The sequence below is a fragment of the Girardinichthys multiradiatus genome, chromosome 22 (assembly GCF_021462225.1).
Source record: "Girardinichthys multiradiatus isolate DD_20200921_A chromosome 22, DD_fGirMul_XY1, whole genome shotgun sequence".
NCBI classification, from domain to species: domain Eukaryota; kingdom Metazoa; phylum Chordata; class Actinopteri; order Cyprinodontiformes; family Goodeidae; genus Girardinichthys; species Girardinichthys multiradiatus.
The window spans coordinates 35,603,405-35,723,997 of record NC_061814.1 but is presented as its reverse complement, the minus strand read 5'-3'; the positions used below and the strand labels follow the sequence as shown (position 1 = coordinate 35,723,997).

The 120,593-nt window shown below is 39.8% G+C and overlaps 2 protein-coding genes across 7 annotated transcripts; both read right to left on the bottom strand.

Moving 5' to 3' along the window:
- Positions 1 to 24,333: 24,333 nt before the first annotated feature.
- On the bottom strand, positions 24,334 to 105,695 carry LOC124859156 (arginyl-tRNA--protein transferase 1). 5 transcript variants are annotated; one of them, XM_047351735.1, is made up of 13 exons: positions 105,533 to 105,695; positions 101,240 to 101,303; positions 99,361 to 99,423; positions 97,288 to 97,391; positions 96,871 to 97,107; positions 90,647 to 90,843; positions 86,630 to 86,758; positions 84,343 to 84,471; positions 72,604 to 72,636; positions 64,123 to 64,304; positions 59,593 to 59,692; positions 33,713 to 33,833; positions 24,334 to 26,264 (listed from the first exon to the last, which is right to left on the bottom strand). In XM_047351735.1, the coding sequence occupies exons 1-13, from the start codon at positions 105,630 to 105,632 to the stop codon at positions 26,086 to 26,088; spliced, it is 1,638 nt and encodes a 545-aa protein (XP_047207691.1). In that variant the 5' UTR covers positions 105,633 to 105,695; the 3' UTR covers positions 24,334 to 26,085. The 5 variants fall into 5 exon arrangements, with proteins under 5 accessions (XP_047207691.1, XP_047207694.1, XP_047207695.1 ...); XM_047351737.1 differs by lacking the exon at positions 24,334 to 26,264 and adding an exon at positions 30,102 to 30,372; XM_047351736.1 differs by lacking the exon at positions 24,334 to 26,264 and adding an exon at positions 32,330 to 32,744.
- A 735-nt stretch (positions 105,696 to 106,430) lies between these two features.
- On the bottom strand, positions 106,431 to 116,369 carry LOC124858627 (delta-1-pyrroline-5-carboxylate synthase-like). 2 transcript variants are annotated; one of them, XM_047350704.1, is made up of 17 exons: positions 116,214 to 116,369; positions 115,614 to 115,729; positions 113,645 to 113,796; positions 113,407 to 113,556; positions 113,215 to 113,319; positions 112,970 to 113,128; positions 112,666 to 112,756; positions 111,049 to 111,173; positions 109,175 to 109,319; positions 109,015 to 109,088; positions 108,818 to 108,911; positions 108,498 to 108,718; positions 108,266 to 108,403; positions 108,000 to 108,195; positions 107,657 to 107,778; positions 107,259 to 107,541; positions 106,431 to 107,144 (listed from the first exon to the last, which is right to left on the bottom strand). In XM_047350704.1, exons 2-17 carry the CDS (start codon positions 115,708 to 115,710, stop codon positions 106,963 to 106,965), a joined length of 2,334 nt encoding a protein of 777 aa, XP_047206660.1. In that variant the 5' UTR covers positions 115,711 to 115,729; positions 116,214 to 116,369; the 3' UTR covers positions 106,431 to 106,962. The 2 variants fall into 2 exon arrangements, with proteins under 2 accessions (XP_047206660.1, XP_047206661.1); XM_047350705.1 differs by having other exon boundaries at positions 112,976 to 113,128.
- Positions 116,370 to 120,593: the final 4,224 nt, after the last annotated feature.

Genomic DNA, 120,593 nt, shown 5'->3' with positions numbered 1-120,593 from the left:
CACGCAGCGAGAACCAACAGTGTGGCCCCACGAGAAAAAAAAGAGCAGGCCAGCTGGCCCAGCACAGCAAGAATACGCCATACAAAGGAGATCACACAACCAACATGCCCAACCACCCCTGAACGTAGCAGACCCAACAGAGCACCTAGTCTCCAATGGCCCTCACCCGACACCAGACCTCAACCACGACCAGGCCAGCGGAGCAACAAAACACGCCCCACACCCACACTGAGACAGCCAATAATCCACAGCGACCCAAAACGGCAGGCCTACCCAAATGCAAACCCTGACCCACCTATAGACAAACAAACCGAAACCACCAGAACCAGCCAGGCAGACAGAGGTGGAAATTAGAAAGGTAGTGTCAGTGATGAAGGCGGGGAAATCCCCTAGTTTTGACGGTATTCCCGCAGAATATTATAAAGCGTACAGTATATAGACGATGCCCCAGTTTTACAAAAAGTTTTTCTAGAGACTTTTGAGAGGGGACAGTTTCCCCTACATTTAAAAAGCATTAATATCTTTGATCCCAAAACAAGACAGGGATAGTATGGACCCATCTAATTATAGGCCAATCAGCTTGCTGAACTTGGATTGTAAAATATTAACTACACTGCCCTACAGGCTGCTGGCCCTACACTTACAACGAGTCCTCCCCAGTTTTATACATCAAAATCAGACAGGTTTTATAAAAAAACTTCTTCCTTTGACATTAGAAAACTGTTGAACTTGATGTGGGTGAGTCTGTTGAAAGAAGAGCCTCTGGCTGCTATCTCCTTGGATGCAGAGAAGGTGTTTAATAAAGTTGAATAGGGCTTTCTTTTCTTGCTTTGCCATATCAAACTTTGGATTCAGACAACAATTTACTAAATTGATTAAAATATTGTACCACGAAGCAAGGTTGCGCGGGATGTCGAAAGATATCGAATAGAAATAGTCAGGCTCACCTCCACGCACAGCGTGGGCTCTGGCTTATGACCAAAAGAACGAGATCCCAGATACAAGCGGCTGAAATGAGCTTCCTCCATAGGGTGGCCAGGCACTCCCTTAGAGACAGGTTGAGAAGCTCAGCCATCCAGGAGAAGCTCGGAGTAGAACTGCTGCTCCTCCACAGTGAGAGAAGCCAGTTGAGGTGGCTTGGGCATCTTCTGGACGCCTTCTTCGGGAGGTGTTCCAGGCACGTCCCACTGGGAGGAGGTCCAGGGGACGGCCCAGGACACACTGGAGGAAATACGTATGTCTCTCGGCTGGCCTGGGAACGCATTTGGCTCCCCCCAGAGGAGCTGGTGGAGGTGTCTGGGAAGAGGGACGTCTGGGTGTCTCTACTGAGTCTTCTGCCCCCCGACCTGGTCCCGGATGAAGCAGAAGACAACGAGTACTAGTACCACAAACCAAAGGTTGCAGTCATCAGGGTCATTCTCTCAGCCCTTTGTTGTTCACTATTTTTTATGGAAACTTTAGCAGTAAACAAATAAGGGAATTACAGGGATACTTTTTGGTGAACAAGAACTTAAACCACATCTTTACGTGGATGATATTTTAGTCCTTAGCACTGATCCACTTACATCCTTGCCACATGTGATGAACACTAGAAAGGCCTACTTAAGGGTTTCAGGCTACACAATAAATTGGACTAAGTCTGAGACAATGCCATTATCCACTACGTGTTATCATCATCTGGTAAACAAATTTAAATTGAAGTGGACACTTAAAGATATAAAATATTTGTGCATTAGATTCAGTCCAGATTTTGAAGAATTACCTTTACTGAATTTGTACACGCTTTTGTGAAAAATTATAGGCAATTTTGAAAAATGGGAGAAGATCAACTAACATTGTGGGGCAGGATTAATCTCATCAAAATGTTCACAGCCCCTCAGTTTAACTATGTGGTTATGATATTTTTAAAAGGTATGACAGTTTTGTTAAACATTTATTATGGGGCGGTAAATAACCCTGAATAAAATTAGAAAAATTGCATGCCCCTTGAGAAAAAAGGTGGTCTAGGACTTCCAGACCCAAAGCTTTACTGTTTGTCATTTGAAATGGCTTAATTAGTTAAAAACTGGGAAGAATCTGAGGATAGCCAAGAATGGTTAAACATTGAAAATGATATTTGTTCACAATTTGACCCGAAACACATACTGTCTCAAAAGATTGATGCAAAAAATCCCGTACTTGTTCATTCCTGCAAGAAATGGTCAAAGATATATAAAATGTTAAAGCTTTCACATGGGCAACAGAAATGTGTTTACCTCGGAATAACTGCTATATGCATTGGTAAAGAACTTATGTTTTGGAGTTGGTGGCATTCAACGTGGCAAATGCACTACTGGTGCTTTGTACAAAGATGGAGTATCTATGTACTACGAAGTTTTATTTAGTACATTTGAATTAGAACGGAGAGCAATGTTTGAGAAATATTTACAGTTGAGACATTTTGTGAGCTCTAAATATAAAGACACTGTAGAAAACAATATTTTAAAGCACATTATAGTTTAAGTGGTGGCTTATCAAACAATAAACTTTTTTGGCAGAGAGATCTGAGAATAGAATACACAAATAGAAAATGGTTAGATATCCCATCAGACTGGCAAATACGTAAAGGAGGCAAGAAATAAGTACAAGGTGTTGCACAGATACTGTCATACCAGATTGAACTGAATGAAACTAATGACAATTTGTGTTGGAAATGTAAAAAGAAGTGGAGACATGTTTACACTGTTTTTGTTAATGTTCTCTTGTCTTGGAGGTTTGAGTGCCTGATCTGGTTTAGAAGTCTCTCAGACTCCAGAATTGAGTTTACTGGGGACAGATCCCAGATGCCAAACATTTCAAACAGATACTTTTCAGTGGTTGTGGTTGGTCTTGTAACAGCATCCAGGATCACATTAAAACATTGGAAGACCACAAAGTGTCCTGAGTTAAATGACTGGATGAAATGAATTGTGGACACAGCCTCTTATGATGCTTAATAACAAAAGGGATCAGTGATATGGATTGGGAAAGTTCTTAGGACTTACTAAAAGAGGTTACATAGTGCTGTATATGACCTAAAAATATCCTTTTACCCTTTCGTTCTTGTTTTTTGGGATCTTTGTAACTGCAACCTTTAATGAACTGCTTTCCCTGGGAACTGCAAATGGGTTGGGGGGAGGGGGTGGTGTCACCAGCCTCTATGTTGTTTTTTTGTCTGATTTTGCTTTTCAAAATGTTCTTAAAATAAAAAATAAAAAACTTTAATTACAAAAAAAAGTAAAAACAAGAAATATATACAGGGGCAACTATGACACTGTACCAATAAAACAGTTCTTACAATAAAAAATAATACATATTGGTAAAAGGAACTAGAATTCCTCAAACCTTTGTGTTTATGATTTACTTCTCAATGTTTTCATGTTGTTTACAAAGTTTCCTGTGCCTGGTAACAGAGAAGCAACTGTGTGCAAGTAGAATGACTCAAGGCTTCATGTCGCTGCATGCCCACCTCCGGAGCTCAGACTGACAGATTTATAGCACCGTCTACCACGTCGTTCTGCACTTGCAAGTTTTAATCATGCTGTTGAGCAATGACATTCCCTGAAAATCCTATCTCTCAGTAGCTACAAGTTTCATTTTCATCCACCCTCTTGCCCACAGCAATTGCAGAAAACGTGGGGTGTGCAAAGCAAAACAGATTAAAAACTCCTACTGGGCCCATAAAATTATAAAAAAGTATTTATGATGGCACCTGGATCGACTCCTATGAAGAAATGAAAGCATCCCAGCACAAAAGAGCTTTTGACTAATCTATGAACATTGAAGATTATGTCTACACCAACCATGCAAGGCTTGCCAGGAGAACCCTTTTCAATTACAGCTTCATGTAAACAGTAGTGTGTGCGTGCCCAAACATGTGGTGGCTAATGTGCTCTTTATTCAGTAAAAGCTTTAAACAGTCTGGGTCCTCAGTTGGTGTAAATAGTATATTTTATCATCGTAATCAAATCACTGTGGAAAACTGGGATAAGGCCAAGCAAAATAAATTTTCCATCAATGAGTTTTTTGCAAAAAGCAATGCAAATGTGTGTCAACTAATTTTACTTCAGTTTAGTTTCGCTTTGTTTAGCTTGGGTGTTTTTACATTTCCGTTCAATTTATTTAAGCGTATTTTAGATGTTTTTATTTTGTTGTTTTGTTTCATTGTAGTTCATTTTACTTTAGTTTGGTGTGGTTTAGCTTAGCTTAGCTAAATGTACCTTTGCTAAGTTTTGTCTTGCTTTGCAACTTTAGTTTACTCTAGTTTCGTTTTTTCTTTGTCTTTGTTGTTCTTTGGTGTTCTTTGGTGTTTTGTTTTATATCGTTATAAAAGTTTACTCTTTTAATTTTCTTCAGTTCGTTTCACTTCAGCGTAAGTAGCTTGCTGTTTTTACACTTCAGTTCAATCAAGTTCAGTAAAATTCACTTTAGTTTAGCGTAGAGTAGCCTAGTTAGACATCGGTTTAGCTTGGATCATTGTTTTGTTTTAGTTCAGTTCACTTTAGTGTAGTTTGCATTTCAGTTTACATTTGTATAGTTAGTTTTTGTTTAGTTTAGCTTTGTTTACTTTATTTTAATTCATTGTTGTTTAATTCAGTTCATTGTAGTTGATCATTTTAATGCTAAGATTAGGGTTGTTCTGCTTTGTTGTTTTGTTTATTAAACATCAGTTGCATTCAGTTTAGTTTAGCGTAGCTCTGTATACCTTTGTTGTTTTGTTTTTGTTTTTTTGTTAATTTCATTTGGCTTTAGTTTAGTTTAAAGGGTATTTTCCCACATGAGGTGTTTAGTCCGTTTAAAATGAACTCTGGTTTGTTTCCCCCCTTGGTGTGGTTTGTTTGTTCTGACACTGCCACCAAGTGCTGCAAGCTTGATCCAAACGCCTTCCCATAGCCAGGTGTGCGTTGCATTGTGGGATGTGATAAAATAAGCAAAGTTGTAAACAAAGGTCGTGAGTCTTTTTTGTTAAACTCTATGCAACTTTCAATATCTTTTCTGAAAATCCATTAGGCATACTGCTCAGATAATTACGCTTGAAATACTTACCCGTGCAGCTACAATCAGGCAAAATGCAAGTCGCACCAAGAATAGATCACTTACCAGTGATAGATTCACTCCTAAAATCCCTTTAAAGTCACCAGGTAACCTCACTGGTATGACTGGACTGTAGACTGCAGTAATGTATCTCAAGAAAATGTATCAAGAGGTGTCAGTTCCACTCAGAAACACCATAGCCTTGTTGGGAATTGGGAAAATATGCTAACCTCACCACCAGCATGCCACTTTAGGCCACCTGGTTTTAAAGATCATATTCATTTTAATATAATACTGTAAATCAAAGGTGGCAATCTGAAAAATGTGCTGAAGTTTTGTGACCATTTTCATGATTTCATCTGGGCTATAAAACATAAACACAATTTAATCTATTTCAAGTGCTTTACCTGCTGTGGTGAAAACAAGTTAAATTACATGGTGAAGAAAGACAAAAAATACAAACATGACTTTTGTAATGTCATAAACCTGCTGTGATTCGTCAGTCTGGTAAGCCGCAAATAATCAATCATTGTGCAGTGTTTAGTGTAATTAAAAGCACAACCGCTGCAGAGCAACAGTGTGGGAAAACCTCAGATGTTAATTACTGTCACAGCGAAAGTCAAGAAGACACACCTTTGTAAGCTGACTTCTGAGAACTCAAATGTTCACACTGGAAACTCCTCCGCTGCCTTCTTCTGGCTTCGAGTAAAACCCCCCCCCCCCCCCCCAAGATTATTGAAAAAAGCTGTGTTTCAGCAGTTAAACAACTTCCTAACAACGACCAACCGATTCAATGTCTTCCAGTCAGGCTTCCTGCTCACCACAGTACAGAGACTGCTCTTGTCAAGGTGTTCAATGACATCCGTATAAATGCAGACTGTGGAAGAACCACAGTGCTGGTATTATTGGACCTTAGTGCAGCTTTTGACACTGTTGATCACTCCATTTTATTAGAGCGCCTGGAAAACTGGGTTGGCCTTTCTGGTACAGCACTCAACTGGTTTAAATCCTACTTGAAGGACAGGGACTTTTTTGTGTCGGTAGGTAACTTTACATCAGAGACCACAAAAATCACATGTGGCGTTCCCCAAGGGTCCATCTTAGGGCCCCTCCTATTCAATATCTACATGCTCCCCCTAACTCAGATTTTAATAAACAACAATGTAAGTTATGAAAAACTATGCAGACGACACAGCTATACGTTACGATGTCACCAGGTGACCATGAACCCATTCAAAAGCTGGATAATTGCTTAGAAGAAATCAATGCATGGATGAGCCTAAATTTTCTTCAGCTGAATCAAAACAAAACTGAAGTAATAATCTTTGGACCAAAGGAAGAGCATTTAAAAGTTAGCACACAGCTTCAGTTAATACAGGTAGAAACCACCTGTCAGGCTTGAAGCCTGGGTGTAGTGTTGGACTCAGACCTGAACCTTCAGAGGCACATAAAGACAGTAACAAGGTCGGCCTTCTATCACCTAAAGAACATCTCCAGGATTGAAGGTCTAATGTCTCAACAGGACCTTGAAAAACTAATTCATGCGTTCATCTTTAGTAGAATTGATTACTGCAATGCTGTCTTCACAGGTCTGCCTAAAAACTCGATCAGACAGCTGCAGTTGATCCAGAACGCTGCTGCCCGCATCCTCACTAGAACTAAGAAAGTGGAACACATCACCCGGTTCTAAAGTCCTTACACTGGCTCCCTGTAGCTCAGAGAATAGACTTTAAAATACGTCTGTTAGTCTATAAATCACTGAATGGCTTAGCAACAAAATACATTACAGATTTGTTGTCAGTGTATCAACCAACCAGACCTCTCAGGTCTTCTGGCTCAAATCTACTCTGCATACCCAGAACCAGAACCAAACATGGAGAAGCAGCTTTTAGTTCTTATGCTCCACTAATCTGGAATAAACGCCCAGAAAACTGTAAAAGCGCCGAAACCCTAAGTTGCTTTAAATCAAGATTAAAAACGTATTTGTTTAGAGTGGCCTTTGACTGTGCCATCTAAATATTATTAGTTAAGTTTTCAGTCCAATTTCCCTTTCATTTTCTTATCCATCATTCCATTCTCTTTAATTTTTTTAAATTACCTCTGTTGTTTGATTTTCTGTCTCATAGTATTGTTTTTCCTTATGTACAGCGCCTTGAGTGCCTTGTTGCTTAAAAGCGCTATATAAATAAACTTGACTTGATAGATTTCTATGTTCCTTAAAAGTTGAGAGCCCTTGTTGTGATGCCATGTAGTCAAATCAAACATTTTCAATTTGTTTTACCTAAAATAAATCAATACTTTCCTTTTAGAGGTGTAGAAACTTTGAGGGTAAGCTCTAACTCTGGCTGAAGAAAAACAACACTAAGCCAAAGTTAGAGAGGTAGTGCTTCATGGACTTACTTGCACACACTCACTCGCACACACACACATGCTCAAGATAAACATATGCACCTCCTCACACCACCTTCACCGTTCCCGGCATGATGTTGTTTTGTAAACTTGTTGCTTCTTTGTGCTGAGGTTTTTTGCAATCTCAAACTGTATCCTGCTAAGGATAAAGTGTGACATATGATTTTTTTTTTCCCTCTACTTACATAATGTGGCCTCTTTCCTCATCTAGCAAGGGCAGCGCCTGTGAGTGGGCAGCAAAGCCTCGGTGACCCGTGACCCGTCCCCCCCTTGTCTTGTGTCATGATGTCTGTTTGGATGGGTTGTACTGGAATTCTAATTTCCCCTCGGGGATCAATAAAGTACCTTTGAATTGAATATTGAATTGAACTTTATGCTGCTAAAGCGAGGTGCAATTTTTCATCTAATTTCTCAAAATGTTTACCAGAAATCAAGATGAAATAGCAATAAACAGAAGATGGGAAATACTGTGGCAGAAAAGAGAAGGACAGGGGAAGGGAGCAAGACCCAATGTGCAGTCAAAGTGAAGGCATAAATCACAGAGGGCGTGAAAGAAAGTCCCCTCTTTACATTTTGCTCTCAAGCTGATGAGCCAAATTGTTCTCCTGCAGAAAGCAGTTGCCTCCGTGGATTGATGTGCTAATAACACCGATCAATTGTTGTTTATCTAGCCATACTCAGAAGAGCCGAAATCAGTCTTGGTGTAAACATTAACCAGAGTGCTGAGAGTCGCCGGGTGGGAAAGAGCTTTCAGGGAAAATGAAGAAATTTGCTCTCACATGGAAGGACAAACAGGGAGAGTTCTCAGCAGAGCTAACTAAAGCTGCAAACAGTAGAACAAGAAAAACATCGTTAACCTTTACACACGTAATATGACGTACTAATCGAACATTTAGATTTACTATATTCTATCAGAAATGAATTTTTTTAAACAGAAACAGTACATTTTAATACTGCAGGTGTGGAAATAAGTATACATATTCATACCCTTGAACCTTTTCCTATTTTGTCAAGTCACAGTGACAAACATTTTAAAAGTGGAAGCAGTTGTTTTATAAATACAAATCTGAAATATATGGCGTGTATATTCAGCACTATTTAATCTGTTACTCCTAAATTAAATCCAGTGCAACAAATTACTCTTAGAAGTAACCTAACTGGCAAACAGAGTGAGTGATTTAATCTCAGTGTAAATGCAGCTGTTCTGTGAAGGTCTCAGAGGTTTGTTAGAAAACATCATTAGCATCATGAAGACCACGAAAAACAGCAGACAGGTCGGGAGTCATTTTGTAGGGAGGTTTAAAGCAGAGATAGGTTATAAAACGTGATTCAAATCTTTAAATATCTCAATGTCAATCGAAAAAGAAGCCAAGGCATCCATTGGCAACTTTGGAAGAGCTGCAGAGATCCACAATACAGCTGGGAGAATCAGTCAACAAGCCAACTATAAGTCGTGCACCTCTCAAATCTGGCCTAATGGAAGAGTGGCAACAAGAATGCCATAAGAAGTCCTGTTTGCAGTTTGCCACAAGCCATGTAGGTGTAGGTGGAAAAAGGTGCTCTGGTCAGATATGACTAACACTGACATTTGTTTGGACTACATGGTAAATACGCTCTGCGTGGCGGAAAGTAACAATGCATATCACCTCGAACATAACATTCCCACCATGAAACACAGTGGTGGCAGCATGTGGCTGTGGGAATGTTTTTCTTAGGCAGGGACAGGGAGGCATGGCGTTCATGGGAAGTTAAATACAGGGCAATTCAAAGCCTTTTTGCAAAGAAAGATGGGGAAAAAAACACCAGTATCTCTGAAAATAAAGTATTGTTCTCCTTCCCCTTGACAATCACCCAATAAAACGAGTTTGTGGTTTTAATTTCACAAAATAAAAAAAATGATGACTTATGAATAGTTTTGTCAGGCACTGTAACATTTTCATGGAGACGTTTGTTGTCCAGTTTCATTAAGACCCACACTTTCTCTTTTCTAGGTTTTGTTGTGGTGTGTTTTTAAATGTATCCTGAATGTATCATGAAGTCCACATCCAGTTGCACAGAGTGAGCTTGTTTACTTTACTCCAATAGATTAGAGGTGGATAAAAGCAAACTCTTTGTATCTGCTGTATTTTTTTGTTTCTGTGATATTTTTTCAGCTGTCCAAACTATTATTAAACAATTATGGAGTTATGATGAAAGTCTGAATTTGTATCCCTGTCTGAAGGTTAGGACATTGTGATGACGACAATGAGTAGAGCTGCATCATCTGCATCATGATGAACCGCCTGGCTGTGTGTACGGAGCCCAGTGTGAGGATGGGGGGTAGGCTGTGTGTACACTATGTGAGGGTGGAGGGGTTTCTGGTGGGATTCGTAGCCTGTGACCATGATGCCTGCATCCAAACACGCAAACGCACAATAACCAGGTCAACAGCCACTTGCTTGGGCCATCAATACTCTGTTGGCTTTTATATAAGCTTGTAAAAGGCTACAATGCAGAGGGAAATCAAGGGTAAGGCTTCAGAATGACCTGGTGTCACCTGACCTGGTGATTGGAGAAACCTTAATGATCATTAAATCTGGGAAGAACGTAAGATTTATGCAACAAAGTAAAGGGTAAACTAAAGATTCATAAAGAAGGTTAAATGCCTTTAATTCTTTTTTAGATGTACACAAAGTTCTGCTTTGAGTGTCAGAACAGGCAATGGCCCATCGGCCCCTGGCACTGAGGGCTCTGTGTTTGGTTCAGAGCCTATTCAGACAATCGTCTGAATAGGCCACTGGCTCAGCTAAGAAATCTGTGTGCACAAGGCCTCCATGGCTAATCTGCTAATGTATTACAGAGGTCAGGAGGGTTTCGCACCAAATCAATGGAGGGATTTACACAGCTCTCCCCTGGAATGTGCTCCCTCCACACTCTGCTTTGGAGAAGAATAACACATCTACATCTGCTTGGCAAATTTTCATTGTATTTAATCACAAAAACACGTAAAAGTTTCTGTTTGGGTACCCTCTTTATTATATGTCTACTACAAATAGTCAGCACAGGGAGACCCAGTTTTAATAATGGGAGTTTGTCTGAGGAATTGCAGCTAATGTGTTTAGGAGAAACAGGACGACTGATTAAAGAGACTGTATTTACAGTTCAAAATATTGAATTGGTTGGTACACATTTTATGTACATTTTCAATTATTTTCCAAATTGAAATTTTAGGGTAATCAGTCCTTTCTAGAGAATGGAAGGTCGAATGAACAGATGGATTTTTCAACACCCTGTTTTCTTTTTCCATATTTATTCAGGCCAGGAAAATTCCTTTTAATTATACAGCAGGAAAGGAAGAGCAACAAGGATCTTCATGTGGATCTCAGGTTCAAACTGTAGTTGTCTAACTGCAGTCTTACTCTGCAGCCCAGCCACACTCTGTTTCTCATATGAGATCACCTGAGACATTTCAGTCTTCTTATCTGAAGAGTCTGAGTTGTTTTACGCGAGAGTGTGTGTGTCAGTGAGATCTGGGGGTGAGCAGGAATGCAGTCGGTGCTCCATCCCTCCTCCTGTTACTGTCTCAGGCTGCTGGACCGGGCCAGGCTCAGGTCATAAATATAAGCTGGCCTGGATAGAGGAGGACACCTGATCCCAGACAAGCAGACGCAGTGCACAGGGGCCCTGGCTTTAAAATCCCAGACAGCAAAGCTTGGACCAAATCAACCACAGACACACACTGACATCTCATTCACGCCAGCAAAAAGGTCACAAGTCAGCTTGATATAAGTAAGTTCAGCTCCTTCAGCTTTGATGTTTGACTCAGGAGAGTCTAGTTCACCTACACTTCTGAGAGTAAGATTATGTAGCACCAACTTGGAGGTTTTGATAGAAAGGTGATTTATGTAGAGAATGGATTTACAGTAGGTAAGTACATAGATTTTCTAAAGGATATTTCTGTTGTAGGATAGTGATGGCCATCTAAGGAGGTTGATTTATCATCATCACAGACCCTCTTCTGTACTTAACAGTGGGAATCAGGCATTTTCCAAGAATCGTCCTTTGTTTTAATCCAAACCACCTAAAACATCGATCAATCAATCAATTGTTCAAAGAGCACTTTTCATACAAATCAAGGGCAACACAAAATGCTTCACATAACATAAAAACAAGAGGTAATGAAAAGCAAATAAACACACAAAGCAACAAAAAAATCAGATGAGCAAAAGAAGGCAAAAGCTCAAGGAAAAAAGAAAACAATTTGAGATGCACAGAAATATGTAACAAGGTGATGTTGGTTTAAAGGACTCAGGGAACTCAGTTGTACTGTTGATGAAACTGAGGAGACACCAGAAGCAAAATAATGTTATAAAAATGACCTGACAGACTGCCCCCCCACCCATGACCCTGTAGGGTAGACGTGGGTATAGAAAATGGATGGACATCTAAGTTTCACTGAACTAAAATATATTAAATATATTACATAAAAAAGAGAGAAAATAGAACAATTACAATGTGTGATTGAAATTGGTCAAAAAATGTTTCAAACTAAAATTCTGGCTTTAAATGTTTCCTGTTAAAGAGCTTGATACTGATCCCTCGTTCTTCTTTCATCAGCCTGATCTAACTCTGTGAGTTCTTCTCTGCTGCAATGCTACATGATCTGTTTAACAATGGTGTGCTTTGCTGCTGGGAGAAGAACTGCTAGCAGACTGTCTTATTAAAGGTATATTAGATAACACAGCTCAGTGTGTAACTGCTCCACAGAGAAAGCCTGACTTCCACAGGAGCATTTTAATACGGGAGCTCATCATGTTCAGCCTAGTTCGTTTTTGTAGAAGCAGCAGCTTCTACAAAAAGGGGAAACCTCTGAATGTCCATCCCAAACCTCAAGTTCACCCGCTGCTCCCATTACTCCCCCACTCCAGCTCTGGCCTCTTTCTCCATCCTGCTCAGTGACATGATCTATCCATTCATCCGCCAGATCGTTTCCTGTGCATCGGGGGGAGTGATGTGGGGGTCAGCTGTTTGATAAACCCACAAAAGCTCCCCAACTTTCAGTCAAAGAAGCCCCCGAGTGGCCTTTGCCCTCTGTTCCCATAGCCTGCCTGTCTGTCACTCCTTTCGACTGACAAGTCCCGTCACCATCATCCTCCCACAGCTACACCCACTCACACACACATTAAATATAATTTGTTCTGCCATGCCGGTCTTCCACCAAAGTTTCATCTTCCGCCCAAATCCATTTTGTTGGTTCACTATAGCTGAAAGAGAAGACGGCCCTGCACACTTCTGCATCATCCAGAGCAGCATCTCCTTCTCCGTTTCCTCCGGTTTTGCAGACTGTTGGAACAGAAAAAGTGTCATCACCATGCAAGGCTGACAATGATGCTACCTTTCTCTCTGTAAAATGACACAGGTGTTCTTGGCAGGGGTAAAAGAGTCTCGGTCCTCAGCCTTCACAGAATATCTGATATCTGATGTGTTGATATGCGGTTAAGATCATTTCACTTACTGTGAAAAAAAAGAACTGGAGAACTAAAGAAAATGTAAGACCAGCAGAGAAACAAGAGAAACAACAGCATATTGCAGGCTTCAAACTTTCCATTTTGACCTGTTCCCAAAATTCCCTCCCTCTCCATCATCCCATATTCCAACCACATATTACCCCTGGATTGAGCACTGGAGGCGGGTATGTCTGCAGTTGGAGGGCAGTCCTGAATCAAGACACCTTTATGGAAAGTCACCTTTGGAGGCCGGAAATTAAGTTCGTGGCTAAAAGCCAACAGCTTCAAAGAAGCGAAGCAAAATTGAAAGGAAACCTGTGGAAGGGAGTGAGGAAGGTGTCTGTCATGGTAGGAAAAATTAGTTTTGGAGAACATTACATGAGGTGTCATCTTGAAAGCATGATTAATGCTTTCAAGATAACAGGGGACCGGGGGAGAGTTTCATCATCTTGCTTTGGATGGTGATTTCCATAGCAACAACAAACTGGTGCCAGGGTAGTAAGCAGGGATAAAGCAGCCCAGACACCACTGTCTCATTTATGTCTCTCATGTTTGTCTGTCTCATTTCAATCCATCTGTCTTCCAGTGTAGAGCTACTTAGTTAAATAAAATACAGTGGCTTGAAAGAGTATTTATACCTTTTGAATATTTTCACATTGTATCACAATACAATAAAAAACCTTATTTCATTTTTATTATGTAATAAAGCAACACAATGTGGAGCATGATTATGAAGATGAAGGAAAAATACACATGGTTTTATTTTGTTTTTGTTCCAAATGAAAATCTGAAAAGTGTGGCTTGCATTTGCATTCAGCTCCTGTGAGTGAATGCTTTGCTGAAGCACGTTTGGATGCAGTTGTAGCTGTATGTATTTTAGGGCATGTCTCTACCACCTTTGCGAATCCGGATACTGAACTTTTTGTCCATTCTTCTTTATAAAATAGTTCAAGTTCAGTCCGATTGTAGGTTTGCGGTTGTGACCTACTCTTTCCAGGTGCAGATGATTGATTGAGGTTTGAAGCTTTAAATATTTTGTAACCTAACTCTGCTTTAAAGTTCTCCAAAGTCCTCCCTGAGCAGTTTGCTGTGTTCCTTGGTTTTTATGATGTTGTTTGTTCAATAATGTCCTCTGACAAATCTCTGAGGCCTTTACAGAACAGCTGGATTCATACTGGGATAACATTACAAACTGGTTTGGACTTTGTTTCCCAAATTTTATGACTATGGCAATTGGTTGCACTGGATTTTATTTGGGAGTATTAGACTGAACAAGGATGAGAAAATATGCACGCCACATTTTTGATCATTTTATTTCTAAAATTGTTTAAAACTACCCATCACTTCTTTCCATGTCACAATTGGGCACTATTTTGTTTTATTCTATAAAATAAAATCACCCGCAGTAGTAGAAATTTTAAGTAGCAACGTGACAAAATGGGGCTAAATGTTTAACCTAATGCAAGTTTTAGCTCAAACCCTGTTGTTTCTCTTCTCTTTCTTTGTTTCTAGCTGAAAACACCTTGAAGTGAAGCTGGCATTCTGCTTTGGGAACCTTTTTGCTCAGACATTTTGAACTCCAACATTGGATTCTCCACGTGTGTGGCGTCGACCATCATTTCCCCTGTTCTGTTTACTGAACAGTAAAAATCCAGAGGCCACAGACCGATGTGGTTTCCTTCTGAGGCTCCTCGCTCCAGCCACAAGCAACAGAGTTTCATGAGAAATAATACTAATACTGGGAGCAAACCGAATGACAAAACGCTTCCTTCCCACTGCTGTTGGGTTTTTTGTTAGATTGCTACTCTTATTGCCGAACTGGCCACTTACCCAAATTTTCTGGTGCTGTAAAAGTGGTGCAGTTGAACTCGATCTGTGCTCAAGCCAACGATGTAATTTATTCAAACCCCAAAGAGTCTGAAAATTACCGTGCAGGGTCCTTCAGAGGTTTATGAGCCCTCAAATGCCGAGGACTGAGAGGTGGCATTAAAAACCATAAAAGGGACAGAAAAGGCCAGAGCAAAAGATACAGGAGGTTAGAAAAAGTTGAGGACAAATAGGATGTAGAGGCCAGTTTTTCTGTTTTCCCAGTTCTGGATTCCTGGATAATGACCAGCCTACAGTGGTGCTGAGCTTCGGCTCGCCAAACGAAACAGCAGAGATGGCCAGCCTGATGTTTTTCATTTCTCCCCATTTCTCTTATTTATTTTTTTTTTCATTAGTGACACAGATTCAGCATTTAATATAATTTGCTGATCTTCTTCTTTCTTTTTGTCCATTCAGCAAAATCCTCTTGCCAAAGGAGGGTTTTGTGGGTTGCTAACCACTGGAGGGGATATTTTCTAAGAAATTCCCTCTGCCAATAACTCTCTTTGCCGCAGCTTTATATGCTGACCTCAGTGAATGTCTTTTAAATCCCTGTCGAAAGAGATTTTAGGTGATACATCTTTATTTATCAGTGACCTGTCCCTTAAATAAGATGATTAAATTCATAGTCACTAAATATTTCTATCTAATTAATCTAATGCTCTGTTTATTGCTTGGATGAGTGTGGGTATGGAGGGACAGTGTGTTATTTCCCAATAATTTAGGGGAAAAGCCAGGAACAAAACCACAGAGAGCCTCTGCTCTCACGTACATTTAACAAACCCTGCAACGTAGAGAAGTTGGTGTTGGTTGGTCCAGTTTACTCCCGACGAGGCCCGATCCAGCGGACACAATGGAGTGTTGAAACAGGGCTGGGATGCATGCCACTGGAGATTTCTGGGATCAGTTAACTGTCGCTTCTGTTCATACTGGATCAGACTGTCTACCTTTTGAACAAAGCACAATTTCTGCTGATGAATCTTTATTTTGTTCAGATTTTTCAGTGATGTGTGACTACAGCAAAGTTGAGCGTTTCGAGGTGTGTTTAGGGTTCTCTGTTGGAACAACATCCAGCAGCTGATTTTGGGTGAATCTGGTGGTAGTTATCTTTTGTTATTATTCCAAAGACTTTGTGCAATTAATTAGTACCACTGGCAGTGAAACATCCCCACTGCATGCTGCTGCCACCACTGTGCTTGACAGTTGATACAGCATTGCTAGGTTTGAAAGTCTCTCGTTTCTCTTCCTTATTCCATCCACTTTGTGTAATGTACCAATTTCAACTGGAGGCTAAACAGCCCCATAGCATGAAGGTGCTACAATCATGCTTGGCAGTTGGTGGAGTGGTCCTAAGTTTGAAAACACTTCCTGTTTCTGTATTATTCCATCCCCAATGTAATGCATAAGTACAACAAGCAGCAAACCACCATGTTTGACAGCTGATACTGTTTTAAAGCTTTCATTCCACAGTGAAATTTGTAGACTGTGGGTTGTTCCTGAAACATTTAATTAGTCTCCTTTCATCTGAGAGTGACATGCTGGATCAGAGGATATACACATTCATGAGAATGATCCCAAAAAATCATCAAAACTGGCTTTGTAATGGATAAAGCAGACTAAGCCTTCATGAAAGGTTTGATCTCACTAACTCTTTGGGGAATATGGTTAAAAGGTGGCTCTGTGTCAGACAACCAACCAGATTAAATGAGCTCTTCCAATCCTGCCAAATAAAATGGTCAAACATCCAACCAGCTATACCTACTTATCTTTTAATAATTAAATAAATCAAAACAATCTCCAGTTAGTTCTTTAGTGGCAACTTTTTACTTGTTTTAATTGAAGAGGACCAAAAAATACCATCCTGTGATTTTAAAACCGAAGTACATGTGTACCATTATATTCCCCGTAATCTGGTTTCTCTTGCACAATATTTTTTATTTACTTCCTGTTTCTCTTCACCACATATGATTTGGTACTTTTGATCTCATTTTTCATTTTCAGGCATGTTTTCATTTAGTTAATTTTACCTGATCCACATATTCTCCTCATCTTTTTTGTCCTTTCTCAGCTCAGCTCCCTCAGTTAGTTCTCCCCCACAGCTTTCCCACATTCAGTTAATCAGTCTCCCTGTTTCCACTCCAGTAATTAGCTCCCTAACATATCTACAGTGCATCCGGAAACATTTCACAGCGCTGCACTTGTTCCACATTGTTATGTTACAGCCATATTCCAAATGGTCTCAAATGAATCTCTTTCCTCAAAATTCTACACGCGATATGCCAATAATGACAATGTAAAAAATTCACCTTCACCCTTATCCTGTGTTTGGATCTGTTAATAAAAAAATGACAGATGTTGCAAATCTGCCTCTTATGAAGCAGCTTTATGGCTGTATAATGTAGAACCAAATCTTGTATTAGCAAATAATAAATGTCTTCAGACAGCTATTAGATTTCCGTATGTTGCTTTTATTTGTTCTAATTTGAATTATGCAGTCATGGACATGTTGGCATGCTTAGGATCATGCCCCACTGTGTAACCTGACGGTGTTTGAGATCCTGAACTGATTCTCTTTTTCTATGAGAGAGCAGCATTTATGACTCCATCAGTTACAGCAGGTCATCCAGGTCCTGAAGTAGAGCAGCCCCAGACCATCACAGCACTACCTCCATGTCAGTTTAATGGTCTATTTCTAAAAAAGCTGTTAGTTTTAGGTCAAAACTTACTGATGCACATCTTCGAAAATCACAGAATCACAGAATATTTTTGCAAAAGTCTTGGGGATTATCAAGTGTTTTTTTTTTTTTGGTCAATGTGATGATATTTCTGAACCTACTTCATGTTGGTAAAGAGGTTTTATTGAAATTATCTCTTAATTCTGCAGGTCTGGCAGCAATCAGGACTGGATGTGGAAACTGAATAAAACTGAACAAGAAAATGTGGTTAAGAAGATAAATCATCATTTTAAAACTTATTTTGGTATTTAATCAGGTTATCTTTGTCTGTTATTAAAATCTGGTTGATGATCTGAAACATTTACATGTGCCAGAAAACCAAAAAAAGAGAAGATCAAATACTTTCGACCTGCACTGTAAATTGTGTAATACATGAGATGTTTCTTAAACAATTTTAATGAAATGAAAACCTTTCCAGATTCCATAAGAGAAAAAGTTTGTTCTGTACTTCATCCATCACCAGATGGCAGCTCCACCTGCAACCGCACCCTCGTCTACGTGACGTCCTGCACCAGACATTTGGACAGCATGTACTTATTGCCAAAAGAAACCCCATATTTGCTCAGTTAAGTGTTTCTGCAAACGTCGGTGTTCTGGGCTGGCATTAGAACAGAGTCCATGTAGTCTGGCCCGGTATGATGGACTGAATTTTGCTCCAAGAAAGACATCACCTGTTCCTCGTGGTGGCAAAGGGAGCAAGAGGGTTCAAACTAAAGCCTTAAAGAAAGTCTTCATGAAGCCTGGTGCAGGGGGTGGCTACACCACTCTGAGCTAAGACGAGGCCCATGAAACTTCACTGACATTTCCAGAATGTGTGGCTAATTGGGAATGTCTGCTCATGAGGATTTTCTAACCGGAGGAGAGAGTTGTACAGCTGTATAGCACTTTGGGTTTACAGCCCTGTAAATAAAAAAACAGAGATTAATACCATATACATGACAAATCTGTAGTCTGTACTTAGCATTATGCATTCTTTAAAAACCATAATTTTATAGTTCAGTAAAGCATTGGAAGCATAAATCCAAATGTTTCATCTGTTAGTTCCAAATATATTGTAAAACAAAACCCCTTTAAGTCAAGTTAAAGGTATTTATTGCAATGTTAATCATAAAAACAATTGTTACTGATGGAAAAATGCTTATTAAACAGTTACAGACTATTAGGGAGGCAACATTCCTGTCTTTATTGGTTATAAAATGCCTGGCAAAAGTATTCCCACCCCTGGAAACTTCTCCACATTTTGTGTGGAAGTTTAGGATTGTTATTCTTATGGAGGGTGAAACTCCATCTAGATCTCAAGTCATTTGGAGCCTCTAACAGGGTTTCTTCCAGGATTAACTCGTATTTAGATACTATCATCTGACCAGCTTCCCTGACCCTGTCTCTTCCCATTTTCAGATAAATGCTAAACAAAGCTCTGTTCAAAGCTTGGGATATTCTTTTATAACCTAACCTGCTTTAAACATCTCCACTGCTTTTTCTCCCTTATTCTCTAATGTTCTCTAACAAAGCTGAGGTTTTCGGAGAACAGCTGAATATTTATACTGAGATTTAGTATTTTAATACTTTATTTACTAACAAGGTTATTTCTGAAGGTCATTGGATATATTTGCTTTTATTTTGGGGTAGCAAATTAATCGGGGCTGAATATGAATGTTTGCTGCATTTTTCAGATTAGTGTTTTTAAGCATTTTTAAAACCGTGTATCAATTTCCTTGAACAGCTTAAATACTTTGGTTCCAGCATGTTCTACAGGGGTGAGTTTTTCCCAACTGTTCTTCTCCTGCTTTTAAATAAGCTTAATCTTGATTTTTACAACTATAATGAAAGGAACATTCTTTAAAATTTGTCTCTTTATCATGGACTTAAAACAGTGCACATATATTTATATTATATTGTAGATATGTTTATACTGTTTAATTTGTACTGTATTGCACCGACTACGCCAAAACAAATTCCTTGTATGTCCAAAAACGTACTTGGCAATAAAGCTTTTCTGATTCTGATTCTGGAGGTCAAATTTCTTGGTCAATTTATTGGTCCATCTGTGTGATTACACACATATGGACTCTAGTTAAGTGAATTCTAAAGGCAAATAGTAAGACTGTTTTTTATTTAGGGGTAACAGAGTAAAGTGGGGTGAACACAAATGCATCCCAGACCTTTCATATTATATTTGTTAAAGAAATGCAAAACTATGTTTGCTTTTAATTCCACTCCAAGTACTAATAGGACAAAATATAGTTTTGCAATGCAACTTAGTTGAGGTCCAAATCCATTTAGAGCATGAATTGGGAGCTCATTATGAGAAACATAAGAAGTTCATGGTTTAGAAATATTTAAGCATTTCTTACTTTTAAGTTAATTTGCACCAAAATATCTGTGCACCACAGCAGCCTCTCTCTGGAGTTTAACAGCCAAAATATCTGTGTTGTAATTTTAACCATACAGATAATTCTCTGCTCTCCTAGAAGGGGCCAGCTTACCCCTCCAGACCCAGCATGTTGCTGTGAAAATGCCAAGCACTCCCGTCCACAACAACGGTCCTATTCAGCAAGCAATGATTTAAAGCTCTGCAAATATTGGCTGCGCTGGCTTTCACTGGCAAAGGAAAGCTGAAACTACAGAAGAGGATGTGCTGGGTGGGGCCCCCTTTTTACCTATGTAAACCTGTTGGAAATACGTTTATTTCATCTACACAGAGAAACAACACGGAGTGGGAGGTTTCTGCTCCGGATTGGGAACAGGACTGAAAAAAGCAGCAAGGAGAGAGGGAGACAATTTAGGTTTCCCAAAAGAGAGGCTGACTCCCACCGCCGCCTGACAGCCCCCCGCTCTGACACACTGGTATTGTAATGCCAGCAGGAATATGTATGACTACCTCAGTGAGGCTGTGGCAGAAGAAGATGAGGACCAATAATGGAGGGAAGAGAGGAAGAGTTTAAACAGAAGGGAGAGAGCCCTGTTTAAGCTAAATTAATGACAAATAAACTGTTATTATCAGTTCAGGAGTTTTATAAAAAGACAATTATTTTTATTATTTATTTTATTTTTATTTTTCAGTGTATCTTTAAAAATAAATCACTATACTGGTAGATATTCTCAAACAGTAAGATGGCAGGACTTAGAACTTTCTAGTTCTGCTTTTCTCAGAAGTCAACATTTTCACACTGAACTATTTTGAGAAATAAACAAGGAAGAGCCCTGAAGACAGGATTTCAAGAGGAAAATCCGCCTTGGAAGGTTTCTCACCAGGACTCTCCTGCCCTGAAGAGTTTTTTATTGTTTATTTACATGTCCAGTTTAATGGGGAGTGTGCCCCCTCCTGGTGTAAGATCTGCAAACTCCCTGAAAACCTGAGATGTGCGGAAACTGTTGGATCCTTTAAAATTCTATTGTTTTCTACAGCTTTTGACCAAAGAGTCTCATAAACAAACAGTTAAATTAAATTTGCATGTCAGTGTTTGTTTTTATGCAATGTTTTTAAGATGTAAAGGTTTTTGTTGTTTTCATGTGGTTAGGTTGCTCTGAGATCATACCTCATAGCCATAGACAAGGGTCAAAATCTAGATGGAAAGGTAGATTGAGAGATTCGCTTTTTTGCTCAGACCTTTCGTCACCAACTGGAGCAGCAGACGATGGCTCAGTCCATCTTCTACCCAATCTTACACTCAGTGGTGGAGACGCTAGCATACCTGGACACCTCGGCTTAAGGCACAGACTGATCCCAATCTGGTGGGAGCAGTTCAGCTTTTTCCAGTTGAGAATCATGGCCTCAGACCTAGAAGACCTCATGCTCATCCAGGGCACTTCACAATCATTTGTTTTCACTGGAGATTCTGGTAGAAGGTAGATGATGATGCTTCTTATATTTTAAAATGCAGAAAACATCTGTTTGAGGTATATGTTTAGCTAAGCGTGGAAGCTACCTCCATTGATCCAACAGAGAAAACATCAAAAGTAAGTTCAACCCATTAACAAGTGTAATTTATACATGTATTTTAAACTCTGCCAACGTGTCTGATGTCAGGCCTGCAGGGAGTTTGAACAGTTTTACCAGTAAATCAACCGATCCTGCTCAGTTTATTCCTGATTATGTTCCAGCTTCATCCCCAGAATGCCTGAACATACTGTATGTACACAACAACGTGATACTTGTGGGTATTTTCACCATGTCCAGCAGCGAGTTGGATCAACTTGAAGCCCCATGTCAAAATGCATTTTCTACGGTCCTTTAATAGCACAAGCTAATCACTTTAGCTCTGTCTCTGGGGGCACAATGTCTATGCTCATGTCCTGCATCCTGACGAGGGGGCCAGGGAGCGCTGCGGTGACAGTATGTTGAATTTCGGTGACAAGGCCCCAGTGGGAGTGAGAGTGGGCACCCCTTCCCCCTCTGCTTTTGGATAATCCCAGGAGAAAAGGCCTGCATTTAAAGCGTGATACGCTTAATCCAGGAGAGGCCCTTGTGTTCAAAAGGAGCCCGGCCCTTCCTGCAGCCTGGGAGCTTCCGCTAGCGTGGGGGGGCCAGGCGTGGGTGCCAATACAGACATGAGCCTATATTACACGTCTGCATTACAACTGAACAATCAGCAGCCATACTGTAGGGACACAATGATGGACGGAGTGGGCATGAGGGAAAATCCAAGGAAACTAACTAAACACGTAAATTTGCACCAGAGTTACTTGATGCCAGTTCAAACAAGTAGCATTACAAACATGTAAAGGCCAGACAAACACACTACACACACAAAAAAACATAGAGCTGTAGCTGTGGGCTGAGGGAGTGTTTACATTCTGCCCTCTGGAATAATGAGGCAAGGCTTGTGTGCAACGTGTGCAGATTTGCTCGCTGAAGGTCCGAAAAAAAGAAAAAAAAAGATAGAGATCAAACACGTTGCCGCCTACATAAAGTTTCACATTTACAAAAAGAAAGACAGCGTCACACAATGGCCCCTTCAGATGGAGCGCAGGTTACTCATACCTGTGTCTGATGTGATCTGAGTGCATGCTGGTGGATGACAGCTACCCTGAAACTGAACAGCATCTCTGAGTTCCTATCATATGAAAACAGAAGCAAATCTGATTGAGCACAGAGGCAAACAGTACAAATGCTCCATGTTCTGAATGGTTTGTAACGTAGACATCTCTCGATGTTGCTGTTATATCTATGTAAACAGTGGAGGAATTTTGTTTTTATTCTTACTTCATGATTTCCACATGCAAGTTCGGAAAAATGGGGAAAACCTCAAGCTTGGAGACTCCTCGTCTTTCATTCCAGGTTTGTTTTTTATTTTATGCTGTCAAATCTTCTTTCCTCAGCTCATTATAAAACATTTTCATAAAGCCACAACACATCAGTTACAAGGAGCAAAGGGGGTAGGAAAATTTAAAAGGTTCACACGGACGAGCCAATCGCCTTCTGGAGAAAGGTTTTATGGTGAGAAAAGGCAAAGATTGAGCTATTTGGACACAAAGATTAAGTATGTTTGGAGGATTCAAGGTGAGGCTTTCAAACCTGAGAATGCTGTCCCCCAATCAAGCATGGTGGTGGCAGCATCATGCTGTGGATGTGTTTCACTGCCCATTATTCTGTGCATGGAGGAGTAAAGAAGGAAGACTACCTCTAAATCATTCAACTTAAACTAGGAGCTAGATGGTTGAAACATAGAATAAGGAGCTGCAACAGAACGACGACTCAAAATGGGTTTTGGATCAGTTAAATCAGGTTAACATTAAGCTTCTGGAGCAGATGGAAACCTGATTGAAAAATGTATTGATTATAGACTGACTGTTTTCAGTTGAGTTTGTTTGTCTGTGTGTGTCTGTGTGTGTGTGTTAGCAACTTTATGGAAAAAGTTACAAATTCTCACCCCAAGGAAGAATCGATAATCAATAGATTTCGGTGGTGATCTGGATCCAGGATTTGTTTTTCAATGGCCTCAGTGACCCTTCATAAACCTTACATAAATTATTAAAAACCCGACGTTCACATTTATGTCGATGAGTATAACTATAAAATGTTTTTCTGTTTTCAGCCTTTTGGAAATCTATGATAAAACACCTACTCTCAAACAGCTAAGTGCCAATACAGCAAAGGGAGAATTTAACATCTTCCTGACTGAGGTTTAACATGATCACAGAGTCTGTGCTCTACACCTAAATCTACAGATGTTGACCCTTGGCTGAACAGTGTTTCAGCAGCAGATCCTAGTTTTCTTCTTCCATAAGAATTATGAACTGTGACACAAGTATATATCTTGTGGCATTAAGGCCTCATTATAAAATCCATGGCTGGTCTGAGCCACTTGTTTTTACAGAGAGAGCTCCACCACAGCACTGGCTCCTACCCGCCACCGAAATTTAAAGTGCTCTTGACGGTGCCAGGGGTGAGTGTGTGAGTGCACATTAAGTCTGAGTGGAAGCATGCCTAATGTGGGAGAAAAGAGTGCATCCAACACGGCTTCCAGCCAGCATCAGTGTTCCCATCCTGGAGAATTAGCCCGTCAATCCGTTATAAGTCTTCCAGACATGGGCTGCTCTCAAACCCAGGCTGGCTATAAACTGGAAGGACTGACTCCGAGCTCTGTTTTCCTAAACTCAGGTGAAGACAGGCGGGTCAGGCCGCACCAGGGACCGGAGCTGCTGTCAGCTTGTTCTGGGTCAAGCTGACACAAGCCTGCTTACATAACTAAAAAGTGAGTTAATGTTTTCAACTCACACTAGGTCTGAATGTGTTTTTACAGATATAAACTCACACAACACGTCCAAACGGACATTCTAACTACTGGAGAGTATGCAATCTGTTTATTTAGTTCAAAAACAAAAAAGAACACAGAGACTATATAAAGAAAAACAAATTATACTTAAAATAATGGTTTACAGCATCTCTGTGCACATTTAAATCATTACATCATTGGGGTTTAATATTAGATCCATTATATTTTTCTTTGTTTTTTTTTTAAGATAAGCAAATTAAATCCATTGTGAAAAAAAAAACAATCAACATTCAAACAGAACCAATCATTAAGAAAGCAATGAAGTCACAAACTATAATTAGGTTCAAATAAATCTCAGTTTCCAACTGATCCTGGTTTGCAACTTAGAAAGTTCAACATAAAATATAAGGATGGTTTAAAAACAAAACATTCTAGCTGATGGGTTATCGTCTGAAAGCCACATTCAGTCGACTGGTCCCTGCAGCAAGTCAGAGGAAGGATGCAAGAAAAAACAAACCAGGTAATTTATTATGTAATTTATTTCAGTAATTTCATTCATTTTGATGACTATGGGGTATAGATAAAGAAAATTCAGTTACAAAACATTTGAAGAGTGACAGTTACTGACACCCTCCACAGAACAAATGGTCATTGTCACAGAAGCTGCAGTCCTGTTTGCAAGCTTTAGAATGAAAAGTTGAGAGGAAGGAAAAAGTATGGTAGAAAAGAAGTGCACAAGCATTAGGTATTAGATGGGGAAAGAAATACAACCTGAAAGCTGATGTAAAAGCAACCTGAGCTTTGTCACACTTCGGACTGATTGCCTCCATGCAACGCTGCATTGATGCAGTAATTCATGTAAAAGAAGCATGGATAAAGTAATGAGTGCATATATTATAAAATGTTTGTATTTAAGGTTCCTAAACATTTTTCAACTCAAACCTTCATACTTTTCCAGACTGACATTCTCAGATTTTTCCAATTTTTATTTTTTTTTAGCATTCTTGAAATTTAAACGTAAAAACATTTTATCTTGAAATGATCTGTATGTTTCACAAATAAGGAAACAACACAAGGCAGAAGGTGAATTTGACACAGAGCACGGTTTGTGACCTTTTATTACTTTGTTCTCTTTGAAAATAGTTGAAATACTTCGTGTCTGACTCCCCTTGGATTACGTTCAGCTACAGGTCAATAAAAACTGTGAAATGGCCCTTTTAGGTTATTTTTTTGTATGAGCATGCTGTCAGTACTGATGGCTAAAATTTTTAAGTCACGTTTTTATGCGGCAAAATATAGATACATTTATATTAATTTACATATGAATAATAACAAAACAGAAAATGTCTGGGAACTCAAACATTTTTCAACACTTTTTCTTTAGTGCATACTTGGACAGGGAAAATGATCGAACGCCATACTTTTTAAAACTTTATAGGAACCCTCGCCACTGAAATATTGTTTTTGGTCATATGTAATATTCTTATGTTCTGAGAAAATTAGTGTTGAGTTTTAGTTATCTTTAAGCCACAATCCTCAAGAATAAAGTCCTGGAATATATCACTCTGTGTGCAAAGTATCATCTTCTGATTAAAATATTGAAATTAATTAGCTTTTCAGTGATATTTTTATTTATGACTAGGTACCTGCACACAGTAGATGATGCTCAGCAGGTGCAGTGTTGCTGCATGTGTTGAAGTAGGCAGAGTGTGGCTGCAGCAGAGAGCACTTTTAGAGGCAAAGGAAAACAGATGATACTTCTGGGCGATGTGTATTTGTACGCATGTTAAAATAGGGTAGTGGTACGCCACTGCGTTTTCAGGAGCGGTAGAGTAAGATCCTTTCCACGCAGTCCTGACCGACCAAGCTGGCGTACTGCTGTACCTCGGCCTCGTCGCTGGGGCCTTTACGTTTGCGGCTGTAGATGGTGTAGGGCATGACGGTCCGCTTGTGCAGCACCAGAGTTCTGCCTATATCCTTAACCACTCGAGCGTCTCCTAGACAAAAACAAGCACATATAAAAACATAATCAGGACCACTGTGGACTAATCCAACCCTATAAACTTGGGTCCTTATTTTTCTTTAGTCATATCAATTAACCTTGAGGTGCCTTGGCAAGGATGCCTCATTATTCCGAGAAGCTGTTGGAGGGGATCTAACTCCCCTGGGCCTCAAAGTTTGAGTCACATCAGTGGGTGAGCAGGATAGTTAGTTGGTGTTACTCACAGAGCCTGTGCCATACATTGTGTTCAGAAGCTACAAGCTGCTCTCTGGAGAGTCCGATGGAAAAAAAAGGTGAAAAATGTTGACCCTCAGTCAAACACTTAAACCGCTGCCTCCAGGAGAGAGAGACCGAGCCAAGCTGCTAACTACTGGCGCCAAGAGGAGAAGGAGGGCACAGTAGGGAGCGCCCGCCGAGCCAACCAAACCCAAATGTGCTCTGCAACAGGTAAGAACGCATGCCAGTCTCAAACTGCAGCATGAGCAAAAAACAAAAACCCCTTTTCTTTTCTTATTCACTGGAAGTGTTAAACTCCTAAAAGCATGCAACTTCTAATGTTTGAAACTCAGCATCTTAAGTTCAGACCCCATGGTTAGGTCTATTAGAGACAAAATCACCTCAACAGCTTGGTGGATCTGTGCAACACCAAAACAAAACAAACAGGAGAAAGTTTTTAATTTTTAGAGTTCAGAGTTTCATTATTCACCACTATCATTGTTCAAACAATGGACAATGTAAAACAGAGGTTAAGAAGAAGTGCAGGCAGGGTGGGGCAGATACAGACGAGTGGCAGGGGGTGTGTGACAGAAAGACGGCTCCCTGATTGAAAGGACAACGTCTGTAAGACAGCAGTGACACCTGCTTTGATTTATAGTTTGGAAGCAGATGCACCGTCTAAAAGACAGGAGGCTGAGCTGGAGGTGGCGGAGATGAAGATGCTGAGATTTTCATTGGGAGCGACCAGGATGGACAAGATTAGAAATGAGCAGATCAGAGGGACAGTGAAGGTGGAGCAGTTTGGAGATAAAGCCAGAGAGGCCAGGTTGAGATGGTTTGGACATGTTCTGAGAAGAAATAGTGGCTACATCAGAAAGAGGATGTTGGAGATGGAGCTACCAGGCAGGAGGAACAGAGTAAGACACCAGAGAGGATTCATGGAGATAGTGGGTGTAATAGTTGGAGAGGTAAAAGATGAGATGGAGGCAGGTGATCCACTGTGGTAAGGGGAGTAGCTGCAATAAGAAGCAGATCACTGTTCAAACTAAATATTTATATTCCTAATTAACAGCAGTTTTGAGATGAAGTAAATCCCTTATCTACAGTGTCGTAAAAAAGATATCTATACTAGGCAAACCTTTCTCTTTTTGCCATGTGAGAACCACAACCTCCAATCACTGCTGTTTCTTTTCTTTTAAGATTATGACAGACCAATAGATATACCAAATGATAGACCAATACAAAGTAGTGGTCTTTGAGGGATATTTGTGAGAGATATTTGATTGCAATTAGAGGCCTTTTGAAGTATGTCTACATCAGATTCAGATCTCTAAAGACTGGAATATTTGCTTATTTGTTATAAAATTGCTCAAGCTCAGTCAGAATGGAGAGAGATAATCTGTGAACTTCAAATTTCAAGTCTTGCTGCAGTTTCTTAGTTGTATTTAGAAGTGAACTTTGAATAGACCATCTTAACACATGTATATGACTCGATCTAAACCATTCCATTGGTAGCTGTGGCTGTGTTTGTAGGAACATTGTCTTGGTGGAAGGTGAACCTCCACTACAAGTCTCAAGTCTTTTGCAGCTTCAAACAGGTTTTCATCCAGGATTGCCATGTATTCAGCACAATCCATCTTTCCAACAACTCAACCCAGCTTCCACACAGCATACTCCTGCGACTGTGGCTCAGTAGGAAGAGTAGTCGTCTTGCAATCAGAAGGTCGTGGGTTCGATTCCAGCTTCCTCCTCGATGTGCCCCTGGGCAAGGCACTTAACCTCAAGTTGCCTACCGATCTGCGTATCGGTGTATGAATGAGTGAGCATTAGTGAGTGCGATTGGGTGAATGCAGCTCTAGTGTAAAGTGCTTTGAGCGGTCTGTATGACTGGAAAAGCGCTATATAAGTTCAGTCCATTTAACATGTTTCACCATGGAGGATGTTGTGTTCAGCCAAGTATCTTTTTCCTTCCCTGCACAGTTACGGACTACTTTGTGTTGTTGTGTCGAAAAATCAAAATTAAATATGTTGAAGTTTGTGATTGTGACATGAATAATTGAGAGAGGTTTGAATACTTTTACAACATGCTGAAAGCTAGCTTAAGGAAAGAGCAGCCCCGAGGATTAAGAACGCTACACCCCAGTTTCAGCAAATGTGTTTTTATCCTTCAGGTAGAGTTTTAAAACTTTACTGTAAACTCATTTTATTTATGAGCTGCATTTCCCCTGAGTGAGGAAACGCAGCTAATCATCCCCTTTTTGAAAGACTGCTGAGTCAGGAACTGAAGAATGGTGGAGCAATCTGAGGAAGAAAATCTGCGATACTTTGAGTTTTCACGTGGGATTTTAAAAGATGTTATGCAACTCCTCTATGCTGGGCCACAAAGAATTAATGTACGCCGAGGGGATGAAAGTGAAAATATTTTAATGTCTGATGCTTCCCAACTTAAAGTCACATCAGGCTAAGGACTGTTTGCCTCCCAATGTTTCTCATCACAGTGACAGGACACTTTGACAGTAACCAGAGTAACAGATATTAAGAGGTGAACATTTTACAGAACACAGCAGGTTTAAGATGGCCTATTAACTGCAGCACTAACACTGAACAGAGGGTCTATCTCTCCCCCCTACTCCAGAAAACCCAAACATCCGCTCCTCACATAAACAACTTTCCTTTTCTCCTTCGCTCACTCCAGTGCCTCTTCTCACTTTGAGCGGCTCCAGATCCTGTTCCTGTTAGGTCAGCCGGACGTTCGGCGACACGCCAATCTGAAGTCGCAGCGCCTTCGGGGTTGGAGTTCAAGGGTCAGGGGGTACAAGGGGGGAGTATTGGTGAGGGTCGGTTAGGGGACTAGGAGGGTCAGGGCTGAGATTCAGGACCCTGACACCTCACCACACTTTCTCCCTCTCATCCTTTCCATCTCCAAAGTTCTTTAACACCGGATGCAATTCAAAGACAGGTCACTGGGTTATGACCACTTCCTGTGACCTAATATTGGAGATCCAAAACTGAGCTCCGTATAAAAAGAAAAAAGCAGAAAAGGTTGTGTTGTGTATGAGAGGTCCATTATTTGACAGGGAGACCCAAAATTTTGAACCCTGTTAGTTTGTGACCAAGAATGTTGACCTCCATGGTAAACAGACTTATTTTAACTGTAAAGGATGTTCTCATCATTATTGTTATGAAAATCAAGGTTAATCTTCTCTGAAAGCAGGAGAAGAGTTGTGAAAAGTTCCCTGCTGCAGAACATGCTGGGCAGAGTGAGAAGTCCAGTTTAAAAGCCATGTAGGAGTTCTGGTCAGAGGAGAACAGAACTTATTTTTTTTGTCAAACATGCAAAACTATAATCATAAAAACGGTACCATATTAATGGTCAAAGTAAAGTCTGCTTCATGAAGCATTATCCAGCTGTTGTCAGCATGTGATTTCATCTGGTGAAGTCTGGGTGATGATGATGAACATGGTATGAAGCTAGAATGCGGGAATCAGAGCTTCCTAACAGCTTTATGCTCAAGTTTTTAATTGATCCTCTCTGGTCTAAAATCTAAAAAATTTGGACTAATCAAACCTAAACTGAATAATTCTGTAATGAAGATAGACTCTTTAAAAACAGTTGGAGATTTATGAAAGCTTTATTCTATATGTAAAAACACAAAAGGGAGCATTTTTAAAGCTTTTTTCTGGCATTAGCATCCAATATTTAGAGAAGACAAAACAACACATGGATGAGTCACACCTGGACTGAATAATCAGTTGTTAGACAGAGTTTGTGACCTCATAGTTTTCCCCCAAATGTTGCTTACATCACATTTATTGCTGTGGGAAAGCTGGTCAGGGCAGCTGGGAGAATGAATGGAGGCAAATACAGGGCAGACCTGGAAGGAAACCTGATGAAGGATGAAAAATACAGACTTGAGACTGGGTTGGAAAAAAACATAAACATACAGCCAGAGCTACAATCATATTCATGTGTTAGAATGGCTTAGTCAAAGTCCAAACCTAAATCTGACTGAGAATCTGGGCTAAGACTTGAAAATTTAGTTTTATAGATGTTCTCCATCCAAACAGGTTGAATTTTAGCAAAGAAGACTGGGCAAATAATTTCCAGTGTCCAGACATGCAAAGCTGGTAGACATACCCCTAAAGACCTGCAGCTATAATTGCGGTGAAAGGAGGTTCTACAAAATATTAACACAGTAAGGTTGAAAACATATGCACCACACCCTTTTCAGCTTATTTTTTTTATTCATTTCTGTTGATTTATTACATAAAATCCAAATAAAATACATTAAAGTTAAAGAAAACCACAAAAAAACATTCATAGGGGATGAAAACTTTTGCAAGGCACAGCAAGAGTCAAGCAAATCCGTCAGCTCCCACTCAGCCTGGGAATATTAGCACTCGTCAGGCTAAGTAGCTGAAAGCATGATGAGGTGCAGGGGAAAGTGTCTGACTGATAGAAAAGATATGAAATGCAATAAGAAGGCAAAACCATAGCAGAGAAGTCAGGCGGCTGGGGATTGATGAGAGGGTGACATCGGGCAAGTGCCATTTACTGCATGCAACATCAAAGTGCGTCGGTTGAATGCCAACTAATTTGTTTTACAGTCAGGACTGTTAAAGGCACCAACAGAATATAAATGCTGCATTTGGATGCATGAAAAAGCACAAATGGCCACCCAGTTTTTAAGTATCCTGGCTGGCGCCTCCTGGATGCATTTAAAGCCAAACAAAAGACAACACAGGTCACACATTTTCACAAATGTTTACGCTGCTGAACAGCCAATGGCCCAACTTCTCTCCCTGTCAAACAAACACTGATTGTGTGCGAGAGATACTACATATGCACTGTACACATGGTCTATATATGTGAGTACAGGGTGTATGACGTTCATTAGAGGTCAGTTAGACCCTGTGGGACCCTCGACGTGTCAGCAGCAGGCATGTCATCAGTGTAGGGGGAAAGTTGTGTAAACGAGCTGTCTTTGAACACCTCATTAGGACAGCAGTTACACAGCTCTGGAAACTTTTTCGGGCCGGGCTTTGAGTTTAGGGTAAATTTAAAATGTACACAAACTTAAACTAAATGCTGACAAGATTTGGTGATATTCTTGAAAACATTTTTTTTACTAAGCTGCTGCTTCTTGCTTTGAAAAAACTTGGGGTCTAATTTCTTCTTTTGCTTTTCTGTTACCGAGAAAAATAAAAGGAGATCACAAACATATATTCAGCCAACATCTAGCACAGTTTAAAGTGCAACTCCTAGATTTAATGATCAATAATCAACATTTCGCTGTAGAGCTGCACAATATCGGATTCCAAAGGACTGTTTGGATGCAGTGTTTGGTCCAAGCACTCATGCTTTGCATGACGTATTTGGTAAGTCGCTTAATGGCCACACTGGGTGTATTTTCCTTGGTGGCTAAGATGCTAACGCTCATGGATAGAGGTTGGGACATTATGCAATGATATTGAAAGTTTCCTTTAAATGAGGGAAAATCATAATCGATATCACAATTTTCTGCAATAGTATCACAATCTAATATTTTTATGAAATCGAAATTTTTATGGAGCATCTGCCACAGAATCATTCATAAAAACCTTGCGTCAGTTCTCACTCATTTTGTACCTTCTTTGACAACTGCTCATTTCAAGCAGCTTATTTATAACCTACTCTTAGCTGACTGTAAGGAAATGTGGACTCTAATAGATGCTATCTAGCAGTAGGAGGTCACTCTAGTTAAATCTTGAGTGGTGATCTGTTATATTTCCAAAATGAAGTCTGAACTAAAAATAATGGAATAAGGGCATAATTTAAAATCTTCAGAAAATAAATCACATGTGTGATTTTAGATGTTTTTAATCATCGCCTAAAATGTTTTAAAAAGCAACACATCATATCATGATCTTCAAGAACATGTAAGAAACAAAGTCATAAACATCTATCAATTTGGAAGTGGTTACAATGCCATATCTACCACTTCATTGAACCACAGTGAGAGCCTTTAGCTACAAATGGACAGTAGATGGAACAGTAGTGAACCGTTCCAAGAGTCGCCAGCCAACCAGAATTACTCCAAGGGTGCATCAAAGGTTCATCCAGGAGGTCACAAAAGAACCCATAACAACATCTAAAGCGCTGCAGGCCTCACTTCCCTCCTTAAGGCCAGTGTTCAAAAAGAGACTGGCCAAAATGGCATCTATCGGGGAGGTCCAAGGCACGAGTGACAGTTACTGGGAGGTGTGTATCCCATTACATCTGGTGGAAACTAACAGAACTTCAGAACAAGAACATCATACTGAGAGTCAAACATAACAGTAGTAATGTGATAGTTTGGGGCTGCTTTGCTACATCAAGACCTGGAAAACAGTAATTGAAGAAACCATGAATTCTGCTCTTCAGCAGTAAATCCTCAAGAACAATATCTGACCAGAAGTTCTTTAAGCTCAAGCTCACTTGTGTTACATGCAACAGGACAATGATTCAAACCCAAAAGAAGGGTTTTGGAGAAGCCTCATTACATTCTGGATTTAATCAGATTAAGGTCATGGGACATGACCTAAAACTGGACTTTCATGCTCGATCACCCTCCTGAATTAAAACAATTCAGCAAAGAATAGTGGGCCAATTGTAAGTACTTGGGTTATTTTTATCTGGCTCTAAAATCTGTTTGATGATCTGAAACATTTCAGTGTGACTGAAAAAAAAAAAATGAAAAAACTAAAAATATCAAAAGAGGTCAAAATGTTTTCTAAGCAGTAGATTCTGTCTCAGCTGTTAACATGTTTTTTGTGTATCAGTCCCAACCTATTTCTCAACTGCCTTCTTGTCTCCTCATATTACCTGTTACTCCTGATTGGTGGCTCTTTCCAGTCTGATTAATGTTTTGTGATTTTGATTAATATTAAGGAGAGGGAAACAGAAGCTACAAGGCCTGATTCTCCACAATTTGCAAGCAAAACAACAATTTTTGCTTTTTCACTATAACAATTTATTTAATGCAGAATTAATTTTATTGCAGAAGTGCAATGTCAAACTGACTGGACAACTGAAAGGAGCACACAGATGATTTAGTTTGACAAAAGCAGAGATGTAAGACACAAGCAGATCGAGGACGTGTGTCTAACTTGCTAAGGCCAGCCAGAAAAAGGAGCAACAGTAGCTCAGTAGGTTGGGAATTTTAGAAATAATTTTTTTTCATAAATCAAAATGTTATGGAGCTGTACCTGCATCAGGGTCCTGATGTAAACGAGCATAGCGGGAGCTGTCGAGCAGGGGTATGCATCGCTCTATCGATACCCAAACGTAGGTTTCTGGGCAGAGGAGGTCAGCGGGCCGATACTGTCCCTGAGAGGTGAAAACAAGACAAAGATACAACGTTACCATGCCATTGTACCTGCACATCAATATTAGTCTAACATTTTACACTTCTAAGAAAGGTTTTTGAACATTTGTAAGGATAAATATTAAAATTTTAAGTGGAAGCTGAATGAGGATGGATGACAGAGAAGGACAGAAAGACAGATAGAGGGGTAAATGGATGGACACATGGACGGACAGACGGATGATGGATGGATTGAGAGACAGAGAAACAAACAGATGAATGCAGAGGTGGATGAGCTGATAGATGGATGAACAAATGTACAGATTGATGGGTGGACGAATGCAGATTTGGAAGGATAGATGGATGAATTGTGGCATCGATAGACAGATGGACTAACGAATTGATGACCAGATGGATGGATGGCAGGATGGAAAAAAAAAACAAGATGGTTTTGACTAAAACGATAAACTCCACACCTTATGAGGTAAATTACAGCAACTCTGAGCATTGCTTTCACAGCAGCAGCATAATGAGTGCCATGATTGAAGCAACCTTCATCATGTAGACAACCGAACAAGGAACAAAGTCTGTAAATACCCCATTGTACTCTTCCATACATCTCTAAACCTTGAAAACTCTCAAATAAAATTCAAAACTTTTCCGGGCTTTTTAATGCCACCCTGACAAGTACAAAGTTACAGTTAATTCCTTTTTAACAGATGTCGCATCTTACTGAATAAAAATATGTTCTGCTTTTAGGTAAGGTAAGGTAAGGTAAGTTTATTTATATAGCGCTTTTCAGCGACGAGACACTCAAAGCGCTGTACATACAATTACAATACAATCACAAAACAAATAAACACAGATACATCCTGGTGACATCGTAACGTATAGCTGTGTGTCGTCTGCATAGTTATGATAACTGACGTTGTTGTTTATTAAAATCTGAGTTAGGGGGAGCATGTAGATATTGAATAGGAGGGGCCCTAAGATGGACCCTTGGGGAACGGCACATGTGATTTTTGTGGTCTCTGATGTAAAGTTACCTACTCACACAAAAAAAGTCCCTGTCCTTCAAGTAGGATTTAAACCAATTGAGTGCTGTACCAGAAAGGCAGACCCAGTTTTCCAGGCGCTCTAATAAAATGGAGTGATCAACAATGTCAAATGCTGCACTAAGGTCCAATAATACCAGCACTGTGGTTCTTTCACAGTCTGCATTTATACGGATGTCATTGAACACCTTGACAAGAGCGGTCTCTGTACTGTGGTGAGCAGGAAGTCTGACTGGAAGACATCGAAGTGGTTGGTCGTTGTTAGGAAGTTGTTTAATAGCTGAAACACAGCTTTTTCAATAATCTTACTGATGAAGGGGAGGTTTGATATAGGCTTGTAGTTCTGTAGTAGCAGCTTGTCCAAGTTGCTCTTTTTCAATAGAGGTTTGATAATTGCTGTTTTCAAGGCCTGGGGGAAAACACTTGACAAAAGGGATGTGTTTATTATTTGAGTTAATCAAATGTTATTACAGGCTAAGCTTTCTTAAGGAAAGCTGTGGGTAAAACATCGAGGAAAAAGAGCTTAGTTGCTGTACGATTTCTTCTAAGTTTTTGTAGTTTATTTGGTGAAATTGGGAAATTTTGTCAAAATCAGTTCTAGTTGGAGACAACATTGGTACTAGAGTTGATGTGGATGTGCTGACTGCCCCTCTGATCTTCTGGGTTTTTTCAGTAAAGAATTTAGCAAATTCATTGCAGGCCCTGGTAGAGTGGAGTTCAGATGCTACAGTTACAGGAGGGTTTGTTAGCCTGTCGACCGTGGCAAATAATACACGAGCATTGTTAATGATTTTGCTGATGATCTCAGAAAAGAAAGATTCTCTTGCATTTTTCAGTTGTAGGTTACATCTGTATAGTCTCTCTTTATAGATAATATAGTGAACCTGGAGTCCAGTCTTTCGCCACCTGCGTTCAGCTTTTCGACACTCCTGTTTTTCACTTTTGACCGGTGGAGCACTTCTCCATGGAGACATTTTCTTCCCAGAAACGACTTTCACTTTAATTGGAGCAATTGAATCAATGATGTCCGAGATTTTAGAATGAAAGTTATCTACCAGCTCATCTACAGTGTTACAGGGCAAAGTGGAGATAGAAGTAAATAATACATAAATAATTACATGAAAGGTATTAAACAAATCTTGACTGCTGAGCATTATTAGCAGAGAGACACTTTGTCAAAGTTAGACGCACCTTTGTTACCACACTGATAAGACCACTTCCACAAACTCCAGTGATGACCCTTTACCCTCAAGGCTCGACAAGTTGTAAACTGACCCCAGGGTCGCAGTGAAGACTGAACTGTGGATCAAACCCCCTTCTCTTAAGGTTCTTTGTTACATCTACCCTTCTCTCCGACTAAAGTGTTGTCTGCAGAGTTGAGCGAGAAATGTAAACACACCAGCGTATACTTATGTGTGTTGCAAAATGGGTACAAGTCTGTATTTGACCTAACATTTTGGATTGAAAGTAAATCAAGCAGAACAAAAGCAGCTGCAAGGCATAGGGAGGGGCAGTTAAGGGGTTGAACGAACAGAAACGAGGCACAGGAGGAGGGGAATGGACTCCATTATGAGAGACCTGCGTTCTATCACACATCTCCAAGCAAATATAAACTGCAGAGAGAGCCCTGTAAACAAGAAGGCGCCTGCAACAGGCCTGCTGGGTTGCCTCAACACACATGATATTTAGAGTTTATATGACAGCAAACTGTAGGACAAAGACTCGAGCGTTCCGGGAGTGCATGTTTTTTTAAATTTTTTATACACAGCTGAGGTCAGAAAGTGCTGAATAAGTAAGCACAAAATACAGTTATCAAAATGAACTGTAAATAATGCAGACAAAAGGAAATACCATCAATGGAAATATATACAAACCCTTCTGAGTCTGATCGATCTGTCACAGGGCCTACATGACGGGAGACAACGACCTGTCTGACTTCACATGCAGGCAACAATCCCAGGTGAACAAACCAAGCTTCTAATAGGACGGAAAGGTCAACAGAAAAGCAAACCTTTTTAGAATGCACAGTTCTCTGCAAGTTGGCATCGTCTGAAGTCGTGGTAGGCAACCTGCTGTGAAGCAATAACAGGCTCACCCCATTATTCTACTGATCAAACAAATCTGAAAATTGTGTTTTATAACTAGGATTCGCTTGGAAATGAATGCAGTTGACTTTGAATCTGTATGGTTGTACTGACTGTATATTTCCGTATATAAACTCGATCTCTTTTTTGTAGGGTGCCTTGAGACCTCTGTTGTGAATCAGCACTATATAAATAAACTGAAATGAACAATCAGATTTGTTTTAATCATACTTTACAATGACGTTTACAGTCAAAGCGCAATGAAAATATGACCGGAGCAGATTTTGCGCCTCCCTGTGTGTGTCTCCGTAAAACAGCACACAGCTGTCCAGAGAGCAGCTGAACTAAAACATTGTGGCGTTCAAAGTAAAGCTCTACATTTATGAAGCAGAAGAAAAGGCTTTTTCTGTACTTTTTGTCCACATTTGAATAACTGGAACTGCAATGAGATATGTTTTATTAGCCTGGTCCATTACCAAACTCTTCCACATCATCAGCAGAAGCAAGAAGTAAGTTTATTAAAGAATGTTGTTGTATAAATCATGATCAAAAGAAGGAGATTTCAGATGGATGCTGAGATGAGCTTCCTTTGTACGTTGCCTTGGAGACACAGGCTAAGACGCTTGTTCATTCAGTGAGAGCTTAGAGTAGAGCCACTGCTCTTCTGCCTCGAAAGGAACCAGGTAAAGTGGTTTGGGCATCTGATCAGGATGACAATGGATGACAACTGACTCAATGCTGGAGCTTGGAGAATTGTACAGGAACTTGGTGGGAAACAAAATATCAATAAGTGTCCATAAAAAAGACAGGAGAGATCCTTAAAGATATGTAGCACAATTTCACTAATGTACAGAATGTAATACTTATAGTGTACGTTTTAAGTTCAATTCTGGAGAGTTTTTGTTTACAAAAATATGTGAGACTCGTGTGATCTACTTTTTCAAAATGACTGACTGACTAATATTTACAAGTATTTTTTTCACTTAAAAACTTTTAATTCTGTTAAACTGCTGAAGGTATACGTTCCCCAAATACTTAGATACTTTCTTCACCTTCCGCTTGTCTGAGATCAGGTCGTGGGGGTAACAGAGTCCAGGAGTGACACCAAGGCATCCCTCTCCCCAGAAACACCCTCCAGCATATTCCAGGAGATCCTAAACCATTCCCAGGCCAGACGGGATGTATTTTCCCTCCAGTGAGTTCTGGGTAAATGGGAGGCACCCAGGAGGCATCCTGATCAGATCCCCGAACCACCTCAACTGACTCCTTTTCAATGCGGAGCAGCAGCCGCTTCACTTTAAGCTTCTCACCATATCTTTAAGGCTGAATTCAGCCACCCTTTGGAGTATGAACTAGAATAGTTTTAGGTGAATGATGTGTTTTTATCATTAAACAAGAAATTTATCTAATTTGTTTTAAAAGATGAAAGCTTACCAGAGGAAATGTCCTCAAGTTAAACCATTTAACTCAATGTTTTTATGTACGGTACCCAGTTTTCCCAATTTCTGGAGACCATTCCATCTGAAGCCATCCTTTGGCTCAGCCAAATTAATCAAAGAAGTAAAAAATGCTAAATACAAACGTAAGCAGTGAATAGTCTGCCACTAAATTACATCAACTAACAGGAAAAGGAAGAAAAGAAATTCTGACTAAAGTAAAATAAAAATTACAGGTTTAAGTGCCTTTGCTAACAGACGAATGGTGCCTACAATGGATGCTCACACTCATCTAGTCCAAACAAGCTGCAAGCTTGAACAACTGTTCCCTTGACACTCTCACACTCTGTCTCCTTTCTATAGACTCCTTCAACACAATGAGACATGCCTCTATAAGAACCCACACCTGGCTACATGTAGAAACAATGAGACACAAGGGTCCTGCTACAAGTGTCTGCAACTCTGCAAAAGCAAAATGCAAACAGGGAAGAGTTGGAATACAAACTGCAAACCCAGAGATGTAAACTGAGATAGCCTTTACAGAGAAAAATGTACAAAATCAGACTAGCTCATAACATCTTGTAGCTGTTGTTTTGTTTGTTTTCTCTATCCTACCCTTGTATCAATGTGTTTCTATGACAGAAATTAAAGGCTTTCTGATTTTTACAGGCCTATACTTTCTGTTTATTGTCTGTGGTTTAGAGAAAAAAGCCTGCCCAAACCAAAATGATACACAGTCCGGTTGTGACACACACACAATTCCTCAATTCTCCCTTGAAAGGAGACAAAAGAATGAAAGGACACAGCTTTTAGTGGTCTGGAAAGATGGAAAAAAATAGCTTACTACTATCTGTACTTGTGAGGTGCTTCGCTTTATTGCACTCTTAGATTTTCCTGCCCAAATTTGGAAAGAAGACCTTGTAATTCACACATGACCTGCCACTTCCATGGATGAAGCAATTTTGCCATTTTAAACACAAAGCTCTCAGTATGCACAGGTTTCCAGCTCCGAGTCAGAAATAGGTCTGGAAATGACATCAAACCAGAGTAGAAATTCTTCCAGAAATAAGTGGAATTTGCCTATTGTTTTGGGTAACTACTACAAAAATTATAAACCAATAACAATGTAATTCTTATATTCTACAGTTACTAAAAGAACAAGTTCACAAATAGAGGCCAAAAGTGTGTACGCATTCATATCTCTGGTTTATTAGGATACAAACCATCAGAAAGAATCTGTTTAGTCCTGACTTGTGGCACCAATGTTGGATATAATACAAGATGGCTTAGGGTCCTCCAATTTTCAAAGTTAAAATAACTTCAGCAAGCTTTGCATTTGATTTTCTGGCTTGAAAACTGGAAATTCAACCTTTAAGCATGTAAATCTAACACACCATAATAGCTGAGCCTAAAGAGACCTATCACTGCAAATTATTATAACTGAGAGGCTGTGAAATTAAACAAAACATCCAATGAAGTTATAGTAGGACTCGCTTTCAGTAAATATGCAGAGAACCTGGTAAGTAACTGTATCCATAAGAGTTACCTTCAGGACTAGTTCAGCCCAGAATAAAGTTGTATGGGTTCTTCCTTCTTTCCTGCTCAAATTCTCCCAAACAGACCAATCTGTCACCGACCCTCCATTCTTTACTCCTTTCCTACCCAACGTGTCCAGGCAGATATGAAGGATATATAGATGACTGACAATCTCTCCAAGGCTAATTTATTTGTAGAGAGAAGTGCAGGACAGAAAAAAATAGTGAAGAAAAACGCATGCAAACACTCCCCTGGCTATCATGAGAGGTGTGAAAAATGGGAAAATTAGGGGCAGATGAAAGAAGAGTTGATATTTAAGGTCAATTAGTCATCTCTGTCCAAACTTTCCAAATTTCTTATAAGAGCAAACTAGACTTAATAGTTACTGCTAGATGGTTCTAGCAGTTTCCTGCAAATTAGGTCTTTATGGAAGGGTAGAAGAGGTCAATCCTGTTTGAAGTTTGCCACAAGCCATGTAGGGGGGACAGCAAACATGTGGAAGGAGAAAATGTAACTACATGCATCATCAACCTGAAAACACCATCTACAGTGTGAAACATGGTGGTGGCAGCATCATGCTGTGGGGATTTTGGAAGAAAAACCTTTAGAGGCTATGGAACACTTGAGACTGGGGCCCTGAGGTTTTCCAACAGGAAACAGGCCTAAGCAAACAGAGGGAGCTACAGCGAAAATGTTTAGATCAAAGCGTATTCACGTGTTAGAACGGCCCAGTCAAAGCCTGGATATAAATTAAATTGAGAACGAGCAGCAAAACCTGAAATGTGATGACCCTGATTGCTCTCTGTCCAATATGAAGAAGCTTAAAACATTGTGCAAAGACGGACAGAAATATTAATCTTTAGACTTACAAGGCCCTGCGTGTGATGTTGTGCTGTGTGGCTGTCGTGTGTAAGCAAGGGTCAGTGTTTACAGGAAAGCATTCTTCTACAGTGAACTAAACTTTTAACAAGAGAGTAAAATTACTCAACTTTATTTGAAAAAGAAGCTGCCCCAGTGTAAACAATTACACAACCTCAATCATCTGAACTAAATAAACACATACAGGACTTGATAAACAGTTACACAATATTGTGCAGATGTGTAATCGCTCACCACTCATTTTTTTTAAGACCACACAAAGATAAGAGGCCCTGTTGTCAGAGTAAATTTATTACCAAATCAAAACCTCCCCTGTCCCGTTTGCTCTTTCCTTCTGTTGTATTTTCCTTCAAACCATTTCTGTCATATTTTCTACTGCACCTTGATAAAAGGGGGGACTACACCCCAGGCCCATACCTCTAATTTAAGAGAAAAGCCATTAATCAGACCCAAATGGAGAGAAGTGTTGCAGCCAAGAAATCCTTGTAAAAATATACACCTCTAAATCTAAGAAACTGACAAATTGGTTTGGTCTGCGCAAAGACAACCTTTGTCAAACTTTTGCCAGAAATCTTCAGGTTTCCATGAAAAAGCTTTAATTTGGTAAAAAAAAAAAAAAAGACAAAAAAATAACCCCGCTCAAACTATGATTTTCCCATAAAACCTCAGTTTGATCTGTTAAGAGTACATTATCTAGCGAGTGCTGGTCATTTCATCCCTTCACCACTTCATACTTTTGCGGTTTTAGAAATTTCGAGTCCAAAAAGGAGCCATCTGCCATTGGATGTTGAGGACAGACGATGCATAAATTAATACCCGCCAGGGCGGCGTTTTATACTCGTTATGACAGCCAATGATTGCAAGTAATTTCCTATGAGGACCCTTATGGGTCTAGATCAGCTCACAGAAGGGGAAGACACAAGCAGCGCTAAGAAGTCTACAAAAAAACAAGGAGACTAATAATTAGAAGCCTTCTGAGTAAAAAACCTTTGAAACATATAAAGTATGTATGTAAAACCATAAGATTTTACTTTCTACCTTTTTTTTCAGCAGGTGGTATTCTTTCCTTATATAGAAGAAGTATTCATCTAAAAAATAATACCCCTAATTTGGTAAATGAATAAATCCTACTGGTGCTACCCACATCAACCATTTTGTTTTTACTTTATGTGTTGTTTTATTCTTATAAATATCAGAGCAAAAGGAGTCCAGAAGCCCTATAGAATAGCACTTAGGATCACAGACAGAATATTAGTAGTCTAACATCAGTGGGGGGCTTTTCATGCATACAGAACCAGGAAGAAAGTAGATGAATTTATTGACGCAGTCATTTTGTTTCCTAATGTCCACGCAGATCTACCACATCTCTTGCTGAGTAATTAAACCCCGTTATAGCTGTGATGTTACGGTTTGTACAAGTCATGCAGAGTTTGACATCAGCCATTAAGACTTTTCTATCAGCTCAAATAAACCCGTTCAAGAATGAAACATCTATTGGTAAATTGAAAGAACTACCTGAAGCAAACCGAGTGGTTCATTAAGAGTTTATGACAAAATAGAAAAAGTTCAACTTTGCTCTGTTTGTCTTTTGAAAAAACAGCGTAAAAAAACAAACAAAATTAGCTTTTTTTTTGTATCATACAGCAAATGAAGTATGAAGAAAATAATGAAAGGCATTTTATGTCAGAATTATTCATTGGTCAAGTTCTCAGAGAAAGTAATTGTCATTTGACCCAAGCTGAAATTAAGGTCAGCATGCCACATTTGTGATCTTACTGCGGTATGTTGTTCAGCTGGACACCTCCCAGGACAGACCTGAACTCGGAGGGAACACAAAGAGGCCTAGTGTGGCCCAAAACCAGGCAGACCTAACCTACTCTGGCCCGGGCCGGCCCACTGACCCAGGGTCAAACTCAGCCAATCTCTGTCAAAAGCCAATAAACAAACTCCCTGATCCCTATATCCATACTCTCTCCTAAACCTGCAGCTCTCACAATGCACTCCCTTTATCAGCCGTAACATGTTGACACACGTAAATTCTGCCAAGACAGGGGTGTGGATGTGTGTGTATGTGTGGGGAGGTGGGCTAGCTGCATGGCCTCCGGCTGCTGATGGACACACGTAAACAGTGCAGCTCGCAGATGCAGCAAGACAAACAGAACAGAGAACAGAACGATCAGCAACACTGAAAGACACGTCCAAACAAACTGGGTTGCAGTTCAGACACGGTAACCTCTTCTGTAAAGATATGGACAGTGCCTGTCAAACGTATTCACGCATCCTGAACAACTTACATCCCACAAACTGCAACGTGGGATTTCATGTGTTAAACCAACACAGAGTGGTACATAGTTGTGAAGCGGAAATATGATCCACAGACAAAATGTTTCAGAAATAAATATCTGAGCGGTGTGCACCTGTATTCTGCCGGCCTTAGTCAATCTTGTAGAACCACCTTTCAGCAACGTTAAAGTCTCCCCCAAGGATTCTCAATTAGATTTACATTTGGACTTAGACTGGGCCATTCTTACACATGAATATGCTTTGACCTAAATTATACCATTGTAGCTGTATGATTTGGGGTGCTATTCTGTTGGAAGGTGAACCTTCATTCCACTCTTTTAACCCACAACAGCTTCTCCGTTCCTGCTGAAGAAAGCATCACCACAGCATGATGCTGCCACCCTCATGTTATTGTTGGAATGGTGAATTCAGAGTGATGTGCAGTGTCCGTTTTCTGCCAGCGCTTAAGCGTTTTGGTCAAAAACAATCGATTCTGGTCTAATCTGTTTCGCACCTTCCATGTTTACTATCCCCTTCATGTTTTATGGCAAACCAGACTTTAAACCAGACTTCTCATGACTGCTTTTTCTTACCACTCTTCCAGACACCCAGATTTGTGGAGAAAATGATTTTTAGATGTCCTGTCAATAGATTCCCCCACCTAAGGTGTGGATCTCTGCAGCTCCTCCAGAGTTACCAGTGGCCTCTTGGCTGCTTCTCTGATTCATGCTCTCATTCCTCAACCTGCCAAATTAGGTGGACTGCCATGTATTGGTAGGTTTGCAGTTGTACTACACTCTTTCCATAGTCAGATGATGAAATGAACAGTGCTCTGTGGTATATCCAAAGCTTGACATATTATTTTATCACATAATCCTGCTTCTCCATCCCTTATGTCTTCACAAAACAAAACAGCTGGATTTATGCTGGGATTAAAATACACACAGGGAGACTATTTACAGGCAATCTCTGAAGGCAATAGGTTGAACTGGGTTGTATTTAGGAGCATCAGAGTAAAGTGGGCTGAATACAATTGCACAACACACTTTTATAAATTCTATCTAGAAACAAATTTTAAAACCGTGCATCATTTTCTTTCAAATCACAAATACACACCACTTTATGTTGCTCTATCTCAGGGGTCCCCACTTCCAGTCCTCGACAGCAACTATTCTGCAACTTTTAGATGCACAATTTTTCCAACACACCTGAATGAAATGAATGGCTTGTTTCCAGGCCTCTGCAGACCTGATGAGTGTGTGTTGCAGCAGGGATGCATTTAAACGTGTCAGCATAGTAGTCACCTCTGGTCTATTTCATAAAATCCCGACAGAATACAGTTTGTAGTTTTAATGTGTTGGGGCCATCCATTTTGGTCACACATTTTGACACACGCAGCTCAACAGACGTCGCAGCTCTGACATCACCAAGAGTGTAAAACCCAGAGGAGATAAAGTTTCATCACCATTTCCCATCACCATTTTCGCCTGTCTCAAAGGACAGCGCAACGGAGGCGCATATCTGGAGAGACAAGAGTTCGCAGGCGAACATATGCTCCACAAGGCCATACCCGGAAGAGCTTGAAAGATGGAAATCTGTCTGATACAAGAAGATCAGATTTATTTACCGATCGAAGACTCCGCTGACACCCGGCGCAGGTGGAAACCCACAGAGGTTCTATGTCCAAGGAGATGAGTTTTCGTCCTTGTGTAAGGAAGTCGACTAAAAGCTCATCTTTTCCCCTCCTGGACGGACGAGAAATTACCATTTTTTTTCTTTAATTTGATCACGGACGCGTAATCCTCCCCCCCTCCTTTTTTTTCAGACCTGATCCCTCTTCAACCGGTGGAGAGCAGAAATCATCGTCAAAGTAATTTCGTTCTTTTCATATTAAACCGGATAGGTGCATTTAGAGGTCTGCGCAGGGTGAGGCAGTTAAGGTGATGTAGGATCACCAGTAGTTAATCTCAGGTATTAACTTGCTGCATGCAATACTGATTGAATTATGTTATGCTGAGCTGTGTTTTGACTAGGTGCGTAAGCGCTGCTGAATTGTGCGTGGTTAATGTTTTGTCCGGCTGATCTCAAATCAGCCAGGAGTTAGAACTTGGACTTTTAAACGTTTTTCATTCAAAGCAACTGCGGTCTGGGCTTCGCTTGACCACTCTTTGTTCCAGTTTTATTGCTGGAGATTTTCCACTGACTTCCCGCCTCAGTTTTATGACCCTTTGTCAAGATTTGGAGCGATCAGCTGGTTGTGGCTAAAGGGGCGTGGCCCCACCGTTTTATCAGCTGATCGCTGCAATCGAGACATCAACACCGGGATTTATCTTTCCATTTAACCCAAATTACACATTTTGTCCATAAAACTACTGGTTTGATCTTCATAGACATTAATGCACATATATATTTTTCTTTTATTATTATTGTTAGGTAGTCATTTTTATCCCCTTTGTGTAGAATAGTGCTGGTTAGTTAGGTGAAGGGTTTTTGGACCAGATTAATGGTATATCATGATTATTCGGCTTCAATAAATCTTCATATATATAATTAAGAGAAGAGTTTGTGTTTATTTCGTGCAAGAGTGATTTATCTGCCAAAACAAGGTCGAAGTTCCACCACCTTCGGTGAAACGGTTGAATAAACAGTGACAGTTTGTGGTTTGGTTAATAATTTGTAATTATTAAAGAGCTTTGAGCCCATAATCACAACACCAGAGGACATCTCTGATTTCTATTCGTAAGTGATGATTTTTGGTTAAGAAATGAATCTTTTTTTCAAATTATGATTTTAAATTATAATTCTTGATGAATATTAATTAATCAATAATCATAATCCTTACAAATGTCACAAAATTAAACAAATTTCAAGTGGCATGTGTATTTTTACAAGGCCCATAAAATGAATTTGTGTGAGTGAGAGGATGCTCAAAATGTCCGGGGTCTACATTTGGCAGGATTTATGCAAACTGCTGCTGTTTAAACACTTGGGGTCCACTGAGGCCTTTTCATCATACTCAACACATCACCACAGCATGACTTTCAAATAAAGCAGACAGACTGGTAAGTTTCCCCCCTATGGGCCTCTAGACAACCGCCACAATTCCTCCCACCCAGCCCACTCTGTCCAGTACTCCTGCGCCTGGCTGTGCATCATGGCTCCACGGATGACAGGTTAATGAGGAGAAAATATTTTTACAGGATCGCATTTCGAGTGGACCCTGAGAACCAATGGCAGAGCTTTTTATGGGCATCAGCTCCAAGGCTGGGTACCTTTCATCTCTTTATCTCCTCTGGTTTTTATGGTAAAGGGGAGCTGTTATATCTTTCTGACACAGACCACAGCACTCTGACTAGCTGCCAGAGCTGTAGCTCTAATCTCAGTCTTAAAACTCCACCACGACATCTTATTGCAAAGCTTAACCTAAAACCACAGCGCACAGTAGGTCTAACATGTCTAACTGTGTTTATAAAAGTTGCTCATTGTCTCAAGTGGTGCTTATCAATGATCTACAGGTCCTTCTCAAAATATTAGCATATTGTGATAAAGTTCATTATTTTCCATAATGTCTTGATGAAAATTTAACATTCATATATTTTAGATTCATTGCACACTAACTGAAATATTTCAGGTCTTTTATTGTCTTAATACGGATGATTTTGGCATACAGCTCATAAACCCAAAATTCCTATCTCACAAAATTAGCATATTTATCCGACCAATAAAAGAAAAGTGTTTTTAATACAAAAAACGTCAACCTTCAAATAATCATGTACAGTTATGCACTCAATACTTGGTCGGGAATCCTTTTGCAGAAATTACTGCTTCAATGCGGCGTGGCATGGAGGCAATCAGCCTGTGGCACTGCTGAGATCTTATGGAGGCCCAGGATGCTTCGATAGCGGCCTTTAGCTCATCCAGAGTGTTGGGTCTTGAGTCTCTCAACGTTCTCTTCACAATATCCCACAGATTCTCTATGGGGTTCAGGTCAGGAGAGTTGGCAGGCCAATTGAGCACAGTGATACCATGGTCAGTAAACCATTTACCAGTGGTTTTGGCACTGTGAGCAGGTGCCAGGTCGTGCTGAAAAATGAAATCTTCATCTCCATAAAGCTTTTCAGCAGATGGAAGCATGAAGTGCTCCAAAATCTCCTGATAGCTAGCTGCATTGACCCTGCCCTTGATAAAACACAGTGGACCAACACCAGCAGCTGACACGGCACCCCAGACCAAAACTGACTGTGGGTACTTGACACTGGACTTTTGGCATTTCCTTCTCCCCAGTCTTCCTCCAGACTCTGGCTCCTTGATTTCTGAATGACATGCAGAATTTGCTTTCATCCGAAAAAAGTACTTTGGACCACTGAACAACAGTCCAGTGCTGCTTCTCTGTAGCCCAGGTCAGGCGCTTCTGCCGCTGTTTCTGGTTCAAAAGTGGCTTGACCTGGGGAATGCAGCACCTGTAGCCCATTTCCTGCACACGCCTGTGCACGGTGGCTCTGGATGTTTCTACTCCATACTCAGTCCACTGCTTCCGCAGGTCCCCCAAGGTCTGGAATCGGCCCTTCTCCACAATCTTCCTCAGGGTCCGGTCACCTCTTCTCGTTGTGCAGCGTTTTCTGCCACACTTTTTCCTTCCCACAGACTTCCCACTGAGGTGCCTTGATACAGCACTCTGGGAACAGCCTATTCGTTCAGAAATTTCTTTCTGTGTCTTACCCTCTTGCTTGAGGGTGTCAATAGTGGCCTTCTGGACAGCAGTCAGGTCGGCAGTCTTACCCATGATTGGGGTTTTGAGTGATGAACCAGACTGGGAGTTTTAAAGGCCTCGGGAATCTTTTGCAGGTGTTTAGAGTTAACTCGTTGATTCAGATGATTAGGTTCATAGCTCGTTTAGAGACCCTTTTAATGATATGCTAATTTTGTGAGATAGGAATTTTGGGTTTTCATGAGCTGTATGCCAAAATCATCCGTATTAAAACAATAAAAGACCTGAAATATTTCAGTTAGTGTGCAATGAATCTAAAATATATGAATGTTAAATTTTCATCATTACATTATGGAAAATAATGAACTTTATCACAATATGCTAATATTTTGAGAAGGACCTGTATATGTATTCCCCTGCCAAAAAGGCATTTTAGTCAAAGTGGCGCAGCTGCAGCGGGTTTGAAAATAAACAAAGGTGAAGGTAATGGCAATGCAAACACTTCAAGCTGGCAGCTAGAGGGCTCTGGATCTGCTCTGCATGACACACTCTCCAAACTTTCATTTTTGCCCTTATGACCCTGAAACCTCCCCCTCACTCATACCGTACCGCCACCCGGCGTTCCTCATCTTTGTCCTACCACCAGTAGTCGGAATGAATTTTCTGACCCGACCTGCTGAAGTCTGCTGCCTCAGACCCTAACCCTCTCAGCGGCCCTCGTAGGAGGTGGCAAACAGCGGCTGCTATCCGACTATGCTGTAACCTGTTAATGATTTGTTAAAAACACAATTGTGGCGAGACAGAATGAGGTGGGGGGTGCGGATTGAGTCGCATAAAAAAGGGGAGAATTTACTAAAAGTAAAATGTTTCTGCTGAGCGGTGCACTGTTGGTGGTCCTCTGTCGAGCTAAATCAAACAATGTTTCTGTCAGAAGGCTCAATTTTAAAACAGGGGGAGGGGAGAAACCTGGAAATTTTAGGGTTGAAAATAGGCCGGGTTGGGGTTTGATCTTCTTGTGATGGGCATGGGACTTTAGCAGAACTGCTGAAGGCACAAAAAATGCCTTTTAAAAATCGAGATAATTACAATTTCAAACAAGCACAAGAAAACAGCAGAGGGATAAACATTTATTGAAATAATAAGATTAAAGCTTGTAGGATTATTCCAGGTTGAGTTAACTTTATGATGAACCACCTCCATCTGAACCAGAGTGTTGCCATATTAAATCATGGCGATGACATGTAAAGAAATGGGATTACCAACCCAAACCTAAAAATCCCTCCTGCTTTTTAGCCTTATAACAACATTAGACTAAATGAAGAAAGATGTTTTTATTTCTAAATGTAAGCCTCTTCAGACACTATCAATCTGTCATTCCAACCAGCATGTAGGCGGCTGCTTTTGGACAGTTGCTGAAAGAAAAACACAAACAGAAAAGGCAGAAAAGGGGCACGGTTGTCCTGTGTCTGGACCAGCAGCATCTGGGAAACATAATCCATCAGTTCCACACAAACGCTGCTCCTCAGTGTAAACCTTATCAATGCAAATCATCAAGATATGTACAGTGCTTCGCAAAACGTCATACTCCTCAAAGCTTCTTGCATTTTGTCATATTAAAACCAAAAGTAGCGCATTAGAATGAACAGCACACACTGTTTGAAAGATTTTTACAAAAACTTTTAAAGATCTAAAAAGTGTGGTGTGCATGAGTATTCAGTCCCCCTTTACTCTGATACCCCTACATAAAGCCCAGAGCAAACATTCACCAACGGATCCACAGCTTCTGAGACAGTGCTGTACTCCACAAATCTGGTCTTTATGGAAATGTGTCTAGAATAAGCCCATCATTGAAAGAATGTCCTGAAAAACACGATGGTGGCAGCATCATGCTGTGGCAATACTTTTCTTCAGCAGAAGCGGGGAAAACTGGTCAGAATTAATGGGAAGATGAATGGAGCTAAAAACAGAGGCCGCTCTGGAAGCAAACGTGTTAGCGGCTAAAAAAGATTTGAGAGTGCAGGTGGCTTTAGATCTAAGCATATGCATGTGTCAGAATGGCCCAATCAAAGTCAGAAACAAATCTAATAGGGAATCTGTGGGAATTTTTTTATATTTACAATACAATACAAATACAATACAAATTCAAGTTAACACCTTTAAGACTTTTATTTGTAAATGAAAACCAAAACCATCTATAATTTTCCTATCACAACAATTCCCAATAAATACATAGACAATACATAAAATACACAGGATAAACTAAAAAAACAAATAAAATAAAGCGGGATGACTGCCCTCTTAAATAAAACTAATCAAAGGGAAAAAACAGTGTACTGTCACATGGTACACAGAGATGAGGGTGTCTACATGCCTCAGATTCACTCTGTTACTCTCAATCAACCCAGATGTTCAAAACGTGACGCATTGAATGTGAGGTCAGACACGTACGCATAAAATGCTGTCTGTTTATGGCTTCTTGAGTAAAAATGGAAAGCATGCGGGGTCATGACAGATGTGCCTCAGAGTCATTTAGCATGTTGTGACCTGCCACTGTGAACCTGAGCAGGCTGTCTGAAAGATCATTACATTAACAAACACTTCTTATGGAAGACAATTCTTTTTATCTGGAAATTCTACATGTGATGAACAAATATTAAAGTAAAAGAAAATGTTAAAGCTCAAAGAAAACTGAAATGAATCTGTGTGCAAGTCTGTATGAGCATTTCCTAAAACAGTTTCTAGTATGCTCTTCTTACTTAAAAGGAAGTATGTCCTGTCTAATTTATGTCATAAGCACAAAGTTGATGCAGCAGGTGACAGAAAAGCCTGCAGGTTTTCACTGATTAAGACAAACATTAGCACTGCAGCATTGGATTGAAACCACCATCAAATTCTTTCAGTTGTAACCTTTATGCACTCTTCCACACAGTCACTGACACCTGGATGGATTAATTTCAGGTCCTCTTTATTCACAAGCGTTGGCCATGTGGAAACGTGCTGGCTGGCTCTGGAAAACTGACCAGCTCTCCGACAGTGTTTGCAATTTGTGAGTAAGGAGGAGTTCGGCTGAAAGGGAACGGAGGTGCAGTTGCTGCAAAAAGAAGTTCTTTAAAAGTCTGTAAAGTCCCACTGACTTACTCCTCTTCATCCTGCCCTTTTTTTCTCATTTGGCACACATTTTGGCACTTTTTCCCCCTTCATCTACCCTCTTCCTCTGTTTTTCAGTCATTTTACCAACTCCTCCTTTCTTCGTGTCCTCTGTGGAAAATTTTATGGTTTCCTGAGCTCAGAGCGAGACATTCTTTCACTGAACAATAATAACAAAAGTAAGACCCACTTGATGTTACTGTTACTCCAGCACCAAGAGGTTATAACAACGTATTCTGTGACTGTTCGTCTGTGAGAGTGAGGTGCAGGCATGCCTCACTTGCCTCAAAACATTAAGATCAAGAGTAGAGTGTCTAATGGAAGTGGTCGAAAGCTTCATTTGTTCTATTTAAAGTCTGCTCATATAGTTTTTAAAGCAATTCTCTAAACCTACAGTGCCAGTCAGAAGGTTACCTGTTGCTATAACCTGAGAAAATATTGGGAAAAAAAGGAAATAGACACCTTCAATCTAGTCTGAAATTTGCAGCTGCCCACATGACAAGAAAATTGATTGTTGAGAGAAATCCTATGGTCAGACAAGACATGGATCTCCCATCGGGCACTGTTGGAGGAATGTACAAGGGTGTTTTATCTAGCTTACAAAACAGGAAACAGGAGACTATAGCTTTAGAATAAAAGCAGCATGATTAGATTTGCGTGCAGAAAACACACTTTAATCACAGATCAATAAGTACTGGTGCCCCCCAGGGGTGTGTTCTATCCCCACTCCTCTTCTCTCTGTACACAAATGACTGCACCTCATCAGACTCACACACCACCCTCACCATCCTCAACAACACTGTATCGGCCGTGAACCACTTCAGGTTTTTAGGAACCACCATCTTTGAGGACCTGAGATGGTTTCACACATAGACACTGTTCGAAAGAAGGCCCAGCAGAGACTGTACTTCCTGAGGCAACTCAAGAAGTTCAACCTTCTACAGGAGCTGCTGGTCATCTTCTACACTGCCATCATTCAGTCTGTCCTGTCTTCATCCATCTCAGTGTGGTTTGGCTCATCCACAAAACAGGACAGGTCCAGACTGCAACGAATAATCAGGAATGCAGAGAGAATAATCAGGGCTGACCTTCCCTCCATCCAGGACTTATACAGGTCTAGGGTCAGAAAAAGAGCTGCTAAAATCTCTGCAGACCCCACACACCCTGCACATAAACTGTTCAGAGCTTTACCTTCAGGCCGCCGCTACAGAGCACTGTTCACTAAAACCAGCCGCCACAGAGACAGTTTCTTCCACCAGGCTGTTTCTCTGATGAACATTCAATAGAGTACAAAACAACAGCATACAGATGTTGCAAATGCACCTTTTTATTATATATGTGTATATTGTACATTGTAAATATGTATATTCTGTTCTGTACCGGAGTCAAATTCCTTGTTTGTATGTACGAACTTGGCAATAAAGCTGATTCTGATTTAAGCATGTTTGAATTAAAAATTTTTATCTAGGCCTGTAGTGGATATCCAAAGGTTTAGATGTGGCCCCTGGACTGTAAAATACCCAGATGTTAGCTAGTGGTGTAAATTTGGACACAACTGGGTGTTCCAGCAGGACAACGAACCCAAAACCACATCAAAAGTATTTTTTTTAATTAGATAAACCAGACCAACATTTAGCTTTTAGAAAACCCTGAACCTCTTAACTGTACTGAAAATGTATGGATTACCCTTAAAATCTAAGCAAACGAACCAACTTAAATAAGCTGTAACACATTATGCCAAGTTATTTGATGGCTACAAAATATGTGGTTGAGGTGCAACTTCTAAAGGAGTTTTAATCCAATGTCAGTGGGGATATATGCATTTATTTTGACATGTATGTATAATTTTTGACACTGGATAAGAAGAAATCAACCATAAATATAAACTACTGCAACCCATTCTTGATTTTAAATTTCATCGAAGATGTGCGATGTATTACCATTTCACTCCAGGGGAAAAGAATGCTCTATGCATCATTAAAAGCCCAAACAAAAACTCACATCCATGGCCAGGATGTAAAAATTAAAGTAACACTGTACACAGGTTTACAGACAAAACATTCACAAAACATAAAAGCAGGGGTTGGCTAGCATTGTTTTGTTGGGAGGATAATAAATAGTTGTGCAAATCAAAGCACTTTGTGAGTTAAGATTACATACAACAACTTTAAACATTTTAAAATTAAGCAACATCCAGAAAAGCTTCCACATGCAATAGGCTTTGTTGTTCGTAAAGCCCAATAAAATACTGTAGGTGTGCATACTTTTCATAGGTGATGTACACTTTCAGACTTGAATTTGAACATGATCTGTTCACATTATGAGCAAGCATACACATATTCCGTACCAGAAATTTCCTTCATAACATGGAGTGCTGAGATCATCAGTCCAGTGACTATAGATATTTTAGCCATAAGGTCTGTCTGTGTAAAGCCACAAGACTCAAACAATTCATGCAGTTCAGATGACTAAGAGCTTTAACACGAAGGGCTTCATTAGAAAGAAAAGGGACTGAAGGGCCAGGACCTCTGCACTCATTTAGACTCCAACAGTTTCACCTTCTGCTCCTCATAGACAGCTCAACATCAGAAGGCCAGGGAGGGCAAATGGACCAGGGGAAAATGTCACGTCAAACTCTGAGCTGCCAGCCAAACCAGTAAGACTCTGTGGGACGTTCAGTCCCAGCTTCAGGAACAAAGGAGAGCGTCTAACACCAGCCAGGCATCCTCCCAGTTTCTGGCTGTACTTCAAGTCTTCTGAGGACCCTTCAAGGCTTCTCTATAGGACCACGTCCTGCCGTTGGCAGTGCTTACAAGCTCATCCCACATGGGGCCATCTCCCTGGGTACACAGAACTGGGACTCAGCAGAAAGGATTCCCTTTCAAATTAACAGCTCAAGACTAACAATACAAATTATAATTTTTAACTTTAAATTGGCAGAACAATCATACAGCCAGCAAGTAAGCAGAAAGAGATAAAACAGATACAGTTGAATAAGTGACAGGGGAAGGGCAATAAAGTTTGTAATTTAGCTTAAAATACCTGAGACTTTATGCTATCTAGATTCTAAAAGCATACAAGTTGTTGGACGTTATAATAATTTTTACTCAGGCTGTGTAAAGGAGATGCAATTTTTGACAACTAAAGGACACTCTGAAAGAACAGAGAGACGTGTTCTGTCGCCCAGAGCTGCAAGAAAACAATGAGATCAATCTTCTTGCTGCCCTGGCTTGGGAGTTCTTCCAGCTTGTCTTGGACACATCATCTGGGCAGAACCTTTTTCTTGTGCAGTGTCTGACAATTATTTTATGCAAATGCTGCAGTAGGTGGGATCTATGAGGACTTCCCAGGAGCTCTGAACTTGAGTCCTTGTGAAGTATGAAAGATCCAGGCCAGAAAGGACTCTGTTCTTTCCACCTCAAGCAGAAGAACACATTTCTTTGTTCTTAGTCAGTAAATAATGGCCTTTACTTGTTTGTCCATTTTAAATAGTTTCTAACAAGCTTTACAAACCATGGAACGTGCCTCAATACTGAGCTTCACAACGGTTCCTGATGACAAGTTGTAGGCAACAACTGAAATTCCCATCTTCAAACAAACCTAGTTAAATTCAGAGTGTCTCGTGAGGAAGAAGCTTGTAGTTCATAATGTAACAAGAACCTTTTGAAGGCTGAATGTACGACAATAAATTCCTGTACGCTGCACTGCATCATGGACCTTGTTGTTTTCCTGCAACATAACATCTGAATCTTTTATCCTGAGCTAAAGTACACAGAACAAATATCTGCCAAGAGTTTATCTATGGAAAACCATAAAAGCTGATGGAAAAAGAAACAAATGAATGAACGTATAAATTCAGGACCTGACTATAAAACATGTAAGACCTAGTATTAGGGTTCCTACAGATTTTCAATGTTTACAAATGCTTCCTGGCTCAAATTTCACATGTTTTTCAGATGTACAGTGAACCCTCTAATTATGAACGCATCTGAACACAAATTGTATGCAAGTATAAATGGGGTATGACTCCCCCAATTACTAATTTTCCTTTAAATATGATTGTGAAGGATGTTGTTAGCAAGTTTGCAATCTGGAGCACAAACTAACTTACTGCACAGCTCTCACAACCCTGGCCTTATTGCTTTTGTCTATGCTCCACGTACTGCTGCTACATGTGCTCCCTTTCTTCTTTGTTGTTTCCTGTTCTTTTCCAGCGCCTAACAGGCAAAGCAGCAGATTGCAGAATTGCTCACTTCCACAGCCTTCACAGAAGTTTGTGCCTGTTCAAAAAAGTGTAATGCTTCGGTAGCGCAGGATCGCAAAAACAAAGCTGCCTCATGCAGCACGGGTTGGTACAATACCAATGTTTTAGGACTTATCCCAGCACAGAAAGAAGTGTCAATAAACTGATTAATTTTTAATTGCAGGCCCAGAGATAGTGATGCGATTTGAGGTCAGTTGAGTTCATTAAAAAAAAAAAAAGGGACAATACAAATGAACATTAGCATGTAACTACATGACATTATAGCCAAGTCACCAATTCCATCTCCATTGTCTATTTCTGCAACAGTTCATCGCAGTTGAGAATGGGATCCCACTGATGCCAAAAGTTGTCCTTATGTAGAGTTTTGGGCCTAGTGTAGAATCTCTAGGATTGAGATTTTTTTTCCTTAAGTCATATAAAATTATTTGTCCTTCCAAAAGTTTTAAAAATATAAAAATGTAAATTAATACCTAAAAAAACTCTCAACCACCTCCATCATGTCATACAGGAGGATATCCCAGAGAAACTGTTTATATTGTCCTTATCATGTTTTGATTCATCATTGGAACAAATTATGTTAAGTATTAATATTTTAAATGGGAATACATGTTTCCAAATAAAAAATTTCAACATTCAAACTGCATGATCAAACAAATTGTATTGCGAGGTTTGACTGTACAGGACACACTAAAAACGAATTCTTTAAAACATAACTTGTGATGTGTGATTGTTTATTTTCTACATGCTGAAATAAAACTATGTCAATGCTTGGTACCTAAACCACAACTAAATCAATTTTTTTTATTTTTAGTCTGTATTTATGTTTGGGTTTTAATGAACTGAGAAAACTAAATGATCAATGAATTGGACAAAAACCTGAGTTTTGTTGGCTCTTATTTAAATCGTATTTTGTCCATACTTATGACATACTTAAAACAGATTATTGTTCACTGGCATAGCAAACAGTCACTATCACAACCTTTTTAGAATGTTGTTTGTGTACTATTGGTTGTGTCGTGTAAGTAAAGCACCTTAATCCAAACAGAAATTCCTACAGAAACATTTTAAGTATAAAAACAGCCATGATTGAAACAAGGAGGGCTCACATGTAGGGGAATTGTTTGACTGGTACCCAATAGGGTTCAAGTGCTTATTGCAAGGTCCCTAAAGAGACTGGAAGCAAGCGTGAGATCCCAAAACCAGTAAAACTCCAACATAACACCAAAGCAATCAGAGTCAAACAATGCCCCAGTATGTCTGTGCATTAATGAACTGAAAATATGCAAATCAGACAGAGGAGCAAAACACTGTGCATGTTGCTGGGAGCATATTTGAGCATGGGTGCTTTTTCGTGGGACTTTGAGAGTCCAAAGGTGGGAAATGGGCAACCTTCTCACCTTTGTTCTGTGTTCCCTACCCAAGGCTAAAATAGGAAGAGGTGGGGAGGTTGTGAGCTAGACGCTGCAATGGCAAGCAGACAAGTAAAGATATGGGGGAGGGGTAATAAATGCCATCGTGAGAGGGTAAGATGCTGTGGAAACAGCACAAGTTCTCAGAGAAACGTTGTGATCAAGATTCAACACACAGACGCAAACACAACACACTCGTGCATTCCCTGCACACACTGTCAAACTGAGAAATTGGGCAAAGCGCTATGCAAAGCCAAAGCAAGATGCAAGATAAAAAGATATGGCAGTTTGCCATAATCTTCAATAGTACATCAGTCTCCCATGGACAGGAACAATCTCTGGGAACATCTAACAGAGAAAAGGAGGATGGTGTGAATGAATAAAAGAGAAAGGAATGAATAGTAACTTTCAGACAAATTAATGGACTTGAAAATACTATTTTCTCTCACTATTCTCCTCCACTTACAGATCTTTCAGACGGCTTTGGTCTCAGTATGAGCATGCTTGTAAATGGTGGATGTACAATGTGTATGCAAAATAACTTTTGTAGTGAGAAAGCTCTATGCTACATGACCAGCACTGTAAATGTACAAACATCTCAGGATGAGGCACCACAGCTTTTACTGCAGAATTATATCTGCATCCAGCCGCCTGATCCCACCCTTGCATGTAGTCCCTTACTTGGAAGAGAATTTGGCTAAAAAAAGGTTAGGCTTCAGGCTGTTCTAGTTTGTTGGGAACTAAATCCTATTTTAACACACCTAGCCACACTGGTTATACTGACTTTGGAGGAGAAAACCGGTTGCAGTAGAATGTTAACTGAATGAAAAAGCCTTTCCCCAAAACAGTTGCATGATATAACTCAAAGACTAGCTACTCTCTTAGCCCTACGGCCATTCGCAGGAGCCAAATACCATGATGATGTGTGTTTGGCCAGATAAAGATGACGTCAAGAAAACCAGTAACTGACACAAACACCATTTGCTTTGACTCCACCTCCCACCCACAGTACACCCAGTAGCCAACTCAGCTCTGGGACTACCTCAGTGTCACAGCTCAGAGTCATAACGCCAGGCTCACACTGAATGCGGTGCAGCTGCGGTGCGGGCGCTGCAAGGAACCCAAATCAATAAAATCAATGTGTACACTCACATCAGCCACGGTGCGGTTGCGGTTACCAAGGCCGTGCAGCTCAACAAAATGTTTCCGGAAGAAGGAAGTTTGGCCAGACGCCGCAGCAGCTTCTGTATTAAGTTCCTGAATTTTACCACCCAAACAGGAAGCCAGACAGGAGAGAGTTCCGGAGAATTTCATAATAAAATCAACCCACCAACATACGCTAACTTGACTAGGGTAAACAAAACGACAAAAAAACAGAAAAACGAGGAAACAGAGGCGCTATTTGAGGATAATAAAGGATAGTTATGCTCACGGATAACATGTTTTGCCATAGAAAACGAAATCCATAGCGGTTTTTACTCATTTAGAGGGATAGCAACAGAAAGGAGGAGACAGGGATTTTCCTCTCTTGTTTTGCCTGCATGCTCCGAAACATGAACATTACTGCATAACCGATGACACGGGGGTCAAAATATGGCCAAATACAGGCTTTGTTTATGAGAGACTTGCTAAATGTTTAGCCTAGTTCTCGCGTGAACTCCCAGAACCCACGTGAACTTCTGCTCTCAGAGCGCCGTTTCCGCAGCCGGAGCTGTAGCTGGGCCGGGCTGGCCACAACGCAGTGTGAGTGGCTTTCTGCAGCTGCACCGCGTTCAGTGTGAGCCTGGCGTAACAGTGGGGGTTCATTTCAACCCGCCCATGCGGCTCGTCCTTAGATAGTTCAAACAGAAAGGACATCTCAGCCCCATATCTTAAAGTGTCTAATCAAAGTATCTATAAAAGAGACGGACAAATCTTAGAAAAAAAATGTGGCAAAGAAATACATGAATTTAATGAAACTCATGCTTTTCTTCATAAAGCATAAAAAGCTTTACTTCCACGTCAAAGAGTCAAATATTTTTGGTTATTATGTGGTCAAGTGTTTCTACGCTTGGACAAATTTGATCACACCAGCTCTATTAAATAAGTCATACATTTGTCTAACCTAATAAGAATGTGTCGTTTCGACACATTTAGATAGACGAGGATGTGTATAATATACATTTCCAACGGCCTTGGGTAACAAACTGAAAATGTACACATTTTGTTTTCAGCCAAGCAAAAACTTGCTTGGGTTTATGGCACCATGGCAAAAACACATTTTTGGAAAATGTGTTCACTAAAAATAAAGTCTGCAAAACATTTTAATATACATAAAAAAAGGGGAAAAAAGCCCCATTATAGACAAAGATCGTGGCAGATGCAGAAAGAGACACAAGCACAGAATGAAATGTTTTAACTGCAATGTATTCATCTCTATTACATTATTTATTAGGGATCCATATGTAAATTATAACTACGTCCTGGGTAGGCAGTTATGCCCTGGAGACAGATCAGAGTCATCCCAGGCTATCCTAAAAACTATTTTATTACATGACACCAATTCTGTCTTCAAGCATTGGACGTTTTGTAATAAAAAATATTTTTTACTTGCATTAAAAAAGAAATTAAAGCTTCACTGTTTGCTTCACAGACAACAATTATTACACTGCTCAAAAACATTAATGGAACACTTTGAAAACATATCAGATCTCAATTTGAAAAGAAAATCATGCTGGATATCCATACTGATATGGAAGGATGCATAATTTGATATGGATGCTATATAATTTAATGAAAATGAAAATTATCAACCCACAGGGGGCTTAATCCAAAGTCACAGATACATTTCAGCAATGTATTGGTCTTAATAAAGATGTGTATTGGCAAGAAAAGATTCTCACAGTTACTAGAACCAACAGGAGTGGACAAACACAAGAGGGTTAAGGATTTGTGTAGGTTTGAGATTCTGAAAATATTGTGTACATGTTGGTGTAAGATACCTTATAACGCATCTTGGGGCAGGAGTGAATGTAAAAGCCCAGGTAGTAGTAGCACAGCTTGGGGGACTGTTTCTGCAGCTGCCTGGTGAAAGCAATCTCCCTGTAAGGGGGAAATATAGAAATACAGTTTATAAAAACACTGACAGGAAAAAGCTGCATTTAGGTTCGTTTTAATTTACTAAACATAATTGTATTTATTTTTTTGCATATTTAGTTTTTCAGAATAAAACTAAATTGGCCCACATGCATTTGGTTTTTGCCTGAATACGTAAATAAATGATATTAAGATTGCAGAAGAATAAATAGAGGAGTACACCAAAGTTTAGTTCTTGGTGCATTTCTTTTTATTTTATATATAAATGATATTCCATATTCGTGTCCTAGTGCAAGTTGCTAGATGTATGCTGATGACATAGTATTATATTTAGCTGGGAAGGATATTGCATCTGTTACAAAACACCTTTCGGGGTGTTTGAAGAGGCTGCATGTTGCTGCATGGTTTAAAATGTCATGTTTCACATGTAAAAAAAAAAAAAAAACTTAATCAAAAACTGTCATTTTTGCAAGGCCTCCTACCTCTGCTTGAGAATAAAGATTTAACCCGAAAGATCAATGGGCAGATTATTACACAAGTCTCAGTAGTAGAATTTGTGTCATCTTGGGTTCTCACTCAAAACTTTACAAGCATATCAAGATGCTGAGCAGAGTTGCAAAGGCAGACCAGCGTACGTTTGGCCTAATTAGAGATGGTCTACTATTTCATGCTGCAAGTATGTTCATGCAATCACTTACTTTTTTCTCATTTAAATTACTGTTTAACCTCTTGGTCAAGAGGCATTTGGATGATTAAACTCTTGGATAGAAAGGCGTTTAGACTACATCACTGTCACGGTATTACAAAAATGAATAAGACGAACTGTGACGGGCTGCACGGTGGTACAGTTGGTAGCACTGTCGCCTTGCAGCACGGAGGTCCTGGGTTCGACTCCCGGCCGGGGGTCTTTCTGCATGGGGTTTGCATGTTCTCCCTGTGCATGTGTGGGTTCTCACCAGGTACTCCGGCTTCCTCCCACAGTCCAAAGACATGCCTATTAGGTTAATTGGTCTCTCTTAATTGCTCTTAGGTGTGTGAATGAGTGTGTACATGGTTGTTTGTATGTTGCCCTGCGACCTGTCCAGGGTGTACCCCACCTCCTGCCCATAGACTGCTGGAGATAGGCAACCGCTTCCCCACGACCCACTGTGGAGGAAGCGGTATAGAAAATGACTGACTGACGAACTTTGACATTTTCATTTAAGTTTTGAACCTCAGAGTTAATTTTAAAGTTTTTTATGTCAAGTTCCTCAGGTGCTCAATAAACCATTGGTTCCTCTTAGAGCTATTGGTTCAGTAACTGATGGAGCATCCAGGGGGTTTCTAAGGTGGCTTTATGTAAAACATGTCTGGGAAAAACAGAGTTCTTTCTACAAGGAGTCAACATGTGGGAATCCTTACCTGCAAAATTAAAAGTTAACTTTTACTGCCTCCATTTATATTAAATCTGAAGCAGTTTCTTAAAGAGGGCCATCTATGAAGTCATATAATCACCACCATCTTATTTAATTTGATGGTATGGTATTTGCATTTTAAACCTTGTACAATGTTACAATATTATTTGAGTTGTATGCAACCAAAAGCCCATCTAGGGACAGGCACCACAGTTTAGCTTAGGCTATAAATGTTAAAGTGTGTGGTATAACCCTGCTTAACAATTGCCCCTGTACAAATAAACTAATAATGTAAAAAAGAGAATAAATAACAACATGGTAACTTCTGAGTAGGTTTTACAAGCAAGATAAATAACTTAAATTGTTCTACACCTTAGTGTACTTCAAGTGATCTGACATGCATTTTACCTAGAGATTCATCAACAAATACTTATATATTGAGGGAATTAGAAAACTAAAGTGGTTCTAGCAGCTTTGACTTACACCAAAGCTCAGGAAGTAAACACCCACAGTAAAAAAGGATTGCTTTACTTGGACCCATGTCATCATGCAAAAACAACCGCCTTTCCTTTGCCACTATTAACCCTTCAGGTGAATAAAAGGGAGCGTGTTAAATAAAGATTGAGGACTTGCAGGATTTATGCACCACTTTCTAATACAGTAAACGTTTTGCCTGCTTTATTTTGGATCAATAGTTTCCTCTTTAATTGCACCCTTTTACTCAAAGCGCATTATCCCCTTTCCTTTAGCCATTTCCTTTGCTCTTCCATAACTAAATTCAAGCTCCTCTTTTTCCTCCCTTTTTGTTTCTCTTTTCTTTCCAGTACTCTGTGCTTTACTCACTAAAAGGATAGGGGGAGAACTCCCTTTCTTACAATGCTTTGGAGACAGAGAACGAGGCCTTAAAATAAAATAGATGCACTGAAAAATAAAATGTGGGACAAAGGAAGCCAGGGAAGAAAGGGGGGGAGACACGGGGACCGAGAGAGCAGGGGGAGAATATAAAAGAGGAGGGTCAAGAAAGAGAAAGGGATGGAGAAGAGAAACAGCGAGAGTGAGGTGGTAGAAGGTCACCCGCTTTCTGCCAGGTTCCTGGGTTCCCATCCCCTTACTACAAAAGGACTCGACAGGCCTGAATTGGAGGAGGGGGGTCAAGAGAGGGGAGATGCCCATTCACAAAAAGCCATGTTTCCCCCTTTACTTGAGGCCTTCACACCCCCACCTCCAGCCCCATGGCAGCAGCTTGAGTCTGCCATTATCCCCTCTTCAGCCATCTGACACTCCAGCACAAGCCAATTATCAAGGCCTCTGCTCCTGCACAGCTTCCCTCGCACACACCAACACACACAAAGAGCCTAAAACAGTGCATACCATGAGGACCTGGCTGCAACACTGCATTGTATGTGAAAGCATTTCCTTTTAAAAACTATAAAATGTCATTTTTATTTGCTGGAATTAAATTATCAGGTTTAGTTTTATTGTTTTCTTTTAAAATTACATGTCTTGTGTACACACCTCTGTTTAATGCACATAGCTCAATAAGAGCCTTTTTATTTCTACTCTTCTTTGTGCCCAATAGGCCTCTGACATAAGGAGCAAAGTTTGTGCATGAAAGGTTTCTCAGTGTCCACCCCCCCATCCTGTTTCACAACTGAATCACATGTAATATAAAAAACAATATATATAAAAAGAACAACAACCCTAAACATACATCCAGAGCTGCAATGAAATTGTTTAGATCAAAGCAAATTAATGTGTCAGAGTGGCCCAGTCAAAGTCCAAACATTAATCCAGCTAAGAAAAGGTGGTTTAACAATTTATTGAGCCAGGGATTTGAATAAAAATGCATGCCATACTTTTAGGCTTTTAATTTAATTGTTTTCCTTCCATTCCACTTCACAATTTTGTGCAACTTTGTGTTGGTCTATCACATAAAATACAGTCAAGTTTGTGGTTGTAAAATCAAAAGTTTATGGGTGTGAATACTTTTGTACGGTAATGTGACATTGGGGCTGACTACAAAAAGGGGCAGGGCAGACACTACATCCTAAATCAATGGCAGAGACTAAGATGATCCGTTGGATCATGAGTGTTAAACCCATGGAGTAAGGAAAATTAAAGTGATAGACACGGCTGCAGAACACCCTCTGCAGAGTGCAATGATGAACCACTAACACACAAGAACTCAGAGGTGGTGTCAGCTGGGGGCAAGTGGGAAGGTACAGGACAGTGGATAGACAGAGAATGAGTATGTGTGTTTGGGAAGCCTCAAATTTGATTTCAATTTGACTTTAATTAGTAAAAATTGCTTTAGAGAGCATGTGAATTCTGTGCAGTAAATTGTAGATCGAGTCTGTAAGCCAAGCAGACTCGAATGTCCAGACCAGATCAAAGGCCCGGACTCTGGTGTCTGTAAACAAGTGGGAGGATTTCAGTCCTGTTGGCTCCCTCCTCTACACAGAGCAGTCTGTGTTACTCTTAGACTCAGGCTCTTAAAATAATACGTGATGGGGGAATGTGTGCTTGGGATGACCAGGGAGTTCTCTGTATACAGGCCGCAGCAAATATTTTGACCTCTGCTGTGCTGATTTAGTTTAAGATTACATTTGCACATATGCCTGGACACCCAAAGCTCGTACTGCAACACCTATACACAGCAAAAATATTTGAAAAAGTATTTCTCACATTACTGAATTACATCTTAAAGGATATGCAGGATGTGTGTGCCTATAGGGTGTGTTCTTATATTTCAGCTTGGAGGAGAGAACTGTCGTCAGCTGAATCACAAACAGAGCACTGCCGCAACCAATCAACTGTGATAAAAGCATTTGTTTCTGAGCTGAAGCATAAGAGAACCTATGATTTGACACAGAGTTCAACAAATCGAGAAGAATCAGAAAAAATGCAGCTGAGAGGGGAAAGCAGGGGAGAATATAAGTACAGAGATCAACAAAAGAAGTTGATCAACAATGACTGGTCTTTAGTTTTTCTGCCCAGGAAGTCTTAGGTACAGCAAAAGGGTCAAGATTTAAAACTACTAACCTGAGAGCAGAGTAGGACCCTAAAGAGAGCGATGCAAAGTCTGGGTGGTAGTACAGATAGACAGAAGACACACATGTTGGTAAGATGTCAATCACTCCCACGGCCACAATGCGTCCATCCAGCCAGTACTGCTGGTGGAAAGAGCCGTATCCCATCTCTGGTCCATCTGGAGAGTGTTCCGCCTGGAGAAACAGAAGCACAGAACAAAGAAAGGGAATAAATCAACAGAAATAATCAAACTTGAATGTAAAACCTAGAAATCAGTGGATTGAATTGTATGTTGTATTTTACTGCATTTTGTTCAACAAACCAAAAGTTGTGCATAATTGTGAATTGGATATAAAATCGATTACAAAACTTTTTGCATATAAAAATACGAAGAGTGTGGAGGACATCTGTATGGAAATAATTCAATTCAGTTTCAATTCAGTTTATTTATATAGCGCCAATTCACAACACATGTTGTCTCAAGGCACTTCACAACAGTCAGGTACATACATTCCAATTAATCCTAATTAATTGGAATACAGCTGCTGACATTTAAGGGTAGTTGGCGTCTCTACCAGCTTTGCACATGTAGGGTCCTTACCTCTTTTCAAAATAGCTCCAGTTCTGTTATGTTAGATGGAAAAGCTGAAAAGCAACTTTCAAGTTTTGCAACAGATTCTTGTATGGATTTAGGTCTGGATTTGACTAACACATAAACATACTTTGATCTAAGCTGTTGTATTTTAGCTTTGGCTGTACATTTAGGGTCATTGTGCTGCTGGAAGCTAAATGCAGAGGACAAATTTTGTTGTAATGTACATGTGCAATGACCAATAAAGATGATTATCAGTCCCAAGAATTTAAAAGCCTCTAACAATTTGTTCTTGAGGATTGCTCGACTAGAGGATTGTCTGTCTGTCTATCTGGAGAACAATTTGTTCTCGAGTATTTAGCTCCACTCATCTGTCCATCAACCATGACCAGCTTCCCTGTTCCTTCCCTATTCCCTGTGGCAGCATTCACAGAGCATGATGCTGCCACCTACGTGTTTCACAGACGGCATGTTCAGGATCATGTGCAAAGCAGTGATCCTGATGTACGGACGGACAGACAGACAGAAGAATCTAAAATAGAAAAGATGTTTAAATTTTTTGTTTGCTCAATAATTCTTTCATAGTTTTAATGCCTTCGCTATGTATCTTCAATGTAGAAAGCAATATAAATAAGGAAAAGCCCTTGAATGACAAAAGTGTTTCCAAACTTTTGTTTCGCTGTGTTAAAAATAGTCAACCTCTAAAAATCTCCTTAAGACATATTGTTTAACTGTAGCCTACATATACACACACCTGTATAATGGTGTATTTTAACTGCTGGTTTTCTCGGCCAAGCCTTGTGCATTAGGAGTGGGTGTGTACAGTAGCCTCACATTTAGCCTGCTAATGGTTCCCAAATGCGGAGTGAAAGCTAGAGCAAGGAGGGGTTGCTGCAGGGCGATGTGAAGGACTGACCACAGAAACTCTCCAGGAGAGAACTTTTAAATAAAAGAACCTGCGTGAGCAAAACCCATTCCACCATGCGGTTGTGGCATGCTGCCAAACTCTTTACTATATATCTGTGCCCGCTCGTTCCATGTGGCACGAAGGAATGTGGGTGTAGGTGTGCACCCGTGAGCCTGACTCTATCCCATTAACAAAACGGTTAAGTTTTTTGCAGACACACCGTTTCTCGTAAGAATCCGCGGGTTTTTCAGTCAAACCACTTTACCGCTTTTATCCCTGCGGCTTAGGACTAGAGGCTTGGAGTTGAAAGTCACGTTAAGCTGGAGTATTGGTTTTATGTTTTTGTGTGTGCCTTTCGTCAGCGCACTAGTAACAGGATCCTGCTCCTTACCCAACATTCATCTGGATGCAGTTAAGCAGCAGACATTGCCAGTTATCACAACACAGAGAGAGCTGGCTGAGTAATCTGGGATCCACTGGGGCCACATTCTGACCAAATTAAAATGAACCAAAAAGAAATAAGGCACATAGTCTGACAGACACACTCCCAGCAGATCTTTGACCCCAGAGGGCTGATGGTTTTCTCAAATGTAGCTGGTCTCTCAAATCAGTCTGACAGACGCACAGGTCTGATGACCATTATAACACCATTTATGCCAGAGTCAGATACAGCCGAAGATTTATAGAGCAGCTTGTTTTTAACCAGCAACCAGTTACTCCAGTAACCAGGGACCCAGGTCATTTAAAACCTATAAGTAATTTAAAATACCACACAAAAGAATTTGTTTTATGCCACCCAAGTACACACAGTCAGATAAAAATATACAAATGTAAATGCTGGTGCTAGGGTTAGGGTTAAATGTAATGGCTTTAGTGTCTAAACCTGGCTGTTAGTATAAATGATCATGCGGCGCCCACTTCGGATCTCGTCTGACTGACCTGTGCACCACCTCAGACGACAGCTTAATGGTTGTGTCCTTGCCACTGTGACAACAATGTCAACATTCCCCCGAACACTTCAAACCCCCTCACAGCTTCCCCAGTAGCCCCAAATCACTCGCATATGGCCGAAATACAAGACCATGTGGGCAGCCAGCAGAACAGAGTGAAGCGGTGGGTGAACAGCATGATGGTTTCAACCTTTGGGTTAGCTTTGAAGTAGCATTTGCTGAACAATATTAATTTATGAAACTTTGATAGTGACACTGTTTTTTTTTTTTCAGCTGTATACTGTCTTGATCTCTATTTCCAAGTGATTTTAAGAGAATTAGTAGAATACCAATTAAGGTGTGATATGAAAAAGGGCCCTCTATCCTAGTCTTTTCTTTTTACTACACATAATTTATGGACATCTGTGGTTTTCATTTTTTTTTGTGTTAGTTGCACCTTTACAAACATATTTACTTAGAAAATTGGTGATGTGCACAAATCTTATTCAATTCAATGCAATTCGGAAATACTTTATTCATCCCAAAGGGAAATGAATTGTTGTTGTAACTCCTATTATGCAGGTTTCCTCAAAAAGCAGTTGTAGATGCTGATGGCTGTGGGCAGGAAGGATCTCCTGTAGGGGTCTGTCTTACAGCAAATCTGAAGAAGCCTCTGACTACAGACACTCTTGTTGTACAATAGTCTGATGAAGAGGATGCTCAGGGTTCATAATGTTCTTCATTTTATGAAGAATCCTTCGAACAATGATCTCCAGATTACCAGGTTACAGATTTTATTTTAGTGGTTTCAGAGCAGGTTTAACAGAAGTTTCACAGAAATGCCGCGGATCTTACAGGATAAACCATTAAGAAATAATTTGCTTCCTGTGATGAATCATCTGAAAAAACACTGTTAGTAATTTTTTGTTGCTCAAACAGACATTACAAAAAAACTAGAGAAGAAAATCAAGCACACAATGAAGAAAGGGTTGAGCCCAGTCCAGCTTACAAATTTCAAGCCACCTCTAACATGCTAAACTCAGCATGATCGTCGTACTTGTCTCGTTGTCTTCCGCTTATCCGGGACCGGGTCACGGGGGCAGGAGACGCAGCAGAGACGCCCAGACGTCCCTCTCCCCAGACACTTCCTCCAGCTCCTCCGGGTGGAGCCCAAGGGGTTCCCAGGCCAGCCGAGAGACATAGTTCCTCCAGTGTGTCCTGGGCCGTCCCCTGGGCCTCCTCCCGGTGGGACGTGCCTGGAACACCTCCCGAGGAAGGCGTCCAGGAGGCATCTGGTATAGATGCCCGAGCCACCTCAACTGGCTCCTCTTGATGTGGAGGAGCAGCGGCTCCCCGAGCCCCTCCCGGATGGCCGAGCTCCTCACCCTATCTCTAAGGGAGTGCCCGGCCACCCTACGGAGGAAGCTCATTTCAGACGCTTGTATCTCGTTCTTTCGGTCATGACCCAAAGTTCATGGCCATAGGTGAGGGTAGGAACGTAGACCGACCAGTAAATTGAGAGTTTTGCTTTTCGGCTCAGCTCTCTCTTCACCACAACAGACCGGCACAGTGCCCCCATTACTGCGGCAGCCGCATCGATCCATCTGTCGATCTCCCGCTCCATTTTTCCTTCACTCGTGAACAAGACCCCGAGATACTTAAACTCCTCCACTTGAGGCAGGAACTCCCCTCCAACCTGAAGAGGAAAAGCCACCCTTTTCCGGTCGAGTACCATAGCCTCAGAGGAGCTGATCTTCATCCCAGCCGCTTCACACTCGGCTGCGAACCGCCACAGCGCATGCTGTAGGTCTTGGCTAGAGGGGAGGCCAGCAGGACCATGTCATCTGCAAAAAGAAGAGACGAAATTCACTGGTCCCCAAACCAGACCCCCTCCGGCCCTTGGCTGCGTCTAGAAATCCTGTCCATAAAAGTTATGAACAGGACCGGTGACAAAGGGCCGCCCTGCCGGAGTCCAACATGCACCGGGAACAGGTCCGAATTAGTGCCGGCAATGCGGACCAAACTCCTGCTCCGCTCGAAGAGGGACTGGATGGCCCTTAACAAAGGGCCCCCGATTCCATACTCCTGGAGCACCCCCCACAGGGCATCATGAGGAACACAGTCGATTGCCTTCTCCAGGTCCACAAAACACATGTGAACCGGTTGGGCAAACTCCCATGAACCCTCAAGTACCCTGTAGAGGGTATAGAGCTGGTCCAGTGTTCCACGGCCGGGACGAAAACCACACTGCTCCTCCTGAAGCCGAGGTTCGACTCTCCTCTCCAATACCCTGGCGTAGGCCTTACCAGGGAGGCTGAGGAGTGTGATCCCCCTGTAGTTAGAACACACCCTCCGGTCCCCCTTCTTATGAAGGGGGACCTTCTTATGAAGGGGGACCACCACCCCAGTCTACCAGTCCAGAGGCACTGTCCCCGACCGCCACGCAATGTTGAAGAGGCGTGTCAACCATGACAGCCCTACAACATCCAGAGACTTGAGGTACTCAGGGCGGATCTCATCCACCCCCGAAGCCTTGCCACCGCGGAGCTTTTTAACCACCTCGGTGACTTCAGCCTGGGTGATGAAAGAGTCCAACCCCGAGTCCCCAGCCTCTGTTTCCACCACGGAATGCATGATGGCAGGATTGAGGAAATCCTCGAAGTACTCCTTCCACCACCCGATAATGTCCTCAGTCGAGGTCAGCAGCCTCCCACCCCCACTATAAACAGTGTTTGCCAGAATCGCTTTGAGGCCAACCGGTAGTCCTTCTCCATGGCCTCACCGAACTCCTCCCAGGCCCGAGTTTTTGCCTCTTCCACAGACCGAGCCGCAGCACGCTTGGCCTCACGGTACCCGTCAGCCGCCTCAAGAGTCCCACAAGCCAACCACAGCCGATAGGACTCCTTCTTCAGCTTGACAGCATCCCTTACTGCCAGTGTCCACCACCGGGTTCGGGGATTGCCGCCGCGACAGGCACCGCAGACCTTACGGCCGCAGCTACGGGCAGCAGCATCGACAATAGATGCGGAGAACATGGTCCACTCGGACTCTATGTCTCCAACATCCCCTGGGATCTGGTCAAGGCTCTCCCGGAGGTGGGAGTTAAATACATCCCTGGCCGAGGGCTCCGCCAGGCGTCCCCAGCAGACCCTCACTATGCGCTTGGGCCTGCCAAGTCTGTCCGGCTTTCTCCTCCTCCAGCGGATCCAACTCACCACCAGGTGGTGATCAGTGGACAGCTCAGCCCCTCTCTTCACCCGAGTGTTCAAAACATGCGGCCGAAGGTCTGATAATACGACAACAAAGTCGATCATCGACCTCCTGCCTAGGGTGTCCTGGTGCCAAGTGCACTGATGGACACCCTTATGTTTGAACATGGTGTTCATTATGGACAATCCGTGACTAGCACAGAAGTCCAGTAACAAAACACCACTCGGATTCAGATCGGGGAGGCCATTCCTCTCGATCACGCCTCTCCAGGTGTCACTGTCGTTTCCCATGTGGGTGTTGAAATCCCCCAGCAGAATAATGGAGTCCCCAGGAGGGGCACTATCCAGCACCCCCGACAGGGACACCAAGAAGGCCGGGTACTCCGCACTACCGCTCGGCCCATAGGCCGAGACGACAGTCAGAGACCTATCCCCAACCCGAAGGCGCAGGGATACGACCCTCTCATCCACTGGGGTAAACCCCAACATGAGACAGTTGAGATGGGGGGCAACAAGCAAACCCACACCAGCCCGCCGCCTCTCCCCGTGGGCCACTCCAGAGTAGAAGAGAGTCCAACCCCTCTCAAGGAGATGGGTTCCAGAGCCCACGCTGTGTGTGAAGGCGAGCCCGACTATTTCTAGTCAATATCTCTCGACCTCCCGCACAAGCTAAGGCTCCTTCCCCCCCAGTGAGGTGACATTCCACGTCCCTAGAGCCAGCCTAAGCATCCGGGGATCGGGCTGCTGAGGTCTCCACCTTCGTCCGCCACCCAATCCTTGCACCGGTTCCTCACGGTTCCCCCTGCAGGTGGTGGGCCCACTGGGGGCATGATTATTCCTCATTATATCTGCACACAGCAAAGCTGCCATTGTTCCCCTCCTACCACTATAATGTGTTCTCTAAATCTGCTGCAAAAACAGAAGAAAAAAAATTCCAGGTTAGCTACCTGGATTTTAGCACGAATCCTCCCCAATTTAGAGTAAATGAAACACAGCGACAAACAAACAAGTCTGATAGCTGCACAGTTTGCAAACACTTTTAAAAATGCACGCTTACATGTGAGCTGAACTACACAGTTTGGAGGTCCATGTGGTGAGCGTCTGTGTGTATGTGTATCTGCTCTGATAGCTCTCAGATTAGAGACAGATGGAGAACAACACGCAGAGTATAGTGCAGATGTTTATGGATGATAATTCAACACTTGGAGAGAGACAGGAGAAGACGGAGAAGGAGACTGTCGAAAGGAATAAAATTACATTGTGCAAGAGGAGGCAAAATGAAAAGGACATGGCCATTTGGAGAGGATGAGGCATTCCAGGCAGAGAAATGTGTTAGGCAGCGTGCCACAATGTGAGCACGTATGTGTACGTGTGCTGAACTGTGTAATTCAGAGTGCCTGGTCGCCAGCTTTGACGAGGTGATAAAAGCTTGTTTCCTATAAACACTAATGATGTTCATTAGTGAAGACCTGAGGGGGCACATGGAACAAATCGGAGTGACTGTGTTGGTGTCCGTCTGTTTGAATGTGCTTCTGGACCTCAACCCCATTAAAGTAGCTCCAATAAGTGCCCGTCGTGGGGTCTAATTATTGATGTAATTGTCCTGACCTAACAGAGCCACTGGTGTTTTTGAAGGATGGAGCTCACCAGGTCTGTAGTGTGTTCTTTAATGCTTGGCCTCATATCCCACAGTGAAAATAATAATAAATAAAAACTCTAAAACTAAATCACCTTTAGATTATTTAAAATTAACAAAAATGGCTAAACAGCTAAATTTTTTTATGACTAAGACATTAATCATTCATTGCACCAAGAAGCAGACAAGGGATTTTCTTTGGTGCAAAAAGACTGAGCTACTTGGCCACAATGACAACAAGTATGTTCGGAGGAGTTGAGGTAAGACTTTCAAACACAAAATAACAATGCCAACTGCCAAGCATAGTGGTGGTTTCATCATGCTGAGGGTGTGTTTCACTGCTAGTAGTAATGGTGCAGAATAATCCACCATTACCTCCAAAATTCTTCAACATCCTGTTAAATGATAGCTAGATGTTTGAAACTTGGACACAGTTGGTTGTTTTAACAGGATAATTATACAAAAAACAAAACGGTAAATCTGGTTTAAGAAAAGATAGAGCACGCCGACATTGAGCTTCTGGAATGGCCTTCACAAAAAAAGAAGCTTGTTGATGTCTGCAAAACAGGACTGCTTTCTTTGCAACTTGCTAAATGATATTCAAGCCAGCGATTGGACGTGTATAATTGAGGGTATGTGTATAATTTTGACTGTTAGGATTAGAGAAAATTCATCATAAATTCAAACCAGTTTGAATTTTTAAAAATCATGGAAGTTATTTGTTGTACAATAATTCAACCCTGAAAGAACAATTCAAATGTGTCTTCAACAGTCCTAAATTAAAATTATATTCTTGCCCACCGTGTGTGTATGTAAAATTCTCACAGGCAATGTAAGTTCCCAAACTGATGTCCACAAAATCAATGCATCATTTAAGTTGAACACAGTATTACTAATGCAATCTGGAGTGCACATTTCTCAGTCCCCCCCTCCACATAGGTAAAGCTAAATTAAACTCCCACAATATGAAACTGAATCCCCTTCTTGAATACTTTAACCCCACTCGATCCAGCTTAAGGCTCATCAGGAGAATGAGCTAAGGGAACATATGTGGTAGACCAGGAAAACATTTCTACCACATATTTTGGATATTTCTGTTTTCTAATTAAGACGTTCTTTTTCTTGGAGCAAATCCTTCAAGGTAACACACATATGGATGAGCACAAACATGTAGAAAAAGGTTTTGTTAAACTGTCAACTAATTAAAAGGAAAGACATACCTCTAGTGGTGAATCACAAAGGAATCTCCGGAACTGTGGAGGGAATCAAAAGGAGGGAAGAAGAGAGACAAAAAAAACTGTTACCTTTCTGGGTCACCAACTATTTTCAATAGACACAAATAAAAACCATACACATCTCCTCTGGTGTTCTGAATTGTTTATCCATAACCATTTTCTCCTGGCTTAGGCGTCACATAGCCTTCCATTCACTACAGGCATAAAAGAAGCCTTTATTTAGACAAATGAAAACATTTACCCTATCAGCCAAGGCTAGCAGTCTAGGAGAGGACACAATGACAGCTAAAATAAGCAGCACTGTCGACGTCAGGAGTCTGTCCCACAACACACGTTAAAATGCACAGCAGATCTCAATTACAGTGGGGCTCTCTGTGTGTGTAAATATACATCTTTCATCTATCATCTATTCTATTTCCTGTGCTTCTTTTTAGCTGAGGAGTTGAGAGTGGTGTGTTTACAGTTTTGTTGGCTGTAGGGTAGGATGAAGAACTGTGCCTCCTTCTAAATTAACCGTTTCAAAACCTGAAATTTAGGGTTGATGGATGTTTTTTGGTTATATGCAGTTACTCTCCATTTCGCACATTCACAAGTGACTTTTATTTGCTCACTTTTATAATCTAAAGTTTGATGTCTGTTGAACAGGTCACACAAAATTGGTTATAAAATTATAGTACACATGGACACAAAGGGTGCAGATAAGAGTTAGTTGTTTTTTTTAAAGGAGGTATAATGTTTTGTGTATTGGGGTTTCAAATTGTTCAAAGCTGTTTCACACACTAGGATATATAATGACTAAGTTTATTTACTGCCAAAAGCCCAAACTATTGCAGAAGAGAGTATTTCTCTACTTGTAGACCACAGCTGTTGTGAGCACCAATGACATTAATAAAACTTTATTACTTATTGGTAAAGTGCTTATGCTATTGTCACACTGTTTTCTATCATTTTACGTGGCTCTCAACATGAAGAAATTAAACTTAGAAAAATATGCTTGAGTAGCTGACTACCCTGGCTGTAAGGTGTTCCTTGTGTTCAGAGAGATAGCCTGACAGAGAAAAACTTCTCTATGGTAGCTGGTTTTTGCAACCAGCAATCTGTAACACGACATGAAGGTAAAAGTCCTAACAGTGTATGTCCAGCATGTGTGGAGTCTGCAGAGACGTTAGCTGCCCGTTTCCTGATCCTATACCTGGATGTGATGGACAGGACAAACTGTACAAGATAACCAGCAGCTCATGTGGAAGGTTGTACTTCTTGAGTGTTGAGTGAGTTAAGCTCCAGTTGCTTCTCACTACGCCAGTTCTGACCAGACAATTCACCTCCTGCCTGTAAGCTGACTGGTCCCTGTCCTGGATGAGACCAATGACAGCGGTGTCATCTACAAACTTAAGGTGTTTTACAGACAGGTCCGCTGAGGTGCAGTCATTTATGTACAGGGAGAAGAGGGGGGAGAGATCACACTCCTGTGGGGCATCTGTGCTGATGGTTCTTGTACTATTGAAGATGCTTCTCAGACTTACAGTACACACCAAAAGTTTGGACACACCTCATTCAAAGAGTTGTCTTTATTTTCATGACTATGAATATTGTAGCTTCACACTAAGGGCATCAAAACTATGAATTAACACATGTGGAATTATATACTGAACAAAAAAGTGTGAAACAACTGAAAATATGTCTCATATTCTAGGTTCTTCAAAGTAGCCACCTTTTGCTTTGATTACTGCTCCGCACACTCTTGGCATTCTGTTGATGAGCTTCAAGAGGTAGTCACCTGAAATGGTTTTCACTTCACAGGTGTGCCCTGTCAGGTTTAATAAGTGGGATTTCAAGCCTTATAAATGGGGTTGGGACCATCAGTTGTGTTGTGCAGGAGATGGATACAGTACACAGCTGATAGTCCTACTGAATAGACTGTTAGAATTTGTATTATGGCAAGACGAAAGCAGCTAAGTAAAGAAAAACAAGTGGCCATCATTACTTTAAGAAATGAAGGTCAGTCAGTCCGAACAATTGGGAAAACTTTGAAAGTGTCCCCAAGTGCAGTCGCAAAAACCATCAAGCGCTACAAAGAAACTGGCTCACATGAGGACCTCCCCAGGAAAGGAAGACCAAGAGTCACCTCTGCTGTGGACGATAAGTTCATCCGAGTCACCAGCCTCAGAAATCGCAGGTTAACAGCAGCTCAGATTAGAGAACAGGTCAATGCCACACAGAGTTCTAGCAGCAGACACATCTCTAGAACAACTGTTAAGAGGAGACTGTGTGAATCAGGCCTTCATGGTAAAATAGCTGCTAGGAAACCACTGCTGAGGACAGGCAACAGGCAGAAGAGACTTGTTTGGGCTAAAGAACACAAGGAATGGACATTAGACCAGTGGAAATCTGTGCTTTGGTCTGATGATTCCAAGTTTGAGATCTTTGGTTCCAATCACCGTGTCTTTGTGCGGCGCAGAAGAGGTGAACGGATGGATTCTACATGCCTGGTTCCCACCGTGAAGCATGGAGGAGGAGCTGTGATGGTGTGGGGGAGCTTTGCTGGTGATACTGTTGGGGATTTATTCAAAATTGAAGGCATACTGAACCAGCATGGCTACGACAGCATCTTGCAGCGGCATGCTATTCCATCCGGTTTGCGTTTAGTTGGACCATCATTTATTTTTCAACAGGACAATGACCCCAAACACACCTCCAGGCTGTGTAAGGGCTATTTGACCAAGAAGGAGAGTGATGGGGTGCTGCCCCAGATGACCTGGCCTCCACAGTCACCGGACCTGAACCCAATTGAGATGGTTCGGGGTGAGCTGGACCGCAGAGTGAAGGCAAAAGGGCCAACAAGTGCTAAGCATTTCTGGGAACTCCTTCAAGACCGTTGGAAAACCATTTCAGGTGACTACCTCTTGAAGCTCATTGACAGAATGCCAAGAGTGTGCGGAGCAGTAATCAAAGCAAAAGGTCGCTACTTTGAAGAACTTAGAATATAAGACATATATTCAGTTGTTTCACACTTTTTTGTTCAGTATATAATTCCACATGTGTTAATTCATAGTTTTGATGCCTTCAGTGTGAAGCTACAATATTCATAGTAATGAAAATAAAGAAAACTCTTTGAATGAGAAGGTGTGTCCAAACTTTTGGTCTGTACTCTACCTGCTGCTGCCCATCAGTCAGGAAGCTGGTGATCCAAGGACAGGTGGAGGCCAGCTCTCTGAGCCTGGTGAGCTTCTGGTGGAGGAGGTCTGGGTTGATGGTGTTGAAGGCTGAGCAGAAACAGGATCCTGGAGTATATCACGGGGTGATGCAGGATGAAGTGTAGTCACAAGTTGACTGCAACTTCTGTTAATCTGTTTGCCCATAAAGCAAACTGCAGGGGGTCTGTGATGTCCTTCAAATGCTTCCAACAAAAGCGCCTCAAAGGATTCCGTGACCACAAATGTCAGTGCAACAGGTCTGCGCTCATTTAACCCTATGCATTTCTTGGGGACCAGGATGATAATGGAGTGTTTCAACCAAGAGGAAATGTCACTGAGTTTCAGAGACTTATTGAAGATGTTAGTTAAGATGGGGGTCAGTTGGTCAGCACAGGCTCTCGGGCATATCCTGGAGTTTTTTTTGGTTTTCCGATGCTGAAAGAGCCTACTTACATATTCCTCAGTGATCTGACATGAGTGAACTCAAGTGGTCAATTATTAGCTAAACTAATATTGATACTGAACAAATCACCTTTGTCTACTGCAGTGCTTCTTAATGTCTCTTTCTGAGGAGAATGTACATTATCAGGACTTCCTGTACTGTTGCTGTGCCAACTCAATAAATGCCCTAAAATGAGGGCAGTGATGCTTGACAACGTTAGAAATGGGCATAAAAGGGAGTAGAAATAGCCATTTAGCCTATCATTTTTTATAACTATTATTTTATATCTCTTAAGAAATCAACAGATTTATGGAACTTCCAATTTAGCTGAAATCTCAGCAAAACAATAACAATACACCTGAGCTACCTCTAGAGGCAGAAAGCTACTAAATCCTCCAACATTAAATGCTAGCTTTAAAAGCCATGAAAAACAAGAAGAGGGGCAGCAAAGGTGACCAACCTGAGTACTACAAGATGCTCCACAGTGTCTTTACACACAACTTCAACTTGGACCATATTAAAAAGAATGAGACAGCTTCAGAACAAAACAAATATGATTATAATCTGTATTTACTTCCCATTCATCTACCAAAAGCCTCATCCATGCAACTGGCTTTATTTTTATTTTATTCAATAATGAAATTACCTGGTGCTTGGACAACATCCATATAATTCTAATAAAAGCAATGCTCACAGAAATAATTCTCTGAACAATTTCTTTGTGTAATGTGGAAACTGTAGTGTCTAATTCTATTGAGTCAGCAATGAGCGTTGCTCATGTGCAGAGGAGCTCGTCAAGCTGCAAATGAAGTGTAATTTTCCAGTCCTCGCTCTGCCAGTCAAATTACTAACTATACAGCTCCCAATGTGCAGTATAGCTGAAAGGCACAAATAAAACGTTTGTTAAAACTGAAAAAGTCTGTTTCACCAACAGAACAACAGCTGCAATTATTAGATGACATCATTTATTGGGGTCTTGCAAAATTACTGGCTGCTGTATGTGTGTGAGTGAGACTGAAATTCCTGAGATTAACTTGTGGCTGAATGCTGTAACATTTAGTAACCCAAACCTAAATGTACCAATGCCTTGAAAGCATTTAATGAATGCAAATGAATATGTGGAATTGCGCCTCAGCTATGAACACCTTTTCTCAGTCTCTTCTCCTGTTTTACCAAAGACCTGAAAGGTTAACCCAAACATGCAAACTCACATCCACAGAGCCATTATAAGAAATAAAGTCTATGTGAAGGCAAAGTCAACTGGCATGGAGGAAGAATAAAGGGATTTCTGCATTAGTTCAATAGCACCAACGCTTTTCCTTCCATTTTTGATAAAACACCAGATACACAGTTGATCCATGAAGTTGCTGGAACATCCTCATGTGCATCCACACATGGAGTCCATCTCTTCCTCTCCAACTCTCCCTTTCTTACAGTAAACACCCATCTGTTGACAATTAAGGCTTGCAAACAGCCATTGCAAGCACACACAGTTGTGTTCTTGCACACATACAGTACATTTAAACAAACACATCTGCCTAACCCTAATTGCTACTTCAACCTCTCATCAGTGTTATCTTTGTACAGTCAAACTGCTGCACTTATGAGTGAATCCATGCCTGTGCCAGCTATGCAAATCTCAATAAAAACATCTGTTAATATTTTGTTCTCTTTGGTTACAGCTTTGTTTAATGTATACATATAAAAAAGCTGCAGAGATTTGCAATGTCATGCAAAGCTCAGAGTGGGTTAAATCCAACCAGTGTTCTGTTACAACAGAAACTTGGTTGCTCAGTTCTGCTGAATGTCCTTATTGTGCACCAACATGCGGCAAATAGTTATTTTTTCCTTTTTTTTTTTTTTACTAATCTTTTCAAATCCTCCCCAGATATTATTTCAGGAGTTTTTGTTTACATCAAATGCAGATGTAACAGGATTTGTTTTTCTGAAAATGATTCCCAAATGTGCAGATGCTGAGAGTCATGGCTCAGTGAAACAGTTTTGACCAATAGGCAGCTGACTGGACTTGTGTGTGTGTGCATGACTATCTGAATAATTGCTGGTATGCGCTTAAACTCTGTCAGGAAACTAATATTAGAAGAAGAGGGAAAACGTTCTGGCTATTTTCCATGCATGCTTTTTCAGGAAATGCATACATCCTTATACAAACAAAGCACTTCCCTCAGTTTGGACCTTATAATGTCTACAGTTTGTACAATTTTTTGTAGTTGTTGTAGTTTTTATGAGTTAACTTCACTTGGGATGCACACATAATGTCTGTTATCGACTGGCTCAGAACCACGCTAAATGTAACCAAGAATATCTGACTAAAATAGACTAATCCAACAATAAATACCTCCACATGAATTTAATAATCCAGCTACTTTGGTAGGCTGAGCAGTTATTATAAAACACATTGTGGCAAAATATATCAGGGTTTGTAAAGACTTGTTTTATGTCAAAACTCTATATTATTCCAGACTCAAATTACCTGAATTTTCTGTCCTTTTTAAAAGACTTTGAAAATCCAAATATAAACAAATTCAAGGCAGACACTTCAACAGTAATCTTGTAAATAATGGAAAAGGAAAATATAGTTTTTTTCCATGCTTCATTTTCTTTTTCCATAATTACTTAAACCTGGAAAAAATGTAAATAGGATTCCATAATTTTCCAAACTGCAAATAAATCCTGATAGTACTGCCATAATAATAGTATAACTCAAAAACCCATCAAACAAAAGCTTGGACATTGTTGAGTAAGAAATAAAATCAGTAGATTTTAGTATTGTGGAATTTTAGGTGTATGAAATAAAATTATAAAAAAATATTTACTTTAGTGGCAGCAATAAGGGCTCAAACTGTAGAAATTAACAACAGTGTTTGAAAAGCAAAACAGCAGATTTGCATGCTAACCAGACATCTTTTTCTTGTAGACTGTTTATCATAGCCTGTTAATTTGCTACATTGTAATTTTACAGCAGGGATACTAGCTTGTATTTGCAAACACAAAATATTAAACTTAGTCTTTAGTGCTTTTGCAGAGATCTGACGAGATGGGTTACGGCCCAAACCAACCAAAAAATTTAAATTGTCACTTAAAAAAATGTGAAATTATACCAATACAGCATGTGATTGTTTCATAGCAGTTACAGTTTAAAAGCCAAGTAAAATCATCTAAACTTTGTGGAAAATGTGCAATTGTAATGGGTTTTACATTACAATGTTTCTGTCACAGTAATTATATGTTATAACCTAAAGTTACTCCGAAATGCATAGACAACTGCAACAAATTTTAAACAATTTCGCCAAAGCAGACTTTCCTTTTTAGACTACTTGCTTTTGAAGCAGTTTTCATATAACTTTATTACTACTACTACTACTTTAATATATGCACATATCTTTTTTTTTTTATTATTGTATAATTTGGCATAGACATAATCATGTAATAAATCTGTTCAAAGAATGAAGGGATGTACAGTTATATATTTTGACGACCTGTAAAAGGTTTAACTCAGCCATTTTACAGCTAAAACTTGTGAACACTTCACAGCGGATTCACTCTGATTTTATAGGAATGTTAATTTCTGTCATTACCACATTTGCAATAATGCTTCACATCCTAAAGAAGAATTATCAAACACACACGCAGCTGCAGCAGTGTTTGTGACTGCCTTTTTTTTTTTTTTTTATAAGTTAATTAACAAACACATAGACCCTGTAAAGTATTTTAACTGCAACAGTTTTAATTCCTACAAATGGCTGGGGGAGAATTTCACCTCCACACAGTGAAAGTGGAAGTCCACACAGCATTTGATTGATTTATTCAATATTTTCACAGAGAATAAATTATATTATTAATGTATTTGAATGTTAGCACTCCAAAACAATAATACTCAACTTGAGTTAGTAGTCTTAAATGTTGCATCTGTAAAACTACCAATTACTCCTGTTGTATAAGAAAAAACAAGCTGCCAAGCACTTAAAAATGGGAGAAATGACTGAAACAAAACTACAAGGAATATCCAAGAGCTGAGAAATGCTTAGCACAGTATCACCAGAAAACTCCATCCTTGGGTCATGGTAGATACTGAAAATATAACCTTCCTAACAAAGCCATTCTCTGGCATACATTTCGAGGCCCTGGATCCTGCGGTAAAAGCAACAGGGATAAAATAATTGACCTAGAAATCTACTCTGGTTCTTGGAAAATCGTTCCTGCAGTGGAAACACACCTTAAAACATATACATAACCCATTGAAACTGGGTTCAAGTAAAACATAAACAGAATGAATGAATAGTCCCATTCAAAAAGGTTGTGTGTGTTGTTGCAGTTAGTTCTTTACTTAATACTACAACTAAGGCAGATATGCATGTGAAATAAAATAAGTTTGCTTTAATTAACTGAACCATAATTCAACCTATGCTGTTAAAAATCTATATACTTAGAATTTATCCTGCATGGAAAAATCAATTAAATAAAAAAATAACTTTTCCATGTGGAAAACCTCCAGGAAGCACAGTCAATGATGTAGCTCCACACTTTTATGTTATATATATATTTTGAGCTGAAGCTGTTCACACAAACTACCTTTTAATAAAGTTAGGGTTATGGCACCAGGAAGGAATCTGACACAGTCTGCCCAATCTGACAGCCTTCATTACTTATTAATTACCTTACTTTTACAAGCTGGAGAATTCAGTATATTTACTGCAGCCTGTTGGCAGAAAGGTGAAGGAAGTTGGTTTTCCAACCACAGAGGGACAGAGGCCCCACTTAAGTTGGATGGGATTTCTTCATCCTGGATAAGCTTTTTAAACTTTTCTTTCCTCACAAATAAACACGTATACATACCATACAAGTTAGAATATGGTTTTCTGTGTTTTCATTGAATCTTAAGTTTCATATGCTTATTTACAGCGTCAGCCACATTTACTGCCCCTGATAAGATTTGTAAAAGTCTTAACATAAATTAATCTCCTACTGCAGAAGCATCATCTCACACTGAAAAGGCTGGAAAACAAATCCCACTTTCGAGGACAAGAAAAATTGCCATGTTAAGAAATACATGTTTTCCACAAAATTCTATGTGGTACAATTATTAGTTCCCCTAAAAATCCCTTTAAATTAAATACAGTGCTGAAACTAACGATTAATTTGTTAATCTGTTAACTATTTTTTGATTAATCGATTAATAATCATATATCAAAAGGTGCTTAATAGGAGATTCTTTACAAAATTTGAATCAGATGAAGCGAAAACAATGCCACTTGAGGAGTATTTAGAGACAAACAAGGTTTTTCATCTTAGATGCAAAATGTATATAAATCTAATTGTACACTATTGGCCTAATTACTACTCTGAGTGGGTTGTTCTTTCAGCAAATAGCATGTTTTAGAATCTGTATAAGCCAGTTAACAATTATTCGATTACTAAATTAGTTGATGATTATTTCCATAATCATTTAATCTTGATTAGTCCGATTCATTGTTTAAGCCCTAATTAAATGTACCCAATAAGCAGGTCAAGGATCTATGTTATGTTTATGCCACCATGCACAGGGACTAGGATTGTAAAGACGAGTCAAAAATATTAAAAATCCCTGGGTCATCAACGGGTCTCCATAGCAACCATTACACTATATTTACATGCCAGCTGGTTGTTTGGGAGAGCGGCCAAAACAAAAGCCCCTACTCTCCTATCATCACAAACATTGACAAGACAAATTTGATAAACCTTACTGGAAGCTAAACTACAACTGTGTGCTTAGGTATGTTAAGACTGAGATTAGCTTAAACATCCCAAACATCCCAAAAGGTTTAGGCTTACAACAAAAGATGAATATGTTGAAAAGCACTGCATGCCCACTGAAGTATGGTAGAGGATCTGTGATGCTGTGGGCCAGTTTCACCTCCAAAGGCCCTGGGAACCTTATTAGAGTACATGGTTTCATGAACGTTTTTTTAATCCACCAGTGGCCTGCATTTTTCCAATTTTTTTCATTTTCAAAAAATGAGAGGAAATAGGATGGAGCCAGCAGGGAATGGGTATGCAGTTAATGGACAAAAGGACATGAATTGTGCACTAAACCCCATGCGCCACCAGCATCCAGCCCATGAACTTTTTAAGATACCAGGTCATTATAAATAAAATCACTCCTTGAACACTGAAATTTGGTCATCATTGGGTCTGTCAGCAGAACAGTGATCCAAAGCAAGTCGTCAAATCAACACAGATGTTCACCAGACCTCCTTCCATGCTAATCTCAAAACTAAACTCTACGCAAAACATGGGGATTTTTTTTTACTCCCATTTCAATAATACATTTTCTAGAGTTATATTATGCTACTGCATTAAGAGATGTATTCATTTTATTGATTCTTACACATTTTTACCAGGGGTGCCAATAAATGTGCCAAGGATTTTCCCTGCTGTGCAAACTAGTCAAACTTTTTAAATATCGGTGAACATAATTGCCACAAAATGCTTCAGGTGAAGTCTTTAAACCTTCTTATTACCATCCTGTCATCACAGACAGAACTTGTTATGCCTAATACAGGTCCTTCTCAAAATATTAGCATATTGTGATAAAGTTCATTATTTTCCATAATGTAATGATGAAAATTTAACATTCATATATTTTAGATTCATTGCACACTAACTGAAATATTTCAGGTCTTTTATTGTCTTAATACGGATGATTTTGGCATACAGCTCATGAAAACCCAAAATTCCTATCTCACAAAATTAGCATATCATTAAAAGGGTCTCTAAACGAGCTATGAACCTAATCATCTGAATCAACGAGTTAACTCTAAACACCTGCAAAAGATTCCTGAGGCCTTTAAAACTCCCAGCCTGGTTCATCACTCAAAACCCCAATCATGGGTAAGACTGCCGACCTGACTGCTGCAGTGGACTGAGTCTGGAGTAGAAACATCCAGAGCCATCGTGCACAGGCGTGTGCAGGAAATGGGCTACAGGTGCCGCATTCCCCAGGTCAAGCTACTTTTGAACCAGAAACAGCGGCAGAAGCGCCTGACCTGGGCTACAGAGAAGCAGCACTGGACTGTTGCTCAGTGGTCCAAAGTACTTTTTTCGGATGAAAGCAAATTCTGCATGCCATTAGGAAATCAAGGTGCCAGAGTCTGGAGGAAGACTGGGGAGAAGGAAATGCCAAAATGCCAGAAGTCCAGTGTCAAGTACCCACAGTCAGTGATGGTCTGGGGTGCCGTGTCAGCTGCTGGTGTTGGTCCACTGTGTTTTATCAAGGGCAGGGTCAATGCAGCTAGCTATCAGGAGATTTTGGAGCACTTCATGCTTCCATCTGCTGAAAAGCTTTATGGAGATGAAGATTTCATTTTTCAGCACGACCTGGCACCTGCTCACAGTGCCAAAACCACTGGTAAATGGTTTACTGACCATGGTATCACTGTGTTCAATTGGCCTGCCAACTCCCCTGACCTGAACCCCATAGAGAATCTGTGGGATATTGTGAAGAGAACGTTGAGAGACTCAAGACCCAACACTCTGGATGAGCTAAAGGCCGCTATCGAAGCATCCTGGGCCTCCATAAGACCTCAGCAGTGCCACAGGCTGATTGCCTCCATGCCACGCCGCATTGAAGCAGTCATTTCTGTCAAAGGATTCCCGACCAAGTATTGAGTGCATAACTGTACATGATTATTTGAAGGTTGACGTTTTTTGTATTAAAAACACTTTTCTTTTATTGGTCGGATGAAATATGCTAATTTTGTGAGATAGGAATTTTGGGTTTTCATGAGCTGTATGCCAAAATCATCCGTATTAAGACAATAAAAGACCTGAAATATTTCAGTTAGTGTGCAATGAATCTAAAATATATGAATGTTAAATTTTCATCATGACATTATGGAAAATAATTAACTTTATCACAATATGCTAATATTTTGAGTAGGACCTGTATAATTATGATCATAGTTGGATCTAATTAAAGTGCCTGTTTATACCAGTCTACTTGGAAATGTAAGTGTATATAAAGCAGCTGGACACTGCTACAAGCATTCACAGCAGCCTTCTATTAGGTGTGGGATAATAATCATGCAGTACCTCAGTCTCACTACATTCGCTTGGGTCATCACCATGAATGGCCATCTGGTAGCGGGCGTACAGCGCCACTGATCGTTGATAGGACGCCATGAACTGGGGGTCCTCAAAGTTCACCGGCACTAGCCTCACCTTCAAGCACAGGGTGTGGAGGAGACAAGGTGGAGGGGTTTGGGGTTTATGAGGATTGTCAATGAATTCGAAGATGGTGAACATTTAGAGAAGAGAATACAAAACAAATGTACAAAGAATGAAGGGATGTACAATTTCTCTCTCTTTGTCCTTCAAGCAAGCTAGTTATGCAGCTAGACGTCTTTTAATCACCAAGTTTTGCACAAAGCACATATCTATTGCAGCTTGAAATCAGAGATGAGAAACTTGAGGATGAGGCTAGTGCACTACCCAGTTGTTCACTCAATTTGCACGAAGAAGACCAGAAACACGACGCCATATGGTGTCAGTGGTCCAGGGCAGCAGAAAATCTGGACAGATCACCTCCGACAGACCGAATCGTTCTCTTTTACAATACCAGAGCCCCATAAAAACCATTAAAAACATCAGGGTGAAAACACTCGCCAAGAAATTTAAATCTGATTACCTCACTCCTTCCAAGTTCAGAGAAGATTCTAGTTTGGATATGAAGGACTACTGGGTAAATGCGTATAGCTTGAGAATTTGTAACGGATAAACTGCACCCTCACACTGAATCAGATTCAGACAAACACCACTCTCAACAATATTTGTTTGTTTTGTCACACTAAATGTTTCACATCATCAAACACATTTTAATTTCTGTGTACCTTCAAAGTACAGTTTTCAAATTCTGATTTAGTTTATTAAGTGAAAAAAGCTTTCCAAACCAAGGTGACCTTATGTGAAAAAGAAACTGCGGAGCTAGACACAACTGTTTGTGCCATCCCTGGTGGCCAAGATGCTTGCAATAACTGGCAATGGATTTTTTATATAGCCGTGGAGGAACTTTGGCACACTCTCCCTTGCAGAATTGTTTTAATTCAGCCACAGCTGAGGGTTTTCAAGCATGGACGGCCTGCTTAAGGCCGTGCCACAGCATCTCAATCGGATTCCAGTCCAGTCTTTGACTAGGCCACTCCAAAACCTTGTTTTTTTTTTTTCAGCCATTCCTAAGTGCACTTGAATTTATAGTCAGGCTGATGGCCAGATATCCTCCTACTAGCATTTCTGGTAGAGAGAGGATGAGGTTCATGGTTCCATCAGTTACTGCAAAGTATCCAGGTCCTGAAACAGCAAAACAGCCCCTGTCCATCACACTACCATCACTGTTTTACTCTCTATATGAAGTTCTTTCTCTGAAATGCTGGGTTAATTTTATGTTAGACGTAACTGGAACGTGCCAAAAAGTTCCACTTGTCACAGTCTACAGAATATTTTGGCCCAAATATGTTTCTTAACAAAAGTGAGAGGAGCCTTTGTGTTATTGTGGTCCAGCTGTGGCTTAGGTCTTCCCCATGGATACCATTTCTGCCCAGTCTCTCTTTCTTATTGTTGAGTCATGAATTCTGACCTTAACTTGTTGTTCTGGGTTGTCTTGTGACCTCTTGGATGAAACGTTGATACGTTCTTAGAGTCATTTTGGGAACTCCTGAGGAAGTTTACCACTGTTCCATTTTCCACTTTTGTTTCCTGGAGTCTCAAAGAAATTGCTTCGTAACCCTTTCCAGACTGAGAAATATCAATTATTGTGTTTTCATCGGCTCTTGAACTTCCTTAGATGTGTAGATGATGTGTTACTTTATAAGATCTTTTAGCCCACCTCATGCGTTCAAACAGCTTCTGTTTAAGTGATTTCGTGATTCTGCAGGTTATGCTGTAATCTGGCCTGTGTGTGGCAAATAAATTTGAGCTCAGCTTTTGTGGGTAATCTCAGTTAACTTTTGATTTAATAAACGAGTGTATTATATTTTTACATAGGGCAAGATAGGTTTGGATAGTTTCTTTTTCTTAAAAATGAAATCCACATTTTGAAAACAGCTTTTTTGTAATTCTTCAGGTTATTTTTCGTTTCAAATTTTTCTTTCTCCTCTCATTTAACAAAACAAATTGTACATTAATTGTAATAAACCTACTTTATATTTTTTCTAATTTGACAGATCGGAATTTGAATCTGTTAATATCTAAATATAAATCTAGAAAGGAACAGAGAAAGATGAAAAATTATGGCTGCAACTGAAGGTACCCTGGACTGTGAAACCCTCTATCCCCCTCCATCTCTGGGTGGATGAGGGTTGACCTATGCCCACCACCCTCTGACCTGGCTCTCGGAGGGTTTGTCAGGAGGATCCTTGTGAATGGCCATCTGGTAGAGTTTGTACACCTGGTAGGAGGCGTCAAAAGAGGCTTTGAACTGCGGGCTAGGGGGCCTGGAGCGCACTAGCCTCACCTTCAAAAAGAATATCGGCAAACACGGGTTAATATCCAAATGGAAAAAAAAAAGAGTGCTAAAAATAACATGAGAAGTTATTAAAAGGCAATAGAGGAAAATCACAAATCAAAGAGCAGGAAAGGTGTGAAATAACAGTTACAGAAGACACACTTTTACACATTTAAAGCATTTTACATATAGACTACAATGCAGTCTTTGTTTTAGACAGTCATTGTAAAAAGAAAACAGCTCCCTCTTCAAATTCTTGGGTTTCACATATTTTCTACTTATTAAGGGTTTTTGTTGTGTTCATGTCTTCACAACATAAATGAATTTCTAGAGTTTCTGTAGCACAGCATTATATTTCTAAATATGATCCTGATTTGACACTATTGATGGGCTTTATCATATCGTTCAGTTTTATGGTGTAAATTTTCTTATGATGATAAGAATTTGTCTTTATCGTTACAGCAATAAAATAAAAGTAATGATGTTTGAAACCTCTAAAGCTGACCATACTGTCAGAATTATTCTTACAATTTTCTCCACTGTTGGCTCATTGAGAGCAATAAAAAAATACTGATAAATTATCAATTAATAATTAAATGCAGTAACTGTGTGCAATTTAGTAATAAAACACTTCTTTATGTGCCTGGTGTCCTGAAGGGCCTATTTAAAAGTGAGAGAGCAGTTTGCTGAAGTGTTATACTATTGTTAACATGTGACCCCTCTGTTTTATTATAACTCATTGGTTATTCAGCTAGTAAAACATTTCTATGCATTTCCTCATTTGTAAGTCACTTTGGATAAAAACGTCTGTCAAATGCATAAACACAAACATTTCCAATTAACTGTGCAGGTAAAACGTACACGATGAGGTGATGTCCTGTTTCATAAAACGTGCGCCTTGCGTTAAACGTCTTGAAATTAAAATATTTTAGCTGCTCTCTAGACAGGTCTCCCCAACACGGAAAGCAGTCAGACCACAGAGTTACATGAAACAGATAGGCAGGGAGCTGCAGCAGCCAGTACAGTCTCTTAACTTTGATTGTCAGGACAAGCTTATTTATTAGATCGACCCAAACTGCACGGCATGGCAAACTGCATTATACGCCAGGCACAAAACAATAGGCAGTAATTGGGTGAGGAAATTGCAGACCTTCAATCAAAGGGAGGACACGGATAACAGGTATCATCAGTTGAGCGCAGTCAGGGACTCAGATACTGATCTTTCAAAAACGCCCAGACTGGTATCGGATCAGGACATCCCCAATTGGTCATTTGTATGTGGAAAACCTTAGAATTGATAAAGAGCGAGGACTTTCTTTTCTACATGACTGAACATGACAGAAAATCATGAATAGAAAAATATAAGCTCAACTCAGTGACTTCACCATGTTGTTCTTCAAGTTTTTAGTATTTAATTGAACCTGAAAGATGTTTGTATGAAACTGTTGGCAGGATGTGACTAATTGCTTTGCAATAAGTTGACAAACATCAATTTATGCCTATTCTAGTATCATACTTCTAAATTCAAAACTAAAATGATACAGACCTTTATTTTTACTATAGGCATTTATTTTCTACTCATGTTTTGTAGTGAATTCAATAAATCTGTAAAAAACTGCTCATAAGCTCCTTTCTAAACATGAGCTCACACGGTGTCAAAAAGAAACTAACAGCCAACAATAAAAATAAGCCACTACAATTAACTGATTAACGAAAGACCTACAACAAAGCCTTAGAACTAAATTTCCTTAAATAACTGGGTGAGTCTGATTGGTCTGGTTTAAAAGGAGCCTTTTATAGGGAGTATGTATGTATGCATGATCATTCTGTAATATCTGGTCCCAGAACAACATAGATCATAAAGTAAGTGGTGCATACCTTTTGGGAGAGGTGCTCTCAAACAGAAAACACAACCTTATATCTCTCAGAAACAAAAAATGCATCAGGACAATGCTTCAATGGTGTAAGAACCTAATGCTAGACTTACAGTATAACCTCCATAAAGAGGATGCAAAGTAATGAGTAATGTTTTTTTTAGCCATCATAAACGTCCACAGTCTATTTTTGATCATCATCTTTAATGCAGTGCTAGAAATCAGACTCAGGAAAAGATTATGGAAAGAAAACTGTCTGGGTGTTGCTTTCTCATCCTGCGTCTCCAGTTTTTAATTAAGCCCCTCTTCGTTTGGAAGCTTTTGTTGGACACAGAGATGCTGCCATATGAATATCTGAGACGAACAGAATGCAAAGCTGAACTGGAGGTTTGTTGGTTGGACTTGGATAGAAGACTGACTCTCATATGAACACCTGCCATGTTCGTCCTATAGCCAAACTAAAACACAGAGCCTCCTGGACATAGATGCCATATAAATAACTACAACGTTTCTCTCATATAATCTGAAATATTTAACATCAGTCAAAACTTACTTTCCTGACAGCAGGAGGGTTTTTCCTTTTACAGCAGCAGATATGCTGATGTGAAGAGTATCCATATAGTTTCAAATACCAGAAAAAACAAGACACTGCTAAATTAATACAAATGATGTAGGAGAGATTTATCAAACCACGTATGATCAATCTGTAAAGAGAGCGGGCTGCTCGTAGGATCAGGCTGAGGAATCTTACAGTTTCCTGCAGAGCCTAAAAGATCTTTGATGCTGTTATACTGAACCCTGGTGGTGGAAAACGGAACCCTTCCGGCATTTAAGGCCTTAAGGAATCGAATCGATAAACTGATCCCAGATCTGAATTTGACTTTCCTTTCATGTGCTTATGGACTTGTTATACACTTGAAACCAAGCATATCCATGAAGAACAGTAATAAAAAAGCAACCCTTATCATCAAGTTCCTGTTTTCTCTCAATATTTATTTTCAGAAGTGTTAAGCAGTGCCCACAACATCAGTTACATTTATTTTATAGGAATTGTTAAGGGTAACAAAAATTGTGGCACTGGTGAGTTTGTAGTGTATTCCTACTAAATAAATGTCTGTTTTTAATTATTTTACATTTTCACAAGGTGCACCAATAAATCCTACCGTCCTGGATATTTTGCCAAATACTGTTATGTGTGAAGTAACCCAACTCCTTACGTACAATGAAAATAAGGGTTTGCTTTCTATTTACTACAATGTGTCTAAATGAAAATTGTGCTCCATTGTGTTTAATGTCTCCAAGCAAAAAAGCAAGTAGTAAAGCTAACATTGGTGAAAAGGTCAAAGGTCAAAGTTTAATTAAAAACTGTAAATTGAGTCAGACTTAGAAATGTAATTGAAATTGATTAAAACCTTTTTTGGCTTTAGAGATTAAATCTGATATTGCTTCACTACATTTGATTTCTTATTCATTTAACTGCTATATCGATCATGTAAAGGCCTCGCTAAAGCTTTGTTTAATTAACCTTCATTTGAGAAGCCTAACCTACACATTCATTTAGTGAAATTACAGGCGGGCAAATTAATCCAGTTGAGAAGCATTGATTGAGAGATGATCTCACTGAGCTTGTGACAGGAAATAGACACAGCCTGCTTCGTCACAGCATCTGGCTCTAAATCTGCTTCAGACCAAAACTGCCATTATGCTACCAACCTCGGCCTGGTCTGAGGCCTTCGCCAGGCATCATTCTACATCATTATGCTTCCTCTGAATGTTTATTTCCATGTCTTTGCGTATTGGTTCAGCTAAATAGTGTGGTTTAAATGTCATCTAAAGGCTCATCAGTCTGTGTGGTGTGCATGTCACTTTGATTAATTCAAACTTGGAACATCTGATTTTTCCAGTTCGCACATATAAACACATGGTGAAGTCACTGTGGTTGAGGAAGAGGCCCCAACCAAAAATGAAATATCGAACCATAATTTTCCAAGTCACAAAAACAGGGTTTAAAGATCCAGCTTACCTCCAGGCAATGCGAGGAGCTGTCGTCTAAAGACTCGCTCATGAATCCCTCCAGTGTTTTGTGCTGGTTGGCATGGGCAGGTTTTGTAGGTGAGGTTCCATCAGCATGTTGTCTGATCTGGTCTTTCTGAAGACGCCGCTCCCTTCTTAAGTCTTTGGCCTTTCTGCAGGACGGCCTTCTAGGATCTGCTCCCAACCCTGCATCAGAGAGAGGAGACCGAAGAGGAAGACTACGTTTTTTTATTTTCTTTCTATTTTCCCATGTGGAAAACCTGGTAATGATGATATTTCTGACTTTTGAAACTCAAAAATCTGTTGTTTTTTTTAAGTTGCTAAAAGCACCATACCTAAGATTGAACAGGTCACATTAACAACACTCATTGGAGCAGATGCTGTTACTGAAGGATGGCATCATTACAGGACAGCAAAAAAAAGTATTTGCTTCCTTACAGATTTCTTCTGTTTCCGAACAAATTTTAATATCCAGACAAAAATAATCTGTGCACATGCAAAGGAATATCCAAACACACCTAGCTATATATGTAAAAATATTACTGCCTTCCTTGTTGAAACATGAATCAGCTGTTCTTGACCAATTAAATTTGACTGACCACACTCAGGTCTCATACCTTCTGGACCTGTAGAATCTAGGAATTACTTCAATCTTCACTGAGAGCAAAGTGTACTGGACTCAAATTACTTATTTGTGTGCACAAACGTGGCAATAAAGCTGATTCTGATTCTAAATTAGAACCTATTTGACAAAATGAAGTAGGCTAAAAGATCTCCAAAAGTAACACCTCATATCATGATCTAAAGTAATTCAAGAAGAGATGAGAAAGAGGAGGAACAACGGTTGTGACATTTATTACTACAGAATGTGATAAAAAGCCATTTCTATGGAACCAGACGATTTTTAGCTTGACCGGCTCTGACTGGTATCTGAGTGGAAACACAAAACAAATCTAAATTTTTCAAGTCAGGACACTCAACACAGCTACCAGGTTATATCAACGGCTACACTGTTCAGTGTTGAAGCTGCTACCAAGTGAAGCAGATTCTAAGTTACCTATTTTCAGTATAGTGAGGGGCTTAAAAATGCGGCCAAAGGAAACACAAAATGTGTAAGCAGCCATTATGAAAAGGAAAGGTTTTCTATGGAGGTACGTTGGCTGTTCTTTCAGGCTTCCACTATTTAACTGAGTGATAATTCAGCAGTTTCTCTGTTTAGGCATTTTGAGCTTTTATAACCTTTGTTCTTCATGACACATCTTGGATTTGGATTTTGCAACCTTTAGATAAATCTCAGAGTTAAGGTAAGAGCTACGTTATCTAGAGAATACTCAGTGAGACTGCTGTTTCCAGGTACTAATGCTAACCATGCAAACCAATAGTAAAATATACTAAAAACAGTCTGAAATCCCAACTCTGTCAACATTTTCTTTATTTAAAATAGTTTTACAGAAACTACTCTCACACACAAAGTTTGATATTGCATGTGCTTTTAATATACATATTGAGAGCTCATAGCAGGAGGGCTAGAAAGAAAATAATTTAAATGTTGTTACTTATAGTTTTAAAGAGAAATGGGAATCGGCTAAAATCAGTATCTGCAGTTCAAACTTAACAAAAAACGGAAATCAGAAATCGTCCACAAATGTCTGATCTGTGCATCTCACAAGTTTCAGCCTAAAACTGGACTGAATTACCTAACACTGGTCAGTTTTATTTGCAGCTCAACAACTGCTACCGAGCAATACAGGATGGGTAAATGAAGCCCAGATGGTTAGCAGGTAGCTAGTGTGTATTTGTAAATAAGCAAAAGTCATAACAAATAAAATGTGTTGTTCCCTTAAAGGAAAAAGCTAATGGGAACAGCTCTGGTCTTCATTAGCACACTCAGTTTCCTTTCTGTGTCTCCCCCACTTTCTTCCCCACCGCTACAACTTCTTGGGCTCCTGCCAAGCCCTCTCGGTCGTGGGGCATCCCATGTCAACAGTTTACACCCCCACATCCTGTTTGGAGCAATAAGGAAGTGATAGCCGTTTCCTGCTTGCACTACTGCCAGCTGCCAACATCAGCCCACTGACTAGCTTTCCCCTCTGATGACATCATAAGGAAGAGTAGAAGCTCTCATCTTAACATGCTGAAAAGGAAACTGTGGTCCTGGCCCAAATTTGCTGGCAACCCTCAGATTTATCTAACTCCAAGGCATTTTAGGTTCTACTTTAAAGCAGATTCCATCATTCAGTTTGGTGGCTTGCTGAACCTTAAAATGGATTATTAAGCAGATTAAACTAAAGTTCTCAGTGTAACAAAATCTGGCAGAACTGTAGTTGCACCTTTACTTCTTTTGGGCTTCACCCTAATGAATAACAGATACTTTTCCTCTAAAAATGACTGAGGAAGTACTACTGAGGAACAAAATCATCTAGCTGTGGTTAAGATAAACCCTGACAGATTACTTTCCGTTGAAGACAGAGTGGCAGATAACACCTCATGAAATCTGGGACATTGACCTTCGGTTTTGAAGGAAATTTTAAAAGATATACTTAATTTAAAGAGTAAACGCATTTCAAATACAGATGTTTTGTATGTAAACATGGAATTAGTTCCAGGTTGTTCCCTGTGGAAGCAGCGCACAGTTTCTAAAACTGACACTGAGCTTCAGATGAGGGGTATCTGTTTAAAACCCCAAGTGTGAGTCATTTTCTGTCTACCTCAGGCACTTTATACTGTAATTAAAACAGGCCCCACCTACATTTTTGTATTGACTTGTTCCTTGGAGACCCCTGTCTGAATTTAAGGTATGGGGAGTCGTGTTTTCTCAACCTGCAACTGGATCCTCCCTAAAGGTATAAAGCCTCCAGTAATAAAAGCTGAGGAAATATATGACCAGGTGTTTTCTGTTGGAGGTAAATGGAGGGGTGGCAGGGTGGGCAGTAAATCCTCCTGCTTCCACGTTGCTGAAAAGACTTGTTATTCCTGACACTGTAACTCAGAGAAGAGTGGTCCTGACACAGGGACAACAGCACTGCCACTGCTGCATTGTTTTACTGAATGTTTATGTCTGTGAAAGGATCAGCTTGTTCAGAACAGTCCTGCTCCTGAGTTCATTCTTGACTTTTAATTAACCACTATGGGAGGTACTCTCAATACATTTTTGGAAAGGAAAGGAACAGACGTTCGGCTTCCTGTGTCTAAGGACAGTTTAGCATCTCCTCACATGAGAGTTATTGATTCATTACAGTAAGCTGGCAATGAAGATATCCTGTTCTGGACAAGTGAGGATAAGAATAAGAGAAAAACTAATTTTATGTCCAACTTCTGCAGAGTGGGGCAGCTTGGTGAACAGTGACACCCTCTGGTGTCTACAACAGCTAGAAGTGTACATACCCTGTGAATCTTTTTTTACATTTTGCTGCTTTACAATATCAAACATAAATGTATTTTTTGTGGCAAACCAACAAAAGTATCACATAAATGTGAAGATGAGGGAAAAAGACACACAATTTTCAAATTATTTTATAAATAACGATATGAAACGCAAAGCACTCCTCCATTTCTTAAAGGTTCATTCAGAAGTCACTTCAAACATAATCCACTTGTGTGTTATTTAATCTCGGTATAAATCCAGCTGTTCTATGAAGGCCTCTGAGGTTTGGCAGAGAACATTAGTAAACAAAGTGCATCATACACAACATACAGGTCAAAGATAAAGTTGTTTAGAAGCTTGAAGCAGGATTAGGTTATAAAACAATATCCCAAAGAGCACTAATCGATTCACCTTCTGAAAATGGAAACCTTATGGCACAACTACAAACCTAGCGAGACATGACTGTTCACCTAAGCCGACAGCCCAAGCAAGCAGAAACACCAAACAGGCCAATGGCAGCTCTGGAGGAGCTGCACAAATCTACAGCTCAAGTGCGAGAATCTGCTGACAGGAGTACCATTAGTTGTACACATTACAAATCTGGCCTTTATGGAAGAGTGGCAAGAATAAAGAAATTGTTGGGGAAAAAAAAGGAGTCCCAGTTAAAGTTTGCTACAAGCCATGCAGGGGACCCAGCAAACATATGGAAGAAGGTCTACATGTAAAAATCTGTGTGTGGAGGAAAACTAACACCACATAACTGACCACACTGTCCCCAAAGTAAAATGTGTTGGTGGCAGCATCATGCTGTGGGGATACTTTACTTTAGCAGGGACAGGGAAGCAGGTCAGGGTTGATGGGGAGATGGATGTAGCTAAATACAGGGCAATGCTGGAAGACAAAATGTTGGAGGTAATGGCAAAAGACTTGAGACTGAGGGTGAGGTACATCTTTCAGGGAGGACAATGACCCCAAACATACAGCCAGAGCTACAAAGGAATGTCAGGGGTGTTATATTCCAGTCCTTGAAGGCTTGTGTCCAACAACTTTTTGATGTGTTACTTGTCCTACACACCTGAATCAAATAGCCGAATAACGCGCTTAAAAAGACACATATAGAAGCACACCGGCCCTTGACGACGGGAGATTGACACCTTTTAGTGGTTTGGATCAAACATACATCTGTTAGTGTGGTCTAGTCAAAGTCCAGACAGAAATCTAACTGAGAATCTGTGGCAAGACTTGATGTTCACAGATGCTCGATATAATCAGACTGAGCCTAAACATTTGCACCTGTAATTGCTGCTAAAGGTGGTACTGACTCATGGGTTTACTACAAATGCATGCCACACTTTTCAGATTTATTTATAGTGGAATTTGAAAGCCAATATTAAATTTTCTGTCTGTGTCACAATAACACACCACTTTGTGTTGGTCTATAGCACAAAATGCCATTAAAGTACACATTATTTTATAGGCGTAACTAGGGTTTTCCACATATATCACAACTTAATTATCATTGCAATATTATCATAGGCAATACTATTAACTGCAAAAAAGACTTAGGCCGCAATATATACTAATTATTTAAATACCAAGCATCTGTGCTCTCTATGCCTTTAATGTATTTGTTAATGAGGAAGAAAATGTTTAAAGGAGCCTTAAGATGTTTTAGGAAAGTCATTAATTAACTGTTATTATTATTAATATTATTATTATTATTATTGCCATGTAATAAAGTTATTTCACTGTCAAAACAGCAGCTGTGGCCAGATGTTGTCCAAAGTGGTGTCCAAACATGTTGCCACTTGAGCCAGAATAGTCAAGTTGGTGTATTTGAAGCCACAAAATTATGATTTATTTATATAATTAATAATAATACCAAAGTGGCTAGATGTCTGCCAAGGATTGGCGACCTGTCCAGGGTGAACCTTGCCTCTCACCCTTAGACTGCTCCCACGTGACCCGCTATGGAATAAGTGGTATAGAAGATGAATGAGTGAATGAATGAATGAATTAATATGGCTAGATGTTTGTGGTCCTACTTCCTATGATTTTAAAATTAGAGCCAAATATGTTATTCATGAAAAAACAAATACTTTGCATAACCTTTCCGAATCTACATAGATTTTGCCTGTGAAAGTTGTGTCCATCTGCATCAACGACCTGTGGTGAGAGGTTGGATTTGTACTGAATTGTGGTCAGGTGACACACAAAATCATTCCAAGGGCTACAAATGGCCCCCAGGCCACACTTTGAACTTCGCAGAATAAAAGCATTTAGTTAGATATGAAATAAGGATGTTTTTCCTCCATAGTATATGGAATGTGTTAGCAATGACCCTGAAGCAGAAAAAGATAAACACTCTTCAGTTTTTGTTTATTTATCATCATTCATAACCACATTAACACTTTCACCAACATTATCTCATAGGGCACGTTTTCCCAACGTCATGCAGCACCAGTTCAGGAGGTTTCAATACTATGTAAGGCACCGTTTCTTTGTGGATACAGAGATAACTGTAAAACACAGGGGTGACACTATTGGTGCCATTTCACACAAAAAGAAGATCCTGCATTTAATCAGGGTGGAAATATGCCATAAACCACATCTGATGTGGTTATTCAACATGCGGAATATAACCTTTACTGTTCACTGGATTATCCATTAACAGGAGAAACAGACAACTTTTGCAAACACGTCAGATAGAACATAAATGATGACTGGTGGAGCTCTATCCCAATTTGTCACCTTCTTTACAATAAAAAAAACTAAAACACTGAAAAATCAGAGAAAAAAAAACCCAGAGAACTTGCCTTTATTTAAAAAGCAGCAAAGATTTTTTTTACCTGGTTTAGGAGCTTTGGCAGTTGTTCCTCCATCTGAGACGGAAGCTAAAACATTCTGTGAATTTTCTGAGCCTGAAGCTGTAGAATCCACCAAGTTTTTCTGAACTTCTGCAACAACGGGACAGTTTGGCACTTCCTGTGAAATGTCTGCGATAGCAATATGTTTTACATCGGACTGACAGACTTTAGTCGGTTTCCCCGGACCAGTCTCTTCACAAACAGAGTCCATTGGCTCCCCTGCGTGGCACAAAGCAAACATCATTTATGCAACTAGTGTGTACCACAAAGTCAGAGTACCAGTGCTAATATGAGATTGTGTTTTATCATCACTGAGCTTTTCAAATACGCAATGTAACTCACACCCAGTAACAGATTCATATTGAATTGTTCTGTGCAAGCAGAAAAAAACCCTCTTACCATCTTCCTGTACTGATGGCAATTCCCCATTTGAAATAAATTTGTTCATTTTCTTCAGGATTTTCTTGTGAGATCTGGAAGGCTGGAATTTCATTGCATGACATCTTGAGGGAAACAAAGATCAAATAAAGGTTAGAAAAATTACTATTTGGCTGTACATTTCTACTTACCGTTGGTATGAGTGACAAATTTGTGCTTTTAATAGTGTATTGCGACAGTTTTTTCTTCAGAATAGACCTGTTATACAACTTCACTGGTTCTTAAAATCAGTGATTTGGTGCAGAAGTTTAAATGTTTGGTGGATTTTCTCTTATCCACACATTGTCTAAATACAAACATACATCCTAACAAATTTCAATGTCATTTTGCAAGCTGCGCTTCAACAATAATTTATGTAACCATCATAAAGTTTCTGGTATAACTTGGTATAACTATTTGACAAGTCTTCTCGTTAGAAATGGTAGACCTCATGTGGTTTCCTTGCACTGACCCAGCTTTTTAGTGTAGTCCACACATTTTCATATAGGTTGAGGTTAGTGCAATTTTAGACGCTGATTTATTCATTCCAAAACCAGATATGATTTGTGTTTGGTCTTATTATCTTGCTTGAACATGCAATTATGTATAATTTTCACCCATTTAATCAAAATCGACACCCCCATAGAACAAGCTAAAGGTTAAAATTGGTTAAAATGGTCAGATCAAACCAAGGAATAACAATAATAATAATAGGCTAAAGCCTCAGCACACTGAAGCTAATTTTTTTTCACCATGGACTGAGAGGATACTGACCAAAAAACAAGCCAGTGATCCAGGCTTTAAAGCTTGTGTGAATTTGTAGAAGCCCTCATAAACAAGCCAAATGCTTCTGAGGAAAAGTTTAGTGCTCAGATGAGACAAAGATTGAGCTCAGTGAAAAGAAGAATGTTTTGTTGAGAAACTGTGACGCCTTCAGACTTTAGAAGACTGTATCAACTGTCAGGCATGGTAGGAGTGGCATCATGCTGAGGCTGTGTCTTGCAGCCAGTGGTACTGGCATCACACAAAGGGGGATGTAATAGTAAAGAATTGCAGCTACCCCCAAATTCGTCAACTTCACCTCAAATCAACAGCTAAATGGTTGAAGCTTGGAAAGAATTGCACATTGCCACAGAAAAATTATTGCAAACATTCAAATAAAAAGCAGGAAAGCTTTAGGCTTCTGGGATATCCTTTCCAAAGCAGCGACCTCAACCATAATCAAATTTGTGGACTATGATTAAAAGCTTAGCTTGTGCCAGGAAACCAACCACTTTAATAATTTTGCAAAGTAAAGCAGTTTACTATCCACCCAGAGTTATTTCAGGCTACACACAAAAAAACGTGGTACAGGTGCAGTTTACTGAGAGACATGACTCAATTAAGGCTGCAACTACTCATTATTTTACACTCAATTCATTTGTAGACTATTCTTTTGATTAACCGATTAATAATTGGATAATAAAAATGTAGTCAATATGAGATTCTTTACAGAATTTCAACCAGGTGAAGCTAAAGCTAAGCCACTTGAGGAGCTCTGGATAGAGCATATTTACAGACAAAGAAGCTTTTTCATCTTAAATGCAAAACCTGTATATTTTTCTGCACAGTTTTGGTATAATTACTGCTCTGAGTGGGTTGTTCTTTCAGCTTCTGTATTCTCCAGTCTAAATTAGTTGGCGATTATTTCAATAATCAATTAATCACTATTAATCCGATTCATTGTTACAGCCCTAGACTCAATAGCAGTGGGCTTTGGGTAGTAGTGTAATATTTGTCCTTCGTTGATTATAGAAAATCCACAATAAATTCAAATTTGTGCAAACAATTGTAGTTTTGTCTTTGGTTTTAAATGTCGTATAATGAGGAAAAAAACGCTTTAAACGAAGTTATCTAAAGCCCAACATCTATATGCAATTCATGCCCATGATGAGCCCTTGTTACTTTTTTTCTGGACCTGTTTGCATGCAGTCAAGACAAACATTTACCACAGTAGTGTACCATAATACATAATGCCAGATTTTCCAAATGTGAATACTTAACTAAAACAATTACCTGATGGTATACTGAGGACAGCATGTCTTCTTCATTATGGGCTTATAAACATATTTCCCACTTCTGAAACAGAAAACAATGGTAATCTTTATTATTAAAGTCACTGTTTTATATCTGAAGATTTTAAACACATAAATCATGATGTATAATCCTTATTAGGGAACAGGTGAAATCCGAGGACAAACATGTTCAGATTACCGACAATCTCGATTTATTTTTAAAGCACATAAAAGCAACAAAAGTTGACCAGAGTGCTTTACGACTGAGTCAAATCAACAGATAAAACAAGAATTAAAGCAAGAAAAATATCAAAAAACAAGTTAAAATAAAATGTAATAAATATACATCATGAAAGCATCAACTTTAAAAGAATCTAAAACTCTGCTAGAATCAAATGCCAAGGAATAAAGATGGGTCATGAGCAAAGATTTAAAAGTCTCGGCAGTCTCAGCGGGCCGTGTATTAAACTGTTAAAAGGTTTGGAGCAGAAACTGCAAAGGCCCGATCACCTCTGAATTTTAAGGAACATCTAAGAGAAGCTGGTTGGTTGACTGAAGTGCTTTTACTGGAGTGTGGATATTAAGGAGATCACATAAGTAAAATGGAGCCAGACATTTTAAAACTTTAAAAGCAAACAGAAAAATCTTAATCAATCCTAAAACCAACAGAAAGCCAACAGAGAGAAGCCAAACCCGGAGATGTGGACAGTTCTGGACAATTTCTACACGTTGCAAACATGATTTGTCTAAACCTACATACAAAGCGTACAATGATCCAACCGAGAGGTCATAAAAGCATGAATCACTTTTTCAAAGTCTTTGGTCCATAGATATGACTTCATCTTGGCAATGAGTCTTAATTGGAAAAAACTTGATTTTACGACTGCGAAGACAAAGACTGGGTCGTCCAACTCAGGCGGACAGAGCAAAGGAGTTAGTTCCAACATATGCCAAAACATTATGAACCACTTGCTCTACATTGAAACGATCACCTGTGTGTGGTGCAGGAACAATAGCTTTGAGCTCTGTGGATTGTGTATTAGGCTATGGTTCTGAGCACATTTTAGCAAAGCTGTCTGGACTCAATCTAAGAGAATTATGGCTATGTACAAATAGTTATATTAGCAAAAAGACATCATAAAACACAACCATTCATTTGATCACAAAAACAAAGCATTTAAACAAAGATGTAAAGAACATTTTAAACAGAATTTGCCAACTTCTGTCCAGTAAGACTTGAACTACACTCTGTTTTAGACAATTTAGCAACAACACTTAGTAAAGTACAATCTTACTACATAAAAGCTACTTTATAAAGCCGAAGGAAAAGGAGGAAAGTAAAATTAATGAGTCATTGCAATAGAAAGAAATAACAAAGGACAGGATCTGCATCTCTGCTTTAAAAGAACACAGCATTGTCTTATAGCAGGATGCTCAGTGTTCGTGTGGATGGCCATGTGTATGTTTACATAATCCAAAGAAGACAGACATGAAGAGATTTCAACTAAAAACATTAAATGACCAAAGTAAAAGAAATATCAGTGAAAGGCAAGCAAGAAAAGAAACCGAAGTAAAGTCAGATAACCTTCAAGACATACGATTACGTCAAACTACAATGATGCAAATCTGTGATGCAAAATTTCCAAAATAAGACCAAACAACTGCTAAACACACAAGAGTGGCTTCTAATAGTTAGAAGAATAAATGCAAAGCTAACGCTCAGAAAATCCAAAGAAGACAATCAATTTCAGAGAAAATAAACCAACTAATAATAAAACAAAGTAAAGGATATTAATGTGGACCTTTTTTGTCTAAATGTTTTTTGTGAGATGAGAGTAAAACCTTTTCAATTGAAACCTATTTAAAACAAAAAAACGTACCTTCTCCATCCTCGATCAATTAAATCTTGGTAGTCCTGTACGGTCATAGTATGAGACCACATTCCTGCCAAAAACAAAAAGCACAATAGTTTTTATTACCTCAAAAGATACATTTTAAAACATTGGTAAAAGTAATCATAATCGAGATGTTAAATATATTTTATGAGCGTCACAGGAAAGTGAGATTTAGAAGGGATTCTCAACAATTCACGAAAAGTATCAGTACTTGTGTGCGGTTTTATTTGAATAAAAAAGACAAATTCAAATAAAATAAAATAAAACTGATTGTAAAAGGGTCAAAATAAATTTAAACAATCAGTCTGGCTGTTTTACAACACAAAGTAAAAACGGACTCGGATTTATTAAAGAACTCCTTCAGAGCGTAGCGCTGGGGAAAATACTTGTTGCATCTTAAATCACATTTTCCTTGAGGATCCAGTCCCAGTTTCCCACAGTAAAAGCCCCAATGGAAACATTTAAATCTGTTATTTGTAGCCACAGCAGATCTGCCAGGATTGGGGGTCCTGGCCTTTGATTAAAGCACAAGCACACACAATAATCTGTGGGTCTGTACAGTCAACTATCAGCTTACAACACTGGAACAACCAAGTGTACAGGCTGGATCATTGTTCACACACACACACAAACACACACACACACACACACACACAGTAAGTAATGTCCCAGGAGAATATGGTGTAAGTCCACAGAGACGGGGAGAAAATGGAGTGATTTTGGAGGAAAACTCCAGAACCACACCAGTTAACGTCCGATGAATGGCAACTGATACAGAAACAGAAACATGACATGACTGCTGCTACTTGATGCGGTTGACTGGATTCTTGAATAATTTCAGAACCCATAGGACTGGTTTGATGTGACGTTAAAACATCCGTCTCAAACAGTGTTGCCAGATCTCAAGAGAGAAATAAGCAGCTGGGTCAACAAAAACAAACCAAAACAAGTGACTCAATAACGAACAACTCTACAGGCTGATGATAGATACGTTTCCTCCGTATCTTCCCCCGAGTTAAATCTGGCAACACTACAACCAATAAAACACAAGTTATTGGATGTCTTAGCAGTAATAACTGTTGAAAAATGAACAGTTGTTAATCCCTAGCAGGGGCTTGGTGGCAGCAAGCTTGGAATTTCTTAATGAATCATATTTTGTTGAATGTTTGCATGAACAATAATTTCTTTAAAATGAATAAGTACTGTTTTGCTATCTTTTTAAGAGTGTAATCAGCAAGGTGAGTTTGATTATGGTACAGTTTGCAGAAGTGTTTGTTTATTTAGTATTTTCTTAATTTTAGCTCACTGTTTAACCACACAAATTAGCTTAAAGTATTTTTTTTTTCTTTACATACATTCACATAATCGTATTAGTGTGTATAATCTACAGGCCTCGGTTGGTGTCTTACTTGCTCACATCTTAGAGCACTAAGCAACTAAAATATCCTACAAATGTCGTTTTTTTTATATATAATGAAACGTAACTGTGTTTCATTATAAATGATAGGACAAATAAATTACTTTAACTTGCCTAATCAAATCTAGCCCTCACAATCCATAGTCAAGCCCTTATTTTACATACTTTGCATCGAATTGCCAACATATCAAGTGTGTCTGGAGTAAAATGGCTATATTTACAACTCGTTTTCAGACTTTTTGTCTAAAAACAAACCATATAGAACACCATTAATAAGATGATGATGTCAGTCTGACGTACGAACGAATCTCCCCACATGTGAGAGTAAAAAGGCCGCGTTGCCTGCTGCCCCAAACAATCACCTGATCCATTCTTTAGTCTCCACTGAAGCACAACGGACACAATAGCAGCAGATGCTGGACTCTGTATTGCAGAGTGAGATGTGCTTTGCGTACAACAGAACGCTTGATAGCAACACTTCACCAATCACAGTGAGGGAAACTAATGAAACTGCGCCTTAAAAAAACTTTAAGTGGAAAGATGGATTGTTGAAACACAGTTATCTGATAGCCACAGCAGTATTGTTTCTGCACATATTAAGGCTGCTTGTATACTCTCTCCAGAAAATAATGGTTTTAAAGCGAAATATCCTACAAAACCCAGAAAAGTGTCATGCAATCTAAAAACAAACTGACCATACATCCTAGCCCTGGACTAGGCAAAAAATTCCCATTTTGTGTGATAATTACAAATGTTGTAATGTCTTCTGACTTCCTGGGGCTTTGCCATGCCTCCATGACGTAACCTACCCAGATTATCACTCCGGGATTAGATTACAGCTATCGTCTGCAGAGTCTGTACCCAGTTCCTCATTGACTGCATTAGGAGCTGCCAGAACCCTAATTATAGTCAACCTGACACATCTCAATGCCACCATTCTGTTCCACAGGGAAAAGCCCATCAATTTCTTAATACTAATGCTCTGTAAGCAAACCATGGGAATAACCATCAAATATACATGTGTGCTGATTGTGAAAGATAGCTTGATAAGTATGGAAATCTACATTTGTATGGCTTACTTTAGGTGCTATGCTAAAGAAAATATTCACTATGTGCTCCAAGCTGCCAAAATGAAAACAAGAGAAAAGTCCAACAAATGTAATCGTAATAGAGCATTAGAGCTGCACAACCCCCTGACAAAGCAACCATGATCACAAAATCAATGTGTGCAATCAAGGACTGCTTGGATGTAATATTTGGTAGGCTGATAATATCTCAGCTGCAATATTTTCCAGCTTTGCATCCCAATAATATATTTGGTAAATCAAATGGCCTTTCACTGCCCTCGATGCCTACATCTAAAATATAGATTTTTGCAAACAATATGCTAAAGCTCACCAACAGTAAAAGGGTAATCTTGATGATGGAGAAAAGAGGGAGGACATGGGGATTAAAGGCAACCAACATTATTGCAATATTTAACAATATTGAAATTCAATGGTCTATTGCTGAGCCACCCTGTTAGGGATACATGTTGCTTTTCATATACTTGTTTTTGCTCTAATAGGACTGATAAAGATAAGACAAAACATTTCTATGTATTACAGGGATGGTGTTGGCGGTAGTAATAATAATAATAATAATACTAAACAACCTAATGCAATCAGAGGGGTGCTTCCTTAGACAGATAACTTTGAACCAAATGGCATTATAAAATGAATTTGAATGTACTGTTTTATAACTTAGATCTAACTGAAACGTGTTTAATTGAATGCAGATCTCTTTTTTTTCACTGTACTGATTTGATTATGACATTTTTGAATATGAATTTGATCAGTTTGTCTTGTAAAGTGCCTTGGAATGTCATTTATCTTGGATTAGTAATGTATACATGAGCTGAATTCAATAATAATAATAATAATAATATTTAAACTCTATGTAACAAACAAAATCTAAGGAGGATACATGTCAGATCTTAAAATAGACAATATTAAAGTGAAAGCACATTAAAGATCATTGAATAATCAGTCCGCTGGGTTTTTTTTTTTTTTTTTAGATCAGTGTTTGACAACATTGTGTCTTATCAACCACCCCTTGTCTCCGTTTACTTGGCAACTGGTCAATGTCTTTGCAAAAATAACAAAATGCGTATTTTCTTATCTAGTTGGTTTCTGTCATGTAATTCTAATGCTGAACGTTCATGCTGCAGTCTAAATCAAACAAAAAGCTTGACGATGCACCCTAGCTAATGGGTCTTCGAGCACAAGATAAAGGACTACGTGCTCTTCTGCAAGCCCAGGGAACACACAATAAAACATTTGTTAACTCTAATTACTAACACTTGTCCAACATGAAAGCACCGATCTTACTGGAACTTGAAACGGAAACAGCATCAGCTGCTTTTCCCCCTTTAAAGGAACAATTTACTCAAATGTTGCTGCTCAATAACTGGCAAAGAGTACAACTGACCTGTTGAAATAACCCAAATATTCCGTAGTAACATATTGTTAACACACATGACTAACAGTAGTACTACATAGTGCGCTTCTTTACAATTGTAAAATGTTTAGACTAATTTCACTTAATGACAGCGCTATTTTTTTAGCTAGGCTACAGTATGCTAGCAGCTAAAAACTGAGCTAACACCAAGAATAATGTGTTCACTTTTCGGGCTCGTCAAAAGAAATGTAACGTCTACATTGTAATGCGTCAAACAGCATTATCTCCACCTACACCAAACCTTCCCTTCTTTTCTACCCGGTTACATTTAAAACAAGTACATAGTGCCGCTTCGGTTAGCACATGCTAGTTCTGTCAGCACTTCCTAGCTTCGTTTCCTCCACATCTTTAACCAAACCTACCATGAGAGAAGTTTCCCTTTTCGTTTTTGCAGTAGCCGCAGCGGTAGCCATCATCTCCACCAAAATATTCCACTATAGTATAAGAGTCGTTCCCTGCCATCTTTCCTATGTTCACACAGATGACAGCTGAGTTCGGTAGGTCAACTGGTGACGGAAACTCCGCCTATAGCCTCTGCGTCTGAAGTGCTGCGTTCAAAGACCAAATATAACAAGTAGACTGTACTATACGCTGTTATATAGGTTCTATTGTTCTTTTGCAAACAGTGGTTCAATATTTAGTTCAACTCTAACATGCAAATGGGAGATATTGTTACAATAATAAAATAAAATACAACAGTGTAACGATTATGTCTCTCAGTGGCTTCAAAAGTATCCATACTATAACTTTTTCACATTACAGCAACAGCATATAATGTATTTTAGTGGGATTATGGACTTTGACTAGACCATTCTAGTACATGAATATGCTTTGAACAGTCTATATTTCAGGCTGTATTTTTATGGGGATCCTGCAGGAAGGTGAACCTCCATACAAGTCATTTGCAGCCTCTAGCGGGTTTTCTTCTACTCTGTATTTAACTCCCTTCATCTTCCCATTCACTATTAGTAGCTGTGGATCTCTGCAGGTCCTACTTTGGGCCTCCAAAACATTCTCCCTGACCCGTCTGCTGTGTCCCTTGGTCTTCATGATACAGTCTATTCACTATTGTCCTGTAACAAACCTCTGAACGGACTCAATTTACTAATGAGGTGACTTCTTAAAACGTTTTGCACAAAGTTGTGCTGGTTTATCACATAGAATCCTTATTATATTAAAGTTTGTGGTTATAACTTGAAATGTGTCAATGTGTAAATTATACAGCTTTTTCACTGTTAAGTACAAAGCACAAAGTCATGATTTAGGAACTGTACACAACATTTATTAAATTACCTGTGCAAAAAGGACAGCAAAACAAAATGGAACCAAGATCTTGCACAAACACTTGCAGTGATTTACAAAACAAAGGGAGTTAAATGTAGAAAAATAAATTAGAAAATCACAGCTGAGTCAATGATATCTTTTTTTAAATCCCGTTATAAAAATGAGCTTGTACAAGGGTAATAGGAGCTTTTCTTCAGGTCTACATTATGCATTACCTTTTTTTTTTTGCTTTAGCACAATGTATTGTTTGCTGTTATTTAAGAACCACTCATTTATGTGAGTTGATGCATCTGAAATTCAGTTTCACAGCTTTCAGAACTGGTTCACAAAATCAGATAATTGGAAATCTAAGAAAATGACCCCAATTGTACATGCAAGCCTCCTGCAGCAATAAGGTCAAGTCACACAGGTGATGAAGGAGCAGAGGGTTGAAATGATGCCGTTTGACCCAAACCTCAAATAAACTCTTTTTACACATCTGTTGTGTTGAATCCTGTTGAAAGATCTCTTAATTAAAATTTCCCTGGGGGACAGGGATGTTCTCATGCAGGTATTTCATACTGCCTTGTTCAGAAAAGTCTGCCACAGTGTGTCCCTCCCCTCGAAGGACCCATTTGGTTGTGAGAAGTCCATCCAAACCCACTGGTCCCCTGGCATGTATCCTTGCTGTGCTAATGCCAACCTCAGCTCCTGAAGAAATGAAATGAAAAAGAAAAAAAAAACATGCAGAAAATCAATTCCTCCTCAGTTCAAGGTTTGTTTATCCATAAGGAGGTATGTAGGCATGCCTGATCCTTTGCTTACCCAGGCCAAACCGGTATCCATCAGCAAAGCGAGAACTGGCATTCGAGAACACACAGGCGCTGTCTACCTGCTGCAGGAACTGCTCGGCTGTTTCCTCATTCTCTGTGACAATGACATCAGTGTGGGAGCTGCCATATTTGTGAATGTGGTCTATGGCATCCTGCATGCTGTCCACCACCTCAATACAGCACTCTAGGTCCCCATACTCCGTGCGAAGAGATTTCACCTCAGATGGGCTAAAAGTTAAGTAAGATGCAAACCGAGGACCCGCATGGATCTTTACCTGAAAGACAAAAACAACCAATGAAAGAGGGTGCCAAACTGTACCGTTATTAAGTTCTAAATGTCTTTAAGTTTCTTACTTGATGCCAAAATCTGTGTCAGTGGACATTTCTTACTTGTTCTGTTCTCAGCATATCAATGATCTGGTCAAATATAGGAGTACGCAGTAAATCTCTGTGAATAAGGAGGGTCTCCATGGCATTGCAGGCTGCTGGGTAATCACATTTGGAGTCTTTGACTGTAACACAAAAAAAGTCAGATTTTTTTTCAGCAGTTGTTAATGACACAAAGAGGTTACAAACGACTTCTTTAGGGTATTACATACAAACACAAGATGAACACAATTAAACAAAATGTACAGGGCCTTTGCAAAAGCATTTTTACTTTATTTACTGGATTTATTCAGTCAGTAGCTCGCACAAAATAAAGACTTTTCAGTTGTATGCAGTTAATACATACCAACATCAATAGCTTTGTCTATGCTGGCTTCACTGTCGACGTAGACATGACAGACACCCTCGCTGTGGCCCAACACGGGAATGCCCTTAGCTGCTCTTTGAATGTCTCTGACCAGCTCTGACGAACCCCTCGGAATGATCAGGTCGATCATTTTGTCCAACTTGCACAGATCCTCGACCTCTTCACGCGTGCTCACCTATATGACATTGTAAATTTTAGCGCAAGCCAAACATTTAAGGAGGGACTGATTCAACGATAAGTCCTACCAATTGAATGGCATCAGCTACTCCATGAATTGAGAGCGCTTCCTGAGTGAGGTGATGTAGGATTTTGTTGGTGTTTGACGCTTCTTTGCCTCCCTTAAGAAGCAAAGCATTTCCGCTGGCAATCGCAAGGGCTGACACCTGCGATGAGTTTTTAACAAATGATCCAGCAGTTGTATCAATCTGAAGTTTAAAGCAAAACAAACCCCTCTCAGTGGCCATGGGACTGTCCTACCTGTGGAAGGCAATCAGGACGTGACTCAAAGATGACCAACAGGACCCCGATGGGAACAGTGATCTGTTCCAGCTCTAGGTTGTTAGCCACCCTGGTCCTTCTCAGCACCCGACCAACACTATTCATGGAGGATACGGCAAGCTGACGCAGACCGATGGCAAGGCTGTTCAGCTTAGCAGTTGACAGACTGAGGCGATTGATCAGAGGCTGGGACAAACGATCTGTGTGCAGACAGAGAAATTATTTTTAAAATCCATACAATGGCATCTCCGTTGGAAATAAATCATTTTGCTTTCAACATCAGCAGCAATGACCTCTACCTGTTGCTAACTCCATGTCTTTCCTGTTGGCACTAAGAATCTCATCCTTCTTTTCTGTAAGCAGCTCAGAAAGACTGCAGATGATTTCTCCTCTCTGCAAACAGACACACCTTATGGTATGACAAAAACTGACTATAATCTCCATAATAAACAACAGTTAGTCCTCACTTCGGGTCACAATTTCTTTCCTCACATACCTGTTCAGGGAGTAGAGATGCCAGCGCTCGTCCAGCGTGTCGTGCCATCTCTGTCTGCTGCTCCACAGTCGGTCCTGAGGATGGTAAATATATACGAGTCAAATACAGATATACATCCAAAAATAAAGACTGAAAATCTTTTTCATGTGGTCTCAAGTACCTGCAGGTTTTACTTCAGAGAAAAAGGTGCCAACTTTTTTCCCTTCTACAATGTCTGTGATGACGTGCCCTGTGACTTTAGGATCCGTGCCGTTGGCGATGACAACAGAGGTCCCTCCTTGCAGTGCCCAAAGTGCTGCTTTCACCTGATCCAAATCAAAGATTTGGGAATAACTTCCTAATCTTTCTTTACCTTAGATATTCCTGTTTATAAACATACAGTGCCTTGCGAAAGTATTCGGCCCCCTTGAACTTTTCAACCTTTTGCCACATTTCAGGCTTCAAACATAAAGATATAAAATTCAAATTTTTTGTGAAGAATCAACAAGTGGGACACAATTGTGAAGTGGAATGAAATTTATTGGATGTGTCAAACTTTTTTAACAAATAAAAAACTGAAAAGTGGGGCGTGCAATATTATTCAGCCCCTTTACTTTCAGTGCAGCAAACTCACTCCAGAAGTTCAGTGAGGATCTCTGAATGATCCAATGTTGTCCCAAATGACTGATGATGATAAATAGAATCCACCTGTGTGTAATCAAGTCTCCGTGTAAATGCACCTGCTCTGTGATAGGATAGTCTCAGGGTTCTGTTCAAAGCGCAGAGAGCATCATGAAGACCAAGGAACACACCAGGCAGGTCCGATATACTGTTGTGGAGACGTTCAAAGCTGGATTTGGATACAAAAAGATTTCCCAAGCTTTAAACATCCCAAGGAGCACTGTGCAAACAATCATATTGAAATGGAAGGAGTATCAGACCACTGCAAATCTACCAAGACCCGGCCGTCCCTCTAAACTTTCATCTCAAACAAGGAGAAGACTGATCAGAGATGCAGCCAAGAGGCCCATGATCACTCTGGATGAACTGCAGAGATCTACAGCTGAGGTGGGAGAGTCTGTCAATAGGACAACAATCAGTCGTACACTGTACAAATCTGGCCTTTATGGAAGAGTGGCTAGAAGAAATCCATTTCTCAAAGATATCCATAAAAAGTCTCATTTAAAGTTTGCCACAAGCCACCTGGGAGACACACCAAACATGTGGAAGAAGATGCTCTGGTCAGATGAAACCAAAATCGAACTGTTTGGCTACAATGCAAAACGTTTGGTGTAAAAGCAACACAGCTCATCACCCTGAACACACCATCCCCACTGTCAAACATGGTGGTGGCAGCATCATGGTTTGGGCCTGCTTTTCATCAGGAGGGACAGGGAAGATGGTCAAAATTGATGGGAAGATGGATGGAGCCAAATACAGGACCATTCTGGAAGAAAACCTGTTGGAGTCTGCAAGAGACCTGAGACTGGGACGGAGATTTATCTTCCAACAAGACAATGATCCAAAACATAAAGCCAAATCTACAATGGAATGGTTCACAAATAAACAAATTCAGGTGTTGGAATGGCCTAGTCAAAGTCCAGACCTGAATCCAATCGAGAATCTGTGGAAAGAGCTGAAGACTGCTGTTCACAAACGCTCTCGATCCAACCTCACTGAGCTCGAGCTGTTTTGCAAGGAAGAATGGGCAAGAATTTCAGTCTCTCAACGTGCAAAACTGATAGAGACAAACCCCAAGAGACCTGGAGATGTAATTGCAGCAAAGGGTGGAGCTACAAAGTATTAACGCAAGGGGGCCGAATAATATTGCACGCCCCACTTTTCAGTTTTTTATTTGTTAAAAAAGTTTGACATATCCAATAAATTTCATTCCACTTCACGATTGTGTCCCACTTGTTGTTGATTCTTCACAAAAAAATTAGAATTTTATATCTTTGTGTTTGAATCCTGAAATGTGGCAAGAGGTTGAAAAGTTCAAAGGGGCCGAATACTTTCGCAAGGCACTGTAGGTAACTTATTGTCTGTAGTGCTGACCTTGGCCTCCATTCCACCGATGCCGACCCTGGACTTGGTGCCATAAGTGATTGACTGCTGGTCGCCAGGATAGAAGATATCAATGAGTTTAGCATCGTCTGTTCCAGGAGGACTATCATATAAGCCTGCGGGATATAATTTTACACATTAAAAACAGCAGCTGACACAGAAAACAATAGCTATATATAGTTATAGTGAACACATCCTGTTGAAATGTTATCATAAAAAAACATTTTCCACCTTTAATGTGACATATATCCTCCCAAATTAAAATAAAAATAAGTTAATAGAAAAATGTAAAAAAAAAAAAAAAAAAAGGTCCAAAAATGCTTTAATGTTTTTATTAAATTACTGCACTAGCTTCCTTTAGTTAAAACAAATGTTTGAAAAGAAGTTACTAAGGGTCAAAATAATCTAATTTCATAAAAGGAATTTGTCAGGAGAGGGGTACAAAAAACCTCCACAGCATTTTAAATGTACACCAAATCTCACTAAAGACAGTTGATAATGATCGGGGCAAATAAAGAAAATGGTGACATTACAAAAATTAGCAGCTGATGAAAAGGTGAGAAGAAAACTGGCTAGGCAGGCTACCAAGACAACGAGAGCAACGCTGAGGGAGCAGCAGGAAGTTTAAAGTTAAACATCTAATTATAGCACACGCTAAGCTTCATACTAGTCACTGACAGTGAATTTTAGCATCTGTCAAGATCCCTGATTTCAGGCTAAACCTTGTTAGTGTTACACGTTTCCAAGACAAACGAGCTGATATGCTCTGCTAAACTGAACGCATGTTGTTAAATTTCTTCCAACAAGGCTGTTTGCTACCCTTTATTGTAAGTAGCATCATGTAGTTCGTTACAGCATAAAACACCTCAGCCAGAACTGTGACACGGAGAGTCAATGGAAGCAGAGAAGAATGAAAGAACATAAAAAAAACTCTGACAAATACTGGTTGTGCCCACTATGTGACTCTGTGATTCCCCAATAGGTCTGAGTTAAGGAGGAGGTTGAAAAGCAAAAGTCTTTAGCTTTTTCTTGCAAAGAAAGCACCCAGACCTCGCTAGAATCCCCCAAAATAAAATTTCCCAGAGGTATGTTTGGAATTGAAATAAGAGAATCAACAAAAAACGAGAACAACACAATACCCACATTGTATCAGGGTGGTGGCAGCATCATGCTGAGGGGTTATTTTTCTTTAGAACGAACTGGGGATTTGTTAAAGTGGACAAAATTATTTATAGTTCCAAATATCAGTCAGTGTTAAACCAAAACATCCAGGTCGCTGCTACAAAGATGAAAAGGACTTTTGTTTTTCAGTACCACAGTGAATCCAAGCATACATTCAAATTGAGAAAAAATGGCTTGATCAAAAAAAATATATATAAATTAGTTCAGAACCAAGTCTGACAGAAAATCTCTGGGGTCACTTGAGAAGGTATGTGGAAAAGAGATAATTGCACAACCTGACAGATTTGGAGAACCTTTACAATGCAGAGTGGGTAAATATTTCCCAGTTAAGATGTGACATAATGATAGACTCCTACCATATAAGACAGAATGCTGAAATTGATTGGCTAGATGTCATTTGTGTAAACATTTTCTTCTTCACTTTACCTTGAACATCAGACAGAGCAATGAGAAGATCAGCTTTCATCTCAACAGCCAGCCGCGCAGACAAGCTGTCATTGTCCTTTATGCTTATGACCTAAAATACACAAAAAACATTCACCTCACATGTCTCTTCATGTCATACATTAAGCAATAAAAGTCCAGCCTCAGCAAATTGACAGCACAAAAATAAAACAACCACCTTATGACAACATAAGAATATTTTAAAAAAAACTTTCACAATATGACATAACTTCACACTAATCCATCACCTTTACCATTCCCAGCCTGACAAACACACTGTACCCACATTTACCCCCTGTAGGTCACTGTTGGGAACAGGGGGCGGCACAACGGCGTCATTAGTGTTGATGATGGGCACGATGTTCATCCGCAGCAGCTCGTGCAGCGTGCTGTTCAGGTTGCGACGTTTCTGCTCATCGTGAAAATCCAGGTTGGTGACCAAAATCTGAAAAGTGGAAAGAAATAGGTTTAAGACGCTTTCTAACTCATCTGCTGTTGGCTTTGATCTGTAAAAAAAAGCCGAGTGCGTACTTGTGCGGTGCAGATGCTGTACTGGGTGAACATCGCTTCATACAGAGCCATCAGACCACTTTGTCCAGCAGCTGCACATGCTCGGGCCTCCAAAACTGGAACTGACTGAATCACAAAAATCAAATGTTTAGATGGCATAAAAATGTTTAATAGGTGGAACCTAAATTCCTGGTGCTAAAGCACATCGGTTACCATGTCTTTGAGTTGGTTCTGTCCAGAGTGCAGGGCTTGTCTGACACTCTGAGACAACAATATCTCATGTCTCAGTCGCTGCTTCCCAAACGCCACGGCGCCACTTGTAACAATCATCATCTCCCTGCCTTGATTCTGAAACACGGCCACCTTGTGGTACACACAAACCAACAGATTCAGGTTTCTATTTCAAAGCGACTCTGCAATGAAACCTTTGTCACAACCATGTCAGCATCACCTGCTCTACTATCGAGGCCAGCCGTCCCAGCGACAGGCCACACTCGTCGCCTCGTGTAACTACGGCGCTCCCCAGCTTCACCACAATGCGCTTGGCCTGCTTCAACTCACTGCGGTGAGCAAATGATTTCCCATGGGGACGTGGGAGCAAAACTGCAGGGAATAAAAGAAACATTTTAGCACTGTTACCTTGCAGCAAGAAGGTCCTGGGTTCAACTCCCGGCCGTGGGTCTTTCTGTATGGAGTTTGCATGTTCTCCCCGTGCATGCGTGGGTTCTCACCGGGTACTCCGGCTTCCTCCCACAGTCCAAAGACATGCCTGTTGGGTTAATCAGTCTCTCTAAATTGCGTGTGTGAAGGTGTGCGCATGGTTGTTTGTGTGTTGCCCTGCGATGGACTGGCAACCTGTCCAGGGTGTACCCCGCCTCCCGCCCATAGACTGTTAGAGATAGGCACCAGCTTCCCCGCGACCCACTATGGAATAAGCGGTATGGAAAATGACTGACATTGACATGACATTTAGATAACCAGAAGGCAGAGAATATGGGTTACTTAATGGCTGATGCTGATATTTAGAAATCAGGACGGCTGAAATCTTGTGTTTTATTTTATTAGACTGGTGTGTTTTTTACCCCCCATCCATTTTTTTTTTGTTCTTCCATCTGGGATCAGCAATTTTCCAGTTTTCTTAGGGCTGAAGAAGCAGCTGTTTTTTCCTTCTATGACTCCATTGATCTACCTGTGGCTGGAGATATTTCAGAAATGGTAGTTATAAACCCTTACAGAACGGTTACATATCTGCACCACCTCGCACTGAGCATCTATAGGAGAGAAATCACCCATGTACACATCATGGCGACTTGTTCTGAGAGCAGTTTCCAGTCAGAATGCATTGCTCATATAGCTGCAGCTGCTCAAACGTTTGTTATTAATCAAGTCGCTCACTGATTATCTGTATCATGACTGACTGATTATCCTCCGAGGTCAGACTTTAAACATGTAATCTTGAAAAACAACAGATATGGATGGATGGATGGCATAAGTCCTTCTGTACTGAGGCTTCGAAGCATGTCTCAAGCAATCCAGAAAGATTTTTGGGACGTGCATTTTGAGGCTGGTGTTGATGACGCATGTGGTGATGTTCAAAGCCTCGCAAGGCCGGCCGTATCACTTGACTGATTCAGGAACTGGGTCGCCGGTTTGTGTGTGTTTTGAAATATAAGGGGCAGCAAAATGCTGCTGATTCCCCCATCACATTTTCTGCTGCTTTCCTGGCTACCCCGCTTCATTGGTGCCTTGCTAAAGGGTACCTTTCTAACGGCAAAATCATCTTAAAGAAAGAAAAACTGCATGAAGCCCAGCACAGCAGACAAGCCATTTTAAATTAAAATAAATAAAATGTCCATAGTAACATAAGAACAGATACAAAGTAACAAGCACATTCACATCACAATCTTCTCCTTTACTAGTTTACACTTTCCCTTTTGATCCAGCGATTTTATCATAAAGATAGATTAAGATCATATTCAGAATTTATTTACTGGCATCACAAACATCATTTATTTATTTATTGATTGATTAATTTAAAGCTTCACAGACCAAAGTCATGTCATTATTATCACTCTGCCTGTTCTACATTTATTGTCCACTTGATGGCAGAGTAGAGCAATGAAGCATCGTGAAGATTTGGCTCATGAGTGGACCAATTGGATTGAAAGCTTCATCTTGCCATCACTAACATATAGACAGTGAAATAGATGAATGGATAAACAGACTGATACATGGATAGAAGAATTAAGCTGATGGATGGACGGACGGCTGTAGAAGCAATAGAGCAATAAAGTCTGGGAATATAATTATTTCCCTGAACAGTTTTATAAAATTCGATATTTTTCTAGACTGCACAGCAACCCTGTATTGACAATATTTGTTTCTGGCAGCTGGTGGTAAAAGAACCGGTACTAACTTACACTTAGCCTGGGAAAACCATCTGATGGAGACTGGACAGACATTAGACTGCGAGATCCTGGATGGCAGGCGAGAGCACAAGGCCAGCCTGGCAAACATGGCACCAACACCTGAAGACCTGCAGAAATGACCACACAAATCAGTGTCAGGTTACTGTGACAGGGGAATAACATCAGTTGAGATAAGCTGCATAGGCGTCAATCTACTCCACCAACAGAACATTTAAATAAAGTAAAATATTAGGCGCGGGGGCAATCAAAAAGCGTTATTGAGCGGTACTTTATATAAAGTTTTCATTCATGTCCATGGTGTTATCATTGTTCATCAGAACTTGACACACTGACCCAGAGAAGATGTTAGCATCGAGTTAGCTTACAGAAGTCCGCAGGTAGATGCTTTGCACTACTAAGCTTTAACATATATCATTTAATAACTGTGAAACTGAACAAATAAGAAAACAAAAGCAGCTCAGCAATTACAACCGATGTCAACACGAACCTGACGCGAGCTAACGTTAGCTAGCTTTAGCTACAGTTAGCAACTGTTTCGGGACATTTTAACAACAGAACAAAGTCGTTTTCTTGTAGAAAAGAAGATGTTACCTGACAGCGAGTTAGAAAGCCAACCAACACAACAGTGGTCTGCAAAAAGGAGACACGTAGTCAATCAGTCAGACTGTCTGCTGCCACATCCACAGCCCTCGTTGTTTCCTTCTTCTTCTTCTGGTGTTTAATGGCGGTTGGCAAGAATCTGTAGGGGTGCATTACATTACCGCCACCACTGGTATGGAGTGTGGTTCATCATGGATTAATATCTTTCTTATATAATCAAATTCTATTAAATAATTTTGTTCTTTTTAGGAATCTTAAAATAATTTGTATATGTTTGCTCCCTATGTTTTTTTGTAATGAATCTATTATGCTAAACTTTTCTTTAATCCTTTCAAATTCTCTCGTCATACTTCTTCTTTCCAGCTCATATTTCTGACACTTTAAAAACATGTTCAACAGTGGTCACATACTCCTGTATTATGTTTATGTATTTTAAACAGTGTATAATTAAGTCCTGTATGTCCTAATCTTAGTCTTGTTATTACCTTTTCCTCCTTTCTATTCCTTCTTCCAGTTCTTATTTCACCAACTGCCTTTATGATCCTATAAAACCATCTTCCTTTTCTTTCTCCATCCCACCTTTTCTGCCATTCTTCCTTCAATTTTTGTTTGATGATGCTCTTTGCTTCTGATTTACTTAAATGTACTGTAAAATTTATATGATTTTGTGTTGCCTTCTTAGCCATCTTATCTGCCATCTCATTTCCTTTAACTCCAATATGTGCTGGAAACCATAAAAATACTATTGATAAACCCATCATTTGTAGTCTGAATAAAGTATGCTGTATTTCTAGTAGAATATCTGGCCTGCTGTCTGAATGGTTATGTTTTAAACTCAATAATACTGAGCTTGAATCTGAACAAATTATTGTTTTTAAAGGTTTTATGTCTTCCACCCACTGTACGGCTAAAAGTACTGCTAATATTTCTCCTGTGTATACTGATAAACCATTTGTGATTCGTTTTCCTATTTTTATTTGAAATTCCGGTACTATGAAAGCTATTCCTATTTTATCATTTTCGATGCATCTGTATAAATCTGAAGGTATTGATAATAATTGTTAACATATTCCTGTACTATATTTAACTCTAATATACATGTTCTTTTCTTTTTTTCCATTAATGACATATCTACCTGTGCTTCTGGTAAGATCCAGGGTGGTACAACAGCTAGTGGCAGTATCGGACTTATTACTGTATTTTGTATATGAAACTCTTCTGTTATTTTTTAATGATCCATCCAAAACTTCTTGTCTCTTTTTTAATTTTTTTCAAGCATGGCTTCAAGATGTCTCGTGTTGGATGACCCGGGTTATTGCCTTGTAAATTTATCCAGTAATTTATTGTTAATTGTGTTCTCCTCAAATCTAACGGCATTTCTCCCATTTCTACTTCAAGTGCTGCTGTTGGGGTTGTTTTGAAAGCTCCTGTACAAAGTCTAAATGCTCGATGTTAAATAATATCTCATTTTTCCAGATGTGTTTTTGCTGCTGAACCATATATAATACTTCCATAATCTATATTTGATCGGATCAATCCTGTATAAATTTGTTTTAACGCTTCCCTGTCTGCTCCCCAGTCACTGCCAGCCAAACAGCTCATAATATTTAATGCTTTCTTACATTTATCTATTATTTTCTGAATATGTATATTCCATAGGATTTTCTCATCAAACCATATTCCTAAACACTTTATACATTTAACTTGTTCTAATTCGTGATTATATAATTTTAATTTTATTTCGTGTCTTGTTTTTTTTCCGTGTAAATACCTTAACTTTTGTTTTCTCTACTGAGAACTTGAAAAGCCCACTCCTCTATCCTTCTTATCTCCGCCTGTATTTTCTTTTCAGTTATCTTTACATTTTTCCCTCTTTTCCATATGGCTCCATCATCTGCAAAAAGTGAACATCCTATTTGGTTTCCAATTTCTGTAAATAGGTCGTTTATCATTATAATGAACAATATTGGACTTATAATACTACCTTGTGGTGTTCCATTGTCTATGATATATTTTCTTGATATTTCTTGATCTATTTTAACTTGAAGAATTCTATTTGTTAAAAAATTTTGAATCCAGTTAAACATTTTCCCAGTAATTTTCATTTCATTTCATTTAATCAGTAATCCTTCAACCTACATCATGTCATAAGCCTTCTCTATGTCAAAAAATACAGCTACTACACTTTCTTTATTAACTTGCGCTCCTCTGATTTCATGTTCTAAACACAACGTTGGGTCATTAATATTTCTCCCTTTTCTAAAACCACTTTGCACTTTAGTAATGTACCTGTTGCTATTCAAATAATATGTTAATCTATTATGAATAATTATTTTCCATTATTTTGCATATATTTGATGTTAAAGCAATAGGTCTATAATTTTCTGGTTTTGTATTGTCTTTTCCTGGTTTAGCTATTGGTTCAATGATTGATTCCTTCCAGCTCTGAGGCAGCTCCCCCTCCTCCCAGACTTTATTATAAAGTTCTAATATGACGTCTTTGGATGTTTCACTGAGATGTTGTATCATTGTGTAACAAATCTGATCTTTTCCAGGTGCCGTATTCTTTATTTTTCTAAGCACAGAGTTCAGTTCTGCTTTTGGAAAAGGTTCATTCATTAAGTTAGTTGTTCCTTTAGTGTTCTGTAGTAAATATTGGTATTTCAGTTTTGTGGCTTCCCTCCCTTTCCTTCCCTCATCACTAATGTTACTTGAACTATGAATTTTATTAAATGTTTTAGCTAGTATTTCAGCTTTTTCTTCATCTTTTATTCATCAATTTTTGTTTCTCTCCCTACCGTACTACAAACATTCCTCCAATACTCTCTTTTTGCATTCCTAATAATTTTCCTCACCATTGCTTGTTTTCTTTTATATTCAATGAGGTTCTGAAATACTGAATTTCTTTTAAATGCTTTATTTCTTAACTTTATTACTTCTCTACATTCACTTGTCCACCATGGTACCATTCTCTTATCACACCATCTTCCTCCTTTCTTTATTGAATTATCTGCAGCTTCTATAATTGTTTTACAAACACATTCATTTATATTATTTACATCCATTGTCATGTCTATTTTTGCTAGATTCTTTTCACTCAAATATTGAAATTTAATCCAGTCTGCCTTATTAAAATTCCATTTATTTATTTTTATATTCTTACTGTTTAATGTTATTCCTGTTCTGATCTTAATGGGATAATGATCGCTACTTTTGTTGTATTTTGATCAATATCCCACTCACATATACCAGCTAATGAATTTGATACCAAAGTTAAATCAATTGCTGACTCTGTTACTGTTCTTACATTAATTCTTGTACCCCTTCCATAATTAAGACATACTAAATGTTTTGTTTCTATTACTTCTTCTATGACTTGTCCGTTTTCATCATTACATTTTCCCCATATTGTGCTATTAGCATTAAAATCCCCGCACCATATTACTTTCTCCTCCAGATATTCCAACATCTCTTCCATCACCTCCATTGATAATGTTTTACATGGTTTATAAAAATCAATTATCATACATTTACCTTCTTTTTCCCAAATTTCAACAACTACATACTCCAAATCTGTACCTTTTCCTAATATTTGATATTGTACTCCTTCCTTTATAAATATTGCACACCCTCCTCCATTTCCTTCTGGTCGATCCCTTCTTATACTACCATACCCTTTAATAACAAAATCTAATGTTGGTTTTAACAATGTCTCCTGTACACAAATCACCTCTGGTTTCTCTTCAAGTTTATTAATATATCCTTTCAGTTCCTGTCCGTTAGCTATCAGACTTCTAGCATTCCACTGTAGTTTCTCATATGTTATCAGCTGAGGTTCCTGGTCTCCCCTCTGTTTCCAACCTCTTATTGATGTTCTCCCAAGATCCCTCTTTGAAACCCAGAAATTTTTCTGCTCCTCTCACAATTATTTAAATTTTTTCAGTTTTATGTTTGGCCTGGTCAGTGCAATTGATGACATAAGTGATGAATAGTATTAGTTTTTCTACCGATAACTCAATATTCTCCTCTGTTTGCAGTTTTTGAGGAATTTCTCTCTCTTTTTGTTCCACCTCTCTTATCTTTTGTCCTTTCACACTTTTGACTGCCTCTGCATAACTTGTATTTTTGCTCACCTTAACATGTTGGATTTTTCGTTTGCTGTTTTTCTCACCTCTCACATCCTCCATATGTAACCCTATGTTGACCTCCACAGTTACAACATTTTTCTTGCACTTCTTTACAGTCTTCTATCTTGTGATCTTCTCCACACTTTTCACACCTCTGCTTTCCTTAGCAAACTGCTTCTATGTGTCCATATCTCTGGCATTTGTAACATCTAAGTGGTGGAGGGATGTATGGTCTTACTTGGAA

Coding starts and splice junctions, on each gene's coding strand:
- LOC124859156 (XM_047351735.1), bottom strand. CDS start 105,632: ATGGCAGGGAACGACTCTTATACTATAGTGGAATATTTTGGTGGAGAT. Junction 59,693..64,122: donor GGGTCCTACTCTGCTCTCAG/GTTAGTAGTTTT, acceptor TCCCCCTTACAG/GGAGATTGCTTTCACCAGGC. Junction 26,265..33,712: donor ACATCAGGACCCTGATGCAG/GTACAGCTCCAT, acceptor GTTTTTGTCTAG/GAGACGCTCGAGTGGTTAAG.
- LOC124858627 (XM_047350704.1), bottom strand. CDS start 115,710: ATGTTTGCCAGGCTGGCCTTGTGCTCTCGCCTGCCATCCAGGATCTCG. Junction 113,320..113,406: donor AGAACCAACTCAAAGACATG/GTAACCGATGTG, acceptor TTTGTGATTCAG/TCAGTTCCAGTTTTGGAGGC. Junction 113,129..113,214: donor ACAGCATCTGCACCGCACAA/GTACGCACTCGG, acceptor TCCACTTTTCAG/ATTTTGGTCACCAACCTGGA.